The following is a 137,673-nucleotide window of genomic DNA, read 5'->3' as shown; positions in this document are numbered from 1 at the left end:
CAGTTTCAAGCCGACTCCGAACGGCAAATGATTTGTTTATGATTTTGTGTAAATGAAAATAACTCGATCGTCCTTTTTTAATTATGTAAAAAAGCAAAATTTTTGATTTCATGTAAGCGAAACTGTTTAACTACCAATTTTACTTTTCATCAAGTCGAATTTATACCTTACATACGTTGTTCTGGCGAAAATATATTAGATATCAAAGTTTACTCCAATCCTGACAAAGAACGTGGGTATGTACAGTGCTGGACTTAAGTATAGGCACAATCCGCTTTATAAAAAGAACTGCAGTTTTATTTGTATTCAGAAAAACGATATATTTATTTTGTAGGTATATTATAGGTGTAGAGTTTATACATTAAAAGATAGCTATGAAAACTAAATACATTTTCTTTGGAAATAAAGTTCAAAAATAAAAAATTTTAAATTAATTCGATATTTTACTGGACAAAAGTATAGGCACAGCTACTTGCATAATTTTTTGTGCGCGTCTGTTTCAGTATCTGTTTCAATTATCTGGCAACACTTTTATATTCAGCACATTCCTATGTGTACCGTTATTATTTTTTATTGATTCAAACAAGCGAAAAGTTGATAACATTTTTGTGAATAATTATTTTGTTTGTAAACTCTTTATAATGAGCCCAAAAAAAACTGAAACAACAGTATCGGAGCGTAAAATCATTTTACACTTGCATAGCCAAGGAAAATCGTTTGCAGAGATTGGTGAATTAGTGGATCGTAGTCGTTTTACCATACGGACCATTGTAAATCGCTTACCACACCCCCCGCAGTCACCAGACTTAAATCCGATAGAACATTTGTGGGAGGAATTGGAGAGAAGAATTCGAAAACGCACAATTTCAAATAAGGTTGAGCTAAAAGCAGCTTTAATGGAAGAGTGGCTTAATATTGGCGAAAATGTAACAAAAAAATTTGTCCACTCAATGCCAAATAGACTTAAGGCCGTCATAAAACAGAAAGGGTTACCAACAAAATATTAAATTAAAATTTCAACGCATTTTGGTTATCGTTTAAGTAGTTGTGCCTATACTTTTGTCCAGTAAAATATCGAATTAATTTAAAATTTTTTATTTTTGAACTTTATTTCCAAAGAAAATGTATTTAGTTTTCATAGCTATCTTTTAATGTATAAACTCTACACCTATAATATACCTACAAAATAAATATATCGTTTTTCTGAATACAAATAAAACTGCAGTTCTTTTTATAAAGCGGATTGTGCCTATACTTAAGTCCAGCACTGTACATACGTTTTTCTAAAATGCGATCATAGGCCTCAAGAATACTTCTCATACTTTAAAACGGACGTTTTTGATCGGTATAAAAGCTGAAATTCCGACTGAATGACTGAAGAAAATGCAACGGAAATATTTTTACAGATAATTGAATAACTTCAAAACAAAAAAAAATTCTCCTCGAGACAAAAACATCTATATTTCTTAATTTCAGATCCGAGCCAAAAGCAAATATAATGAAACAATTTTAAAAAGGCGAGCTCTACGAATGTTAAAAAAACTTTTACTTTGCAAAAATACTTCCAACTCAGGGGTGTACGGCGAATTTCTTTTGGTTTTTCGTTTGTTATGTTGCTCTAATTTTCATAAATATTGAGACGTATGATGAACATTCGCGAAACATTTGGTAACAATTTTGAGCGAATGTGGAATGAACATGAATGTCAGACGACAAAAGAGAATATATATACGGAAAAGGAATTTATACACAGGCAAGGAAAATACGAGTTACCACATTTAGAAGTTACGAAGGTTGTTAAGCACACGAAAATCACCCTATACTGTGATAAAACACTTACGAACAACTGCTGCTCAACATTGCATAGTCTGAATTATAATTAAAGTATTTTAATATTAGTTGACTTCAATTTGCCAAACGTCAAATGGTATTTTGATGATGACGTCCAGCAATTTTTTGCACTTACGTTAAAAAGACCTTATTCTCGATTTGGAATTTATTAACAACAGGGATCTTAAATCTGATGTCGAATTCTTCTATTCATCCCTATTGCTAACTCTTTGCTTCACAAACCGTTATGTGTTCGCTTAGAACTAATAAGCTATATAAAATCTATAACTGGCAAAAATTGTAACTTCATTGGAGGTAAATTCAATGAGGTACCATATCTCGCTCACTGAGTCCAGCTGGTTGGGAAACTACCTGAAAATCATCCCTATCATGTCAGTTAAAAATCCGGCAAACTGGAGAGTAGTTTGCAACTTCTTGAAATATTCTGTAGTTTGCAAAAAGAATTTGATGCTTTGATTACATTTTTATATCACAACTACATCCTCAAAATTGAGAGCGAAATAATATAAGTAATGCTCAATGGTTAGGATTTGACAGTTCATAAACTGCAAAAAGGAAAATACCGGAGTTCTTAATGACATTATTAGAGGAAATCTTCTACGGACATTGAAAATATTACTAACTTCTTTGTCTGTTTTCTCCTTATGTTCCTTCCTTCGTTTATGTTCGTCAGTCTGAAACGGGAACAGACCCAAATCCTGTAGAAAATGGTTTCCCTTCCACTTTATTAAAGAATTGCGCTGCAAAGCAATTACTTTCAACAAATCACTAATTTTAGGTGAATTTCCTCAGCATTGGAAAAAGTTGTTCATTATACCCATTCATAAGACTTGGAACAAGCCAAACATCCAATATTCAACGATAGTCCAACCTACAATACCTCAAGTATATCTAAACGAAAAACTAGTTCATAATAGGATTCTTTTCTAAATTACGGGATTCTTCTTCTTTCATTAAAGGTAGGCCCACTTTTACAAACTTGGCCTTATTTCCAAATTTTATTTTAAGCCAATGAAATCGGTCAACAATGCGCTGCCAGTTTCCCTGGCTTCTTGATAGGGTTAGTTATAAAATATTTCTTAAAAGTTGGAATCATTTAAATTGTACATATTATTAAGCACGATTAAGTGGCTTGCATCTTATCTTGCTGATAGAACGCAATTTGCCGGTATAAATAATATTAAATCAGATGCGATTAAACCTTTACTTTTCTTGATATAGTAAACGAAATGCCCTATAATTTTCGGAAACTTAAGCAAAAGTTTTTAATTTGAAATAAAATGTTTTGTTTGCCATGAAAATCTCCTCATAAAAAACCAACTGGCTTTCGGAGGCGGCATAAACAGCACTCCTCCATTTTGTGGAAAACTATCAAGACGTATACCAAAAATAGGAGGAGGAGATCGGCCTAAGCCAAAGTAGAAATAAAATAAGATAATAATTATTGCAATGCATGTACATACATATTTACTCAAAAAAATTGCGTATTTGTTAATAAAAGTATAACTGTTTATGGGAAAACACAAAAACTCCATGCAAGTATTAATTTACCATCCACTTTTCACAGCAAAAATACAAAAATTTTGAATATCTTACCGAGAGTACCGTTATTGTTAACCTAACCAACATTTAGGCAAGGGATAATAGGTAAAAAAAATATATTTTCAACATTTTCAAAAAAGTGCAGAATGGCAACTCCGTTTTTCTGAGAAAAGTAAAAAAGTTGGCGTTAGGTGTTATTTCATTGAGTGCTTCTAGAAAAGTACATTTGTTTAAGTAATAACCGCCAAACTCGGACATTTACAGTGAAAGTGCTCAACATTCTCGTTCTCTGAAAGGTCGCGAAAGCTTCTGCAATGAGGGTTAATTGGTAACCCTAGTTTTTCCGTGTGTGTGCCGATTGTCCAGTGACTGGTAAAAACAGCTGAAAGGCGAGGAGTCCAAAGGACTTTCTGAGTCCTCCGTATATTGTACTGGGGCCAAAGGGTTTTCGAAATAGCACATAACGAAATGGAGCTCCATCTTTTCTGCGCTTTCCTAAGAAATAATTTGTGCAGTCCCCTTTAATAACTGTCAGGGGGATACCGATGCCCGGGTAGGAGGTCTCTGAGGCCAATTCAGTCCCCCTGTCCTGGAACTCAGATTAGAGAAATGTTATCTGCACACCTAAGAGATTTGATCTCCTCCTTACAGGAGTTTACTAGTTTCGTTCTGCACCATGGTGTCATCAAAGCATTGAGCGCGGCTTGACTATCGGAGAAAATGTTAATATCTCCCTCGCTCCCGCGTTCCCTAAGCATTTTGTATGCCTGCAGGATCGCAAATACTTCTGCTTGAAAAACACTAGCAGTATTCGGCAGTTTAAAGGTTTCATTTTGCAGTAAAAACAGAGGTGCAGATTTTCCCTCTGCCTATTTGGAAAGATTGCCCTAGCACGATCCTCAAACTCTAGTTTGCGGATAGAGAGATCTGTTCGAAGTTCGGAGAAATACGATGTTAACTGCCCGAAAATGCTACCATGTCCCTTGAGATAACTTTGTTGTAACTTTCGTAAGCGAATTTTTCGTCAAGTTAATCGAGCATAGATATACGTGCGGGGAAATGACGAATAGAAGAGGCCTTTTATATTAAAGAAAAATCCTACAAAAATAAAAAATCGGTAAATCGAACATTTGGAAAGTTTCTAATATCATGAAGAACAAATTTATGTGTAGATATTTACTGCATATATATGTGCGTATATACGAATGTATGCAGGGATATATTACTAAGTAATATGTATGTCAAGGGTTTTCCACTAACATGTGTTATTTTGAAAAGAAAAAGATTATTAACGATTTTTTATGGCCGGAATAGGATGGTATTGATCTAGACAACGTTTATTTTCAACAAGACGGTGCTACGTGCCACACGAGCAACGAAACCATTGATCTTTTACGGGAAAAGTTTCCGGACCGTGTTATCTCTCGAAGAGGTGATCACAATTGGCCACCGAAATCTTGTGACTTAACACCTTGTGACTTTTTTCTTTGGGGCCACGTGAAAGAGAAGGTCTACGCCAGCAGCCCAGGGTCGATTCAAGACCTCAAAGATAGAATTCGTGAGGCTATTGAGGACATGGGGCACTTTGCCAATCGGTTATGGAAAATTTCATGAAAAGGATATTTTCCTGTAAGCGTTGTCTTTGTGGTCATTTGCCTGATGTTATTATCCGCTATTAACGGCATACCTTCCTCTTTATAATGAAATAAACATACGATCATTTATATCATATTGGAAAACACTTTACGTTTACCGTACGCTTGCTCACGGCTTGGGCGAAGACAAATCGACACGGCACTTGCTGCGCTGCGTCACACATCAACACATTTTGAGCTGTCTTTTTCTGCGAATACCATTCTTAAAGGATCGAAGCAAAAATTTGCGTATTTTTATAGACGTACGGTGGTGACCCATCATGATATATTTAAGTTAATATTCCCTTCCCTTCTCTCATAATATTGAAGCCACCTTGAAATGATTTAAATTGGTATTTAAAAAAATGTGCGTAGTTTGCAGAATAAGCGCCAAATAATAAATAAAAGTTCGCACACGAAAAAAGCTGTGAACTCAGTATACGATGCATTTTGTTCTTGTTGTAAATATTCTTCTTTAATTATAGCACTGAATAAGTATAAGATTAACAGTCACTTAATTTTTGGCTAAGGCGTACGTTAATGGGCTCGGTCGGATGGAAACAAGAAGAAGCTGTAGAGGCTAGCAACCATGTCTTTGAGTGGTCTTTGCTCGTATATTCATGCAAGTATTCCTATATATGTATGTACGTACATATGAAAGCAATACATTTCTACGCATACATTTGTTCTTTTTGGCAATATTTTGTTTTACCTATTTTTAATTTTTGTAGAATTTTGTCATAAAATATTTTATAGTGCTAAATAAAGTTAACTTATTTTAATATTTATGTTATTATAAAAGTAGATAATTTTATATTTAATTATATTTAATTTACTAAAACGCACACACCAAAATGTGAGGTCGTTTTATTATGTATTTTGTTTAAATTCTTCTTTTTAAATAAAATCAACAAACATTAATGTTACTTTGATTTTAAATGTTATATAAATTATTTGAAAATATTAATTGAATAAAATTTCATATATCAAGGCAACATAGAAATGCACAAGAAAATTCCTTGCAAAATGCCGTCGGCTATTCCTCAATTTAATTTTCTACAGAAGCCAAAAACTATGCAGAGCCAATATACTAATGAGAGAATTCACTGTAATCAGCTCTGTTAAAAGTTTCACCACATAACAGTTTCGTAGCTCGTGAGACTTCTCTATACATTAACGTTTGTGTGTAAAATATATTAAAATTTCATCTAACTAACGCCCTTCGATTAGAATTTATTAATAATATGTGATTAACTATTTTAACTTATCTAATTGGACACAAATGCGATTGGGTATATTTAAAGTTGCATATAACTTATGGCTATTAGCTTTATATTTGTAAGTACTTGGAGAAATAAGTACATATGTATGTACACTACTGAGCGTATGCGCATTGAGAAATTGAACAAATATTCATTGAAAATAGTGTGAAATAAAAACAAACATATACATACGCAAACTAAAATGAAATATCATTTACATATGTAAATACATATTTCACATCAGTATTTGAAGTTTTCCGCACTAAAAATAGAAGAATTAGATAATAATAACCAGAAATCTAAAGAGATATGATTTATAATCGCATCACGCTATCTCTACTTCCTGCTATTCGTACACCAAAAGTATTTTGGAATAGAATGGTAACTCGTGCTTATCATGCAACTAAATCCGGACCTCCAAAATATCCTCAATCCAACATCGATTTGGCCGTCTTTGGAGGAGGGTTCATTCTTACAATTATCGTTTTGCCCTTGTGGGCCACACGTCAGGTGCCAAAATGGTCGGAGATTCACAACAAAACAGATTAAAATTTATTGACTTCCTGATATAAACTATGTATATGTCTGTAAATAACTTAATTTTTTTATATTAAATTCGATCTTTTTAGTATAAAATATGTGATTTCTCTCTTTATTTTAAGCCGGCAATAGTAATATGTATGCATTTAATAAGTAATGCTTACCAATGTGCATATAGGTACATATGTACTTTCATGTGTACATATATAAAAATATGAGAAAGTAATGATACCAAGTCCGAACTTCTTGGTTGAAAACTAAATTGATTATGCACATTTACTTCTTAGCCCTTTCATGCCCGATGTTGCATATACGCAACATTGTGTTTCCGAACCTCTTACTCCCGCTATTTTCTAGTTATTGTTTTGAATTTTCTTTTAAATTCTAGCTTACTGTGTTGAGAAAGCGAACAGTAAGTTGTTTGGCAGTCAGCTGTACACGCTTTCAGTCCGTAGCTATATTTGTGAGCGAGAAGTTGAAAAATTGATTTTGCGAAAAAACGGTGTTTTAAAAAACTAGAAAAAAATTATTAAAATAATTATTTCATCCTGAAACCAACATTACTACATAAATATAGAAAGGTAAGAGAGTATTTAGAAAAAACCCTACATCAAAATATTATTTAGTTTGTCTGTAATAATTTTGTTATTTTCGTGTTGCGTATATGCAACATTGGTCTATTGTGGTAACTTTCGAAAAATATAATTTATTTCAGTATACACTTTCTAACATGCGCCCAAAAGGTCTGACTCAAGCTGAGGTTGAAAGATTTGCCAACTTTGATTGGGATGATTCGGCTGACGATGAAATTGAAGAAGAAGAAGATCAAAATATGGAGGAAATTATAGAGGAAAGATAACAGAGCTGAAAATGTGGAAGTTGGTTTGATTGACCAAATTATTGGAAGCAAAGGTGTTGAAGATTTGAATGAAAATTAAATCGTTGCACAGGAGGTAATGGAAAAAATGAATTTCAATAGTTTGAAGTAGAGTAGTGCTGAGTTTATGGAATGCGAGACCACCTGGAAAAGTAAATTATGCAGCAATGCGGTGAAAAAACCCATAGAATATTTTAGTACTTTCTTTACGGATGAACTGTGGCTGAAAATATGTGAGGAAACGAATTTATATGCCATGCAATCAAAAGGAATACAATTGAAATGCACTGTGCCGGAAATGAAAAGGTTTATTGGCATACTTCTTTATCTTGCTGTTGTGAAAATACCAACCTATCGAATGGCGTGGGCGTCCAATTTCAAATTAATGGCCATTGGAAATGCATTGGCAAGGAACAGATTTGAGAAAATAAAACAATTTTTCCATTTGAATGGGGTTTCAAAATGTTTACGAGAGCTGGTGTGTCCGGGATTATATATGATTTTAGTCTATACATTGGAGAAGGAATGTGCAAGACTTATGGCCTGGGAATATCATCAGATATTGTCCTTTTTTTATCATCCAATACGCCAGTAAACCAAAATTTCAAACTGTTTTTTGACAATTGGTTTTCTTCAATAAGCTTGATGTGTGCTCTAAAAGAAAAAGGCATACTGGCCGTTGGTCCAATTCAAAGCAATCGATTGAAAAATTGTGATCTAAGCAGTGAGAAAATCCTTCAAAAGCGAGGACGTGGATCAAGCGATTTCAGATATGAAGCAACACACAACTTGATTGTTACCACTGGGTTTCCAAGCTGTAAATGCAGCAAATGTAATGTGCACTTGTGTTCCAATCCCCAAAAAAACTGTTTCGTGTGTTATCATACATAAAATATAAATAAACGGCATTTGTAAAAGAAATAAACTTGTTTTTAAATATATACCACCATTGCCCAATGTTGCATATTCGCAACATCCTGTAGCTCTTGAATCAGGACACCTAGGACCTTGAAATTTTGAACAGTTAATATTGATGTGAACCCTATCTTATATATCTACTCAAAAAAATTTTAGCCCCGCCCATTTTAATTCGGGCATGAGAGGGTTAAATTAGAAGCTTGGAGTTAATCTTAGTTAACTAAGTACGATAAGCTACTCTTGTCTACTAAAATTGCTGTTGCTGTTGCTACTCTTGTTATTGAAGTCGCGGAATATGCAGCCAAAAATGCTTATGTTATTTGTTAGAGGTAAGTATGTCCGTATAGTATGTGTACGTCACAAGCATATAAATGGTGATCGGATTGGAGGCATTTTTTCCAATAGGGTTCTTTTTGACACATCACCCGTGACTACTGTGAATCTAAATACATAATTTCGTTCAGTATTCATTGGCATTTCATTATGGAAAGACTTAATCTCAACAACGTTTACAAATCGTACGATTGTATTACGAATATCGACGCACTGTGAAAAGTATTGGCTAAATGGCTACCTCAATGAGCAAAATTGCCGTATTTGGGCTGAAGAGCAGTCCAAAGCCATTCAAGAACAGCCAATAAATCCATTGAAAATAACTGTTTGGCTGGAGGAATAATCGGCCCATATTTCTTCAAAGACGAGTCTGGCGACAATGTAACCGTGAATGGCGAACGCTATAGCGCCATGATAAACGACTTTTTGAAACCGGAAATTGAAGCACGTGATCTGCAGAACAAGACGGCGCTACTTGCCATATAGCCCGTGAAATAATGGATTTACTGCGCCGTCACTTCGGTGAGCAATTTTTCTCTCGTTTCGGACCAGTGGATTGGCCTTCAAGATCGTGTGATATCACATCTTTGAACTTTTATTTGTGGGGATTTATATGGTTGGAGTTTAAGTGTGCTCTGCTCAACCCATAAAACGGCGGGATTAAAAAAAAAAAATAAATAATTGGCGCGTACACTTCTGTTAGGTGTTTGGCCGAGCTCCTCCTCCTATTTGTGGTGTGCGTCTTGATGTTGTTCCACAAATGGAGGGACCTACAGTTTCAAGCCGACTCCGAACGGCAGATATTTTTATGAGGAGCTTTTTCATGGCAGAAATACACTCGGAGGTTTGCCATTGCCTGCCGAGGGGCGACCGCTATTAGAAAAATGTTTTTATTAATTTTGCCTTCACCGAGATTCGAACTAACGACCTCTCGGTGAATTCCGAATGGTAATCACGCACCAACCCATTCGGCTACGGCGGCCGCCAAAACGGCGGGATTAGTCTTCTAAATATTGCCTATAAGGTTTTAGCGAGCGTGTTGTGTGAAAGGCTGAAACCTACCATCAACCAACTGATTGGACCTTATCAGTATGGTTTTAGAACTGGAGAGTCCACCATCGACCAAATATTCACAATACGCCAAGTCCTGGAAAATACCCATGAAAGGAGAATCGACACACACCATCTTTTTCGTCGACTTCAAAGCTGCTTTCGATGTCTGAATTTGGTATCCCCGCAAAATTAATACGGCTATGTAAGATGACGTTGCTCAATACCGAGCGGTTTGATACCAAACGAGCTTCCAAACAGGTGGACTCGCTGTCGTGTGACTTCTTTAATCTGATGTTGGAAAGGATCGTACGAGACGCATAACTTAATCTCTCAGGCACACTTTTTTATAAGAGCGTACAATTGATATGTTGAACGATGATATTGACATCATCTGCCTTAACAGCCGCGCTGTTAGTTCTGCCTTTTCCAAACTGGATAAAGAGGCAAAGCGAATGGGTCTGGTGGTGCACGAGGACAAAACGAAGTACCTCCTGTCTTCAAACAAACAGTCGGCGCACTCGCATGTCGGCACCCACGTCACTGTTGACAGTTATGATTTCGAGGTCTTACAAGACTTCGTATATTTAGGAACCAGCATTAACACATATAACAATGTCAGCCTGGAAATCTAACATAAAATCTCTTTTGCCAACAAGTGTTACTTTGGACTAAGTAGGCAACTGAGTAATAAAGTCCTCTCTCGACGAACAAAACTAACACTCTATAAGTCATGCGAATGGGCGCGCCACTTAGTTAAACACGATATGCCAACCACATGCCCTAATCTTAGCGAAATTGTAAAAGCTATTAGCGCACTAAAAGCTTAGAAGGACCAGATAATATCAATCCAGAACATCTCAAGGCTAATCCGAAGGAGAGTGCACGATGTCTACTCCCCCGCCAGAGAATGTTGGAACTCAGAAAAGATACCCAATGAATTAAAGGAAGGCACGCTTTCACCGAAAAAAAGACATTTATTTGAGTGCAAAAATTTGCGAGGCGTTGTTAACTATGGTGAATAAAATCATAGCTCATATAATCAACAAAAGACGCCTTGCTGTGTAGCCTAAGGGAAGAACAAACCGAATTTCGACTGCGGCGCTCTTGCGTCGACCATATTAACATCATAGAGCAGTCTGTTGTGCGGCGCACACCACTATACATGTGTTTCGTTGACTTTGAAAAGGCGGTTGACACTTTCAACCATCATGCGATGTGAAGAGCCCTCGTCCGTAAAGGAGTACCTGAAAAATTAATAATCTTCTTAAAAGAACTGTGCACAGATGCCACTTGCAGAGTGAGATTTGAATTCTATTCTTACATGGTCGCGAAATTCTCCGCGGCCACAATCGAGAGCACAATTGATAAGTTTTCGTTTTCTTACAAAAGCTCAAAAGCGAAATCCATCTCGATTGAGAGAAAAACTGTGAACACCATACAGGCAGTTCATAAACAAAATCAGCTCTTAAAAAATAAACGAAAAAGTGATAATGTGAACAAATTTGCTCAAAATTATAAATTATCACAAGAAGAATCTCTGAAATGGCACTCAATTGCAATAGCAGCAAGAAATAGTTTTTCAGTGCTAGTATAACTGTTGTGAAATTTTCAAACTAAGCTTAAGCGGAAATTTCATCGAATGAACGGTTTATAAGTGTCATACATGCATATATATATATACACATATATTTGGTTGTTTGGCTGAGCTCATCCTCCTATTTGTGGCGTGCGTCTTAACTACCTACAATGTCAACCCGACTCCGAGCGGCAGATATTTTTTATTATTTGCCATTGGCTGCCGAGGGGTGACCGCTATTAGAAAAATCTTTTTCTTCATTTTGGTGTTTCACCGAGATTCGAACCTACGTTCTCTCTGAATTCCGAATGGTAGTCACGCACCAACCCATTCGGCTACGGCGGCCGCACATGCATATACCTATGTACTTGTAAATATAATATTAGACATGTGTAAATAGACCAAACATTCAATTTATTTAGTATCGCACTCATTTTACCCAATTTCTTGCTGTGTATATTCTTATTAAACTAATTGAGGTCCTGTTGACCAACAGTTTAAATGAAAGATATTATCGTATATTTTTTAAGTCTGATAGACACATTGTTCGGTAAGTGTATTAATATTTTGTGCTACTACACGTACGGCACAACTGTTGGTAGATTTATCAAGCATATTTCGAAGGGTTAAATTGTCGTAACCGGGGCAATACTTGTGTATTAGAAAAGAAGGGAGTTGGATCACCAGTGTATTACTGAATGTATAATTGAGTGGTCACAAGGCGCCAAAACAAACCAGAAAATGAATTTATTGCTGCAAACATTTTCATTGGTAAATTAAAAATATTCAAGTAATTATTGCAAATTATATGTCTTAGCATTTGTTTGTTATTGTTATGTTGTGATGTTTTGTGACTTTTTTGTCAAAACATGTTTGATAGTCTTAAAAGTGTGGTAATAAATTGTCAAAAGATTATTCTCTGTTCGAATATCCTATGCAATTCATGTTATTTACTTGTATAAATTCGGAACCAGAATATATCGAGACATTGCTAAGTCGAATGATTTTTGTTGATGTATTAAAATACGAAAGAGTCCGGGAAACGAATGATTCTGATACCTACCGTAAACCATTATTAAAATTGAAAGGCAGCGAATATGCCAAAGAGAAAGGAGCCCTCTTCGGTTATGAAAACTGCAAATCACATTTGTATCGGCCGTTATTTAAAAGCTTTAAAATTTAAAATGTTAATACGAAACAGAAATATTATTGGAATGATTTTTTTTACTATCGTCTGGTAGATAATTTCATGGCATTTATATTTGGAATATGATATCTGGCATAAATCTAGATGCATGGTGTTAATGTGGCTTGAATATTGCAATAAATCGAATGTCGAACGCACATTTTATGGGAACAAAAATTCAGCCAGCATTGGCTTTTTTGTTTTTTTTTTTCAAAGTAAATTTCCACAATGTGGAAACGTTGTTCTGGCGTTAACTGATTCATAACGACTTTTCAAGCCTTACTGAACGGAAATGCCAGCACAGTTTTGCATGCGCAGCTGGATATCGACAGTTTTCATGCAGCTAAAAGAACACTCTATACATGCATACTGGAACTGATACGGCTTTACTAGAAGCATTCAATCCAACCTCACAGCGCATAATATCGTTTGTTCCGGTCTCTGTCCTCTTTTCTGTCTCAAGAAGTCTATCTTTGCTCTGATCAAATAATAATTCTATCGGAAATATTAACATCGATCCCAATGAGACGTATTGGTTTATTAAAGTCCATTCAAAAAATAGAAGTGCGTTAATCCTATTTTTCCGAAAACTTTTAAGACAACCCAATATCTTATATGAAAATATCTGTGCATTATTTTTTTACGCTATAATTTTATGGCGGCCGTAGCCGAATGGGTTGGTGCGTGATTACCATTCGGAATTCACCGAGAGAACGTAGGTTCGAATCTCGGTGAAACACCAAAATTAAGAAAAACAATTTTCTAATAGCGGTCGCCCCTCGGCAGGCAATGGCAAACCTCCGAGTGTATTTCTGCCATGAAAAAACTCCTCAAAAAATATTTGCCGTTCGGAGTCGGCTTGAAACTGTAGGTCCCTCCATTTGTGGAACAACATCAAGACGCACACCACAAATAAGAGGAGGAGCTCAGCCAAACACCCAAAACGGGTGTACGCGCCAATTATATATATATATATATATAATTTTAATTTTTTTTTGTGATAAAAAGGAATTGTTTTTGTTTTATAAATACTTATGTAATACGGATTTTATTGTTGCTTCTTTTGCGCGATTTTCGGGAAAATATTTAAAGTTTCTTCATCTTGTTAAAGTGGTGGAACTTATCTCGCATTTATTTTTTTAAACAATTTGTTTTTACGCTTTTCTAAGGAAGGTATCCACCGTGTAAAAAAAGGTGATTTGATATACAGTTACCTCACTGAGTTGTTACACACGCGTTAGCCATCATAAAGCGATCGTAAGAGTGACTTGTTGATTAAAAGCTGTTATCTTTCGCTATAACGTACCAAGCTCAGCCAAAAAGCGAGAGCTCAAAAACATTATTTTCGAGGAATGCCACAAAATACTCCTGGACTATGATGTTCAAAAATTGAGTTATGTTATGAGAAGTAGACTACAAGATGTTATAGATGATCGAGGTAGTCATATTAAAGCTATTAACTGCAAATGTAAAAATACTTTCATGACAGCTGTTTATGAAGTGTATATTGCTTTTGCTTTTTATTTTTGTGTTATTTTTCAACGGAATAACTTTATTTTCTACTATTGGCTTATAAATTATTTATATCAGCCAAATAAAACCAAAGATTCAAAGAAAACTATGCCGAAATACAAATTTTCCTAAGTATTATGTCTGAATTAGATTAGTAGATATCAAAATACTTTCTTGACAAACTGTATTACTTTCTTGGGTAATTCTCAATCATCATTAGTCAAATTAAACTTGAAAACATAAAAGCCTCGTATGCTTACGCTTACTTACAATATATATATTTCCTTTTTACTCCTTTCTGTGATAGATATTCGGATTGGTACCCTTCAACAGCAATGAACTCGATTCAAATGTCGCTGTGGACTATAGCCTCGTAGTCATTATGCCACTATTATATATTTTTTGCTATTACTACGTAAACTTTCGAGGTATCAACGCCTACCAATTGACCGATTGTAACAGTATCTGCCATCTTAGCAGCATACTTTTCATGCATGTCGGATGCTTCCTTTACTTAACCATTTATTTGCTAACGCTACTGCGTCGAAAAGCGTTCTATGTCGAATTTGGAAAAAGGCTACAAGAAATTGATGAGCTAAACGTGGCTTGTATCAAGGTGGCTGATACTAGCAACAAGTTGATTGTACCTCAAAAGAAACGCTTATTCTATATAACATGGATCTTCGTTTTGACAGCATTTGGATTCGCAATATTTTACGATGTAAACAAGGTTTTCAAGTAGGAAATCCAATAAATATTGTTATAGAAGTATCTGTAGTATCTTCAAAATATATCTTCCAATTTAAGGTACTACGGCCCATATTGTTTAATATTAAATATGGTCATAACATTTCCATATGTTGCTGCGAGTACAGTGCAGGGTATTTTCATATCATATGTTTCTGTAATTTCGGAACGTTTTCGTATACTAAATATTCTATTCAATAAAATCAATCAGGAAAGTGATAGAAAGAATTCACCTTTATCAGTTCTGGATATTGAAAATGAGTATCGAAAATATAACCACAGAGGCCCTGCGGTTATAAGTAATCTGGCAAAAAGCAAAACTAAGAAGGAAATACAGACGGGCGAAAAATCAGTCAATTCAAGCAACAATTATGGCAGCGATTCTGCCGAAGAAGACTCTGGCGATGATATGTATAATTCTGGCGCATACGACGAGCCACGGCTAAATGATGGGTAAGCATATATAAGTACATACGAGTATGGAGGTGTGTTTATATCAATTTACTTTCTTGTTGTATTAAATAAACTTGCTAATGTTTCGATTTCTTTAAACCACAGAAAAACATCAGAAACTAATTTGCCTCGCCTTTTTAAATTACATGATAAGATTCTTTCACTAAGTGTTTTAGTGAACTCCGAATTCGGACCACAATGCGTACCATACATGGCCGCTTGTTTTGTTATTACCATATTTGGGATCTTCTTAGAAACTAAAGTCATGTTTATTGTGGGTGGAAAAAACGAACTCATGGATTACGTTATTTATCTTTATGTGATATGGAGTTTCACGACTATGATGGTGGGCTATTTGGTGCTACGTTTATGCTGCCAAACATATGCTCACTCAAAGCAATCGGCTATGATTGTACACGAGATTATGCAGAAGAAGCCAACGTTCATGCTGGGAAATGATATTTATTATAACAAAATGAAGGCATTTACGTTACAGTTTTTGCACTGGGAAGGCTACTTTCAGTTCAACGGCATAGGTCTCTTCGTATTGGATTATACGTTCATTTTTTCCGTGAGCAACTCCTTGAAAATTAAAAAGCCTATTATGCGAGTATTGGTGAATGTAATGGAAAAAATATTTCAGACGGTGAGCGCTGCTACCTCTTACTTGATTGTGTTGCTGCAGTTTGACATGACAGCTATTTTGAAAAGCGAGGGTCTTACGCCCAAGGCATTGGGATCAGGAGCAATATAAGTCACTGAGCATATAAATCTCTATAATATAATATGGTAGGTATTAATAACTTGTCATTAAGGCACTGATTTTACGTTTTTCATAAAGCTGAGCACATTTTACTTTGTCAATTTTTATCTTTTCACGGGAAATATAGACCGGGCTCAATCCTTCAAATAATTATGTTTGAATGTATCCTTCACAACATTTGATGGCGTCATTTAAGATGAAACGTTTCTCAGTTGAAGAACCTGCAAATAATACACATTTTAAATAGAACAATATATCAACTGAAAATCGGAGTAATATAGTTTTTTAAGAAGTAATGAATTCAAATTTTAAAATGTGCCGTAATAGCTAATGCGTAATATCGAAGCATTAAAATTTTCTGCAACTTTATTCAACATAAAGTATATCACTGAAATCAAAGCATTTTCATTTGTCCTTGTCGGGGGCACCAATTACAAAAGGCTATGCTGCCGAACTAATCACTAAAAAGAAAGCAAACAGAACGGATTATAATTGAACCAGATCTCAATCAGGATCACATCGTTGTTATTTCATTTGCGTGCAAAAATTTTATTCGATTCATTGACTATTGGAATACGACTAATGGGAGTGGAAAAAGCTGATTTATTTAAATACGTTAGTTACAGTCTGTCATAAGAAAATAACCGTTTTTTTTTTTTTTTGTAACTTCAAGATATACATATTTCGTTCTGCTTTTTGCTGCGTAATAGTCCCACTCAAGGGCTATGAAGCCAGTGCTAACTCAGGTTACTGGCGGTCGAGACTTTCCCGTAAATGCAACCAAACAAAACTGAGTGAGAAGTAAGAAGCGTTTCGAGGCGGTATTTTTATGCACGCTTTTGAAAGGGCCGAAATTATCTTATGCTGCGGCTGCAAAAGTAATTAAAAAATTAAAAAAGTTTGTTGTTATGTGGAATCAGCAGTATAAAGTGCACAACATTTTTGATAACTTTTCCGAGCGCGGCTTGAAGCGAGTGACGCCAAAAAAGGAGGATAAAGTGATCGTCCAACTTTTTAAGCGGGACCCTTCTTTGCGACTACGCCAAGCACGCACAATTTTTCCTACAAAGGGAATAGATTTGAGTATCAATACTATCGAACGACTACTGAAGGGGGCAAACAAATCCTACTGTCCCACATCATCAAAACCACTGGTCTCAGAAAAACACATTGAGGAACAATAATACTAGAAAATGGCGTCCTAGTAATGGACTGGCCTTTCCAGTCCACAGACGCCAACCCCATTGAAAATGTGTGGGGAATTATGAAAACGCATCTTGCTGGAAAGCCAGTCCACTATTAAAAGTAACTCGTGTGTCAAGTTCGCAAAATTTGGCCCTCTTTGTCCCCGAGCCACGCAAAAGCTGGTTCAAAGCATGCCGTGAAGATGCCAGGCTATACTCGACAACGATGGTGCAATGCAAAGAGAGAGCTGGGCGGATTCTTGCGAAGAAATATGAAAAAATATTAGGGGCCTTCAATTCGCCATGGGTTACCGAGTGGCGGATAGAAGAAGCAACTGGCATGAATGAAAGTATGCTGGTAGCACTAGGAAGCAGCTGCCAAAAATTATATTTGTTTGGATGCAGATGATGTTGGGGCAGACAACATTGATCCACAAATCCCTTCTGTATTTTATTTACTTGTGCGGCACACACTTCTCAGGTAGAAACATAATACTAAAAATAATAATAATTGGCGCTCACACCCTATATTGGGTGTTTGGCCGAGTTTGTGGTGTGTGTCTTGATTTCCACAAATGGATGGACCTACGGTTTTATTCTCCCTCTTAATGGCGGATTGTGCTTTATGAAGAGTGTTTTCATGACAGGCGTACACTCGGAGGTTTTCCATTGCCTGCTGAGAGGTCACAGCTATTAAAAACAACAGCTATTAAAAACAACTTTTCAATGTCTGGGGTCTTGAACCCATGGTAGTCAGGTATCAGCCCATTCAGCTACAGCCGGTGCTTAAGCCAGCTATTAGCAAGCAGCGTGTGATTTGATAGAGATAGACGAAGAAGATTTGGAATAGTGCAGGTCGATTGTAAAAAAAATTTAGAACCTTGAAAAGACTTATGATACAAAGACAACAGAACTAGGTACTAGGAACCTTAAAACTTCAAAACGAGCACTATATTATAGGAGGTTTCTCCAGGGATTGGCTTATTTGCGTATCAGAGTATGTGGCGTTGATCCTGGTCAACATTTATACAGCTGCCCTCTTCAAAAAGAAAAAAACATGCGTTTAGAATATAAGACTTTCGGCGCTGCCTCCTTATTTCGATCCAAGGTCTACTACTTTCGACAAACTTGACGACGAAAAGAAAGAAGTTACCAGAAAATACAAGTTAGTTGTTAAGCACCTGCGTACAAGGGATCCAGTGTTAAGTCGAACATGTGAACATAGAAAGTGGTATGAAGTTATTAAATATTGAAATTAAATAAAGCAATCACGTGGTATTGCCATTAGTGTTTGGGTTTTATTTAACAATCCAGTGATCGAACAGAGAGGAGTTAGTTAGTTGAGAAAAAGGGTTTGTTGAATAAAGTTCCATAAAACTAGATCCCAAAAATACAAATGGCAAAGTTGAGTACGAAATGTCCCAATTGTCAGTGGAATTGTGGTCGTGCCAGTGGTTCTAAAGTAAAAGCTTCATCCTTCGATGGCACTGTACCATTCCAAATTTTTAAGAACCAGTTTGAAACAACCTCAACAACAAATTACTGGGCCTCTGCAGATAAACTTGCTGCATTGCCTGCTTCACTTAAGGGCTCCGCCGCAGGCAGTTCCAGAAGTCGACCTGGTCGGCTATAACACTCTATAGGCAGTAAGAGAGGCGTTACGAGAGTGACCGGAGTCAAAAAATATTTCAGATAGAACTGACGAAACGCTGCCAGTTTCAATTATTGGATAGTTCTTTCTACATAGGAGCTGATTGTGGGGCTATTCGACTTTGAAAGGCGAATATTTATACCTTCTTTCCCATACAATTTTTTAGACAGAATTAATTGCTTATTATGGTTGTTAGAGAACCAGGTCACGTCTAAAACGACAATTCTCCAAACAGTCGGAAATCACTATCTCATACATATAAAGTACGAGGGTACTGACCCAAATGATGGAAACACAGTAAAATAATAATGAAAATAATCCAAAACAAGCTATTTAAAGGTTGAACAGCTTCTTCAAGCGTAGGAAAACATTGGCCTCGTATTTTACTTTGGTTGTTCAGGAACAAAAAGAAATCATTAGATGCTAAAATATTGGATATTTCCTAAATTGTTGCTTATATATACATACATACATATATTATTAGCGCTTTGAAAAGGTGTTTTGTCGATACCTACAATTTTGTGCCGGCTCTAAAATGGAAGATAGCGTTATTTAAAAGATTTTCATGGCAGAAATACAGAGGTTTGCATTGCCTAATGAGCGGCAGTGGCCATTATATAATTAGATGTTTAATGTCCACGGTATTCACGCACAAACCCACTCAACTACTGCTTATAAATGAGTGATTATGCGAACACATCGCTTTACTTGCAAGTCTTTTTTCATTTTGTAACCTTTTTTTTATCCACGCTGCATCAAAAGGAAATTGCTGCTGCAAAGTTCGAGGTGGTTACATCCTAAACTCATAAACTCTGCTTTCCTGTTGCGCTCTACCAAACTCAACCATGGGTATAATTTAGCAAGAGTCACCAAGCATTTACAAGTTTTACTTCTCTTACTGCTGACTTTAATTCAGACCGTTATTATAACCCTGTGAGAAAACAAGAACGAGTGAGACAAGTGTGGCTATAAAGCTACATTAAATTTATAGACACATTAAGGTGGTTCACAAAAAGTCGAAGTATTGAAAGTTTAATACGACGCTTATGGCGAACATTAGCTTGATGTCATCTTCATTTTCATCGCAACTTATAATGTAAATTATTAAAAACGGTCCCTGTTGTGCTAAACCAGTACCTTATTGCGTCGTTCATTGATACATCCAGAGCGAAACTTTGCATTTAAATTTCTAAATGAAAAAAAAAAAACCTTTTTAACCGCTTCTCAGCAAAAAAGCAAAATATAAATGTTTGGAAACACAAGAAAAATTTTGTGATGGTTTTACAATGACTACTTATCATATTAAGAATTTTCAACAAATTTTGTTGCGAAGTCAATTGTTGGGATATGAATTAAAACTGTAGTAGTTGGCGTACTTGTTTTCAGTTAAAAGGAGGTTTGAAGCTCCTAACATGCAATTTTTGCTTATTTTTTCGGTTTTATTGAAAGTTTTGTACTGGACCAAGCATAGGAAAAGATTACATTACATAAGCATTTTCGAAATAAAAAATAAAACGTATGCGCATATATTGACTGATTATTTGCGCGCTTCACTGTAGGCATTCTAAATGGAATAAATCAATTTGAATGAACTATTAAAAAAATAAAAGGTATTTCATAATAAGGTTGAAACATCACACATCTGATAAAACATTTGTTTGCCGGCTTTTTTTCGTTATATGCTTGTTAAAAGTAAAGTATAACCTCTCTTAATTCGTCGGCCATGGGTTTTTTAAGCTAGCCAGCATTAAAAGGTCTTTTAACATAAAGCGTGCAAATTTTATTTAAAAACAAAGTATGTAAATAATAATATAAACAATTAATTTCCAAAATATTAAAAAATAATACTACCTGTAGTTATAAGGGATCCATAAATCCCGAAGGCAATAATAAAAATTAAGGAAAATCAGCACATAAAATATTCACGCCATTTGCTTTATTTCCCAAAAAAATATTTAACAGTCTTTGTGTGCATACATATAATATATACATACATACATAATTGGCGCGTACTGCCTTTCTGGGTGTTTGACCGAGTTCCTACTTTTTTTTGTGGCGTGCGTCTTGATGTTGTTCAATAAATGGAGGGGCCTATAGTTTTAAGCCGCTAAGCCGACTCCGAACGGCAGATATTTTTTATGAGGAGCTTTTTATTAGAAAGGAGCTGAGCTATTAGAAAAAACTTTTCTTCATTTTAGTGTTTTAAGGAGATTCGAACCTACGTTCTCTCTGAATTCCGAATGGTAGTCACGCATCAACCCATTCGGCTACGGCGGCCGCCATACATACATAAATTTTAAAATTATTGCTCATGAGTGAAGGCGTGAACAAAGAATTTGGCGGTACTTGAATATATGCAAAGAAGTGCACATAGACTCTATGGGATTATGTCAATTCATAACTGAATAGGTACCCTGTAGTGGTATGGAATGGAGTATCCATTCTTTAAATGATGATGAAAGATGTGCTCAATTTTCTACTATATTTACTTCAAACATGCATAACATTAAAATTTAAGGACTAAAAATCTGAATATAATCAGTTTTTTCGTAATTTTACAAACTTTTACGGCACAAAAAATTAAATTTTTATAAAAATGTTTTATAATTTTTTGAATGAGAACACAAAATCAAAACAAACAATCAAAAATGCTGAAATTGCCCCTCAGCACTTCTTCCTCATTACATTTTTATCATGCATACATGTATGTATGTTCATATGTACCATATATATAATATTATTTTTATAATGCCAAGGTCGTATGCTCACAAAGTGTTTTTAATCCGAAATCAAATATAGGCAACATGTTACATTTTTGCGTAAACAGGATTTTTTCAGAGGGTGATTTTCTATGACATTCTCTCATAAATATATAAAATAAGTAAATAGCTATAAATGGATTTTCTGAAAATAGATAAACTTAAAATTATTCATAAGTACACGTGCACATAAAGCAAAAACAAATATCTTTTGTTAATGAAAACACATTAAGCCAAATTATAATGGAACAAATTGAGATCTTTAGTCGCATTAAAACAAAACTATAATTTCATTTCGTCTCGTCGATGTTTTCTGCAAATTTTCATGAAATTATTTTCACCGTAGGAGTTAAGTCTCTATAGACGTAATCATTCAACCGTTCTTATGACATCGTACTTCCTTAATAAATATATTTTGAGCCTACGGAGTAATGAAAATTTCCTTTCACCCCCTTAAGTTGTTGTGGGAAGAGTTGTTAGAATAACTCATAAATTATATACATTCGTTTGTGTATCTTTTGCGTATAGTTCAATGACTTTGAAAACTGCTTTTAGCCCTTTCTTTATATTGAGAATTAGTTTGCATCAAAGCTTTTATTCCATCTGAACTTCCTCAAAGTCAACCTATAAGTCATCATATCAGAAAAATATGATATGTGATGATTAATTTAGTACAGCTCATAATATTTTTTAAAGCCAACAAAAATATGTATATGAAATAAAACGTATGCAAATATGTACATATAAAAAACTTTATTAATTTAACTATTAATTAACCGTTATTATAATGGGTTAGAGTAATATTTAATTTTAATGAAGGTTGGCAGACAACTATACTTTCGAAGTTGTGCCAGAATTTATTTATCTTGGCACCGCCGTTAACAGCAACAACGATATCAGCCTGGAGATCAAACGGAGAATCACTCTTGCTAATAGGTGTTTCTATGGGCTAAGTAAGCAATTGAGTAGTCGAGCCCTCTCTCGCATGACCAAACTGACACTTTACAAGACGCTCATCATACCCGTGTTGCTTTATGGCGCAGAGGCATGGGTAGTGTCACAAAGCGATGCAGCCGCTCTTGGGGTGTTCGAGAGAAAAGTTCTTCGTAAGATCTTCGGTCCTGTGCGCGTTGGCGAAGACTACCGTTCAAGAATGAACCACGAGCTGTATGAGCTATACGCCGACATTGACGTAGTTCAACGCATCGCCATCCAACGCCTGCGTTGGCTAGGGCATGGCGTGCGTATGGATGAAGAAGCTCCAGCAAAGAAGGTGTTAGAGGGCGAAGCCCAAGGGAGCCGACGCAGAGGAAGATCATTGCTCCGGTGGAAAGACCAGGTGGAGGAAACCCTATGCTCGCTTGGTGTACAGAATTGGAGAAGGCGCGCGCGGAGCAGAGGCGCCTGGAGAGAGCTAGTGAGGTCGGCCGTAACTCGGTAACGGGTTGTTATGGCCACCTAAGTAAGTAAGTAAGAGTAATATTTAATTTTAATGAAGGTTGGTACATTTTTCTTTTTAGTTTTTATTTGCACAATGAACAGCATAGACCCAACTAATTTGGGAGACGAGAGACGAGAGAGGCTGTATCTTCGCAAATCTCTATCCAAAGGCAGAAACTTCGTAAGTTGATTTAACCATGTCTGTCCGTTTGTGCGCCCTTGGGCGTGAAACTTGGCGAACATATTACTTGTAGTTTTGTATTGAATATGGGCGAGATCAGTCAATAACATTACTCACACTTGATACAAATGATGAGACCAAAAACTGAAATAGCTTGAATGAAACATTTGAAAAATGGGCGGTGCCACACCATTTCTTGGGTAAATACAGGTACCTTGATAAAGACTTACTAAACTCGTCGAAACTTCGTCATAAACATTATTGAGATTGGATAAAAAACATTATTTGTTAAGACTAAATTTTTAAACGTCCGTCTGATGTTACAAACTATTGGCTATGAGTTTGTTTGATTCCAAAAACTGATAAATATATAAAGTCCGATTCGCAATGAACTTAGCAGTGCTGTGGACACAAAAAGACGCCAAAATTTTCTGAGTTCAGACCATTTCAATCAGACGCAAAACTTTCCCGCCAGGTATGTGTTCTTTTTCTTCTTCCTTCTTTCGTTATTTTGCCCAGCTTATACAATTTCCTGTGGAATTGCATTGAGCGTAAATGGCTGGTTATTTAACAACTACTCGCGCAGCTACTTCCGTTTAATGTTTGTAAGGATTGGAATTGACTTTACAGAAATTGGTGATGAGGTGGCTGCTTATAATTTGCATGCCCAACTTCTAACCATCGAGGAATACTACATATATAACATGTATATTAGGGTGCTTCTTACTTAAGACCGTTTGAAAAGTTGCCTCAATTCGCCATTCGCTTCTATCGCCTAAATAATGTATGCCTGATCTTTTCTATTGTTTTATATTGAAGTTTAGCGATCAGTACCAAGAGTCGAAGTTTGTGAAATAATAATATAATTTCCTACAAACTATCGTTTGCGAAATGGTTGAATTCGTTCTATAAACAAAATAAAGAATGTCATTAAACATCTCCTGACGTAGCGTTGAGTTATTACCTTTCTCTCGCAAATACTGGCACGACTCTGTGGGCATTTTTCTGTTGTATGTATATAGGTAGACCGTCGGATATTCAACAGAAGAATTCTGCTCAATTATTCCACATATGCCGACACACTCGTCAAATCAGTCGTTATTATATCCCACCACCAATAATAGACTCCAATCGCACCCAAACCCTTTAATTGCAGAAATGACTCTGAATCCCATTTCCTTTAACAAACTGAAGAGGAAGTCAACAACGGATATATTATGCTAGTAAGCAAAAATCTAGAAATGGTTGCACTGGATGCTTTCCACGCATGTCTATTATAATGTCCAAGTTTTAAGTATAAATATTGCTGAATGTAAAAAACAGATTGCAATAAATAAATAGATTAAAAAAATATATTTTTATTTTTTATATATTTTTTTAATATAGTACCAACACGATCTCAGTTCTTTCAGACCCCTGTTACGCCAGCCAATCAGCTGATTCCTTCAAATTCGTTGAGAGCCAGTGAACGGTCTAATGTCTGTGCATTCCGTACATCGTGCGAAACAACCTATTGTGTGTTTCATTTACAATTTTATGTATTACGTGATTGATTTATGGTAAGAGGACGAAAACGTGCATGATTGTGATGATATCTTAGCCAGGATGACCAGTGCAATTTGCAGCAACTATTTCTTAGAGCTGATAATGCTGTTCTGTTAGTTAGCATATACTTTCGTATCCCACGTTTTGTAAATAGGTTATAGGTCAAACGGATAGACCGAGTTTAATGCAATTTTCAGTATAAATAGCTTTCAACCACCACAGAGCTCGTGCCAAAAATTTAAATGCACTAAAATGCCGGCCGCCCGCCGTAGCCGAATGGGTTGGTGCGTGACTACCATTCGAAATTCACAGAGAGAACGTAGGTTCGAATCTCGATGAAACACCAAAATTAAGAAAAACATTTTTCTAATAGCGGTCGCCCCTCGGCAGGCTTTCAAGTTCAGGAGAAGAGAGACACAGCTGAACAGAATTCATTTCAAAATATCGCCATGTTGTCTTTGCCATATTCAAGTTGGGCGAGTTTTCAGCGTAATAAATACTTTTAAAAGCAAAATTCGTAACCATTTAACCATCTTTGCAGTAAATGCATTGTTTCACATAAAAACGGATTAAAAGGAGAAAAATGTTATCGTGGCAAGTATAATATACCATATAATGTAAATTGTTATATTGATATCGATATTTATTTATTTAGAATATTACTGGAAGTCAATCTTCAAAATAATTTGTGATATAACTTGCACATAACATGTAGATAGACATTTTTTTTAACGAATCGTGACGAATTCTGTATTATTGAATTAAATGCTACACTTATTTTTTAATTATGTTAAAAATTTGGTGCTATTAGTTCGGTGCTTTTTGAAATTCGGAAGTTGCCAAAACTTTATAACACACAAATATATATGAGCACTTTCTTCTAGTTTTTGTTTTTGATTTCTACACATTAGCACACATCATTGCCTAGATACAAACATGCTCATCCGATCGCTTTCCTCTCTTTGCTGTCATGGTATCCTTTTACTTCATATTTTACATTTGTAACTTTTGCTTCGTGCCTATCAAAAATCCCACATAAAAACGCTCAAACCAAACAAGAAATAAAGCTTTAGTGCATCCTCCAGCATGCAAAAAATATTGTTGTACTAAATGCAAGTGATATTCATAATGAAATATAATTCCATTGTAATTTCCATTTGTGATTCGATCTCTACTTATACTCTGCTGCGTTTGCTTCGTTTTTTTCTATGCTTTTAAGATGCATTAATAGTAACAAATAGCATTCAATTTTTATCGTTATCGTTATTTGTAGATATGATGAGGATAAGGCAGGAAAAGGCATGGTCTTGTATTGATGCAGTGGTAAAATGAAAGGATTTTCTGAATTACATTGTGTGTACGATCCTCCTCAGTAGCCTTTATGTTTCCATCAGGAGGTAAAGGATATCACCACAATATTGTGCAACAAAATATTTATGTTTATAATACTATTCCTACTGTTTTGTGGTTAGGGGGACTTCTTTAAAAAATATTTTTTATTCTGTTAAATGATGGCAATGATGGTAGCTGAAAGGTTAAATTACAGCCAGTTTAATCAATTACGCTCGGAGGAGTATGTACAACTAAAGGGCACTTGTTGAAAACCTTGAAAGAAGATAATTATTCCTTTGACAAATGGACGAGAATGATTATCTTAACAACATTACATTACAGAAACGTGGCGTAGAAATTCAGCAATACGCTTCTATCGGGGCAATACTTCACTATGAAGATACTGTACACTTTCCCAACGAATTTATAAATTCACTAAACACCACCTGACAAATTTAAACTTAAAAATGTCATTCCATTATATTGTTGCATAATCTTCGACTATCTGCACTTTGCAATAGCACTAGACTATTATCCTTACAGGTTCAGCATATGGTATGCGAGTATTCCACTTATACCTATTTGGTATAGCAACAAACAAAGCTCAAACCGAATAAACATGTCGGCATAGATTTGCCTTCAAAATGCTTTTCCCATGGACAATTAGACGTTGGTCTGTGAAGAACTGGAAGGGCCGAAGGGTACGAGTATTACTTGTTTTAAATGAAAAAACCAAAAATGTATTGAAGTACTCAGAAATATGTACTAAAAAACTATCTTTTTTTATCAGTACAAATAATAAAAATATGAAGTAAAATAAAAAAGTATGGATTTTAAATTTATTTATTATACAAAAATTTAGTGATACTAAGGAGCAAAAGTAACACAGACCTTCAACTTGCTTGTTTTATAACTCGTAATGGGATGTTGTACACATTTTCGTTTAAAATATGCATTTTTTAATTGTTTTTATAATTTTTAATAACGCATATTTTAAAGGAAAATGCATACAATATCGCATACGAGCATGCTGGTATACTTGGATCTTCAGGTCAATGTACGTACTTTATATGGTGCTGTGTCAGGAATGCACTAAATATTATGGCCTAAGGATGCTCAATACTATAAACCGCGTCGCTGGACCTATTATGCTGCTAACATGGCATCGCATGATGTCTTAAATTGGTATATATTTTTGTTAAAATTTAAAGTAGGGAGTTTAACCAATTTAAACTAGCATTTGCTTACGCACTTTTTTGTGTTCTTCTTGTATTGCTAACAATATAATTTGTATATTCTATTAGGATATCTATATTATAAACAGATTCAATAAAATCACACATCACATCTGTCAATAGTTTTATTCTGAATAGTAGAATTTATAAAATATTCACATATGAGGAGAAAAGGAGTAGTACTAATAGCTCCTTGCATCCATTAACATGTTTTACTTACGTATGAACATACTATGATATATAGGTATGTAATATATGTACACGTGTATGTTTCGTGTTCCGTTTTTAATGGACTGCAATGTACATACTTATTTGAGATGTTGTTAATAATTTCCCTATATACATACTTACATATATCTATGTAGTAGTACTCGTACTCTTTTTACGCTCTCTCAAGCTGACAGTGTGTCGTATACCGGCACGCGCAGATATTCTGGTGCGTGTATTTACTTGTACAATGGCACACGGGACGTATACGTAATAATTTCTCTATGCAAGCTCTAGCTCTGACACTTTATCAAAGGCTCTCTCGTGCTGGAACTTTTAGTCTATTACGGAAATTGAAGTGAGTTTGACGTGCAACGGGAATCGATTTTATTTTTTATGCAACTGTATTATTTTCCAGCATTTGTCAGTGCACAGAGCATTAAATATATAAAATTTATTTATATAAGATTTATATATACACATGTATGATCGTATATAATTTTTTCCAAAAAAGAAAAATTAAATATGTTGGCAAAGTTAAGGTAAAACTAATAAAAGGAATAATACAACATAACTGGTTATATAGTGTGTGATATAAAAAAAGTAAGCCCACGAAATTGCATTGATGGCAAATGTCCACGTATATGTAAATATATACAGTCTTTTTTAAAAACAAAAAATTTACCGAAAAGTGTCAGCGTAATAATCGGGGACATAAACAGCGGCTAACAAACCAAAAGAAAAAAAGTGAAGTGATGGCAGCTGTGATGGCCATGACATCTTCCGTCAGCCGTCCGCCGTTTGTGCCAAAGTCCTTGAAAGAATATGGAAAGCAGTAAAAGGAATGAAGCGCGCGTGTGCGGAATTTCCTATCAATGTATGTATGTTAAAGTATTCGTAAGGCATTATCGATAGACAACTATAAAATTTGCATGCAAACAATTTTTTCAGTTCATGCTTTAATACCTCCCTAATCAACACAAAATAATTAACTACTTTGTACAAAAATTTGGGAATCAGAAAATGTTCAAACTGAAAGCAATTAGACGATGAGTATTTAAAGAATTTGTGTTTTAATTGCAAACGCTAAGGATAAATAAAGGGTCAGTGACGAATGCCAGGTTTTAACTATACCACTTTTTGACGACATAATTTCACCCGAAATGACAATATGTTGTCATTTCAGTATATTGAACAGTGTCTCACTTTAATTAAATCAATTAATATGATATTTAGTTTTGGCCGCGTAATATGCAGCGCTTCGCCGCTAAATGTGTACTCGTACACCATCTCGAGGCGTGGCGTAAGGACAATGCAGCGAAGTGTTGCAGCTGTGCACAAAGGTTTTATAATTAATATTGCCCACATAACGGTTGTATGCAACAGCATAAAAAATTCTCAGAATAGTGAAAAGGGTCGATTTCGCTACGTCTGTCTAATGAAACTTAGAACACATTAATTTGTCTTCGTCCAAGGTAAGTTGGTATTAAGTTTTCATCTGTTATAAATAAATCGGAAGTTCTCAAATTTGGTAAATGTGATAGCCCGAAAACAAAAAAAAAAAAAAACGGAGAAAGACAGATTTCGGAAAACGGAAGGGCCTGCCCTAATTTTTTAATCAATGCGTGTGTCTCGATAACGATTTAATTTAGATCCGACGTAAATATTACTGAGATGTGATAAAACCATGTCCGTTCTATATACATATTTCAAAACTAAATTTTCATTCTGTCCAACTAATGCTAAAAGTTATTACTCTCACTGTCAATGCGTTAGTTTGATTCCAAAAAACAGCTAGCCCAAACTAAATTTTACCGAAATGGGCGAGGGTATATAAAGTGCGATCCGGACCGAACTTAGCACTTCCTTACTTGTAGTTTGTATGCTTGTCTGACTGTCGAGTGCAAACTGTTTTCGTACTGTTGCACTATTACTGCCATCAAACTGAAAGCGTTGAATAGCTTCCAATGCTGCGTGTAACTATTTACGAATTGAGCATGAAAAGGTTTTTTGAGCTTTGAAATGAGAGAGTTTTGGTTGCCCGCAAACGGAAAGATGCAAAATGAGAGAGATTTTAAACTCTTTTATTATTGTTAAAAAAACCCTATAAAAAATGTATAGATGTGATTTCATAGTTTTTCTTAATTCGATTGCTTAGCAAATGCTAATTTCACACAAGGGTTTATTATTCACTACTGGTGTTAGCACATCAACGTGAACCAAGATGAATAAATATAAGGAACTATTTTTGACAATGGACAAAGAGGATTTGAATTTAAAAGTATGCTCTTAGGTAGGTAGGTAATTAGAAGTGGCAGTCGGTCTTTAACCAATATATATATCATACATACACATTATGTCATTAAAAAAATGCATATAATGACGAATCACGCCACACATAATTGGCTGACACTAGATAAAAATTTCACTTTATGATTCCGTTACTGGAGGCTTATGAATTCATTTTGTAAGATTGAATTATATAATTAACTAAAACCAAATGTTCACTCAAATTGTGTTCTTGTTTGTACCGAAAGCAAAATAACTATCATACCGTGCTTAGATAACATGATATTTCAATAAAATAAATGAGTTTTCGAGGTATTTGCAATCAAATTCGTTTTAAATAAGAAACAACAGGAAAACGAGTTTGAAAAATGTTGCTTTCAGTAATTTTTTAAAGTTCACATGTTTGCCGAAGATTTATAACACCCAAAACAAATTTGAAAAAAACGCAAATAAATTTAAAAACCATTTATAAAAATTCTAATTTTTTGACATTTCTGATCTTAACTTCGGAATAGAAAATGAAACAGATACTATTTTAAATTTATTTAAGCATTTTTGAAGCGAAGCAAATCTTTTGAAGTTTACGTAAAAATAAAATAATAAGTAATAATTTGCACCATACATAGAGTAACTGTAGGGCCGATGAACTAGCGAGGCTTCGACCAGGTTGACTGATGAGTACATGGGCATACTCCTACTTGTAAGCTACTTATTTTTGAGAAAATTGTAAGAGAAGTGAATGAAAGATGGCTTAATGAACACATCTGCGAAATCGCCCGACAATTGTAGTGGTAGTGACATGCCTAATAGGTAGACATGCCCAGAGGAAGCGCGTTGAAGCAGACAACTTCTGCAGAAGATGTCTGGGGTAGAGCAAAATACGACTTCGCACCTTCTGTGCCATTCCCCACGCGACATCACAATGAGCTATGAGCCTAAGTGTGTCCTATAGTGGGCAACCACTACAACCTCACCTAACTAATGGTACTTACTTCTCAGATATTATTGATATGCTTGCAAATATGTACATAAATACTTAAAGGCATTTTGAAAAATATTTTTTTCGTGGCTTGTGAACGATTCCCTCTTGTTGCCATTTTATTATTTATAATAAAAATCCAATATACTCGCAAAATAAATCTCTGCTAATACGAACATTAAACTTAATTACAAAACTTATCTTAATAATATAAAAAAAAAACAAAAACCCTGTCCTGAACGGCATTGATTTTTGAACTTTTTGATGGCGAAAATGGAGACGAAATTTTGTTTTTTCCTACATTTTTTTAATTTTGTATGTATATATTGAGTCCACATAAGATTTTACACTTAAGACATATTACAAGTACAAGTTATTGCTAAATACGTTGAAGGTAATTGTTTTTAAATTGACCGTTTTTGCTTTTAATCAAAATATAAGACGAGCAATTTTTGGTAAAGACAAAATTTACAATATTTTATTGATAGTCCTTTGATAGACCCTTGTATTTTTTTTTTTATATAATACAAAAAATCTTACAACTAGGAACTAATAACTAAGCTGTGGTATCCTCTTGCATATTGGTATATTGTTGGTATTTCAAGGGAGGAAAGACTTCCTTAGTCTCCATGAAACCAAAACGTAATTATTTATCCCCTTCCCATTGAAAGAAATTGAAACTAGCATGGAAAAACATATACTTGAATGTATTCGTGATAAGTTGAGGGTTTGTTTGGTTTGTAAGCGCAGTTTGGCATAGTGAGAAAAATGTACACAAAACACTATTTACTCAATTGATGTACTCACATATGTACATACGTGTATGTAGTATCACAATGTGAGAAAAGCACAAGAGATCTTTACAACAGGAGGGTGAAGCTATTATTATACAACCATCAAAGAAGTCGTGGCAAGTCTAATACATATAATACATACGAGTATGCATGCATGGATGCGAACAACAAACTATGCATTTAATTAAGTTACAATATTTTACATGTGCAAACACAGGCAAATAAATCTGTTTGGCTGGCAGGTGGTTGCCGTCTAAAATCTTAAATGAAACTGCAACCCAATTTTGTTTAGCCGTATAAGTTACTATCCGTCACTGGTATTCATTGTACTGCATTAATTTTCTTACTTAAATATGCAATTATTAATGCCTTGTCTTCTCACGTATCCTTTTACACTTTTCACACAAGGGAAATCAACTTATTGCTCGTGTTCGTACTAAAGTTACGGAATGTGACAATTTACGTGAATTTTTTAGCAGGTTTTATTTTTCGTCATTTTGCAAGATATAGACGTTTGATTCCAAAGGTAGAACAAATGAAGAAAAAAAATTATTTCTAGACTAACCAATTCTTTAAAATAATAAGCTTTAAAAACGACTGTATTTTGCTTTTTAACGGCAGGTTTTACCAACACCACCCGTTCTTTCCTTTTTTGGAGTTTTTGAATGTAGAATCTAAGAGAGAGTCAAAATTGCCATCAGAATATGTGTTTTTCATCGCTGTAAATTAGCATACTAGAGAAAAAAAAAAGTTTATTCCAAAAAGTAGCAAAATCCCATGTTATGTAAATGGGAAATATATCGTGTTTGGGGCAAGGTGTATTCTGAATATTAAGAGCTGATTTTGATCTGATAATTTTTCTTAGACGGAAAACTAAAAGTTTAGGGGGCGTCGCAAGAAAAATAATCAAATTGGTAAATAACGGACACCCTACTGTGCAGCACAAAACGTCCATGTAACTAAGCAAAGAATGTTCGACATCGGAAAGCTGGGATCTCAACAAACATCCAGAAGACTCGCCACACGACTTTCACTCCTGCTCTCAGAGAGTACTGCCCAACAATCCGACATGCACGAGCAATGGAGCAACATTTCTCATTCTCTACGTACCGCCGCCGAAGAAGAAATCGGATTTCCGTTGGAAAGACTAGGAATGTCATACTGCCGCAGGAATAAAGGATGCTGCCTATAGAGCCGCGCTGCGATCGCGCGCAACGCGAACCATATGGGATCGCTACCGAGAGCTAAGAAAGAAGGAAGGGACACGTATTATCAGAAAGAAAAAAACGAGAGGCCGAAAAACGTGAGTGCGAGGAGCTTGAGATGCTGGCCAGTGGGAACAACGCCCGAAAATTCTACCAGAAAGTTCAGTGGCTTACAGAAGGTTTTAAGACCGGAGCGTTTTCCTTTAAGAACAAAGTGGGCGATCTGCTGAATGACATCCAGAGCATACTTAAATTATGGAGGGAACACTTCTCGCACCTGTTCAATGGTGACAGCTGGTGTCACAGAGAATGTGAAGATCCCGATACCCCAATCGTTAACGACGGAACTGTCGCTTCGCTACCCAACCATGCGCGGGCGCCAACGGAGCTATTCAAACATGGCGGCGAGAAGCTGGTAAGGTGCATGCATCAGCTTCTATGCAAAATATGGCCTATTGAAAGTATGCTTGCCGATTGGAATTTAGGTCTGCTGTGCCCAATCCAAATATTGCCTATAAGGTTCTAGCAAGCGTATTGTACGAAAGGATGAAGCTACCATCAACCAACTGATTGATCTTATCAGTGTGGGTGACTCGCTGTCGTGTGACTTCTTTAACCATATGCTGGAAAAGATCGTGCGAGCCGCAGAGCTTAATCGCTCAGACACAATTTTTGTTTTTGTTTTTATAAGAGCATACAATTGATATGTTAACCCATGATATTGATTTAATCGGCCTTAACAGCCTCGCTGTTGGTTCTTCCTTTTCCAAACTGAATAAAAAAGCAAAGCGAATGAGTCTTGTGGTGAACGAGGACAAAACGAAGTACCTCCAGTCATCAAACAAACAGTCAGCGCATTCGCGTATTGGCACCCACGTCACTGTTGACAGTTATGATTTCGAGGTTGTAAAAGACTTCGTTTATTTAGGAACCAGCATTAACCTATAACAATGTCAGCCTGGAAATCCAACATAGAATCTCTTTTGCCAACAAATGGTACTTTGGACTAAGTAGGCAATTGAGTAGTAAAGTCCTTTCCCGTCGAACAAAACTAACACTCTACAAGGCTCTCATCAACAAGTGGTATTTTGGACTAAGTAGGCAACTGAGTAGTAAAGTCCTCCCTCGACGAACAAACCTAACACTCTACAAGGCACTCATCATGCCTGTCTTAAGAATGGTGCAGAAGCCTAGACGGTGATAATATCCGATGAAGCGATGCTTGGAGTGTTCGAGAGAAAGTTTCCTCGGAAGATTTTTGGATCTTTGCACTTGCCCAAAATCGCGTAAGCGGTTATCGCGCCAATTAAGAAGAAAATAGTTTAGTATAGATAGTAATTTTTCGTTTGGTTAATTTTTTTTTCTGAGTAATTTCTGTTGACGATGTAATAAAACTTGCGCGAATGGTGCAATCATCAATATTTTCGCACACTCAACCATTGTTCTCAAAAACTAAAGTTCTAGCCCAAGGCTAAAGTTTACTGCTCCTTTTTCTTTGTTTTGCTTTACTTTAAAAGCTTCTATGACCATTTCTGTGAAGCTGTTTTGGCTGGTGTACATAAATTACAGCAAATTCCAATTTACACTCGCTTTACTTCGCAACAAGCTACATAAAATGTTTAACAAAATATTAAATATGGCCAGAGGAAATATGTACTGAATAGCCTGAGAATGAATGAAACTTAAAATTTCCGGGAAGTGAATACGCAAAAATATCTAAAATGTTTGATTTAACAACAAATTTTGAATTTCTAAATAATTATTTTTAAGACTTCCTTTTAAAATTTGTAGAATTTATCGCCTTTTGGAACTTTTTCAACAGGTTGCTTTGATTCATATGGAATGCGGCGCTTAAGATAGAACTTCTTATTAAGCGTTCAAGGTGATCGGAGAAAATGAGTGACCCGTAATCTACAAAAAGTAATCCTGCAAAATGCATAAGATTGTTTCTTTAGACTTGGTAAATTTACCAACAACTAGCTATGCACAATATATCCAAATCCTGAAAAATTTCCAAAAAGGGAGAGTCAACACATAAAACAGCTTTCATCAGCCACCTATTAACACAAAATAAAAAGTTAAAACTTATTCAAAATTTTACTGCACAAAAAGACACCCTGCAGGTTTATCTCTACTAACTTATAGTTCGGTATATACAGGGTTGAGGCTGAATCCGTTCTTCTTGAACCCGGTGTTCACGAGATGGCGGACGTTCTGTGACAATAGCTCCTCAGATTAAGCTATCTCTCTGAAGTTTTTCTGTAAAGGTTAACTTTTACCGCAATTATTACAGTTCGAGTGTACTAACTACATATTTATATATTCGTTGAAACCTTGACAAACGAGAGTGTTTTTGCGAAACTACCATTTGGTTGTATGCATGATTCCTTTCCGTTTTCATTGAACTAAAAGTATGAATCTATTATACTTACATATGAACTAGTATGTTATGTATAAAGCTCGGTTTCACAGAAAATTTAACATCTCTTTCCAAATTGCATGCAACAATCAAGGAAAAATTAAGAAAATGATTCCTATACAATAGGGTTTTATTCGTTTTGTCATAAAATAAGATAATATTTACTTCAAAATGAGCAGAAGGAAAATCAACACTATTAACGAAAAGAACTATGTGATATTTCGCGTATTTTTAAAACACTAATTAATTAATAATCATTTACTCTTTTGTGTACAGAAGTATTATTAGAAAACAATTTTGAAAAAAAAAAAACATAGACTCAGAGAAAAATAAAAAATTATAACTTCAAATAACATTTTACACTCACATTTTCCTTGGAACCAAAAGTAATTTAAACAACATAATATATTTTAATTACACAATCAGCCTCTCTATGAGATCAAAGTATTTATCATCCATGTAATGTTAGTTTTATTTAGTATCAGTATCAAGTCTTTGCCTAGTTAACATTCATTTAGCAGGCACACGGTGTGCATTCGTCGTCTGAGCAGTGACACGGTAAGCGGAGGTAACTTGGTTATTTCATGCACAATGAAACAATGACAGGCTACTAGGAATAGGAAATGTGTGCGGCGAGAAATGTCGATATTGCATCCATGTACAATATCTGTATATAATTGGAGCGTACATCCATTGTTGAGTGCTGGGCCTTGCTCTTCTTCCAATTTATGGTGTGCGTCGTGATGTTGTTACAAATATGCATTTTTCTGTGCGAAATTAATAGCAGCAGTTTTATGTTATCAGTTGAAAGAAATATGTAAATAACTAAAAGAAATGCGCTTTTCAATAATAAATAAAATCAACTCTTTAGACACCATTAACTCTTTCAGTACCAACAACCATAAAAAATATTTTCTATGCCTTCTTAATGTTTTTCAATAATTTTTTCTAAAATATTGGAAATATAATATATATACATATATATAATATATTCGGCATGAGAGTTTCAATCCTTTCTTAGCCAAAGTTACGAATTATTTAAACAATTAACTTATACATGATATTGTGTGAAGTATGTGCCATTGGAAGCTACAACTTTACAATTTACTCCTGTCTTTCAGACAGGCTCATTCCTCTGACGAAAAATTCGAGTTCTTTTGACTTGATCCATTCATTGAGCCAGTTTGAGACGCTCTCGTAGGAAAAGAACCGCTCACCAATAAGGGCTGACTGCATTGATCGGAACAGATGGTAGTCCCAAGGTGCAATGTCAGGGAAACACGACGGGTAGGGCAAGATTTCCCAATTCAGTTCCTCTAAAAATTTCTGGACCGATTTAGCAACGTGTCATGCAGCTTTTCTTTGATAGTTCGGTATACCGCATTAGCTGCAGTCGGTAACGATTACCAGTGAGGGTTTCAGATGGTTTAAAGAGTTCATAATAGATGACACCCTTCTGATCCGACCATATACAAAACATAACATAATGAAAACCTTTTCTCATAATATCCAGACACGAATGTACCTATATTTACATACATGTACTGTATGTATTTCTCTCGATACCTTCATAATAATTTGTATGAGCGTTATCTACTAGTGCACGGGTATAAAAATATGATTTTCCTTAAAATATAAGGCTGGCTAATGTTAATGCTTATGAAATAAAAGTATGAACATACAAACATAATAGGACTATGAATAAGTTCGTTACGGTTTTACAACAGATGGCGTAACTTGATTATTATTCCATCGATCCACATTTCCAAACATTCATTGGAGAGCTACTGTCGTAAGGCACAAACGTCAGTATAAGTTTTTTATTTGAAGCGTAAACAACAATATTTTTACCACACTTGAAAATGTCGAATTTCGTGCCAAATAATGTGTTTTTGCGGGGAATTCTTCTTCATTATTTTAATATGAAGAAAAAAGCAGCCGAAAGTCATCGTATCTTGGTGGAAGTTTATGGTGAGCATGCTCTATCTGAGCGAACGTGCCAGAAGTGGTTTGCACGCTTTAAAAGTGGTGATTTTGGCTTGGAAGACGAAGAACGCGAGGGTGCGCCGCCAAAGTTCATGGATACCGAATTGGAGGAATTGCTCGATCAAGATCCGGCTCAAACGCAAGAAGAGGTTGCAAAAACTTTGGGAGTTGATCAATCAACCATTTCCAAACGTTTAAAAGCCATGGGAATGATCCGAAAGGTAGGCCATTGGGTGCCGTATGAATTGAAGCCAAGAGACGTTGAACGCCGTTTTATGGCATGCGAACAACTGCTTCAACGGCACAAAAGAAAGGGTTTTTTGCATCGAATTGTGACTGGCGATGAAAAGTGGGTCCATTACGACAATCCAAAACGTCGGGCAACGTATGGATACCCTGGCCATGCTTCAACATCGACGTCGGCGCAGAATATTCATGGCCTGAAGGTTATGCTGTGTATCTGGTGGGACCAGCTGGGTGTTGTGTATTATGAGCTACTGAAACCGAATGAAACGATTACGGGGGATGTCTACCGACGACAATTGATGCGTTTGAGCCGAGCACTGCGAGAAAAACGGCCGCAATACGCCGATAGACACGACAAAGTTATTTTGCAACATGACAATGCTCGGCCACATGTTGCACAAGTGGTCAAAACATACTTAGAAACGCTCAAATGGGATGTCCTACCCCACCCGCCGTATAGTCCAGACCTTGCGCCATCCGATTACTATCTCTTCCGATCGATGCAACATGGCCTGGCTGACCAGCACTTCCGTAATTACGATGAAGTCAAAAAATGGATCGATTCGTGGATTGCGGCAAAACCGACCGAATTTTTCACAAAGGGAATCCGTGAATTGCCAGAAAGATGGGAAAAAGTAGTAGTAAGCGATGGGCAATATTTTGAATATTAAATTTGTAACCATTTTACGTCAATAAAGTTTCAAATTTCGAAAAAAAACCGCGCGAACTTATTCATAGTCCTATTACATACGTGCAATATGAAGGAAATAATGTATGTTAAGTAATGATGGGAGGCTTATTAAGTCAACGCAAATTTATCAAAAGCTAGTTTACATTACCACCTATAAATTATCTATATAACAATGAAAATCTGCATAAGCTTTTAAGCCATAATTTTTAATTTTTTTATTTAGTAATATTTTTTCGTATCTGCTGGAATTTTAAATTTAAATTAATTTGATTTCCCTCTTTAAAAGTAGATTTTGCATTTTCGCTAATAATATATATTATTTTAAATTTGAAGGTTGTTTGTAACTTCTTCATTAACTAAAGTACAATTATTTTGAACATAAAATTTTTGATTAAAATAATGATTTCTGTTTTCCAAACCAGTCTCGCGCAATTGATCGAGCCAAGTCCATGTAGCTTCGCTTGTAAATTCGCTTTTAAATATAGTTTTTTTATGCACGTATGTATGTGAGGGTTAACCAATTTGAAAAAAATTACATACGTAACACGTGTGCCGAGTGACAACGCTTCCTGTACCTATTTAACACATTTTTTCATGCAGTTTACACAAAAAGGTTCGCCTAACATTTATGAGTTTCAAAACATTTGACATGTTACTTTCATTTGTATTTAAGTACAAAGCCTAGTTGTTTTGTACTTATACATATGTATTTATATGTACATACATATGCACTATAGGACTTACTTACTTACTTTCTATACACATTTTCAAAAGTACATACTTATAAATATGTACATACAGTTAGTAACAGAAGTAAGTATACACCGGACACGTTTTCAATTTTCCCCCAATCGATTTCTTCAAACAACCTAAGTTATAAAAAAATTGTGTTTTATTTACGTGTATGAAATACAAAAATCATATTTAATCCAAATAATGAAAAAATTTTAAAAAGCAACAAAATTATAGCTTTTTATATTAAACTTTATAAAAATTCATGTCTCAAAAGTATGTATACAGTTCATCATATTATTAATTTGTGAAATCAAAAACATAATTAAATCAAATCCTAGTATTTGGTAGGATAACCATTAGGCTTTACAATCGCTTTAAGTCGTGATGGCATTGATTTCACCAAGTTTTCAGTTACAGCTGGTGGTATTTTATTCCATTCCTCTCGAAGGACGTTTTTCAGTTGTTCCTTATTTCTAATCGGATGTTTACGTATTTGCCGCTTTAAATGCTCCCATAAGTGTTCGATTGGGTTGGTATCCGGGGACTGTGGCGATATTTTCAGCGGTTTTCGCACATTGTATAACAGCCACTCTCGTTCAATGTTGGATGTGTGCTTGGGGTCATTATCCTGCTGGAATATAAACGTTTCTCCAAGGCCCAATTTCGTAGCGCTTTCTTTTAAATTATTTTTCAAAATATTTCAATAACCATATTGGTCCATAATATTTTCGATAAATACCAAGTTTCCAACTCCGTTCGCAACCATACAGCCCCAAACCATCACAGAGCCCTCTCCATGCTTCACTGTGCCGGTCATATTGTTTGGATCCAATTCCACGTTAACTTTTCTCCAAACTTTTTCACGGCCATCACATCCACAGATACTGAACTTACACTCATCAGAAAATATGACTTGGTTCCAAAATGTTTGGTCATATTTTTAATGAGCTTTTGCGAATGAAATCCGTTTACTCCGATTGGCACTACTCACGAAGGGCTTTTTCCTAACATTGCGCCCATGATAACCAGCACTATGCAACACCCGGTGAATAGTTTGGGAGCTAAATTGTTTTCCAGTCTCATTTTCAAATTCAGATTTCAATTTGAGGCACTTATTTTGGGGTTTGTCCTGATTTTCCGCAGGACCGGCATTGGATGTCTGGCTGCATCTACAGCCGTACACAATATTTCATCGATTATTAGAGAGATGAAATGGTTTCAGCTTATTTGGGAGTTAGAGGACGACTTGAACCCTATTGGATAATGACATCCATCGCAACTTAACTTAAGCTAGTATTACGAATATTTCAGACCTGATTGAATTTGGTTAGGTGTTTGTAAAATAGTATTTAAAATTTCATATTTTCTATAAATTTTAACCATTTATATGAACTTTATTTGGAGAAACTAACATTTACGTCCATGTCAATAAATGCATTAAGATGTCATCTATATTTTCAGTGTAGCGAAGTAAAATTGATTCTAGAGCAACACCGCGTAATATTTAGCATTTGTTTATATGAAAGAAATCAGAAAAACGATGTACTTACTTATGGCTTCAAATTCGTTCGAAACTAATGGATTTCTATGCAGGCAAATATAAAAAGGTAGGCAGGGATATGTATGTACATATATGCAATGATTATATACATAAAAAATATAAATATGAACTCATTCTCCACGTCGAAGGCTTAAAAAACACGTACATACACATGCACAAGACAATTTCTTTACAAACTGCATGAGCACACACGGAAGAGCATATTCAAGTAAATATGTGCTAAGTATGTATGTATGTTTTCCCAGTTGACTAAATGATGTACGGGGTGCTTTCCCTCTAAAATAACAGCAACAGTTTCATTAATCTCTCATAAGCGAAATGGTACATTTTCTTTGTAAGTCCATGTACCAAAATATGTACATTCTGCTTCCGCCAAAAAAGGATCAATAATTAGCGTGCGCCGTAGCCGAATGAGTTGGTGAATATTGAGTTGAAAATATTTTTTTCTAATAGCGGCCGTCTCTCGGCAGGCAACGGCAAACCTCCGAGTGTATTTCTGCCATGAGAAAACTTCACACAAAAAATCATTTGCCATTCGGAGTCGGCTGAAACTTTTAGGTCCCTCCATTTGTAGAAAAACATCAGGATGTACACCACAAATAGAAGGAGGAGCTCGGTCAAATACCCAATAAAGGGTGTAAGAGACAATTATATATATATTCAATAAAACACAAAAAAATATTATTAATTCAAATTTATCGCTTCAATGTAAGCCCCTTTTAAAATAATGCATTTATGCCAACGAAAAATCCAATCTTCACAACTTTTTGAACGCACTTTCTGGAATTCAGATCTCGTCGTGAATTCTCTCTCTTTCATGTTTCCATCCAATAAAAACGGGAGCCTTGAAGTCGTATGTTGGGTTTTGGAAAGAGAACAAAATCAGATTGATTGAAGAAAGTTGTGGAATGTTCGACCGAAAATTCATCAAAAATAATAGTTTTAAGAGTTTTTTTCCATTGAAGTGAATAATGTTAGAAGCAATTTTGAAACAAATAGCTCGAATAACTCGAATAGCTTGAGCCTGCCAACATATGCGGTGCGTCTTTTTTTCACTCACTGCAGTTGCTTTTCTACTAGCCTTTAGCCTTTTTATGAAACCGTCCCAATTTTTGCTTTACTTGCGTATAGCGTGTATGGTTAAGTAATTCATTCAGTAGAAACAAACAGAAAAGAAAAATGCAAAAGCAAGAAATAAACAAAGGCTGATGCATGTGAGGAAATGCAAAGCGACAGACATTATAAATAACTGAAAATGGAAAGAAGAAAACGGTTGACCACATTATACACTATATGTATGTAATATAGGTCAACATACTTCCTCGTCGCTTACAGGCAAACAAAATTCTATAAGATTTTAAGTCCTTTATGGGCGAAGTAAATATGTATGTATTATATTATGAATTCTAATCGCGGAATACTACGATTAAGAGCCAAAAGTTTCAGTGTTCACAAATGTTCAACTTGTATTCGGCCATCCTCTCCATCTTCATGCGTTTTGACATAGCGATGAAGCTTCATGTTATCTAGTTTGTAACCGTTACGGTTGGATCCTGGGCTACTTTTCGAGCTGCATAGTGACTGTTTCGCTTGGTCTGTATACCTTCGTAAGGACTCATGAATTGTGTTCGCCTTAGGGTAACCCTTGATGTAGCTTGTTTTGTGGGTTGTCTGAGCCTTCGCTAGATCTGTTCGGACTCAGGTGCACTGACGCTCCTCTTCAAAGTAATACTGCAATTCCTCCTCAGTACCACTTCTAATGAGATAACTTTGTGGAGCTTTCAAAAGAAAAGATAATCACTCTATCCAATTTAGCAACATAAAGGGTGATCAATTTAAAGGTATCGGATTTTAAATTGAAATAAAATAACAAAAATTCAAATTAATTGGGCAATCTTTATTATTTTTGTGCAGAACCATTCATGAAATTTATTGTTTAAAAATAATCCTTTTCAAATGTTGGCCGCAATTGCGCCGTAATTTGACCATCCGTAAACACCAATTTTTAATTACTCGGTGGAGGACTTTGGTCGGTATCTCGTGAATAACTTTAGCAATGTTAGCTTCAAATGCCTCAATCGAAGCTATTTTCTTCACTTTAGCTTTAGACATTACATATCCCACAAATAAAAGTCCAAAGGTGTGATATCAAACGATCTTGGTGGCCAATCTACTGGTCCGAGACGAGAGATAAACTAGGACGCAATAAGTCCATTGTTTCACGTGTGGAGATCACGGACTTCAATTTCCGTTGTCAAAAAGTTATGGCGCGATAATGTTCGCCATTCACGGTTACATTAGCGCCAGCCTCGTCTTTGAAGAACCATATTTCTTGAATGGCTTCGAATTGCTCTTCAGCCTAAATACGGCAATTTCGCTTATTGACGTATCCATTAAGTTAAAAATGGGCCTCCATTAGATGGTCTGAACACTTCTCACAAAGCGTCGATTTTCGTAACACAGTTGTACGATTTGTAAACGTTGTTGAGGCATAAGTCTTTCCATGATGAAATGCCAATGAATACTGAAAAAAATTATGTATTTAGTTTGACAGCAGTCACTCGTGGTCTGTCAAAAAACGCTATAGGAAAAATAACCTTCAATCTGTTCACCTTTTACTTATACCACTTTCGAGGTTCTGAAGCGTTTCTTCATGGCCTGGCCATTGTGTAGAGCATAACCATATGAATTAGCAGTTTGGCAACAGCCATGAATGTAAAATATTTACAGTTTCCATGGGACGTCGATTTAACCAAGATAGGCGATGCTCGGATTGATCCATCACCTTCGTCGATACAATATATTGTAATTAACCATAATTCTTTCCGAATTTTGGTTATTATAATGCACCATACACAGTTTTTAACAAACTATTGCTTAACTTTTGCTTCGGGATGTGATATCCAATATCATTGTGGTACGGAGTATATTTTTCTCCGCACAGAAAGTGTTCAACTTCGTGAGTTCTTTCGTTTTATGTATTGCTCTATAGCTTTGGGTCCTACAAGTAAATCGGAAGCATTCATATTTTTGGAGAGAACATTTTCTTTATGTTTCAAAGTTTTCATATGGATGTGTCTTCAAATTTCGTCCTTAAGCGTTCGTCGAAAAGGCACATGAAAAAGTTTTGAAGAACTACGAAAATAACCAACCTGTCGCAAACTGCTCTCACTTCTGTGTTCCACTTTATGTATAAAGTCGTGGAGATAAGGTAGTATCTGTAGTACTTCTCGTTGAACATCTGTTTTACTTAAAGTACGCTTAAATTCAACTCAACACCAGCTTGAAGTAGATATCCATTGACGAAATTTTTTTTAGGACTGCTTTCATTTTCAACAAATATATAGGTATATATAACAATTGGCCTCGCGCTCCAATACGATAGTGTTCCAATCTTCCCCTCAAATTGCTGCATAAGCGTTTCAGCACAGTTTTAGCATATTTTTTCACGAATTTACGAGTTTCGATAACTTTTAGCTGCGTAAATTTCGTTAAAGCCAGTGTTTTTCTTTGTCTGGCCAAACTTTGCCATTTTTAACGCAGTGATCAAGAAACTAGATCTGTATAGTAAATAAATAGATGCAGGCCAGTTTTAAGGACCCATTCGGCAGCTGTTTTCATTTCATTCCGGCAAATTTCGGTGGCCTCTGCGTATATTACAGTGTCATCACGTTGTGGTTCAGGAGATTTTGAAAATTTAATAGCGAATAAAAGCTGTAAACGAATTACAAACTCCGAATGGCGCGCGGTACGTGGCAAAAACCATTTTCCCAATTCATGAACGTGAAGAGTATTGCATTTTGTAACTTATTGAGAAGTGGATTAGCGAATATGCCTTTAGTCCTCCATCGAATTAAGTTTCTTAAAGTACACTCAACATCGGTATGTGTTGTTCTGCGACGACTCTGCTTGCAAAGTTTGAATTCGACTTGTGGGCTTTGCCTTACCTCAGCCATTCGTCTACTTGTTGCTTAACTACTTCCTGTTCAACTGGTGGAAATCTACTTGGCGAGTGATGAAGGGTTTCATGTTACTGTCCGTCGTAATTGTTAAAATTATCAGGCTTTTGGCATTAATAATAAAATACAAATATATACTAGTTGTTTCACGGTACCGCTGTAATTGTGTGAACAGCACATTCACTTACCGAGTCATTCGACTAAGTCGCTTTTATTCCTGTAAAAGTTTATCCATTTTCGTCCGACGTATAGTAACATTTCCACTCAAATCGTACCCTAGCAGCATCTGATGTTTGGTACTATCGTGAGTAACTACAAAACATTTTGTTTTATATATCGTCTACCTATATCGTGCACATCGCGTTGTTCCAGATTAACACAATTTAACATCTTTCAATTTATCAAAAGAGATTTAGCGAGATTGTTGCATCGATTCCAGTGTCTATCAAAGAATTTAATTTGATATTATTCATGAGAATTCGGTTAATACGACCCTATTGTCTTACGATACTTGTGCTTTGATTTATCAACGGGCAGTTTTTTGAGATATGACCAAATTTGATGCTAGAACATTATGTACCACCTATAAACATTGCTTTGGTCCAAAGTAGGTTCTCCGTATGATACAGTCACACAAAATTTGATACAGGTTCTTTGATCCATCTTTTTGAATATGTAAAAATCGAAGACGAGCCGAAACATGTGCAAGCAAAGCAGCTGTCAACAATTAACTGAACATTCAAAATAGCCGAACTCGTCGGCAGGAGTGAGAGACATGTGTACCAACATATCGCCACAAAAAAATCGAAATTCGAATATACAGTGAGTCACAGTCAAAGTGAGCCACACTTCCTACTCATCAGATTTAGTAGAAATTTGGTTAAAAATTCCACTGATTGGAAAAAAGGTTTATGTGTTTTATTGTTTGAATATTAGCTTCAATAATTCATCGCTTACATGAAGAACTTTCTTTGTTTATTATAAAAAAATGAACAAAAACTAAAATAATTCACAAACCTATCTCACAGTGAAAGTGAGCCACCTTAGCTGAACTGAACTTAAATAACAAATTAATACTTTGTTGGGCCACCTTTGGCGGAAATAACGGTTTTTAGACGTCGGGGCATTGATTCTCATAACTTACAGGTATATGTGGAAGGAATTGCACGCCACTCGTCTTGTAAGGCATCTAAAAGACTTTGTTTTGAAGAAATGCTATGTTTCCGCAGGTTTTGGTCAAGACGGAACCATAAGTTTTCAATTATATTTATATCTGGAGACTGCGGTGGTACTTCCAATACGTGGGGGCAGTTATATAATAGATATTCCCGCGCATCAAACGACTTGTGCTTAGGACCATTGTCCTGGTAAAAATAGAAGTCGCCTTCGCTCCCTAGTTTTTCGACACTTGGCTTAAGATTTTGCTTCAAAACCTCGATATAAACGTATTTATCCATTATGCCTGGAATATGTTGAAGATTTCCAGTTCCACCACCTGCCATGCAGCCCCAAACCATGACGAAGCCACCGCCGTGCCTCATACTGGGAGTTAGGTTTTTCGGCTGAAACTCAGTGTTTTTTGTCGCCATACCATCTTCTTACCGTCAGAGCCAAATAAGTTAAATTTACTTTCGTCTGTAAAGAGCACGTACAAAAATATTATTATAGCCTCTACGTTGCATTATACCGTTATGAACCTTTTGCCAGAAACTCATATCCTTGTAGACATATTTCAGCGCAAACTCCAACCTTTTTTTTCGATTTTTGCTGCTAATAAATGGCTTGTTTCTGGCCGTACGACCATTATAACCATGCATTCTGAGAACTCTTCTTACAGTTTCGGATATTTAGCTGCTCCTCAACCATCTTCGTCAATTTTGGAGCACTAAGATGAGGATTTTTCTTCACTTCCCGCAAAATAAATGCCTCGTCCCTTTATGAAAACGCCTTTTTTTTGCTTTCTTTCTGCTTGTTTCCTACTCTTCCTCCTCTAGTAAAGCGATGTATGATGTGCTGGACAGTTCCTCAGCTTTTATTCACAAATTCCGCAATTTTTCTTTGGGGTTTTCCTTTTTTAAAAAGATCAATTACTAACTGTCTAATTTCAACACTTGTTTGTCGACCCATCTTTATAACCCGCTTGATAATAAACAACTAAAACACTAAGAATAAGATGCAAGCGAAAATTAATATCCAAAAATATATATCCCGTTATTTTAAAAGAAACAATGTTAGGTGGCTCACTTTGAGTGTGACGTTAGTTTGTGCGTTTGTTTTTGTTCTTCATTATTACTCTTACTTCGGCAGCACACAAACAGAAAAAATACAGTTAGATTACACAAGCATGCTCACTTGATAAAGTTGACAAAAAATAATGGGTGTTTGAAAGTATTTACAAAAGTTGTTTAAACAAATATCTTCAAGGAATTGGTGGCTCACTTTGACTGTGACTCATTGTACGTAACCTGCGAAAATTCAAAATTCGCGATACTTTTTGTATATGTAAGTGGCAACTGATGTTGCTTTTCCTGTAACAACATACAAAATTCAGTGACAGTCCTAGGCTGGGTATAAATCCGGGTCATTCCGGTATCGAAGACCCGAAATGTCGTGGGAGCAATCACAGATGTGTCTACCACGACGATACCACTAGAAACAATTATTGAGAACTAGCGTAACGAACCCAATGGAGATGGAGCAAACATCACTATGCAAAATATAGTCAGCACATCTATGAAAGATAGAAATTAATTAACTTTCCTTTCAGCTAAAATTGTATTTAATTTTTTTGTTTCAATACTTACTGATTTTTATGTTTTTCATGTTGATTATTGGTGAGATCCAAGCAGGATTGTATAAGTAAATTGAATAAAATATCCCTAAAGATAATAGTGGTCCGCTGGTGAGTAAGCTCTTCCAAGCCGCTTGCATTGTACCATATTCTGGGCCTAATTTGTGCAAATTAGATGTTATATAAATTTATACTGATATAAATCAGTCAGAAGAAGGTTAATATAATATTTATAAAAAATGTACATACAGTTCAACTTATGGTGTCAATTTTAATATGCTTCGCACATTAACTTCCACTATATAACATTTCACTATAGGTAAGTAATTTAAAGTTTACCAACGGCGTAGGAGTACTCGTGTGATGTTGTGAGCACTCGACAAACTAATTTTATCTATTGGAGATTCCAAGTATTAAAAACAAATGGCTTCCATGACATTCCTATAATTTAAATGTGTTGTTGTTGCTGTAATGCCACCATATATATGTACTCATGTATATACATACATAGTAGATACATATGTGCATATGTAATATACATATAACATTCTCCCATTACATTATTTAAATGTTCGTTCTTTCTATTCGCTCCCGGTCTGAATTGGCTATTAAATAAGAAGCGAAGATAGTTTTGACGGTAGTGATATGATAAAAATTTGTTGGACATGCCTACTTTCGCTTCGCTTTCGGCAATTGCTGCAATGCTTTCATTCTTCAAATAGACAATTTTCAACTCGCCATTGTGGTGGTATGCGCATAAAATTTTCCTCAAAGGCAAGAAACTGTTATATTATGGTTGCAATTATGGCACCATGTTCTTTTATCTTCAATGAGGGGTAGTTAAAGCTTGAGGCTAACTAGGGTTCTTTCATAGCGAAATGTATTGTTCTCCCGCTGGCAAAAACGTGTAAAAGTGCTGACACTGTTATTTTTCTGCTTCATTTATTTTCCACAATATAAGCGCATGCAAAGTACTATTCACGTGAATGTATATGTCTGCGCATATGCAATAATATAATGGAAATTGCTTTATGTTGCAGAAAGATGTCCTGGAAATTTCCTCAGTAGTTTAGTTATAAGTAAATATGTATGTGTGTATGCATACCACGAATTTTATTAGGTGCATAACTTTTTTGTACATTAAACCCAAACAAATCAATGGAGTAGTCCCTATTTTGGCTTTATTATCCTGTATTATTCCTCCGGTATGCAAATCAGTATGTGCGTTAGTGGTAGACTGTTATTCACAAGCACACTGAGCCATGAGTACTGAATAATATCCTAAATCTTTTGTTAATTGAGAAGATATACTTTCATTAAATGTGCCTTATCAAATTTTTCGTTTTCGTATGTACCAAGTAAGTAAATAGTTAATGTATATAAAGTATAAAATAACGCAACTTAAGCACGGTTTTGAATACAAAGGTAACTTTTGAGCCACCCATTAAAAAGCGCGAAATCGCTCAATGTACAAGATGTCAAAGATACGGGCATACCCATATAACGGGTGATTTTTTAGCTATTATCTTTTTAAACAGTTAGTTTAAACAGCTGACGCACGTTTCGTGTTTTGTTTCACTGTCAAACATCTTCAGTTTGATCTATAATTTAACCATCAATCGCCTTACCAACGAACAACGCTTGCAAAACGTTGAAATTTATTATATAAATACGTGTTCTGTTAAGAAAGTATATCGCGCGCGTCTTCCATTTTATGGTCAGTTTAATCGACCCACTGAAGCGGCTATTCGAGCTACTGTGACTAAATTGAGAACCAAATTTACATTATTGGACATCAAACCACCAACACGCTTACGTAGAGTGCGAACTGAAGAAAATGTCGCAGCTGTATCGGCCAGTGTTAATGATGACCAACAATTATCGATTCGTCGCCGTTCGCAGCAATTGGGTCTCTGTTACTCAACAACGGGGACAATTTTGCGAAAGGATTTAGGTGTGAAGTCTTTCAAAATACAGCTGGTGTAAGAATTGAAGCCGAACGACCTACCGCAACGCAGAATTTTTGGTGAAAGGGCTCTTGGAAAGTTGGCCGAAAATCCACTTTTTTATCGAAAAATTGTGTTCAGCGACGAAGCTCATTTTTGGATCAATGGGTACGTAAATAAGCAGAATTGTCGGTTTTGGAGCGAAGATCAACCAGAAGAATTGCAAGAGCTACCAATGTATCCAGAAAAGGTCACAGTTTGATGCGGTTTATGGGCTGGAGGTATCATTGGACCGTACTTCTTCAAAGATGCTGCGAATCGTAACGTAACTGTGAATGATGAGCGCTACCGTGAAATGATATCCAACTTTTTTTGCCCAAAATGCAAGAGCTTGAGTTGCATGACATGTGGTTTCAGCAAGACGGCGCCACATGCCACACAGCACGCGTAACAATGAACTTGTTGAGAGGCGAGTTCGGTGAATATTTTATTTCACGTTCGGGACCTGTCCATTGGCCACCCAGATCGAGCGATATAACGCCTTTAGCTTATTTTTTGTGGAGCTATGTTAAAGCTCATGCCTATTCAGACAAGCCTGCTTCAATTAACGCATTGGAAGACAACACTAAAGCATTTATATGTGAGATACCGGCCGAAACATTGGAAAGAGTATGCCAAAATTGGACTAAGCGGATGGACCATTTGAAGCGCAGTCGCGGTCAACAATTGCATGAAATAATCTTTAAACATTAAATTATATGGCATTTTTCTGAGTTTTACGTGTGTTTTTTTGAAAACCTTTCCTATAGCTCTTAAAAAATCACCCTTTATATCGCAATCACAACCCGTGATGTGTTAAATGTGTAGGTAAACATACAACAAGAGCATGCCCTATAAAAGGCATGTTGAGCGAAGCTAAGTGGTGTTATGTGATGGAAAATATCCAGCTAACTTTAAAAAATGCACTGTATACAAAGAATTGCAGTCTAAAACGTTACCACCTCTAAGAAAAAAAACTATGCCTGAATTTAACACAGTGACAATAGAGCAAGTCAACTTAGATAATAACGTAGGCTCGCTTTCAAAACCAGTTGGGGATCGCTCATCAGTTTGCCATACTCTATCATATGCATAAGCTGTAATTGGCTTGAAACCGACACTAAGAGCTCCTTGCAATAATGCAGAGAATATCTTGCCAACAGCTCAACAAAATGACTCCTGCGAACTAAAATGCATGCTGAAAATGGTTTTGGAATAGATGAGCACTATGATGCCACCCTCATCGCTAAGTTGTCAGTAGGAGTTCGAACCTTAACATAGCTATTTGGAATGCTAACGGGCTTACTAGCCACATTCACGAAATAAAAACTTTTCTAGCAGCGCATGAAATCGAAATAATTTACTTCGACTTTTGACGTTGAAGCACCATACTTAAGAGAACAACTAGAAATACAATGATCTATACCCGACTGGGCGGTTTCATTACTGCTTTTTGAATTTGCAAGAGAAGCATTCTCTTCTTTAAGTTCTTGATTAGCTAAGTTGTTGCTTGTACAAAAAGATGTTTGATCGTAGGAGACTTTTGGATTGGGAGAGTTATTTAATTTAGTGTTCTGTGATTTAATGTAGTTGTTGTCTTGGTTTAGTATTGATTTAGAAGTATAGAGGTACTTTGTGCAAAGTGAGCACCCGAGGTTTCTGCTAATGAAAATGCAGTACTTTGAGAGCTCGTTTGTTTATTATTCGATAATTGTAGGTGGCTGACTTCTTCATTTAATGTTGTTTTTGGAGTAGAGGTATTTTGGGTAGTAGTGGCGTTTGGAGTTTCTGAATTAAGAAGTTGGAGTTTGAAGAATTAAGTGGGGGTAAAGTAATTTGTGTACGATAGATATTTCCTACCTCCATCATGAAGCATTTATTTTTTATTTTTATAGCTAAGATATCGTTAGCTTGTTTAATTCTTTTGCATTCATTGGAGGATGAAGGATGTTCTTCCAAACAGTTTGCACACATAATACGAGTGCAATCGTCTGGTTGATGTGGAGGTAGTGCGCACCCAACACGTATTGGTTGTTTCTTGCACCATTTTGTGGTGTGACCAAGCAGTTGACACAGTTTGCACCGCATGGGATAAGGAATGTACTCCCTAACTTTTACAGAATGTCATGCATCAATTTTGGTACGTAATTTGTAAGAATCAAAATAGTAGGATAACACCACTGAGAGTTAGTTTTCCATTGAACATTTTATTGAATTTATAAATAGAAGTAACACCTTAGCTGCTGAGTTCATTCACAATTTCTTCATCAGACACTTTATTAATATAAGATAAGGGGCATATATTGTCCGCTTGGTGATGTTGACTGAATAATGAAATGAAAATGTGACACGTCACAGTTCTTGTAATTGCGTGGTAAACAAAAGTTTTCCTGTCCTTTACCAGTAGTAGAACGTTACCATCCCTGAGTTCGGAGATCGATATTACCTCTTTACTGATAAGCTGAATTGCCTTAAGGATGGCAAAACATGAATAGTCTGAATTTTTTTTATTTTCATCACTGCAGGATAAGACCAGAAACTTAGCTGACTCTTTCTGTAACAACTTATAACTATTCAAGGGAAATTTCATCATTTCCCATTTGAAAAAGTTGTCCAACATACAGCACTTCTTAATAACATGTAAATTTTTGTATGCTTATTGAAGGTCTCTGCCTATTTGGGCTTTAACTTAGTCGAAAGAATTGTCTATTATATTATACGACGATTCCTGGATATTCGGTAGTTCAATGTTTTCGCTACATAAATTTCTGTATTTATTATCAAATATATGAAAAGTGGATATTATTGCTGTTTAATTTCGTTACTTTTTCAGATCTTTCTTAGATGAGACCAAAAGTGGATATGTGTATGAAACTCGCGTTGTTTTTAATATTTTAAATTACCATCTTTAAGATCATAACTTACTTAAATTTTGATTAAACTTTATTCAACAGTTACAGTAAATTAAATTTCTGTTTAAAGGAACCTGTCCCATTTCAAAAGTATATTATGCCTTCATAGATAGTTAAAATACGAATTTCATTGTGCAACCCCATCGAAGACATAAGGATATCGATTCATTTTGATTATTACACCAAGAATATTGCGTTAAAATGTTGTACACAACCGTTGTGTGAACGGAGCTGTACTCATTGTACCCAATTCATATTACTTTCCCGATTTTTTTAAAAACTAGACTCGTTTCTGAATCTCTTGTATTTAATTGTTTTTTCAGCTCGACTTCAAATGCAACACAACAATGAAATGCTTTTTGACAACATAGTCACGATCGAAGATATCGACAAATATTTGTTGTCTACAGTCATAAAATTGGTCACTAATGCAGCAGAAGCATTGCAAGTGGCAAATGCTTTTAAGCGAAATTGGTTTTTGGCACAGCAAATACGTCACCATAAGGAGAGTAGGCCTTCAAGGGTGTTGCATCTTACGCATGAAGTCGATCCAGCTAAACATTTCGCTTATACTAGCGTTGTTGTTGATGATTCAAGCTGAAGTTGTTGTAGAAGCGGTGACGGTTACAGAAGCAGCGACAATATCCACAGCAACCACATCTGTCAATTTAAAAAGTATCCTCCGCATTGGCGATGGCAATATTGTTACCAAAGTAAGTATTCCATAAAAACTACTAGAACTAAGAAATTGTATCAGCAAATGTTTGTATGTATGCAAGTATATGGATTTTGGTGATAACTTCATCAGGTAATGTTTGCAGTTTTTTTAATCTTTCTAGCCATATACAAAAGCACATTAAGCATATATGTATGTGCACTCATATTGTAGATTAATCAAATTTAAAGATACTATGTAGCGAAGACTAATGAATTTGTGTATCCGAAGAGTAACGTGAATTTATATAATATATTTCCCGAAAATATTTATTTATTCATCAATATCTATTTGGCCTCCCTCAAAGTAATCCCCTTCAAAGTAATACACTTGTACCAACACTTATTTGAGCTCTAACCCTTTGTTTTCCAATTATTGCTGTTAAATTGTATGTAGTAAACAATGTCCGAAGTGTATTTTGTAGATAGGTTCTATTCCTCCCAAAATGCAGAGATTGGCCATTTTTTTAATTTTTTTTTTGGGCAAGGTAAAGTTTTTTTTAATTTTCCACAACGGCATCGCAAAGTACTAGTCTTCAGCTTTAAAATACATTTTTTTTAATATTTTTACGATTAATATAAAAAAAGTTATTCTATTTTGAATTGGAGACTTTTAGATATGCAAATTCAACTTTTCTAACTCTCTAACGCCCCTGTAAAGGGCGAATTCAAAATAGTATAACTTTTTTTATATTAATCACAAAAATATTTTTAAAAATGGATTTTAAAGCTGAAGACTAGTAATTTGCGATACCGTTGAGGAAAATTAAAAAAAAAAAACTTTACCTTGGCCAAAAAAAAATTAAAAAAATGGCCAAAATCTGCATTTTTTGACTTTTTAACCTCAAATTGCCAAAAATCCTGACGTGCTGGAGCATTTTCAAGGTCATATTCATTGCCAGCATAAAAAAACCTTCAAGAAACACCCATAGCCGTTTTAAAAGCTGTAAAAAAGCGAGATTTTGTTGGCCTGTGTTATTTGTGTATGTGAGTTTATCTTTTTGTACGTTTTTATGAATGATTTTTCATATGCAGATATTAATTCGATTTTATGGTAACAAAAGTCTTAACAGTTTATATTTTTGCATGAGTTGCTGTTTGTGATATGATACTAATAGCTACTATTGAATTTAGAATATTTGTTTTTTAACCCTAGAAGGAGATTCATATTTTTAGGACGGTAAAGACATTATTCGTCGAAACGATAGCACCCACTTTTAAAATTACCCCGATCGCACCTAGTCCTAGACTCAAACTCATTTACTTTGCATTGTTGTCTGCATTCACGTCATGCTTATGCACTTTGCATATTTTTTAAAGCCGACGTTTTTAAAGTTACCACATTAAGTATTCTGTTTATGTTCTTTTTAAGGAGAGCAGAGTGTAAAGATTCGTAAGACTCGTTTTCTAAATATGGCTAAGCGTATAACAGTTATTTTATTCCACTGTCACACATCATCACCCCTTTGAGCCCATAGTTTGCTGGCTTTTTGGGCATGTATATTTCAAAACCACATCAGCATCCGAAAGGAAATCAATGGTCATATAGGATACAGGTGTATAATTATCCCGACATTTCTGAATAAACATTTCCCACATCTTTCTTTTTGGAGCAATTTTTTGTGCTGTAAGCTGTATGCTTGCTGCTCTATCATCAAATCGCATGCAGGGCATTGGAAATTTTAATCTGATTTTAGTAATTCTAGAAAGATATTTAGATCCAGAGTAGGACGGATCAAATAACTCTGCACATGTGAGGTGATTATAACAATTTCAATTTCCTTATTGTTTCTTTGTTTTCTTTGAGCTGTGTCAGTGGAATTAATGCGTGAGAATTAGTTGATTCCAACCTTGGTCTACTGTACAATTTCTTCAATTTTATCGTCCATTATAAAAAGTGTGAAAACTTGTAGTGGGTCCACACTATTTTTGGACAAGAGAGTAAGGCCACGCACTTGATGTATAATACTTTGTCCGCATCTATCAATGAAACTTAGCTTTTTACGTCGGCCACTTATGACGATGTTTTTTAAGTAATGTATAGTTTTCGAAAATGTGATTATATTAGACCTTTCACCCAAAATATTTAGCTGAATTTCGTCTTCGTCTGCAGAGGTCTTCAGAAGAATTTTCATCTTCACTTAGCTCTCCCAAGTCAGACTAAAGTTCGTCAATCGCACAACATTTTTAAATTTCCTCGTCATTTAATGAATATTGTTTTGTCATATTAAAAAAAACATCTATAGTATAAGTATAAAACACATAAAAATAAATTCTAAAATAAATATTGCTTTGTAAGCAAAAGTCACACAAAAGACATTATTCGTCGTTTCGAAGACGCAAATTCTTTAAAACGGTACTTACAAGCAACTAGCGAAGCTGAGCGCGCGCACACAACTTAGCTTACCAACGACTAATGTCACAATGGGTCCGCTCCATGCGTTGCAGCAACGTATTTGACTGTCGTGGCGTGTAAAACGTACAGTGGTGCGATATGGAAAGTAATGTCGCATAAAAACAAAAACAAAAAAAAACTGTTCTTGTCGTGAAAGCAAATGTTTTATTTCGTTGTGTATAAAGAGATTTTTGTTGTTTGTGAAATATTTTATAAGATTAATGCTTATTGAAGCGAAAGAGGGTTTTCATAGAATGTGTGGGCATTTATTTATCATGTCCGACCAACTGTCGCAGTTCCTCCTGTCACTAAGCAGAGGGGACTGCAGGCAGCCGGTTGGGCTGATGACGGACCACTTTCTATGGGCAAAGCACAGGGAAAAGGTGGGCATCTCAGACGGTGCAATCTGCCCAGCATGTGCGTCTGCCCGGCCTTCGCTCGAATCAGGCATGAGGTCTGTGACACTGATGTGTTAAGAAGCGACCACCATGGCTTCTTGGCACCACAAGACCTACTCAGATTTCTTCGGAGGTGGAATAGATTTAAAGAAAATTATAAAGGGAACCCGACTGCAGGACAATGGACTTAATTGTGTCTGAGTGCTGTACTTGCCAGTCTGTCTCGACAAAAAAAATTCTCCTTTTGTGTTAGAGCAAATACAAAAACACTATCTCTACAAAGCAAAAGAGGGCAAACAAATCAATTGCTGTTACACTCCTTGACCATCATTGACAGATCGTTTATTTACATACGAAACTTTAGTACGTTCTCTGCGTTATTTATGTTTTTATTAATAATTTTTACAAAAGAATTTAAACGTATTCTTTTCTAACTCTGCCATTAGCAATAGGAGTGTTCTTGTAGGCGATAGCTTGTACCAATTCTTATTAACTATCACATATTGCTGTTTTTGCACCGAAAGAACTTGCAATGAAGAGAAAATTGAGAGCGACAAGCAATATTTCATTTTGAGGGGAAGCTGCAAGTTTTTACTGAATAAATGTCTACAGCCAAGAATTACCCAGTAAGAAAAAAGCTGAATTTTTAAAAATCAGAGATGAAAAATTTTAAATAGAAACAAATTAAAATAAGAAAAGTTTTAAGCTATACCTATGCAGATCTTAGTATAGTTCGTAATTTGCCTTTAAATAGTTGTTACTAATTTTCCGCATGGTGAAAAGCTTTTAGATGCCTGGATAAGATCAGACCATTAACCGGCTCTCAGCGAATTTGAAAGATTCAGCTGATTGGCTGACGTAACCGGGGTCATGACGAATTGCTTACGAAAAAACCAAGATTGTATTGGTGATATACGAAAAAAATCTTCCCAGCCTACACTCATGTTACATCGTTGTCGTCTGAACGACTAATAAGGGGGGTGTGTGAACACGTGTGAAATGAGCCGGCAGAATGCTACTGCCGAGTTGCCGGTGATATGGCAACAGAAGTTAATCGTTCAATTTCGTTTTCATCTTAGCTGAAGCCCAAATCTGGTCATCCTTTAGTGTAAAGTCACACTAGTGCAATTTATTCGTGTGTTCTTTGTGTAATTTCTCCTTCTTCTAGCATTTTTGCTCGCATTTTCACATTTCCTCACGCAATTACACCAGTGTGATGTCACATCTCTCTAATGAACGCAATTTTGTATTCCATCATTCTTGTTCTGCCTGTGCACATACTTTGCTGCTCTCATTGAACAATCTTCACAGGGTTGCATGGTGAATCAATTAAGTATTAACCTACTTACATAAGGTGTTTTCTATTCACCATGCGTTAGCGAGTAGTGAAGATATGACTGGTATAAATAAGCATATGGTATTTTGCTAGCACTGTAAAAGAGCTACCAAAAATTGCATTTATCCGGAAGTACTTAGTGAGTATCAGTAAGATAGCATGAACATAGGGAAACATTTGTTGTTTCAATTCGTTACTTTTGATCCTCGTGCTCTGTCAACACTCTTTATATTCTCGTTCTTCGCAATTTTAATGTTGACTGTAGACCGGAAAAATTGTAAGCAACATAAACGAAAAAATTGTAAGCAACAGAGTTGTCGTGTTTTAAAACACCGGCAACACCAAAATTTAAAATAGTAAGTTAAACCCGTTTTAGGAAGTACAACCATACTCGCTAGCGAATCTTGCTCGATTACTTTGTTGTTACTTTCACATGCCAATTTTTCAGCAAACTAACAAAACCCAAACATGGCGAGCAGAGAAGTGACGAGTGATTGGCCCAGCTCTTTTTTCAATTTGGGGCTTGTGTTTTGAAGTTGTTCCAGGAATTGAGGTGCATACAGTTTTATGCCGCCTCCGAAATATAGGCAAAATCTTCTTCGATCGTTTCATCTCTCATACTCTAGCTTTCGAAGGCAGACCCTGCCAAATGGTAGTCTCGTACCGACCCAATCGGCTACAGCGGTCGCCGAACATAGGTATGTATTATACAGGGTGCGGACAGTATTTGAGGACAACTTGAGAGTGAATTTAATTAGCTTTTATTTTGCACAAAATTTAATGAGACTTCACTTCCAACCTTAACTTATTAATATATATATCTATAAAATCATTCATTAAGATTCCCATTCGCTGCAATAACCTCCTCGAGCCGGGTTCGGAAACGATTGCATTCCCGATCAAATGCTCTTTATTCATATTGACGATAACTTTACTAATTGCAGCCTTCAGAGAAGAAATTTTTAGTTTCATGCGCAACTGTACACCGCACATACTAATCCAAGGGATTAAGGTCAGGAGAATTAGGCGGCCATAAGTTCGGAGTTATGTAGTCATGTAAATTTTCAACCTTCCTTTGTATCGCAATAGCTTTATGTGAAGAAGCAGATCCTTGCTGAAAGATGTATGGGTGTCATCGCGTACACTATCAATCCGGAGTTTCATTAATATCTCTAGAACTTCCAGAATTCACCTGAATTCCTTAATTAAAAAACTGTGGTGGCATGACATGCCCTTTTTGCACAGTGCACACGCTGTATGCACCCTGTATATATGTATAAATACATAGCATATTAGCTTATGATACGAGAAAAGTTCGTTTTGTTGGTGGAAGGAATATTATAGAGTGGTTTTTCACCTGCAGCTTTTATGTGCCTTTTTTGTTTATGACCGTAACACTCATATGTATGTTTGTTTGTGTATCACGTACATTGATGGAAGGAATTCCAATGCTATTTTTACCCAAATCACACGCTTAGGCGAACACCATAAATAAATTGAATACGACTATACTCAAGCAAGTTTGAGCGAGAGATATGCTTTTATCATTTAAGTGGAAAATCGTGAGAGCATTAAAATGTTTTACATGCACATACAAACACATATAAGTACACATATGCATATTATTTCATTTTTTGGGCTTGTTGGAACTTTTCAAGAAACGAGTTCTTTGGTGAACAAACTCTAAACGCTGACATTGTGGCACGATAACATACTTTCTTATCTTACCGACGCGTCCGATGGATTTTTACTAAAAATGCAAGAACTTGCACCATTCGGTTTTTTTTACGTAAAGTTTTTTACATTTTTGTTTTTTCTTCTAAGAAGAGAAAAGTTATAATTCCTATTCAATATTCAAGTGAAGAAGAAAATGATGCAAAATCAGAGGTTAGTAACTCATACGATGTTTGGATTTGAATCGAAAATGATGGTGATGGTGCTCTACCTAACAGGTTTCCTTGGAAATGTTCAGGACCCTATTGACTATTTCAGCAGCTTTTTGTAGTTTTCCATCCAATATTTCCTCATTTTCTCATGATGAGGGGAAATTGGATAGGAAACTAAATATCTTGCAACCTGAAGGTACAGGAAAACACAACGACTGTTTAGTATGTTCTAATCGCAAGCTGCTTTGAGGAAGGAAAACAACAGTACACTTTTGTGAAACATGCAAGAGAAAGCCAATACTTCATGTTGGAGATTACTTCAAACACTACCATACATTACAAATTGGTAAATTCAAAAAATATATATTTTATAACAAAACTGAAATGAATGCAAAGGAACTATAAAAAATTGTCTTTTTTCGTATTTGTTAAAAATAACTACAACCTGGTGAGAATCAAGCATGAGAAAAGTCGGGCCCGATAAGGATTAAAGAAAGTTTTCCCAAGCATTTTTTGGATGCTCAAATCAAAGATGGAGTTATTTTCAAATGGTAATAATTGAAAAAGGGGAAGAAAAATTATAATTTTTTTGATACAAAATCTGTTTTATATATTTATTTCTTTTGCAAGAGTAAATATGTCTTTGAGAATTCACTTTTTGTTTTGCACTTGGTTAGATAACCAGAGAAAACGGAGCTGAAAGTGATGGGCATAGCGAAAGATTCCATCAACAAATGAGGCAGGATGAGATCATGCCTGTTTTCTACATGCATTTTCAACTAAGGAGAAGTTTTAAAATTATACTATTTAATACTTCATTTACATCACTAGCTCCTGTCGAAAGGCTTTTTTCTATTGAGGGAATCATAATGTGATATTTGTATAGTCATTGGGTATAAATTACAGTCAAAAAGGAAATTTGTCCCCCAAATTTGATGCACATATATGTACCTATATTGTATAATTCTTTGCTCACTAAAAGATAATGTTACAATAAAATAAATTATACGTGTGTACAATTTCAGGGAGCAATTGAGCACTCGTTGGTTACGATTCATGACATCGCCACCGAAAACTTGGGCACTTTATGCATATCTACGCTATTCCGCCCTTTACAAATACCCATCAATTCAGAACGTTACGAAAGTTCAAGACAAAAAGCCGATCTCGTTGCATCTATACTGCAGGATGTGGGTATCGTACGGCATGGCGGTGAGTATGAAAAACAAGTATTCGTTAATACCCTAAAGTTATGGAATATATACATATATTGGCTTTATAGATTTTGCTTCTTGATCTTCAGAATATGTATTGCGTATTGCTTTAATGTCTTTTCGACTATAAATTCTACATAATAATTGAATTTTATCAAAAATATATATGTATAGGGGTCTGGTGATACTATTGACGAAGATTTAAATTTTTAAAACTGCTACATCTGAATGGCTCAGTTCGTAAGTTAATATTTTTAAAATATCCCGAAGTTTGGATGGATTTCTGTATTCCCTTCATTGCGTATATATTATTGAAAGCATATTTTGGGTATTTGGCCGAGCGGCGTGCGTCCCTAACTGCTGATCTTATGAGCGGGGAGGAGACCGTTTCGATGTTTGTGCGGATTATTTAGTCAACGTGCATTCGCAATCGAAGCGTATTTCAAGGTCAATGATTCTTGTGCAAGTACTCGTATTAGATTTTGTTCATACTATAATATCCGAGGTTCATGTGATGACACAAGAGAGGACTTTATTCGTTCATAGTGCGAAGCTTCCGGTTAACAAGTTTGGTGACAAACAGCCCACCGGCGGGCCTCAGCCAGACATTGAGAATAAATGAACAAATGAAAATATTGAAATCGTCAGTATAAGTTTGCACACTAATCTGATTCAGTCCGTGGCTTGCGACCTTCCAAAAACTGTGCATGAAATATTGAATACGCATCTTAGACTTTACCCCTTCAAAATTCAAATCGTTCAAGCAATTAAGTCTAACGATTACAATTTGAGTAAAAATTTCTGCGAGACAATATTAGAGCGATTTCGTACTATATTTTCTGATTTCCAATTTTCAATTAAATGGAAGAGTAAATAAGCAAAATAGCTTTTACTGATCACTTAAAGGTACAGAACCCTCTATTAAAACATCAACAGTAACGGTTTGATATGCATTGTCAAGCAATAGAGAATTGGATCATATTTTTTTGAAAACTCTTGTCTCTTGTGTATCTCGGAGCGGGCTGAACGATTTTTTTCTGCCGACGAGAGAACATCCTTCCTTCAGTACATACACATGGTTTCAGCAAGATGGCACTCTAATAAACTAATGAGCCGTTTCGCTAGCATATTCTAGCCACCCAAAATTGCACACCTCAAAAGTAAAGTCTATGAAACAAACCTAGCGACCATCTCAGCTCTAAAGGAAAATGTCGTTTGCAAGGTTAAAGTCATCCCATCATCACTTCTTCGCCCGACCTTTTTCTATTGTTAAATTATGTCATATATAGTGACCAAAATAATAATTTCCTTAGGTATGTAGGATGGCTTTTCCGGTAACCCTGTATACTTAAATTACTTCTAACATAGATCCACTTACTTGTAGGAATATACATAAACCAAGCTACATATGTATGTACTTATATATAGGAATATATATGTACATGTTACCAAATATTGTGAAAAGTGTAATCACAATTAAACCTTTTACAGGCCTAACAGATGCACTTACTAAAGGCTTGCTCAGCGACGAATCTACTACTGGCGCTAGAATTTTAGCACTCAATCTGACCAATGGTGCAGTACAGTCGTATGTTTGGTGGGTAAAAAGTTATCATGAGAAAGCTGGGGAACTACAACGCTACGAGGAAGATGACTTGCAGATAGGGAAAAAACCAACACAGAGCTATCCATGGTAAGTATGTATCAAAATTACATGCACATTTCACAACTTCACGCTTGATCGAAAATCGATTTAAAACTTCGCCGAATTCCTAAGCAATTCTAAGAGAATGAAAGTTTAGATTAAAATTAAACCAGATATATCCATAGCTGCTAAAGTTTGTCTTGTACATACCCTTATCTATCTATTTCATAGGTTGTTTTTAAATTTCCTTAAAACAAATTTAGGTAATTATATTCTTCTATAAATATTAAATCACTAAGAGACTACATTTTATGTGGTAAAGGATCGTGATTGATTCGAAATTTATTTACGAAATTTATTTTTTTTAACCGTCATAACAATACTAGTGTACTCTTACAACCAAAAACCCCAAAGAACCAAACCATCCAATTCATATGTCATATCAATCCTTGAGTCCAAGTTATTCGCATGAGAATAAAAATACTAATTTTAGCATTGATCATAACCACTTCTTCTTATGTGGCGCTACAACCGGGCTTGGCCGAATCCAAAATAGCGCGCCAGCTGTTTCAGTCGCCAGTTAGTAATCTCGAGAGTTGAAAACTCCTGCAGCAATTGGTCCTTCCAGCGGAGATATGGTCTTACTTTTTCTCGTGTTCCTTTTTGGGGTACCGTGTTGTAGATCCGCTAAGCAAGTGTATCCGCTGTATTTTTACTCGCTTAACTATGTTAATATTCCCATAAAGTTCACACAACTCACTGTTCCACCGTACACGATACTCCTCAGCAACGCGGAGGGTACCCAATATCTTCCGTGCCATAAAGCAGCGTGGGAATGATGAGCGGTTTGTATAATGTTATTTTGGTCCTCCGGGAGGGGGGCTCTACTTCCTAATTGCCTACTTAGCCCAAAGTAATACCTGTTGGCAAGAGTTATTCTCCGTTTGATCTCCAGGCTGACGCATTTTTGTTGTTGATGTGGGTCCCAAGATAAACAAACTCCTTCACAATTGTTGGTTGTCAACATTGACATATCGTCCAAGACGCTGTATTGGCAGCATATATGTACTTCGTTTTATGCTTATTCATCGACAGACCCACATTGCCTACCTTTCTGTTTAAACTTGAGTATGCCAAGTATAGCGTTTTTCAATAGGTGCGCTTCAACTTTTTTCCGATAGGGAGGGCGGTTTTCATTTGTAAACTTCATGAGTGTACATTTCATCATGGAACGCTACACACTTGAGCAACGATTGCAAATCGTGCAAATTTTTTATGAAAATATTCGTTCTGTTGCTCGAAAATTATCCAGATTTTTTCCAAAATGGCTTTGTCAACAAGCAAAATATGCGTTACTGGGCAGAACGCAATCCACACGTGATTCATGAGGTACCGTTACATCCCGAAAAAATCACTGTTTGGTGCGGTTTACATACCGGCGGCGTAATTGACCCATATTTTTTCGTTGACGAGAACGATCGCCACGTTACTGTGAATGGATATCGATACCGCGACATGATAAACGATTATTTTTAGCCGCAATTGAATGGTATGGACTTAGACGACATGTGGTTTCAACAGGACGGGGCCACAAGCCACACAGCACACGCTACAATTGATTTGTTGAAGAGTAAGTTCGATAAGCGCATTATTTCCAGAAATGGACCGGTCGAATGGCCGCCGCGCTCGTGTGATTTGACGCCTCTAGACTATTTTCTTTGGGGTTATGTGAAGTCATTGGTCTACAGTAACAAGCCGGCGACGATTTGTGAGCTCAGAGCCAATATTGAACGTGAAATTGCTGGAATTTCGGTCGATTTATGCAAAAGAGTGGTCGAAAATTGGGTTCAACGATTGGACTTCGTAAAACGTTCACGCGGTGGTTATGCAAAAGAAATCGAATTTCATACTTAAATGTATATGTTCAAACTCGATAATAAAAAAAAAAAATTAGTTAAAAAAGTCAAACCGTTTGTGTTTTATTCAAAAAAATAGTTGAAGCGCTCTTACTGAAAAACGCTTTATACGGCGCGATTGGTTTCGCTGATAATGTAGAGTAGAATGGGGTAAGATAGGTCTTTTTTTTTGGAGAGCTCTTGCTACAGTGTTTTTGCATTGATTTTGAAAAATAAGCAAGATTTTGAAAGGTTATTTATCTGCTAACATTTTGGTTATACTGACTTATAAGAACAATGTACATGGCTTGGAAATTAACGTTTTAACTTTTATTTATAGAGTATGAACACTGCACATGTTATAAAAGTTAGGAATTTTCCTTTAATTCATCACGCGAGCACGTAATGTTTCGAACGGAATTTTAAATTGTTTAGAGGCTGATCGAACACTAGCGCCATCTCGGACTGCCGCGATTGCGTTTTTTACGTCCTCTTCACTTCGTTTCGGCGTTTTTCGCACATAATTACGCACCATTTTGCTGCAAAAACAATAAAAATTTATTTTATTCAATTAAAAGTAGTGACCTATAATGCCCCCAGACGGCTGACCTATAGTGCCCCCAAGCACATGTTTTATGTTAGTGTCGATATTTTTTTTAAAAACAAAAATATCAAAAAACTAACACATTATTCGTGTTCAGCATTATTTTCTACGTAAAATAAAACTCACCTGACAAATATTTACATACATTAAATGCACTGCACCGTAGAATAAAAAAAATGCTATGTCGGAGAAAAGCTCACAAAAAACTAAACGACGCCAGAACTAGGATAACTAATCAATGGTGACGGCCGAAATGACAGTCGCGAACGTTGTTCCCCACCACGTATTCAATTCACATAAGACGAGTGACCTCTGCAAAAACAGTGCGACGAAAACCCCACCTACCTATTGTGCCCCCATACCTATCTTACCCCATTCTACTCTAGATGTCATCGGTATGTGCTAATAGCAGGTACTCCTCTGGAAGATAGTACCAGTGCGGTTTAGCTCGACAGCGCAAAAGATTTTTTCCAAAGAGAGGTTGAAAAAGTCAGATAGGGGTGATTTCTGTGTTATCAACGGCGGCTTTATAATCGACGAATAGATGGTGTGTGTAGAGTTGTTTTTCGTGCGTCTCCTCGAGGATTTGGCGTATTGTGACGATATGATTCTTATTGGCAGTGTTAAGCAGCTAAGCACTTAGCATGCTCTCATTCGACGTTAACCACTGCCTTTAAGTAAAGTCTAACAAGTTACCAACACAGTATCGATATCACTGGCTGGTTTTCAAAGTAAAAAATACTTAAGATATAGTAATATTATTATTAATTTATTTATAATTAATAAAAAGGGTAAATTCATATAAGAATGTATAATACTTAAAAAAAATTTACCAAGGATTGTGTTGTAAGATAATTGTTTATTTGTGCGAAGTCTGCACTAGATCTAAAATACTACCTTTTCCTTAAACCAGTCAGTTTCCGCCCCACGTCACTTGCTCTTTTTATAATACTTATTCATTCACTTTTATCTAACACTCGGAAAGCCCGTTTTTACCAAAGTTGAGTAATAATGTAATTAAATTTTGAAATAAATTTAATGAATGAATTAATAAAATAATAAATTTGGATAAAGTCTGTTTTAAAGCGTTAAACAATTTGAATTGTTACATGCATGGTATGATTTAAATTATTTAATAATAATTTAACCGAATATCGCATTAGATGTCCCTTAAATTTTCCTACTATTTGCGACTATTTAAATTTTTAACGACATTTGATATGCCAGTTTATAGGAATTAATATCTCAAGTGTTATTTGTATTTTTCTAGGTTTGAAGATGAAAACACGTCACCAACATTACGATCGCCAAAATTTGCACCAAGCCCTCCGAACATGTACTACAAAGGATGGTGGACATTCCCTTATTTTTCTTGTACGTTAAGTAAATGGATACTATCTTACAGTATCGCTATACCACCAAGTGGCCGGCACGGCTTACGTGGCTTCGTCAGCATTGACATCGATGTAACCAGTTTGAGAGTTAACCAATGCGAAGCCCCTATTTACTTTTTGAATTACCAACAATTACAATCCCGACGCCTGCACCTCACAGACGTACCTGCCACCGATGCAATTGCAGACCTGCAGGCCTTTCATGGTTCACACAAATGCCATCGTGACACCATGAGGGTGAGTACTTAATGGATTTATACAGATATGTAAATGGTGATCAATTTAGAGCTATCGAATTTTAAATTGAAATAAAATAATGAAAATTCAAATTGATTGGGCAATCTTTATTATAGGTATTTGTGTAGAACTATCCATGACATTTATTTTTCAAAGATAATCCTTTTCAACGCTTTGGCCGCAACTGCGCCGTAATTTGGTCAACCGTACAACCAATTTCAATGACTAGCTGGAGGACATCGGTTGGTATCTCGTTAATAGCTTTAGTAATGTTGGCTTCAAATGCCTTAAACACAGCTGGTCACACGATCTTGGTGGCCAATCCACTGGTCCGAGACGAGAGATGAATTGCGTTTGCCATTCACCGTTGCATTGGCGCTAGCCTCGTATTTGAAGAAATATGGACCAATACTCCTCCAGCCCAGAGGCCACACCAAACGATTGTTTTCAATAAATGTAATGGCTCTTCTTTAATGGCGTCGGATTGCCCTTCAGCCCAAATACGGCAATTTTTCTTATTGACGTAGACAAAAATGGGCTTCATCGCTGAATACCATAAGTTGGCCTGAGTGCGCGATGAACACTCTTCACAGAACGTCGATTTTCGTAATACAGTTGTACGATTTGTAAACGTGAATAAGGCTTAAGACTTTCCATGATAAAATATTAATGAATACTAGGCCAGATCGATTTGTGGGGAGGCAAAAAAATCGCCCATTGCTCTGTGAAAATCATATTCTAGGGATCAAAATAAGAAACTTTGCCGAAAGAACCATACCTCTAAAACGAATTCTGATGTCCCTCAATTTGGGTCGAACTTTTAGTGTCTTTTGTGGGGAGGCAAAAAAATCGCCCATTGCTCGGCAAAGTTTCTTATTTTGATCCCTAGAATACGATTTTCACAGAGCAATGAGCGATTTTTAAATCGACCCGCCCTAATGAATACTGAACAAAATTATGTCAATCAATACTAAAAAATTATAAATTTAGTTTGCCAGTAGTCACGCGTGATCTGTCAAAAGAACCCTACCTGCCATCTGATCACCATTTGAATGCTTGCATCGCAATTAGGTAACTACATGCCATATGTATGTATCGGGTGTTTTTAAAAGCTTCAGAATTTAAAATGATAATACAAATTAGAAATATTGTTTGAATGACGGCGGCCGCTATAGCTGAATTGGTTGGTGCGTGACTTCCATTCACAATTCAGAGAGAATGTAGGTTCGAATCTCGGTGAAATATCTAAATGAAGAAACAGTTTTTTCTAATAGCGGTCGTCCCTCGGCAACCAATGGCAAACTTCCGAGTGCATTTCTGCCATGAAAAATCTCAATTTCAAAAACGAGTGTTTTGAAATATTTTTCTGAGTATAAAACAGCAAAAAACGTTTCCAAAGAAAAGAAAGCGTGAAAGACTGCAAGCCACATTGATAAAATGATGGTTAGATTGTCAAAACAGGATCCCAGGAAGAGTGCTGTTGTCATTCACCCTTATATTTTATTCAGCAATGAAACGAAAATTAATAGAGTTGGTCCAGACATGACAATGATTCGAAGCTCTCGTGTGGCAAAGAATTTTAAGAAGAAAATGTAACGTAAAAAATGCACCCCGTACGCTGAATATCACAAATTTGGATCACTTATTTCAAAAGACCTATGCAGCATGGGAATCCATTCCTGCTGAACGTTCTAGGGGTTTAATAATGTCAGTGCAAGCGCGCTATGAAGCAGTAATAAAGCAAAAAGGATTTACAACAAAATATTAATGCATGCTCTTTCCTTTCGACGGCATTTTTTATTATTTTACTATTATTTTTCTCAAAAGAATTTCGAATTGTTTTAACTTTTTTACATGGAGTATTAAATGTATGAGTTTCTTAGATAAAAAGACTGATGCACACTGAAAACATTTTAATTTAATGAAATAAAACCTATTATGCAAAAATGTAAGTGATTTTATTGAAAAAAGTCTCAAATTGAGACAACTGGGTACCGTTCTTAAATATTTTTTAGCCGTTAAATTGAACATACTTACATTTACTGCATTGGATTTGGGGGGTTGTTCGGTGATCACAGTTTGCATACAACCCTCTTACCTTCAATTACCAAATAGTGAATGTTAGTGTTCAATGAGCTTTTTCAGCATTAAAGCTCGTTTTAAGGACTTACGTTGAAATCTCTCCATCCACAATGTAGAAAAATTTTGCCTTTTAAAACTTTATAATATATATTTTCTCAATTAAATAAATTTTTTTTGTTGAATATTCTGAAATACCTTTACGGTTCTTTTTTTGTTTTTGAAAATTACAATTGCCAAAAGTATTAGCATTGAGCAGAAAAGTTTCAATTTCGTTCAGATGAAGTTGCAAATTGCAAAAGTCGAATGCATTGGGTTAACTGAATTTCTGGTAGCACAGAAGGATCTCCGATATCGAGTTTTTCAATACACCCCATATGTTTTAAATGATTTCCAATAGTAAGTCTCGTGTGACATCCTCTAAACAAAAACTTATTAAATCAATGCCGCATTAGCTTTATATTTTTAGCGGCAAAATATGTCTACAACGAAAACTTTTGCTCTCTTAAGTTTGAACAGTTTGAACCTAATAACGCTAAGATTTACAGAATGCATCCAAAGAAAATATTTCATTTATAACCGCCATTTACTTTGTTGGCATTTCGGGAATCAAACAGCTGCTAGTTTGTGTTTCGGCTATATTTTGTCTGAATGACAGAATACCAAAAATATATTTTTGAAATCCACAAGTAATGAGAATCCATCGGTACGAAATTTATTTACACTGAAAGCCTTTTTTTGGTTCTAACCAAGCCCAAAAAATTAAAAGTCACATTTTAATGCTAATTTTTTTCACATAAAATAAAACTAAAAAAATAACTTTTTTCCCGAAACTTTTATTATGAAAGTCATAATCGGTTGTGCCCCTGCTCACACAGCCTCACTTCTCATTTCATGTTGAGGTGACTCCTCAATCTCTATATGTTGAAATAGTTTAAGCCAATCAAGTTGACTAGACTAAAGTGTCCCTGTTTAAGATTCAACCATGCCTGTGATCATATGCCGCTAGAAGAGAGTTGATGCTATATGTTGCGGCAAAAAATATGTAATAATAACCTGCCTCAAAATATTTGTAAAGAAAATTGTTCATTGTTTCAAGAATGTGTATCATATTTGCGCATGTTTATGTTTATTTTCAGAGGCGGTGAAATAAATTTAGGACATCATTATTATTACATGAGTCTCAAAAACCGATATATGATTCACTTTTTAAGTAATGGTTCATCACGTTAGTAGAGTTCATAAATTTTGTAATTTATTTTTTACACCAGGACACTTGTGCCTAAGAGAATTAAAATTCTGTGCACATAACATCACAGAGGAATCGAAATAGATATAGATATAGGTATGTATACCAAAATGCTCAGAATGATGGAGAAGTCTATTAACCTATTTCTTTCCGTTTGTGCTCATGATAGCTAGAGCGAAAAATTAATAGTAATACAATATATGTGTGAATACACATTTTTCTTTTAATTAAAATCTTTTCTCACATTTTTCCCTTCACAATTTATTAAAGTAAATATTGATTTTATATTGGTTGAACAGTTGTGTGAAATGTTTTTAAAGATTATATTGTCGATGTGCGTTTTGTTTTTGCAGACACACATACGAACAAAAAAACAAAAAAACGGTTATTATCCTTTTTAATAAATAAATTAAGTATGTAGAATACATTTGGTGCCAAACTGTTGAAATTTCTGTTCTGAATTAGCTGTTGCCAAAGCGTTTTTGAAAACAAAAACTCTTCTCTCGTCTACTTAATTTTGGAATATACAATAACAAAGCCGTTCACTATTTTACATATTTTTAATAATAATTTTCCGGCCTGCATTTGTAATAATGAATATTGTGACCTTGCAATAATAGTGATGTAACTGTCGTTCTAGTTTTATAAATATCCATTTTTATCCATTATTGTCATAAATTTTATTTCAATTTCATTATAGTGCGACTATCGCCCGCCCAGCACGGAGACGCCGATAATAACCACTAACAAAATTCTATCTACACCAAATAGTTGGTCACGTGGCGCATACCAATGCCTCTGTAGGCGCGGTTTCTACTCTATGCGGCATCCGGATGGCTTTAATGGTACTATCATGGAGATTGCTTGGAAAGAGCACCAAGAAAATGTGAGCAATTACTACATGGACGTTTTTACATGTATCCGATGTGCGTCCGGCTGTGATTTCTGTACAGGCCCGGAACCTTGTTTGGCCAACTATAATTGGCCTTTTAGGTAAGATTGTGGTTGTTCAAACTCTAAGCATTAAACTTAAAAAACATTGGCGTGTGATCATATTTAGTACTAAGTTAGAGTAATGCTAAAAAGTTACAGCTAACTATGTTTTTAGGTGTATCATATTCAATTTAATGCTCTGCTCTCAAGAAACTGCTTTTGAGCAAACTTCTGTCACTTTACTAGAAATCTGTTACCCATTGCGGTCAAATCACATATTTTGGCGTTTACTTAACTCACTGTTTACTTGTTGCTAATACTCGTAGCACTTGAGAACAGTTTTAAACTTTTCTCAATGTCACTCCTAAAAATGATAATTCACAAGCAAATTTCTTGCATACTTGAGTAACGTTTTTTTAATTAAGCTATTTTAAAGTAAGCTTGAAAGACACTAAATTGATAAGTGGTTTTACCTAAGATTGAGAAACACTTATGTATTTTTTGCGCGAGATTTCCGATATATGTTAAGTCAAATAAATGAGAACAATAGTATAACAAGCAAACAAGCTCTATTTTACATTTATGATGCATTGTCTAAGTGTTACAGAATAGTTTTTCTATCGCCAGAATAGAACCGATGAATAAAACAGATTTGGATTAACCACTTCTGTGCTCGCTAGCCGATAAAATTTGATGTGAAAGTAATAACAGACCAGCGATGTTCAGCCTACTATACTTTGTTTTTAGCATCTTAGCTCACAAGCTACATGCTTCCAAGTATAAGAAAGGATACTTTTTCGTTATATTTTGGATACTTTCATGCGGGGAAAACCGGTGCTGCCAAATAATATACAAGGTTGGATTCAACGGAAATATGTATTATATTCCCTACTCGCTAGCTTGTTGGTGAATCGAAAAAACCTATTATCTCGTTTTGCTTATGAATTTTTGTCAACCTTTGCCCAACGTTTTTTATTCAGTAGATGAGTTCCGAAGTGAGTGGTAACTACAAGTAAAATTAATATATTTATTTGTTCAATGGAAATGTCGCAATCGGGAAATAACCACGCCCACGCTTTGAAATTAAAGTGGGTGCCTCGTGTATTGAGTTGAAAACGTGTATTTGACCAAAATTTTGCTTTCTCAAAAAATTGGCTCAAAATCATACTCGATTTTAGGTTTTGTTAGACATAATAGTTTAAACTTCTCAGACCTTTACACAATTAAATTATTGTTCCCCGCGTTTGTTCGATCTAGGTAGGAATAGGTTTTATTTATTTGGTGGCCTTATCACGAATTTTCTAGAATAGAATGGGTACAAAAGATGTTTCTTAAATTTTTTATCGCCTCTTCCGCAACCAGCATCTCTATCTTTAGGATAAATATGAAATAAACTCAAATTGGAAAATTCGGCCCGAACTTTAAATTAATGCTTCACAAAAATTTCGAATAGAGTATCCTTCCTCATTGCCCTTCATGTCCTTATTTGGTACCCAAACCTTGACGATTGCTGGTTGAGCTTGCGTGCATCTATGAAGGTCTGGGCTGTACAATAGGTTTGCTTAGGCAAGCCATCAGCATCCGCGTTGGAGAGGTCAATCGGGAGATGTCAGACTGATATGGGTACATGATTGGGTGGGATGGGCACTAAACATCCCGTCCCCGGAGCGGGGATAGAACATGTTCCTCGGACTTGTTTGCTGTCAGGATGCACTTTACTTATATTTGTCCACCTCAGTGAGTAACTAACTGTGCTATTGGAGGTTATAGCATTGTGGACCTTCTTTCACCCGCACTCGAGGAATTCAATTACGGACCAAACAATTATAGAAAAATGATACTGCGGGCAGATTTGTAAATCGCATATCAACCGCCCGACCTAGTGGATCTCCAGGATCACCAGATACCCCGAAGTGGGTAGCACAAATATCAAAGTACATGATAAATTAAGTGGATCTCCGGGATCACCACATACTCCGAAACGTATAGTACAAATACCAAAGTACCTGATAAATTAAGGTAGACGCCAAAAGGAACTACGACCGTCAAGTGACAGACTCATGGAAGGAAAGTACAAGGCTACTGTGCCAAAAGGATGTTTCATCATCCAAGATGGTTATCCCAAAGCCAAACACGAGTACTGGACAGTCTTTTATGCAATCTCCCAGCTTAGGGCTGGCTATTATCGCCATGGCTGTTCTACCTTTATTTTTCCAACACAAATACTCTTACGTGAGTAACAGGAAAGGATTGAGGAACTCGTCGCAGAGAAATATAAATCGGAACTTAACTTCGATTATATGATTTTTTAGCCATGACAAATACTATTCCATTGTGGGACGCTAGGAAGCCGCCAACAGGTTGCGTGAAATGACGTGAAAACTATCCGGCTGAGAACAGTCGATGGATAGGATAATGAGGAAGATCATAGGATAATAAGGAAGACCTAAAGTAAATCTTTGAAATAAATGTGGTATTTATATATAATAACTTTAACTGGGCAATATTCTTTTACACCTGCTACATTGACTCCAGTGACGCGAAAATCAAATGCACTAATGATTTGTCAGTGAAATGTTTTCATAGTACCGCGGTTGGTGCTAGCGCCAATGTATGTTTGCGTGCTGAGATTGCCTCGTCTGCTTGGATTATGGCATTGTTTTGTTTACAAAAAAAATTAACTCAGCCATGAGATTACATTTATAGTAATTTTTCGAAAGACTTCGATGAAGTCTCACATAAGATGCTGATCGACAAACTGGCTTGCATTGGTTTTCATTCTTCATATGCTCAATGAGAACCTTTTCGCAATTTCTGGCGTACCACAAGGTCGCATTCTGGGTCTATTGATTTATATTCTGTTTATTATTAACTTTGGTAACTTGGAGTATATTTCTTTTTCCAAATCACGCAATTTATTAAAGGGCATCGGTTGAATAAATTGGGAATCTTGGCGTTATATTCGATATTCATTTTTTATTGTGCGGCGAAACAGCACTGAATTTTCTGATCCGTACACTATACACACTTTTGGAAAGATTCTAATATTCTGCTGATAATGTTAGTACGCATTATGCCTGCAATGCTCGTATTGGTAGGGCTATTTGCAACTACATATAACCAAATCTCAGAATCTATCATCCTTGATTTTTCTTTACTTAAAACAACTAATAATAATAGAGTAAACTTCTTTAAGGTTATAATTAATGCTAATATTTCAATTGGGTTGTCCGAAGTCAAACAAATTCGTTGTTTAACAAGGATACGTTTTATTTATTTGTGTCGCAGCTTACAATTTAAATGGAGAAGTGTGCACTTGTAGTACTCGGAATTTGTTCAGATTATCATCTGCTTTCTTAATGTTACTTTATTGCTATCTAGAATACTGTTATTAAGTTAATAATTTGAAATTTTTTATGTTTTAGTGGACCTTTTTGGTTTTGCTTTAATGGAAATTATACAATAATAGCACAGTGACAGTGATTCGTCACTTTTATGGAGATCCAGCACAAGTTGTAGGTTTAGTAAAACAAAGAAAAATGCTGTGGCTGTCGCATGCACACACAAAATCCCTTTAATATTTACACTTCGCACAAAATATCATATTTAATGCTAATAAATAATAAAATACTAATGACAAAAATTTTTTTTATTTTTTACACTTGCAGAATATCGCTTTTAACAATATCAATAGGCTGTGCCTTCGGCACTTTTACGCTGGCAGGCTATCTTTTCCACCACCGCAAAGTGAAAGTTTTCAAGGTGGCCAGTCCAATATTCTTATTAATTACATTGATTGGATGTGCAATAATGTATTTAGAGGTAAGTAATATAGTAATGAAACTGGTAAATACAAGCTGAAATCAAAATTAACAAGACTGAGCTAAACTAGAAACGACAGGAGGTTTGTTCTGATAACTTCGAGTTTATTTATTCAAAATAGTCCCCTCTGGCCTCGATATATTTTTTTACGCGGTTTAAAAGCTTTTCGGAAGCGTGTTTCAGGTCATTGACCGGAATGTTCTTCAGGATGTCGGTACAAGCCTTTTGGATGACCTCTACGGACGCAAAACGTTTTCCTTTCATGACCAAATGCAATTTTCCGAATAGGTAGAATGTTGTAAAGGAAGTTCTCGACTTTTCTTGCCTTTTTAATGAGGTCTTTCGAATGTTCAATTCTGAGCAATTTTTGGTCCTCAGTCAACTTGAGCGGAATGAAACGTGCACAGACCTGTTGTAAGCACAAATGATCAGTTAAAATGCGATAAATCGATATTTTGGAGATATTCAACTCTGATTCAAGGAATTTCAACGATGATTTCGGTTCATTTTTGATAAATTTACGAACAATTTCGATGGAGTTTTCGGTGATTACTGATTTTGGGCGGCCCGTATGTTCATTGTCATTTATGTCCTCACAACCATCTCTGAAACGTGTAAACCCTTTTTCATCAATTCAAATGTTTCGCTAAACGTTGTACCGATTTTAAAACATAATTTGGTATTAGCTCTTTGTTCGAAACTCATTTTTGTACCGATGACATAAACATACTGACACTTTAGACGCAATAACTTCATTTCCACTGAACCGAATGTCACCAAGATTTCACTGGAAGTCATCTAGGGATGTAACTTCCAACGCATTAACTAATTAAAAAAATGGCGGCCACAAAAATATTTTTATGACGTCAGTCTTGATTATTTTGGACTTCACCTTGTATATACAAACAGCAGCAAAAAAAAAAAAATAATAAATGTGGAATAAAAATAATTACTATACATAAATAATTACAAACTGCAGTTTTAAAACCCCTTACTTGTTTTACAAGTTTTATTGTAGTGGGTATAGAGCTCCGTAGTATAATGACACTAACAATAAATAACTGTGTTCGAGTTTTCCTCAGCGAAAAATAAATAGTAGAAGTGAAATTAAAGATAATTTTATAATAGTATTGAAATAAAGACGTGTATAAATATAAACTGAAATAAATAAGAATTCCCAGTTGGTTCCACATTTTTACAAAAATTAAAATAAGAGTATCTAAATTTTAGAAAAAAGTAAGCTTTCAAATAATTCACATTTTTAATGTAGGACTACAAAGTTATACAAGTATTTATTTATTTGTAACCATTTTCGAGATATCTACTTTTAAAGATTACTAAAACAAATATGTTTTTTGCTTGTACCATCAGCGTCTTGGTGTTGTTCCACAAATGGAGGAACCTACAGATTTAAGCCGACTCCGACGGCAGATATTTTTTATGAGGAGCTTTTTCATGGCAGAAATACACTCGGAGGTTTGCCATTGGCAGTTGGGGCCCGACCGCTAGTGCAAACAACATTTTCTACCACTTGGTGTTTCCTCGGTGTTTCGAACCCGTGCACTTCGAAATGGTAGTCACGCACCAACAATCGACTACGACGGCTGCCGTCGATATAATTATATATGTACTTAAGAATATTATTGTAATTTAAAGAAGTACAGATAGTTTGAAAAGTAGTTAGGAATGTAAGAATAATCGTAACTTGGAGATTAAAACTTCAAGCTTAAGTGTATGCTTAAAGTTTGTTTTTAGTCAACTGAATTTACCACGAATCTGCTTCTTCTATGCATGAAAAAATTCATTAGGGTCATAATGTTTAGGTCACATAATAGCGTCATATTAACGAAACTTTGTAACTTCGCGTTTAAGTAAAACAAACACTGTTTTGCTACCATTTTTACCAAAAAGGGATTTAATTTTTCCACTTTCTTCGCCCTTCTTAAATGCGGCTTCTGTAAGGAAGTGCCAGAATTCTATTGTCAAAACTATGCAAACCTTTAATTATAATGTGACCAAATGTCTTTATTTGTTCCATTGACATTTGAATTTAATTTTTTTTTTTCATTGAACAATTTTTTTTTAACATTGAGAAGACTTTAAGCAAAACCACCCCCGAAATAAATTTTAGTCTCACGACTGGCCGAGACTAACTAAAATAGTATAAGGTTAATAAATTAAAGCTAAATTAAAATCAATAACTATTTTTTCCTCATTTATATATATGTACATACAATTTTTCTGAATACTTTTAACGTCTATATTTTCAGATGGTAGCAATTTTCCCGTACCTAGACATGACTTGGTGCATTGTAACAAAGTGGACACGTCATATGGGCTTCTGTATCACATATACATCGCTCTTAATGAAAACCTGGAGGTAATTTCAATAAAATCTACATATGTGCTATAAAATGGTATCTCAAACTAAATTAATAATACTAAAGTGTTTGCTCAGGGTTTATTTAAAATCTTGAATTTTCTCTGAAAAAATTAAACAAAACTAACTAATAATAATAACTTTGCACCTGTGGTGTGCATAATGGCCGATCTTTTGTGGGCATGAATATGAAATTATAGAAAGTTTTTCTAATGGCGGTTACCCATTTTCAGGCGGTTTCAAGCCTCCGACTGTACTTTAGCTATGAAATAGCTTCTCATGAAAACTACCTGCCGCATTAACTTTTACAGCACAAATCCGGAGAGAAGCTCTGCTAAACCCCTAATGAAGACTGTTTGACGCAATTACATTATACTCAGAAAATCTAAAATACAAGTTAATTCCTCAAAAGTGATATTATCGCCTTCAAAGTACTCCCCATTAACTGCAACTCATTTATGCCAGTGTCTCATCCAGCTCTGAAAACATTTTTGAAACTCTATTTTCGGTATAACCATAAGAGCCGTCTTTGATTTTTCCATTACTTCCTTTTAGCTATTAAAAAGCGTTCATCTTAGTGGTTTTTGACTCGATCAAGCTGAAAAAATCACAGGGAGCCATGCAAAATCCAAGAGTTGTTTTTCCACAAATCCTTTTCTTTTTTGTCGAATTGCTTCACGTAAACGTCTCACATCCACAAGGATTCGAAACAAATGCGCAAGGCATTAGAAGAAGAGGCCGGCCGAGAAAACGATGGAGAGATGCCATCCAAGGCGACTTTGGAACTACGGGCATATCTGACATCAAAAAAACACTGATGGCCGGGTGACGTGGAGGCGAATAATAACGGAAGCAATGATTCACCCCGAACTGTGATGCTATGATGATGATGATTATGAAACGTCTCATAACGCCCAAATAATAGTCTAGTCTAAATTTGTAGTGTACCATTATAGACCATAAAAACCATGAGCACCGATTTCTTTTTTGACTGACAACGACGTTTTTTTTATCTTGGTTCACTCGGAGCTCTCCACTCACTCGCCTAATGACTGGATTGCGTTTAATAAATGCTGGCACGGATTCAACCTTGCAAATTATGTCTTTGGCGATATCAACGCGGTCCCTTTTTTGCATAATGTTCGTGTCCTTTTGGACCAACGACTAACTTTGCAGCAACATGGCGCAAACTCAAATCATTAACTACAATGTGCTGAACGGATCCATAAGCAATGTTCAAGTCTTCTACCAGCTTTCTCATGGCTAATTTGCGTTTATTGATCAACTTTCATTTCACTTTATTGATGTTTTTATTTCGATCGTTGTCTACGACCTGCCACTACGTTCATGATCCGCAGTGGACTCACGATCTCTTCTGAAGCGTTCATGCCACTAATAAACGGCTGATTTCTTTAGAGTAAACAGTTTTCCAACATTTCTACTGTTTTCGCACCATTGAATCCATTTTTAACGCAATGCAAATGCATTTTACGCATATGAGCGCAAATTCAAATCTATTATATATTTAAAGCTGTAAAAAATCGAAAAAACGTGCAGATTTACTCAAGACGGCAAAAAATTTACAAATATCAAGCAATGGCGATAAAATTTTGGTCGGAATGTTAATCTCAGATGTGGCAATCTAACAAGAAAGCAGATCTCAATCCAGTGGACTTTGAACATTATTATCGAAAACTACATGGCAAAACAAATTTATATAGGAACTAGATCATCTGGTTCTGGGGGAAAATATCATTAAATACATTGCATTAATTAATTGCTTCATGCTTAAATATATGTACATTGTGAAAAAACTAATTCTATGTGCCTTGAGTATGGGAAATAATTCGAAAAGTAAATATTTTTAAAGCCACCGTTATATATACATATAGTATATTACATATACACCTAGTTCTGTTTTTACACGGTTTTGCTATAACACGGTTTGAAAATAAAATATTTTTAATTTTTTTACACGATTTTATTCCATTTAGCATGATTTAACATTTTTTGTGCTTACATTGTTTTGTCAAATTTAATTTTTGCGAAATATGTTCATATCACAAATTTAGGGGAATCCCCTTTTTGTGCATACAAGCAAATTTACTGGTTAGAGCAATTGAAATGTGTTAATATTTTGTGAATTATCAACGCAATCAGAAATTGTTTATTGGCAAATTTGTTTTTCCCACGTTACATTAAATTTAACGCATTAAGATAAAAGGTAAGCCAAGAAATATTTTATATTTATTCAGTTATTTATATTTTTTAGTTTTGTTAAATATTTTATGTATCCCTAAAAGAAAATGTCAAATACAAAACTAAAACGTAAAGCAATTTCTTTGGAAACCAAAATTGAAATTTTAGATCGCCTTCGAAATGGAGAAGGCTCAACATTTCATGGCAAAATGTTCGGTTTAAATGAAGCCACAATAAGAACTATAAAAAAAATGAAGTTTCAATTAGACAATCGGTGATTTCTGGAACGAAACTATCTGTTAAGTCTTCATCATACACTAGAGATGCTACTAAAGAAAAAATGGAAAAAGCATTCCCGTAGACGGAAACAATATCAAACAGCAAGCATTAAGGTTTTATAAAATGATACAAGACGAACAACCCTCTACATCCATACTATCAACTCATGAGAAAAGCTATTTTCTGCAAGCACAGGATGGTTAACGGGATTTCTCTAAAGGCCTGCGCTTCTTAACATAAAAATCAAGGGCGAGATTGCTTCTGGAGATCAGAAAGCCGCCAAAAAATGTCCACTAAAGCTTAAAAAAATAATAGCCAATGGTGCATATCAGGTTTTTAATGCCGACGAAACTGGTATTTTTTTTAGTTCCTGAACTTGCCATACATTTAATTCATATTATTTTTAAGATTAGAGTGCATATCTTTTTTATCTTTAATAACTATATTTGTAAAAATAAGCATTGATATGTGATTGAATTTAATAAACTTGAATACTTGTTCTTAAAAAATCCTTGTTTTTTACTAATTTTAATAGGTTTCAGAGATTAGGAACCAATCACCTATTTTTGCATACGATCAATGTCTTTTTTACACGGTTTTTTCTGGAATCAATCTACTGTGTAAAAACAGAATTAGGTGTAGATTATACCTTTTTTCGGTATTTAGCCGAGCTCCTTCTCTTATTTGTGTTGTTCGCCTTGATGTTGTCCCACAAATGGGGGACCTACAGTTTTAAGCCGACTCTGAACGGCAGATATTTTTTTATGATGAGCTTTTTCATGGCAAAAATACACTCGGAGGTTTGCCATCGCCAGCCGAAGGGCGACCGCTATTAGAAACATTTTTTTTTATTATTTGATGTTTATGCACTTCCGAATGGTAGTCACGCCCCAACCCATTCGGCTACGGCCGCAAGCATTACATTTATGTATTACAAGAGAAAAATCTGAAAAAAACAGTCTCTGCCGGTTTTTGCAAGTTGCATGGCAAATTTTGCTTTCATTAACTTTTTATGCGTTTCGGAAGAGAATTTTCGCTTACGGTCTTGATTTGGACCGATGGCTGGTGATAGCTAATTTTCTAATATAAAACCAAAGAATGATAAAATAAGAGATGGCGCCTTCCGCATTCGGTGTGCCGTCAGGCCCAGCTTTTCAGTATTAAAAAAGAGCTCATTATAAGACGAAAAGTAATCTGGGCATTATTGGAAAATATCTTAGCTTATCAATGAGATTTGACATGGAGCTGCAATTAAAGTAGATATTTGCAATTTTTAAAACATTCCTATCAATAAACAGAGTTCTGTACGATTGCAATTGCAGACAACGGTTAGATAATGTCATACCATATTTCTATTTATAAGATACTAGCGTACCCTCGCCCGCTTCGCTAGGCGAAAAATTCAATGATTTGCTGAAAGAGAATAAAAAACAAAGCAAATTCTTTGATACAATTTCATCCGAACTTTATTGTAACACTTTTTGGTAGACAACGTTTTTGATTTTTCCATCTTTCGCGTAAATGTATAATGACGATGGTTTACCTACTCGAGAGCAAGCTACATACAATTGTCCATGAGAAAAAATTGGGTATTCTAAATTAATACCGCACATTTATAGAGGCTGTCCTTGAGCCTTATTAATTGTCATAGCGAAGACAAGGCGAATAGGGAACTGCAAACGTTTGAAATCGAATGGTAAATCCGTTGGAATCAGTGGAATTCTAGGTATCTTCTCCTTTGTACTTTCCTTTCAAAATTTGATGCTTCGATAACGTTACCCATTAGCTTCTTCACAGCGAGTCTGGTACCGTTGCAAAGTCGTGGCACATTACTGTTGCGCAGCATAATAATCGGCGCTCCAATTTTTTATCGTAAATTATGAGGTGGTAGGCCTGGCAAATCGAGTGAGTTTAAGAATTCAGTTGGATAATTTACGACATCATCTTGATCAGTAATAGTGTCCATTGACTTATATGCAACTATGTCACCAGGTATTTGATTCAAAATAGCTGCATTTATATCATTGACGTCCTTATTTTTCCCCAGCTAAAATTGCTCTTTCGCTGAGCCAATCATGGTTTTTGTAATGTTGAACTATGTTTGGAAATACACTCTGTATCAATCCCTCTTTAGACTGTGCAAAAGTGCAGAAATTGTTAGGCAATGTAATCATTCCTGTTGGATCGACAGACATTTGGCCATTACCGATTATCAGTAATTGGTGTGAAAATTCAGTTGCTGACGGATCGCTCTGTAGTTGAACACGTTCGTTTGTAGCAAGTGTAAGCCTGTTTACATGTCTCCATAAATACGATGATTTTAAACATGCATTGATTTCATCTGCAGCCGTAGATTTTGGGATCACAGGTAATGTTTGCCTGAAATCTCCAGCCAATAAAATCATGGCACCTCCAAAGACTGTTTGGCTTCCTCGTAGATCTTTCAAAGTTCTATCAAGTGCTTCCAATGATTTCTTGTGTGCCATAGTATATTCGTCCCATACGATGAGCTTACATACTTTAAGAACTTTTGTCATTCCAGATGTTTTCGAAATATTACATGTTGGTCTTTCATTTACCTGCATATTCAAAGACAACTTTAATGCAGAATGTGCTGTGCGACCGCCTTCCAGTAATGTAGCCGCAATTCCGGAAGAAGCGAGTGCCAATGTAACGTTATTATCTGATCGAATTGTTGCTATTATCAATGAAATCAAAAAGGTCTTTCCTGTTCCCCCAGGAGCATCCAAGAAAAACAAAAGTTCCATGGCTAACATTATTCATGATTGTATCATAAACATGTTGCTGTTGGTCATTCAATTTCGTTAAATTTGATGTTACAAATGTGTTTAGTTCATTACAATCATAATGGTATTCACGCTCCAGTTCTCGATTGAGAACTTCGGATTGTGTTTTCGTTTCGTGATCAACAATTTCCGTCTTTGACTCGTTGTTCGTTGAATTTTCGTCTGAAACAACAATCACATTGTCCTCATCGATCTGAGTTCCCATGTCTTCAAACACGCTCATATCGTTGGAGTTATCTGAATTTTGTGTATTCATGTGTTCATCCTCTTCGGTAAATAAATCCACAACTTTATTTAAATCTACCATTCCGAAAATGTAATGTTATTTTTTTCAATACGTATCAATCCGGGAACAATGTATTCTATTGTAATCTTATCGATGTGAATACCCAAAGAAAACTGTCAACACACAAGGCCTATAGATTTACCAGGTCTGCTTGAAACTACAAAAACAAGTTTTTTCTGCCACATCACATGGAGAAATGTATAAAGTGGTATGCGTTGGTGTGCGGTATTCGTAAACAAACCGTTTGAACATTTCCCTTGTTCTTCCAAAATGTATATCTCGTTTGACGTAAACCCAACAACAACTTCTGTCAAATTCTCTGAGAGGCGAATAACTGTTTTCTTGTCTGGCAAACCTTGGTAAATCTATCATCCTTGCCTCGTTTGACGTAAACCCAACAACAACTTCTGTCAAATTCTCTGAGAGCCGAATAACTGTTTCTTGTCTGGCAAACCTTGGCAAATCTATTATCCTTGGTCCACACACTTGTTGCTCTCACAAATGAACTGCACAAAAACTCAAACCAGTAGTTCGGTGTTCGTGTATGTGTACTGAAGGATTTCTCTTCATAAAGAGCGTACAAACCTCTGTGTTTATGTTTACTCTCCGTCGAAAAAAATTGCAACTTAGCAACTCGACACAAATCGTTTCACAATAACGAAAAATTCGTATATTTATTCCAAAAAAGATGTACACATAAAATGAATGTTAATTCGAAACTTAATCTAAGAATCGGGCAAGTTCTGCGGCAATTTTCACTAAAAACACAATTTGTACAATATTTTGATTTTTTCTTTTTTTTATATGAAGAAAATATTAAAAAAAATTTTTTTTTTTGCTAAAAACCTTCTCCTAGTGGATCCCTATAATATGAAAAAAGAACGAATAAAATTGGCCTCGTATTGGCCCAAAAAAAATGCGTACAAACGAACATCATTATATATATACACATGGTAGAAAAAGTCTGCGTTCACCCACTGTTATAAAGTATTAAAATATTTTAACGTGTTTATCTTAAAACTCTCAGTTATTTCTTTTCACTTATTTCAAAGAAAATTATTCGTAGAGGGTATGACCAAATTTTTTTGGAGTTTGAGCTGCGTCGTGTTCAGATAACGGGATTGTAGTACAGTTTCTTAAATAGGCGGAGCAGAAAAAGTGTGCGTTCATTTCGAATAGTGACGATTATTTGCATGGCAATTACGTTAAATTTAATTTTAAATCATTCATGTAGTTGACGCGGTTAAGAACAAATCTAAAGAGGGAAAAATTGATATTAGAAATACATTTTTTGCTACTGTGGACCAAAGGCGAAAAGAAATAGATATTGGTGAAAGGAAAATCATTGTAAGTTTGTGGCAAAATAGTAAGAGCTATCGGGAAATCGCGAAAATTGTTGGGAGGCAATACTCCTCGGTCCAAAGAGTGATAAACAACTTCAAGCAAACGAATTGTTTGGAGTCTAAGCCTCGTTCTGGGCGTCCAAAAAAACTGACGGAAAGAGAAGAACGCAACATAACTATTCTTGTGAAGTCTAATCCACGACTAACAGCAAGCCAAATTTCAAAAGACATAGAAGTAAAATACCAAAAGAAAGTACATCCAGATACAGTAAGAAAAATTCTAAAAAGAATCGGATTTCACGGCAGAGTGGCCCGAAAAAAACCCTTCATATCGCGAGTAAATCGACTTAAGCGGAAGGCTTTCGCCAAGGAATACGTAAACAAGCCACCAGAGTGTTGGAATAGTGTGATTTTTTCAGATGAGAGCAAGTTTTGCATTTTCGGGATAAAAGGTTGTATCTGGTACCTACGGTAAAGCATGGGGGAGGAGGTGCCATGATATGGGGGTGTATGGCTAGTTCGGGCGTTGGAAATATACAGTTTATTGAGTCGATAATGAACACATATGATTATCTCGATATTTTAAAAACGAATTTGAAAGAAAGTGCAATCAAACTGGGACTCGGTGAAAGATTTGTTTTCCAACAGGACAACGACCCGAAACACACAGCAGAGATTGTTAGGTTGTGGTTGTTGTATAATGTTCCAAAACAACTTCGCACACCCCCACAATCACTTGACCTTAACCCCATTGAGCACTTATGGGACGTTCTAGAAAAAAAAAACGAGAGCGTATAATAACTAGCAAGGAAATGCTTAAGAACGCGCTTAAAGAGGAATGGGAAGCCATAAGTCCAGAAATAACAGCCAAACTAGTTGGATCAATGAAAAGACGCCTTCTAGAAGTCATAAAAAGGCGTGGATATCCAACTAGCTATTAATTTTAAAACATTCCTATGATCTTAAGCCTTTTATTTTATTATTATTGAAGTGAACGCAAACTTTTTCCGTTTAGTTTGAATGGCCTTTTTAATTTTATGTGATCTCATTTTAAATTTGATTTTGTTATTGGTAGCGAAATATGTGTGATAGTTACGTTTAAGTGAACTAAATAAAACTCATTAAAAAAAATGTCTGAAATATTTATTGTTTTGAACTTTTTCTAATGCAAAGAATATTTGCATAGGTGAACGCAGACTTTTTCTACTATGTGTAGATACTTTGTTCTACTTTAAACATTAACAAGCTTTATTTGATCTTTCGTAGAGTTTCTCTGACGTATCGTGTAAAGTCGGCACATAAAGTCAAGCTCACCGATCAGCAACTTCTGCAGTGGATGGTGCCCATTTTATTAGTGATGCTGATTTACTTAGGTACATGGACCATTTCAGCGACTCCATATGCCGAAGTGGTAAGTTTTGTTACTTTCAAGCATCAATTGATTTTATTACACGATTATTTTCTATAAATGAAAAATTGTGTGGACATGATAATTCAAAATTTATTTTTCAATAGATACTCGATCAGGCCGGCTTAAAATTCAAACAATGCTCCTATAATTGGTGGGACCATAGTTTGGCCATTGGTGAGGTTCTATTTCTAGCATGGGGTATTCGTGTCTGCTACAACGTTCGCAATGCCGAATCATTATACAATGAAGCCCGTCTTATCTCTTATGCCATCTACAATATAGCCATTGTTAATATTACAATGGTCGCCTTCCAGTGAGTATTGTGAAATAGTTTTGAGCTTTGTAGTGTTATCATGGAATCACCATGATGATGAAAAGTTCAAAAATTACTTGCTTCATAAAATTGATTATATATATTACAAGTACATACAATTCATTTCTCACATCCATGTGTTTGCTTTTCTTTGACATTATTATATTAATCCCTGTTAAGATCACATCGCTCAAGTAATTTGACAATGCTTTCAGTTTTTTCTTTTTTCAATTCCCTTATTTCATAATAGTATTCAATGCATTCGATACAGTAATTTTATTTTATTAATTCAACCAAAACAACTTCTCCTGACTTGTTGAAGAATTATTGCTTCCCACGACTTATTTTGGAAGGTATATATTGCTTCCAAGATCAACGTCCTTTCCATAGTGGTAAGACTTCATCCACGCATATATAAAACCATCAGAACGTCCATTATGTTCAAAATGAATAAATTTACAAGTTATTGTGTATTAAAATAAATACGGTTGCCAGACTAACGAATATTCTAAAGTGTACAATACATTTTTTAAAACATTTTTAGTTGGTCTTTTCAGGGAAAAAAGTTACAGCTGATTTGTTGAATGCGAATGCAACTTTTTTATCTTCACAACGAGTATACTGACATTACACGAAACATTTTCATTTCGCTCTGACGAGTACTCGTATACCCAACATAAATTGTTAAAGAGTTAAAAAAAGAGGTTGTCTGTGAAGTCGGTTTACTGACGATAGTTTAACGTGACAACGTCTCAAGAAAATACTGATGGTTGCATTTCTCAAAAGAAATTTTAATTTTCTTTGTTTGATAGATATTTTGTATGGATATAGAGGAGGAGGTAAATGGAATCGCAATGGAATTGATCAAGTTACATTTACACAAATGTGAAAAATTACGAAACATTTATCAAATTCATGAAAGATATATTCAATTTCGATTGTGCATCAGACGGTAATAAGTCAACAATACTAAGAGGCACCATCATCGATTTGACTTTTTCAAGACACATTACATCGAAAACTTCCTTTCATCTCCTACATTTCCTATCATCGTCCTATTCTCAACAGCGAAATGGTTCATTACCATGCACACAGGAAGAAGGCATATGCAAATACCAATATGTGAATTTATATACATATGCGCATATACATACATATACATACATATATATGCTCACTCAAGTAGGAGAGAGCCAGATGCCGACCGTTGCCGAACGCGGGGGCCGATTGTGCCTCTTTGTCGTTCGTTCCGCGCTCTCGCTTGCAGTTCAAGCAAGATAACGCCGCATTTTTTGATGCGTGCAGCCGGCTACATCGAATTATAAGCCGTTATCACGTCAAAAAAGAAATACGTCTCTTGTAGTCTGAAATTGACGTTTCATTGAAATTTCGTTTTATTTATGCATTTCAAAACATTTATGATGGAATAAAACTTATTTATCGATGTGCATATGTATGTATGAGAGTGAAACTAAAATGGTATGTACGTGTATGTATATTTTGATCTAATCGTCTTTTTTTCTTAAATTTTTTACTTGAACGATAACTGTCGACTCACAACTTGCATGTTCAACGAACTTATCGCTATTGTCATATTCACTTGTGATATTCAGTACATTTTTTACTCAGACCATACCATTTATATACATAGTATACATATGAATTGAGTGAACACATGCTGAAAAGGTTTGAGAGAGATTTATATTAAATTTTCCATGCATTCACGCTATTATTTCTGAAGCCCAACTATAATTACATGTTGAAAATAATTTTCTCAATTGTTTCTTATTAATATATTGCAGTATTTTCATATTTCCAAGAGCTGGGCCGGATATCAAATATCTGCTTGGATTTATTCGTACACAGTTTTCTACAACAACAACAATTGCCCTTGTATTCGGGACAAAAATTTCACGTGTTCTCAAAGGACAAGGTGATAAATGGGATCAGAAGGCCAAAGTACGTAGTATAACCGCATCGTTTTCATTGAATGGAGTAGGCCTCGTGCCTGAAGAGTCTCCCGACTTGTACCAAGAAAATGAGGAATTGAAGGTTTGTTTCCACCAAATATAAAATTCTATAAGTTATAATTGTATGTGCATATATCATAATCAATTTTTGCTTTTTTTGTTAAGGTTTCATGCCTTGTTTTTTTGTACAAAACATTATGATTATATATTTATATTATATTATATATATAGATATATTATATTTCCCACGCCACTCCCTTTGTTCCGCAAGTTCTTCAGTTTTTTTAATATAAAGCTGATATATATACCCTTTTCGAAAAAAGTTGAATATTTTGAAAAGATGCCTCAGTAATTTTTATTATTTTTACTTATTATTCTTGGAAACAGAAACAACAATTGAAGGTGAAGTAGAGTCAATCGCATGGGTAGAATCATCAGTAAAAGTAGGCACAATTAGCAGCTAACTGTTAACACTCCCGAAGAGAGAGATAATGTTCGCGGGTAGCTCATTAGCAGGGGATTCTGCCATTTGCAGCTAATTCCCTTTAGCATAATTTAAGAGAGTATAGAAGTATTTAGGTAGGTATAGAAGACTGCTGTTCCAAACAAGCACCTCAAAACAAATGGTCGCCTGGTAAATCAGGTCATATCGCAACTATACCATTAGAGAAAACATCCTTCACCAAGCCAATGCGAACTCTCACAATCGACTCTCACAAGAGAACCTTGAGATTAAATTAATTAATTAAATCCCTCTTACAGTCCTGATTTAACGCCTAATGATTTCTTTTCGTTTCCGAAAATCATGCGAATGTTTTCATCGCGTGAAGGAGCTGTTAAAGCCCTTAAACAGCTTGTTTGGAGGTACCCACTTCTGATTGGCAAAAGTTCCTTGAAAATTGGTTCAAGCGATTGTAGAAGTGTATCTAATAGTTTGAAAAACAATAACGCATTTTGCATTATTAAATGTACGAGTATTACTGTGTTCTCATTATTGGGCGCAAAATGTTAAAGGCAATCCTTGTTTTTATTATTTTCTTCAAAAATACAGAATATATTTATTTATTCGTATGTGTACATTGAAGCAGATATGTATTTATAATGATTATGTGTAAATATCTGTGTATTTCTATATATCAATTGATAATTTTACAGGAACAAATCCAGAAACTGGCACATCAAATTGAGTTCATGAAAACCGTGCATATGCAAATGAATAATCGGCACTTGAAACCAAAGCCGGGTGGCTATTTCACGATCACATCGACTTCATTGCAGGCACCATTTAGCAAAAATACCATGTCATCCGCCCAAACACAAACCTCCAAAGGCATGAATGAGGACTCACTTAGCGGCACCAAGAGCTTAGGGTGAGATTATAATTGATTGAATTGAAAGAAAATAACATAGTATATCAATACAAAAGCCTAAACCAAAAGTTACGAATGTTTAGATTCAAAATAATTCGCGGAATATAATTGTGAGAAATTTTGCAAACCGTACAGACTGTTTCAATGTTAATTAATTTATTTAAAAATAAATAAATAATTGGCGCATGTACTTCCGTTAAGTGTTTCGCCGAGCTTCTCCTCCTATTTGTGGCGTGCGTGGTTTTTATGAGGAGCTTTTTCATGGCAGAAATACACTCGGAGGTTTGCCATTGTCTGGTACTCACGCACCGACCTATTCGGATATGGAGGCCGAATTAAATTTTACTATTCTTTAATTTCTCTGTTTTACTGTACGAGGTAAACTCGATAACGCTTAGTATAAAAATCTACCAGTACTGCAATCTCTGCAAACTCAAATGATTTTGCGATCGTACGATCGTACCAAATCAAGTATAGTGCTTCGTTCGAGGGTTTTACGAGGTGTGTGCAAAAAGTATCGCAGTATTATTTGAATTTTCGCAGGTTACGTATATTCGAATTTCGATTTTTTTGTGGCGATATCTCTCACTCATGTCGATGAGTTCGGCCATTTTGAATGTTCCGTTAATTGTTGACAGCTGCTTTGCTTCCACGTGTTTTGGCTGTTATTCGATTTTTACCTATTCAAAAAGATGGATCAAAGAACCTGTATCAAATTTTGTGTGAAAAACGAAATTAAATGCGCGGATGCATTCCGAATGTTGGCTATGTCATACGGAGAAGCTACGTTGGACCAAAGCAACGTTTATCGGTGGGACGAAATGTTCTCAGAAGGCCGAGAAGATGTGAACGACGAAAAGCGTGCCGGACGCCCTAGCACTTCAACAACATGCATCATGAGTTCTTGCCACAGGGTAAAACGGTCAATAAGGAATATTATCTGCAAGTTATGCGCAATTTGCGCGAAGCAATCCGCCAGAAACGCCCGGATTTGTGGAAGAACAAAAATTGGCTCTTTCATCACGATAACGCCCCTGCTCACACATCGTTGCTTGTGCAGGAGGAGCTGTTTATTGATTTTGATAAAATAATATAAAAAATTCAATGAGCTAGAAGAAATCTGCTTTGATACACAATATTCTTATTACTATTGTATTATAATTGGACCACAATGCCCTGCAACCTCTTATGTGGTATATTGTGCTTGATCGCAGTCCCGCAATTGGAGATTTCTAATGAATTTGAATACCTCCTCACGCGCTTGGTTCCATGTCACTAACGGATTTGATATCGCTTGCGATCGATGGCTTCTATTAGAATCTTCTCTGGAGTTTCACCATTAAATTCACAAACACGACAGATGCTGTTTGCTACTAGTTTCAGTTTCTTGAACTGATAAAGTCCCATATGGTATCGTAAAGTCCCACATGGTATCGAGTGAGATTTGGTAAGTCGTCTCTATATATGCTTTCCCTTTCAATTCAACCGGGCTATTCGGGTCATGTTCTTCGATTTCGATTTAACTTAAATATAATATGTTGCTCTCTGGTCAAAATAATGAGACACGTATTTTTTTGTTCGCCCGAAAAAAATTTTTTTCAAGAGTTATCGGCAATTTTGTTTTTCGGCTCAAACTCGATTTTTTTAAATTATATAAGAAAAACATTTTTTTAAATGCCCATAACTTAGTCAAAAATGAACCGATTTTAATAATTCTGGGTTCAAAATGATCGTAATTACTTACACGAGCGACTTCATATAGATACAATTGCAAAAAAGTAGTCGACAATTTTTTATTTGTACATACTCGTTCTACCGAACGCAGTATTTGGCAAACTATTCGCAAAATTGACAATAATTTTATATTATTGGATGATACTCGACCGATTAGACTACGTACAGTTCGAAAAGAATAGAATTTTGAGGTTGTAAATGAGAGGATGGTTCCATATGTAGACGTCCACGCAAGTGGGGAAAGTTTCTGATCGCCATTCACTTGGGAGTGGCCAGGACGATTTTTCTGCATATGCTTTAAGCAGCTCACTGCGTCCGGGATTAGCCCACGTATCCTCTGGGGAGCTTCCGAACACCCGTTCGGGAGTGAGCTAACGTGAGAAGGTGAAGCATTCCAGGATAGCTGGTTGTGCGCTGGGTTTGGGACCCGCCTCTTAAAAACTGGCTGGGTCATGTCGTCCGAATGGATACAAACGCTCCGGCTCTGAAAGTATTCGATGCGGTACCAGCTGGTGGTAGCAGACGAAGAGGAAGGCCTCCTCTGCGTGGGAAAGATCAGGTGGAGAAGGACTTGGCTTCACTTGGAGTGTCCAATTGGCGCCGGTTAGCACGAGAAAGAAACGACTGGCGTGCTTTGTTAATCGCGTAAGCGGTTATAGCGCCAATTGAGAAGAAGAAGAAATGAGAGTTTTGCCAAAGACCCGGAAGAATCGATTCGGCGCAGATCTCAACAACTTAGCCTATCTTACGGCACTAATTGGCCGATTTTACGCAAAGATCTTGGTGTGAAAGTGTATAAAATACAGCTAGCTCAGGATTTGAAGCCGGTCGATCTTCCAAAGTGTCATAATTTCAGTAATTGGGTTCTTGAAAAACTCGCCCAAGGTCCGCATTTTGGGACCCGAATTTAGTGAAGCGGTGAGGCCCATTTTTAGCTTAATGCCTACGTCAATAAGCAAAACTGCTGTATTTGGTCCGAAAAGCAACTCGAAGTCATTCAAGAACAGCCATTACGTGCGGACTATGAGTTGGAAGAACCATCAGCCCATATTTCTTTAAAGACGAGCCTGACGCCAATGTAACAGTGAATGGCGAACGCTATAGCGCCATGATAAACGACTTTTTGGTGCCAGAAATTGAAGTCCATGATCTCCACAACATGAACTTTGAACTTTTATTTGTGGGGCTATGTAAAGTCTAAATGCTTTGTGCCAGAATCGATTGAGGCATTGGAAGCAACATTGCTAAAATTATTCATGAGATACCGAAGTTCTCCAGCGAGTCATTCAAAATTGGTGTTTACTGATGATCAAATTACGGCGCAGTTGCGGTAAACATTTTAAAGGGATTATCTTAAAAAATAAATGTCATGAATGGTGTTTCCATAGGAGTTTGATCCGCTTACAAAAAGAATGGCAATTTTGAGTGCATTTGCTATCGGATTTCATTTTCTCTTTACAATATATCGGCACTCTGATGTTGGGAAATGTACTTTGTACAGGCAAAATAGAAATATTAGATACTTGATTTCAGTCGAACAGTCGAAAGTGCCCTGGTGTTTTTAGGTTTTGCACAGAGTCAGCCAATTTTTTCGATTCAGTTTTTCATTCCGGACTCTGTGGAACGATTATAGTGACCGAAAATGTATATAATTTTGTGATACCTTTACAGATCTTCCATTTTCATAGTGGATCTCGAAGTCGAACTCGTCGTAGTATTATAAAGGGTTTTCCAATAAGAGGTGTTATTAACGTAAAAGATCAATGGGTTCGTTGTTTGTATGGCACGTAGCGCCGTCTTGTTGAAAATAATCGTTGTCGAGATTAATACCATCCAATTTCGGCCATAAAAAATTGTTAATTATCTCTGCATAGCGCAATCAATTCACCGTAACTGTTGCTCCAGCTTCATTTTCGAAAAAGTAACGTCCAATGACTCCGCCGGACCATAAACCGCACCAAACAGTCACACGTTGAGGATAGAGGGGCTTTTCAACAATAACTCTCGGATTTTCTGAGCCCCATATCAGATAATTTTGCTTGTTGACGAAGCCACCGAGGTGGAAATGGGCCTCATCACTCAAGATGAATTTATTTTCGATGGAATTCCGGATCATTTTCATGCATTTCAGCGACCCAATCAGCAAAGACACGACGTTGTTGATGATCAGCCGGCTTGAGTTCTTGTGTTAACTGGACTTTATAAGCCTTAAGACCCAAATCTTTATGCAAAATACGGTGTAATGATGTTTGTGGAATGCCTAGTTCCAAAGAACGACGAGGAATAGACAAACTTGGGTTTTCTTCAACACTTTCGGCTACAACAGCAATATCTTCGGCTGTTCTTGAGTGACGTGCACGAGCTTTATTCTTCACATCACTAACTTGTCCCAACATGTCGAATTTTTTCACCAATTTCTGTATTGCGGTCCGACACGGTCCTTCACGATGACCCAAAAATGTTCGAGTTTTATGAACCGTCTCTTCACCATTTTTATAGGGAATTTTAATGATTTCAATGCGTTGTTTAAGCGTGTTTCATTTTTATTAATGGCGTAGTTTCTACTTGTCAAATATCACAAAAGGACAGCTTCAAAAGTCACATCTACCGAAATAGCGGGCTATTCAAAATAACACCTGTTATTGGAAAACCCTTTAGCTTGCAGATTTTTTACTTAGCATCTGTCAAAAGTGATCTCTTCGAACTATGGCAGCTATTAAATGAAAAGACTGCTAAAACGATACTCGAACTTGAAAGACCCTACAGGCATTTTACATACGTAAACAAATTCTTGCAGATATTCTTTTTAATTACTTCCACTTTTGGGAAAATTTAAACTACACTAGCTTAATTGGCATATAATGCGGTGAGAGATTAAACCATCAGCTGCTCGTGCTATACTAAATAAAATGTATATATATGTATATGTATTTGAATAACAGCCATTATACGAGTATAATCGACATACATATAGTTGTAATTATTCGCTATGAGAAAGTATTCAAAAGCTGAATATTTTTATCTGTTACAGATTTCCCACCAATATAACACCATCAAAATCCAGGCCGCATAAAGAAAGAGTTTGACGAGGTCAGCGAAGTGTAAGGGATTGCTCAACCGAGTTTAATTTACAGAATTCGATAAGTTACGAAAGCTGTGAATTCTCGCCACACTCAACACCTTCTACCCCGTACCCACCGCCACTAGACCAAGCTAAGGATGACTTACTTAAGCAGTTTTCATTCCTTTTTTACCCTGAGACAGATGTTAATTTATATTACACATTAAATTCTGATATCGATGGTGATGAGGAAGATAATGGTGACAACAGTTCGATTGTGAGTGTACAGATAGAACAAACAATTGCAGAAATCAATCGGTTGTCAAGGACATCATTGGAGTCATCGGAAACAACGTCAGCAAAAAGTGTAAACAGTACATTTTCTATTCCGGAACTACCGTCTGTTGGAGTAAGCGAGAGGTATCTTCCTCAACCACCATCATCATCCACATCCTCTTCATCTATGTACGCTATACGCACACCGTCTCCAATACGATTTCAACTATTAGACTCACCGTGCTCCGATATAGAGGGAATTATAATTACCGAAATGGTCGAAGTGCACTGTGCGCCGGCAATGCCACTCATCGAGAGGGCAGACATGAAGCGTCTGATATGCGAAGACCAATGTAATGTTGGAGTCAATTCTTCAGAGGATATTCACAGCCAAAATAATAACACATCTTGTTGTATGTCCTCCACTTTAACGGATAGCAAAACTGTTGATTTGCGAACACCGATTGTAGTTTAATCTTGTGTCAATAATAATTACGCATATGTATGTGCATACATATGTATGTATGTATACATATAGTAGGTATAGAATCCAACTGTTTAATTGAAATGAATGCAACTCATTTGCGTTTGAACTCCAAAAAAAAAAAAACTAAAAAAAAATGAATTGAAAATTGATGAAGCACTACGCAGATTTATGCAGTGTGTTAAAAGAAAATATAAAATATGTAAACAGGTAATAATATAGATCTAAAGAAGCATTATTTGGTCCGCAAACGACCGGTTTTGGAGATATAGCGCGTTATTTTTACTGAAATATTTATTTCTAATCACCGGTTTATTTATTAGGTTTTTTTTTTGTCTGTCGGGACAGCGAGCAAGTGCAGCACTCAGAACATGAATTAAGTCCATTGTACTACACTTGGGCTCCCTTTTGATTTTCTTTAAGGGGTTATACGCAGTTATGAAGCAAATAAAAGACGGGTTGTCAAGGATTTATCCTGAAGAAACTTCAGAATATTTTAATTTGAAAATTTTTGGCGGTTATAAAAGCATCCTTCAAGAACGTAACAAAATTTTTTATTTATGAAAATGTTGATTATAGAGCGCGCTGCAGGCGATTTCTGGAACCTCCTTTAAAAAAAGACGATTTACGGTGTACATCGTAACTCAGGATTGGATTATCTGAAATCAAAAAACCAAACAAATTTTGTTAATATATTAGATTATCTAGTAATTAATCGTTCGGCTAATCAAAATAGGGAATTTTCACAAAATGGCAGCTTTTAAAAGAAATGATTTCGATTTTTACTTTAAAATTTGGCCGTAAATTGATTATAAAATGGAAAATAAGTATCAGATTTACAAAAGGAACGATTAATTACTAGAAAATGTATCTTTAAAGATTGAGTTAAAACGGTTGACCGATCAAACAAGCCGTTTTCGAGATATCGTGTACACCGACTTGAAAAATGCCGTTTTGAAAAAAACACGTTTAAAGTTTCACTACCTACCTTAAAACGTGCCGAGGCATCTCTACATATTTAGGTATAACTCCGAAAGTATTGCTTAGATCTACTTCAAATTTCGTGCGTATACTTTTGAATATATGTACATTACAAAAATGCAATAAAAAAATCGATTTTTTTGAAAGTCATAACTGCGTATAACCCCTTAAATCTACCCGATGTCCGAAGGAATTTGAGTAGATCCTGTGGTGCCAAGGAGCCAAGATGGTCGCTTCTTCACATATCAGTGCCAAAGACCTCAAACCTGATTCGAGCGAAGGCGGGGCAGACGCACAGGAAGTGGTCCGCCGTCTCATCCTCCTCTTCACAAGCTGGGCTGAGTACACTGTCTGAGATGCCCACCTTTTCCATGTGCTTTGCCCATAGAAAATGGTCCGTCATCAGTCCAACCAGCCTCCTACAGTCCCCTCTGCTTAGTGACAGGAGGACCTGCGACAGTCGGTCGGAAATGACAGGTAACATCAGTTTAGTCCATCTGCAGCCTCTCTCAGCCTGCCAAGCTCGCTTTTGGGTGGTAGTTACTCATTTGCTAACCGTGGTTGTGATGGTGGCTCCGCTTAAAACACAGATGCATGCATTCCAAGAGCAAAGTGTAGTTTTGTCCAGCTAGATTCCGCATTGACTCCAGAGCCGGAGCCATGCTCGGTCCTGGAGCCATCCGTAAAAATGCGAAAACAGTGTTTGCTCATTTTCTGAGTTTGACCACAACTAAGCTTCTGGCAGCACTACACTATATCTCTTTTCAAGTACGACACTTGATGGCATGAAGTCAAGTGACATGGAGAGAATCGTTGGATCGACGTCCAAGCCTTCTCTGTTTTCCAATGCCGGACAGGGGCCGTCCCAGTTCCCATTGTGTTTCAGCCTGCAAATAGCCTTCAAGGCCTCTCCTTCGCCGAGATTTGAACCTACGTTCTCTCTGTGAATTCCGAATGGTAATCACGCACCAACTTTGTAATCTTCCCTTCAGAAAATATTTGACTGGCGTTGAATTTTGAATTTGAATCTATCCAATTTCACAAGTCGTTTCTTAAGATGGGCTAATTCTTTTTCCAGGTGAAAAACGCAACAAATAAAACTACCCTTTTTAAATAAAAAGAGTTTTACTCTGTATTGCGTAGAAGCGCCAACCCCAAGATGGATCGTTTCGGAATTCCAGAATTGCAAAATTTCGATAGGCATCGGAAGAACATCACTAGACAACTTCGCCCTCTTCCGATCTGGTCCGGCTTGCAAGTAAAAGTTGTTTAAGCTTTGTATATATTCGCAATGGAGCTGTAACTCTTCATGAAAAAATAATTTAGTTCAACTTCTAATGATTTCTTCTTGCTTACCTTTTCCAGGAGGTCGCAGCTTTTACTGAAATTCAAGACTATTAAGTTACACACTAACCTAAAACCCAAAAACTTTGCTCGCTTTCCTCTGTCCTCTTGCGCCTTGTGTTACAACTATCTGACTTTACTATCTACAAGCCTTTAATATGTAAATAGTCGAGACATGTTGCAAAGTAAATAATAATTTTTAGGACAAAATAAAAAATGTGCTTTTATTTTGTTTTCCTCTCGAGAAACCTTCAAATTTATCACGAAAAACTGTCAAAATGGCGTTTCACTCAGAATCAATGATTGAATGGGAGATTGACATTACGAATTTCGAAACTGAGAGAGAATTTCGTTGTCACTTCTGATATGATAATAGCTTCTTCCGGACGATGCCACCTTAGAATCTCCGATGGAATTAGTTCCGTGTGTTGTATGTTGTAACCGAGTTGCATTAAATAACAGTCTTATGTACACACTAAACAGTCATAAAAAGAGATTATTATCATCTCTTGGACTTTGTTAGAATATATTTTTGATTTCAACCGATTATGGCGAATGAATGCAATGATTTGGATATATTGTAGGGGAGGGGGCCCAGTTGTGACGCGGGTTTTGAAAAAAATTAAAATTTTTTCCTCAGTTCCGCAAATTGAAAAATGAAGAAGTTTAACATTTAACTATTAACCAAACGCAACTTTTCTCCAAAGAAAGTATGTTTATTTGAGTTACTCAAAAAATTTTGGAACAAATTTTTTCAGGATAACTTTTTTTAGGACAAAAAAAAAGTGGCCCAGTTGTGACGCACCTCAAGAAATTTACTGGAAATGAGAAAATATGAAAGGAATGTCACACCAATTGTTGTGATTTAATGATTTATTTATTTTGAAGGCTTTCAATGGCAAAAATAATGAAAAATACAAAAGAAAATGTCCTTCAATGGCCATAAATGACAACAATTTTTATTCATCATCGTCATCTAAATATTCCTAGTCGTCGTCCACGTCACTTTCGCAGTGTTTGCAAGTGAAATAACTTGCCTGCATGTTGGCGCACTTCAAATGAACTGGACGCTTGCATACGTTGCAAATGATCGAGTTGGCAGTTGGTTTTTTTTAAACAACAACAAAAATGTAGGAATTCGGCAGTTCTATATGATCGTAGTGCAAAAAAAAGGTGCGTCATAACTGGGCCACCCGCTGAGTCACAACCGGGTCACGATGCTATTTTGTGTATGACAAGCAAGTTTTTTATAGACACCACATAATCACATAAATCCATATAGAATCACAAAATATACGGCAAATACAATATTTTGATGCATTACACTCGCCTTTTCACTGTTAATTTCACAAAATTTTGGTACTTTGAAAAAAATCAAAATAACTTTTTCGCACGATTTTCAACACGATGTTTGGTGCGTGTATACACAATGCGACTACTAACGTTGGTGTCTGCACAAAAACTGCTGAACGTCAAACGAACATGATTGGCAGGGCTCAAACTGTCATTTTCATACCGCATGTCAAAAATATTTAGCTGCGTCACAACTGGGCCTGCGTCACAACTGGGCCCCCTCCCCTATGTATATGCTTATCTTATTTATTCTTACTTTATAAGCGTTCCTGAATGGTTTCCATATTTCTTCAACTCATTTTTTGTTAAAAAAAATAGGCTCTCAAAATGATATACATACATACATATTGTTAGGTTATGTTACGCATCTACATCATACATACATACATACATATGAAAAAGAAAACCGATTGCTTTAAAATCGTATTCAAATCATAGCACTTGCATATACATATACTTATACATGCATACATACCTATATGTTTATATTTAATAAGGTAAATATGGAGAAAAAATATTAAGACGTTGGGCAATTTTTTTCACTTCGTTGGAAAATAATCTTAATATGAGAGTGAAATGGCGAAATACGCCATTTCTTCGGTGGATGATAAAGAGAAATAAGTAGTTTAGTCTACTGTGAAAACTAAATAAGAAAACGAAAATTTTCCATTATTTTATTATATATCATAGAAACATGATTTCTATTTACACATATCAGTCGCTATCAGTGAAAAATAAAACATCTTTGCATCGGACGTGTCCGCAATGATTTGATTTTGATTTGTAAGTAATCGGCATTGATAGTTTTGCCAACGACACTGATGTTTGTAAATAGACCTTGACTATTTCTCATAACAGCACTTTTAAAGTTTGTTCCATTCCTTTAACGAAAGTATTTTGAATCTGAATAAGGAAAAATAAATAAATGAGAGTTATAGCTGGAAAAGTAGGATAAATGTATATTTTTGTGTCTTAAAAACACACAACAAGTTAATGTAAGCATTTGATGTACAATACTCTTTGGTCAATAAATTCGGAAAAAAAATAATAACCAATCGTTAACAGCTTTAGTGAAATGTTGAACTTGATAAATAAAAAAAGTTAAAATTTTCGGCTTACTATTTACAAATTAGCTCATTTTAGGTTGGCTTGAAGTGGGCTTATTATAAACATACGTATGTATTTCTAATTTATTGAAAAATTTAAAGATCCTTACATACATACATACATATGTACATAAGTCTATGCATTTATATATACATACATACTCGTATAAGTGCATATTTTATAAATAAAGCGGCAGTTCAACATATACTACCAATAATTCCACGAAAAGTTGAAGAGCGTCAATAATTCTAACACATGGCCTTGAAGCCCTGCTCATATTCTATTAAGCTTTTCATTTATTATAAGTTTAATAAATAATATTAGTAGTAATCACACGTTTTTCTTAAGTCATACATACATGTATGTTTTCGTTTTGAATATATATGCAAACTTTGTTTTTTTGTTTTTGTAAGAGTAGCATTACTGGAATGCATAAGTGTTTTTTGTATATCCTGAAAAATATACTCATACTTATTGTATTTGATCAAGCCCTACATGACTTTTGCATGTTCTTAAAACCAATTAAAACTTATCTGCAAAATTAGAACAATAAAGATGGAAGAAAAATGGGTGAGTTTACTAATTGCAATGTGCAAGTTCAAAATACGTTAACGTATGTGGTCGCGGGAGAAAAGTTCGTTGTGGATATAGACGTTAGCGCATACGGAATAGGAAGAATACTGTCACATATCATCAACGGGCAAGAAAAAGTGATCGCATACTATAGCAGAATCCTCGGAAAGCAGGAAATGAATTACTGGATGACCAGACGGTTACCTGTGGTTGAGTGCGTAAAACATTTTCAAAAATACCTGTACAGCATTGAGATGGTTACTACAGTTCAAGCATCCGGAAGGACAAATTGCACGGTGGAGCGAAAGGCTGCAAAATTACAACTTCGAGCCCGAGCTTCAAAAAGGGGAACAACATGGGAATGCGAATCACTATCCCGGCGACTTTAAACTATAGAGAGTAAACATTGTTCCAAAGTCGAGAGATCTGAAGAGATAGTTTATATAATATCAGATTAATGCAGTTGCAACCCGATGATGAGTGGGAACCAATTGCGATAAGAAGAAGTCGGTTGAATAATGCTGGAGTGAGACCGTCTAAAAATGAACGGGTGGAAAAAATCTTGTGGCTAAGGCATATTGGGTTCAGCTAATAAATTAAATTTTAAATTATGTATGGACTCTGCACCGCGTATTGGAAAGCGAAGATGCAAATCATTCCCGTATCTGATCATAGTTCCTAAATCCAAAACTAAATCTGTAGTAAAGGAATTCCACTGTGGCCAACTGGGTTGGTGCTCGACTACCATTCAGAATTCAGAGAGAACGTAGGTTCAAATCTCGGCGAAAGAGCAAAACGAAGAAAAAGTGTTTTCTAAAATCGGTCGCCCTTCGGCAGTCATACAATTTATCTGCCGTTCGGAATTGGCTTGAATCTATAGGTCCCTCTGTTTGTGAAACAACAATAAGACGCACGCCACAAATAGGAGGAGGAGTTCGGCCAAACCCCCAAAAAGGGTGTACGCGCCAATTATATATATATACATAAAGGAATTCCACAATGCGCCAAGTGGAGGTCATCTAGGTATCACTAAAATGCTGGAAAAGATCATGGATTTACTAGGTAAATTACAGTGAATAAGATTCAGAATGGATTCGAAATTGCGCGCAGTGTATGGCAGCGGAAAGGTAAAGGAAATAAGTTGTGCAAAATTACAGCAATACAACGCGGGGTCAGACTCAGACATCGCGACAAATACATAGGTATTTTCTTTTCGTACTGTCGAATGCAGCTTTGAAGTCGACGAAAAGATGGTGTGTGTCGATTCTCTTTTCATGGGTCTTTTCCAAGACTTGGCATATTGTGAATATTTGCCCGATGGTGGACTTTCCAGGTCTAAAGCCACACTGATAAGGTCTGGTAGACTTCAGCCTTTCACACAATACGCTCGCTAAAACCTTATAGGCGATATTTACAAGACTAGTCCGGCTATAATTTGCACAGATTGCAGGATCACTTAAATTCCAAACGGCAGGCATGCTTTCAATACACCATATTTTGCATAGAAGCTGATGCATGCACCTTACCAGCTCCTCGTCGCCATGTTTGAATAGCTCAGCCAGCAGTCCGTTGGCTCCGGCTCCGGCTGCTTTGTTGTTCTTAAGCCGAGTTATCGCTATTCTCACTTCGTCATTGTGACATGCACAGCTGTCACTATTTAACAAGTTCGAGAAGTGTTCTCTCCATAATTTAATCATGCTCTGTATGTCACTCACCCGATCGCCGTCTTTGTTCTTACAGGAAAACGCCCCGGTCTTGAAATCTTCTGTAAGCCGCCGAACTTTCTGGTAGAATTTTCGAGCGTTGTTCCTATTGGTCAGCTTCTCTCCTCGCACTCACGTATTTCGGTCTCTCGTTTCTTCTTTCGGATAATACGTCTCTCTTCCGTGATTGCAGCTTTTCGATGCCGAACATTCTTTGCGTAGTTAGATGCACGTTTTTTGCTGCACGGAGGCATGTGCGTAGTTTGGCTGCAACAAGGTAATTATCCGAGTCGATTATTATTTTTACGTGGCGGGTCCCAAATCCAGCTATCCCGGGATGCTTCGCCTTCTCCCGTTGGCTCGCCCCTGAACGGGTGTTCGGAAGCTATTTAGGGGATACTTGGGTTAATCCCGGAAATTGTGAGCTGCTTGACCCATATGTGGTGAATCACCGGCCCAAAATGAGTATCGCTCCAAATCCATTCCTTCCAATGGGGACTTCTCTATAACATTAACGTTCATTGCATAAAAGTAATTCCCCTTTCATTAGTTCTCGGAGCCTGACATCACAGCGAATTCAGACGGCGCAATCTCTTATTCTACCATTCGTGCTTACCCTCTATTGTAATTTCTCATATCTTCTGGCGACTTCTGGCTCATCTTATTTTGTCTTGTGATCTGGTGCCAAGGCGAATTCATCTTTTTGTTTTAGTATCCCATTCGCATGGTTTTTGTTGACTGACCATTCAACCGTCCGTGCACACGATACCTCGAGCAAAAATTTATATATAAGATGTCAAATTTAATCATCCAGTTTGATTTTTTGAATAACTTTTTTATTAAAAACAAAAAAAATATTTTGTGGGATGAAAATCTCTTTTTTGGATTTTACAACTTTTTCGTCAAGTGAAAAAGATTATATCCGTTAAGTAGCTCCCGCCAGTGTCTACGACTTTCCGGAAGATTTCCAATGATAATTGCTCGCGCTTCTGTCGAATATTCTATTTATTTATTTATTTATTTATTGCCTTTGAATGGATACATTCTTACAGACTATATTAAGCTAATGTACAATAGTTTATTAGTTACTAAGAAAAGAACGATTTAAGATGATTGACTAAGATGCCATACGGCCATGTAAAATCAGCACCAGAAGAATTGAAAAACATATTTAAATCTGAACATGCCCTAGGAATCGGAGCATTCATCCCATAGTTGGTTCTCGAGAAGCCAATTTTAAAGGTTTCGTACTGTCGGAGCCTCATATTGGGTATATTAAATTGAATTTTACTTAAGAGGGAAGGACAATCAATAGATCCAGAAATAATACGAATAATAAATGAGCACGATAGAATAGACCGTCTGCTATCAAGTGGTTTTAAGTCAATTAGTAAACATCGAGAGCGGTACGATGGTACAGGTTCAGAAAAGTTTAAAGATCGGAGCGCAAAACGAAGAAAGACTTTCTGCACTCTCTCAATCCGATTAGACAGACCTATTTGGTACGGTCTCCAAATAATAGCGGCATACTCTAATCTTGATCTAACAAAAGCACAATACAATGTTTTGAGAGTGTGTGGGTTGGTAAATGCAGAACAATTTCGGCGAACGAATGCTAGCATCGCTTATGATCGCCTTATGACGTGGTTAACATGGCTGGTGAAATTCAGCTTAGAGTCGAAAATAACGCCTAGGTCTTTAATTTCCTCAACGGATTGCAAGGGTAAGCCAGCAATATTATACGAAGTATGCAAAGTGTTGTTTGATTTAGCATATTTTACGTGAAAGCATTTGCTAATATTTAGTGACAGATGGTTTAAATAGCACCAGTTCCGGACATTGTGCAAGTCGGTTTGCAACTTTTCAGAGTCACCTTAAGGGCTGCGATTGTCTGAGGTTTGTTGGTATAAATTCTCGACGTCAAGTAGCCCCAAATAGAGAAATCTGAGATGATTTAATCGGGCGATTTTACTGGTCATGCCAAACCACCAACCACAAAATGCTTCCATCACAATATTGTGATCCGTACTGTGTGTGCGGTTGTGTCTTGCTGAAACCACATGTTCAACGAGTCCCGCTCATCTAATTCCGGCAGTAAGAAGACGTTTATCATGGCCTTGTAGCGTTCGCCAGTAGTAAAAAAATACGGCCTAATCACTTCTCTCATCACACAATGGCTTTGAGTGGATGAAATGGCTCTTTTTTGACATCTTACTGTGCTCCTTAACCGGAAGCCTTGTTGCGGCAGCTGTTGCAGGCATCCCGCTGCGGTCCTGATTTTGTGGTAGTTCCCAGTCGGTATTGGTTTATCGTCGGCTTTCACCTTTAACTGCAGTTTGGCCTCTTTCGTCCAGCTGGTAAAGAGATCGCCGTGGATTTAGTAGGGGAAAGATGAAGATACCTCACATTGAAAAATGAGAAAGGCCGGCGAAATAATCGTTTACTTTGGAACAAAAACCATCCTTGACATTATCAGGCACCGTTATCGAACAATCGTCAGCATAGGAGACCGATGAAACTCCCTCTGGTGGTTGAAAAGCTTTGAAATATAGTAACGGGTGATCAATCATGAGGTGCTTTTTTCAATAGTTAAAAAAAAACAAAAATGTAAATTATGTTCAAAACCTTTATTTATCATTTGAAAGAACATTCTTTGACATTTACTTTTTGAATATGACTTCATTCAAATGTTGGCCGCAACTACGCTTAAGGTGGTCCGTTCTGAAGGTCCAATTTTCAATCACTCGTTCGAGCATTTCGACTGGTATGTTGTGAATAACACGCGTAATGTTGGCTTCCAGAGCTTCAATCGTAGCTGGTTTATCAGCATAGACCTTGGACTTCACGAATCCCCAAAGAAAAAAGTCCAAAGGTGTGATATCACAAGATCTTGGTGGCCAACTCACAGGTCCTGAACGTGAAATCAGCTGCTCTCCGAAATGACTTCTCAATAAAGTCATTGTTTCACGAGCTGTATGGCAAGTGGCTCCGTCTTGTTGAAACCAAATGTCGTAGAGATCATTAGATTGAATTTCAGGTAGCAAAAAGTCCGATATCATGGTACGGTAGCGAGCACCATTCACAGTTACGTTGCGGCCATCATCATTTTTGAAAAAATATGGACCGATGATTCCACCAGCCCATAAACCACACCAGACCGTTGTTTTCTCTGGGTGTAAAGGTAGCTCTTGAACCTGTTCTGGTTGCTCTTCATCCCAAATACGGCAATTTTGCTTATTGACGTAACCATTGAGCCAGAAATGCGCCTCATCGCTGAACAAAATTTTGCTCGAAAACAGCGGATCTTCTTCAATCTTTTCAAGAGCCCAATCAGCAAAACGGTGACGTGCAGGAAGGTCATTTGGCTTTAGTTCTTGTACGAGCTGTACTTTGTATGCTTTTAAATGAAGATCCTTCCGTAAAATTGACCAAGTTGTTCCATACGACAGTCCAATTTGCTGAGAACGGTGCCGAATCGATTCATCGCGGTTTTCACGTACACTCTCTGCTACTGCCGCTATATTCTCAATGCTTCTTGCTGGACGTGGTCTATTCGGTCGAGAATTATCCACCAATGAATATTCGGATTCAAATTTGTTGATGGTATGTCGAATAGTGTTTAAGGCAGGCCGATTATGTTGACCATAATGCGGTCTAAGCGCACGAAAAACATTTGTCACAGAACGCTGATTTTCATAATACAGTTGAACAATTTGTAGACGTTGTTGCGGTGTGAGTCTTTCCATGATGAAATGCCAAACGCTGTTCAACAAATCCACGATGACAGTTTGCCACAACTCGCGCGCGATCTGTAAAAAAAACGCAAATGAAAAAAACTCCTCTTAATTGATCACCCGTTATTTGAAAAGCAAGGGTGAAAAGATAATACCTTGCGGCACTCGCTTTGGTATCAAAAGATGACAGACGGTTGCCGACAATGCACGCAGCTCGTAGACGACCTCTTCAGTCACGGCGGAAGGGTCGACTGTTGGATATCGTCTGGTAGAGGGGAATGGTTGACTGCATCGAAAGTTTTTGTCAGGTCCAAAGCTACTAGGACGGATAGGAGTCAGTTGTTTCGTAACAAGCAGAAGTACGAGAGCCTCAAGTGTATAAACTTTTGAAAAAGAGAGAGTTATCGGGCGATAAGACTCCCCTTAAGTTGGGGGCTTTCCCAGGCTTCAATAGTGGGACCAATCCCCTTTTTTCCATTTGTCAGGTATTTGAGAGTGGCCAAGGACAAGCTGAAGACCCCTGTGAGATATTCTACTTACGGCGGAGTCAAGGTTTTCAGCATCTCCATGTTAATCCCTTCGGACAAATGGCACTTTTGATGACTACATGCACTTCATCGCTAGAGAATGCACAGTTGTTTGGCTGTTTAAGCAGCCGTGCAGGATGCTTGCAGCTGTCCACCGGAGGATGCAAAATAAATTTCCGGCTATAATGGCTCGTTCATCTCTTCGGGTCCGACGAAGTACACGAGCCTACTCACATCAGAAGTGAAATTGAAGATATTTAAGTGATCAGCCCATTTAGTCCATTTATGTTGAAAAACTGGTTGCCGAATCGCCAAATTAAGATCTCTTATCCACTTCCGAAATCTGCGTTCGCCTACGCTCACATGAGTGGGAATGGGAAGAGCGGCGAAGGTCTCCTCAATGAATATCACGAAGCCGACTCAATCAGCTTTATTAATGCTAATAACAGAGCGGAAATAAAATCGGGGAGTTAATGAGCAAATGGTAGATGCAAGAGATAGCATAGGTTGTCAAGTTATGCTATTAATCCGAAGAGCGCCAGCAATTGTAAGGTCAACCGATCTGCTGCAGTTATCCACGATACGATCATTTGACAGGTTTGAATACCTCTGATAAGCGCACCAGTCTGAGGGCGATATACAGCCGGGCAGCAGGTGACAGGAGTATATACACATACGGACAAAATTTTTCATTCGGAGAGCTGTGTCTTGAGGAAAAATTATTGTTTTTAAAAATGTCATTCTAAGAAAAATACACTTATTTACTATTGATTTAAAACAAAACTTTACAAAATTAACTCAAATCAAAGAATTCTTCATATTTTTAAGGCACAGAATTGTTCACACAACTCAGTTTCACAAATAAAATATTAAGTTCAATGAAATTTTAATATTTATTAGGCATTCCTTTTTCCCGGTTTCCCAGTTTCACAAATAAAATATTAAGTTCAATGAAATTTTAATATTTATTAGGCATTCCTTTTTCCCTGATGACTTCATTAAGTCTACATATTTGGCATAGAGATACTTCATCACTAAAATTAACATCAACCTGTTCTATGTTTTATGTCATATAATTCTTATTTGCATTATCGCTCTTATGTTGTAAAAAGAAATATACTTTAAATAATGATTTAATGTTACGCTTATATTTCCATAATTGTTATAAAAATTACTAAGTGTCAAAAGTTGACAGATGTAATAAATTGGAAACAAAAAAAAAAACAAAAAAAAGTATTTAGATTAAAGTTAAGCAGTGGCTCACCTCTATCGTTTGCTTCGCTGCTGTTCCGTAAGGTACCCCTCGCATTCGCGTCACTCCCGATGAGACAGATATCCTATTGGTACTGCTTGAGAGCCGTAGTCGGTTGCCATTAATTTATAGCTGGTATCTTGCTATTCTGCAGCTTCATACACCGGAACAGTTTCTCGCCTGGTTCGTTTATCGGCGGCAACCAAATGCGAGCTCTGGGTCTGCTCAAGATCTCACCCGCCCGGATCAGCATGAGCTTCAAGCCCGATACCGCGCCACTTAGCTTAGCGACACTGTCGGAGAGGAGTTCCAGAGAGAATTGATCGGCGCATTTGATTACCTTATAACCCTTAAAGGTTTCCGATGAATCAAACTCCGGGTGAGGACCTTCGGGATTGTCAAGTACGAAGTTCATTACGATTCGAGACCTTCTCACATCGATCTCCACAAAATTCTGCTGATGTTTTGTCTGCAGTGTTTTGGTTTTTTAATCAATGATCCCTCCCTGTAGATGGTCTCTTGCGATCTCGCTGAAGTGCCTTGTGTCTACATGACCTTCACCTTGTTGCTCATCCCTCTTTTTGGGCTTCTTGGGACGAGCGTTACCGCTTTCATTATAAGAGCAGCTTTTTTTTTTTGGCTTGACTAATGGTAATGGTAGCAAGCGCGGGTGTACGTTCCTGGAATTTCTTGTACTCCTCTACAGGCACCTCGTACCTTTGTTTGTCGACTTGGTTAAGCATGTACATTGCCTTCTGGTACTACTGCTTCATAATTGTGCCCATCGACTCTTGTTTTTCGACTGGGACCCACTAGGATCGGCTCCCCCAGAGGTCGCCTGCAACGCTGCTTTAGAGGTGGCCCCTACTACTAGAGGTGTACTCTTCTTAGTACTATTTTCCGTGCTTTAGTTCTAGTTTGGTTTTGGGTCTGCTTGCGATTCAGGCGGACAAAGTCTGGCACTATCCTCGCTAATCGAGGTCTCTTGACTGTAGAACAAAAGTATATTTTCGTCCGAATCGATGGAGATCTCTCCCAGAGTCTGACATGTTTATATTCTTGTGTCCGTTTTCGTAGCAATGTCGTCAACTGTTTTGGGCTGGTTTTTCTCCTTCTTTTTAGTCCCACGAAACGCTCGAGAAGGGGTTGGTCACTCGTCCGCAGAGCTGGCATACGGAGAGAAGGCACTTAGTACAGCCGGCCCGGGCATCGGAGGGGTCCGTAAGCGACTGGTTTTTTAAGCACTACCAGCCATACAACTCTCGGCACGGACAACTCAACACATTAGCTTATCTTAGTCTGGCACCTCAGAGATAACCCGTCCGACATGGGTGACCCCTGCCAAAATGAACGCTGTCCATAGCCTAACTCCTCATTGATGCACACAAGCCCTTCTACAGTTTTGGTACACAGGAACGATTACACAATTTTGTGGAATACAAACGTTAGCCCTCTCTGGTAGTCAGGGAGGAAATCCCTGGAGCTTAATTTCTTGGACCGAAGCTATCAAAATTTCGCGTCGGTTCTTAAAATCGGTTATCTCGTCAATCTTGCTCTAGAGTTCGTTGCAGTTTAACTGTAGTAGCTTAAAGTTCCTCGGAATGAGGGACGGGTTTCGGAATGTGGGGTTGTCTACGTTGGTCTTGCTGTACATGGAGCTGTGGTTGTTGTGGCTTAATGGTCGGGGTGGCCGCGCCAAACGTAGCGATAGCAAGTGCAGACGGAAGTTGGAGCGGGAAGGTGGAGGGGGCTGGGGTGCGAAAAGGGTGGAGTCAAGCTCCTCAGGTGAGCTCTAACAAGCCGTGAAGGTTCTGTTTGTGGTACTGGATGGAGGCACCAACACATTACGCGAAGTCGAAACCGTGTAGGCTGAGTGCGGCTGAAGGGGGGACTAACATGTGGCCACAAACCGTTCGGACCACTCACTGTGTGTCTTAAGGCCGGAGCAGGTCTTAAGGTGACACCACCTATTGCACATCTAAGGAATTTCGGGTGAGCCGCCTTTGGCATATGCAACAGAAATAAACTTCGGGTCCAAGGTTATGCTCAAAGCCAGGCCTAAAAAGATGTGGAGCTGTGTGGACCTGTTCCAGTAACGTTAGGGGAGAGGTGTCTGATTCAGTGCACTAGAGGGCTGGTTAACTGGGTGGGGAGTCTTTGGTCGGAAAAAACCCGAGCCATCGCGGTACGTAAAACCAGCTGCCATGGAATGTATAATAGGGACTAAAAGTCTATATTCTAAAAAATGTCTTTCATTTGCTACTGACTTTTTGACACCACTCAATTGCCTAGTTAGCCTTGAACTCCGTGATGCCAATGTGTATTATGAATATTGAATCAAAATTATTGCTTCGTCTATTGTTCAAAAATAATGCTGGTGTCAAGAAACGTAACCTCGGGCAAATGATAAAAAAACATTATTAATTCAAATAATGGTATGTGGCTGAGATATCTAGGAGCTATTTAAAAATTATTTAAAATTCTGTTGCATTATTTATATAGGAACAGGAAATACTCGACGAAGAATTTCAGTGCTACATGCGAGTAGCCCGTTCACTCGAAAATACTCTGAAACGTTCAAAAGGTGCGAAATAAACATACGTTTCTAGGAATCATTTATTTTTGCTTTCAGACCGCGAATGTTGTAAACAGTTGCTAAAGAAATGTGAACGTCTGAATAGTAGTAACAATGCTACGATTAAAAAAAATACCAACGTTTTTATGAAGTACTGTTTAAAAGTTATAAATTGGACAAGTGTTCATCAGCCGCTACAGTTATACGATAAATGGGTAAATATAAACATGAATTTCGATTATGAAAGGATATTTTTAATCTAACAGGAATGGAAATCATTTATACTACATGAACTTTTCGACATGAAAGATTAACGATCTGCTCAGCATAAAGGAAGTAGTTCTACATTCGAAACGTTTCAATTTGATGCATAAAATTTAAAAAATTAAGCCCGCTAAAAATTTCGCATATAAAATATTTGAAGAATAATAATAATATTATTTAAAATAATTTTGGTGCTCAACTATTGAAAAGTTCGATGCAATGGCAGATAGCTTGTTTTATGTGATCTTAATTATCATGATACAATTGTGTGCATTTGAATTCAAAGTTGCATAAGTTTTAAATATTAACATACTCACTTTGTTTTTTCCAACGAACTTTCTACTAACAAGTATCAAGACTCAAAAAATGAAGTTAAATTGTGGCTTCAAGAGAACAAATCATATATGGCCGTTAAGGAAATGCCAAACGGTTCTCTCGCCATATACTGCGCGGTGGCAAATTCCTCAGGTACTGGTTGGCAGGATGGGGCATTGAAAGTTATGAGAGATTCGAAGGATCCCGACGCAGAAGAAATGTGAAGTCTTATTTATACTAGTTGTTGTGTATTTTATTGTGTATAACAATTTGTATGCAGTGAAGTGGTCCAAAAAATTATATGTAGTAAATATATTTTTAAATTGTAAACTTAAAGAAAAAATGCATACTATAAGGCACTTATAATTACAATAGGGTTGCTCCAAAAATGGATTCCCATGTTGGAAATTTACGTTAATGGACGGAATGGTTATAAATATCATTCATTTTTGTTAAATCAAAAGTTTCCAGTTGAAGTTCAGTAAAATTGCAACGATTACAACGCCCAATGTCATTTTTGATAAAATGATACTTTGCGCATCATTGCAACTGTCGTTTGAGCAGTAACATTCTTCCCAATAGACGCCATTTTCATATACGCCCCAGTTACAAACACCAGTCACACCAGTGTCCGATACTGAAGCGCAGCGGCGAATAACTTGTCGCCAACGTCCATCCCCTAAAGATAGTAAATTAAATTATTTTCTAAGAACATATTTATTCATAGTGAACTTACAAATGAAACCTCGTGGCCCTTGTTGAACCACTTTCATGCAGAATGATCCAGGCATATGTGATTCATCAGTATTGCATTCAATAGGAATATGTTCTGTGCGATTGAATGGTTTATAGGCACCACAGCTGTCGAAACCTTTCCGGTCCTGGTCAGATGAACATTGGTAGCAACGAATGGCTAGCAAACCTTCAAAAATATAAGTAGACAGATAGTAGACAAACATTTAACAACAAATAATCTAAGCCACACCCTGGAATTAAAACACTTTCAGCATCTACGCAAAACTTTAATAAAACGTCTTACCAACAGTACAGAGCGACAATACTAACACCACACAAATTACTACTTTACTCATTATAAACGATAATTAAAAAAATATGCGCTAAAATCGTATTCGAACTTTATAATAAATATAAACAAGCAGCCTAAAAAACTAAACTTATTACATTTGACATAAAAAATAATTAGTGTTCTCACTTTAACCAACGCCACAAGAATCGCTACCAAGGCGGATTCATATAAGGTGATGGTAGTAGATAAGCTAATTCTGTACATTTAATGCAATTCGGTGGACTAAATGTTAAAGTGATCTGTTCTATTTTGTGTTTGTTTGTTAAAATTCCGATTTCAATTTAATACATGAAAATTATGTTTTTGTCTACTGCTATGAATTCGCCTTGGTCGCTAATATTATAGGATATCAAGGCGAATTTATTACAGGTGACAGCAAACACATATAAGTAAAACCCTACATGTATTTGTTGTTGCGTTTGGTGCAAGCATCATGTCAAAATCAGGAAGCAAATGTAAACATACGAATGTAAACAATCCAATACATACAAACAAAGCATATCATTTTGACGTAAGCCATTCCTACGGCGAAAAATTCAGCTGGGTGAATACTGTCACCTTATTAAATCCACCTTGTAGGATATAAAATAATAGGTGTGTTCGTTGACTGATTTATTGCCGGTATTCACCTACTTAAAATTCTGTATAGTTTCGCTTTTTTCCTCAAATGTTACTTGTAATGTTGATTACTTTTTTCATTGGAAGTTTAAAATATCAACCAATCACAATGCTTGGACGCAATAGAAAAGAAGGGAGTTGTTTACTTTCGACGGAAAATGCGTTAACGCATTCGAAACGTCATTGCCTGCAACCTTAGGCTTATGCAAGATAATGCTGACGATTGAAAATACTTATTAGCTGTCGAAAACGAGAAAACTTGTTTGCGTAGGCTAATAGGATAGAGACGGTGGCGTTAATCGGGATTAGCGACTTAATTTGGAGCTGTCTCAGGAATTAAGTACACCTAATCCGGATCAACACTGCCGAAAAACGCCAGTTAGTACAGAGAACGTAAATTCTCGTAAGAGTACTGAACACTTTTATAATGATTTTTGTGCAAATATGTACTAGTTTTATTTGTTTATATTTTAGGCTTTTGTTTGTAAATTGGATGTCGTAAACGCAACGTAGCCAGTTCATTTGGCACTTTTTATATTTAGAGTTACTATCTCGTAAATTTATCGAATTTTCGTTGGTTTTGGTAAATATTTCGCAGAGCGATTTATAAACACGTCGGTTCACTTCTACGATACAATCGTAGTGACGGAGACAATGTGAATGTATTGCGGTTGTCTTTTCAAAACTGTCTCGTGTAAACGTCAAATAATAGCTGTCGTCAAAGTACACGTTCACTTTAATTTGTCATTTACGGCGTGACACATTTGCTGGCGAACGGTTGTTATGCATAATGATAGAATATACGATGGCGCTTTTGGAATTCGCAGTGTCGTAAGAGCGGATAAATAAACAAGCAAAAGGATGAGGAATTGCTTGTTTGTGAAGACCTACTCTTCGCGAAAGCAATGGAAACAAACAAACAAAAGAAATTATATACACACACTCATACTTTATTGCCACGGCGTCTTCCGCATAAAAACGCAAACAAACTGAAATTGGAGGCTTTATATTAGCTTATGCTTTCACAACGTAAAATACAGCTGTTCGTTTGCATTAGTTCGATTAGTTTAAATCTTCCAAATCACAATTTTACCCAGCCATTCACTGAATTTTCACAAACATGGAATTTCTCCTACTTCTGTTTTTTTTTTGTTCGTTTGTTTTGTATTGCGAAGGGAGCTGACTTCAGAATTGTCTAAAACCGCGAAAAATAAAGGAACTGTTTTTTGGCGCAACTAAGATACTCAATTCGCCTGGGGTCCTACAACGATATAGAGAATATAAAAGTGGCGCGATCTGGAAACCGATACTTTGTTTTTGGCGAATTTAACATTTGAGAGACGTCACCACAGGAAATAAGCAAACCTTTGCTGCAAAGTCTGTTGTTTGCCAATCAGTCAGTGAATATTTTGCTTTTTAAATTAAGCAAAAAATAAATAATAGATATCGCGTGTTAGCTTGTGAAAGCACCAATGATAACCACCTCCAACTGTTGATTTTACGGGTATTAATTTATCACTTAAACTCCATTGCCAAAAATTTAGAAATGAGTTTTACAGATATTTTCGATTCAACTTCAGGAAAGAAATCTAATCAAAAAAATATTTAACATGATAGATTTATAAATCAATCAACCTATGAGTCAGTTCGTTAATGTTATTAGACCATCAGCTAGCAATAAAAGTCCAGAGCCAGTGTCATAATTGAAAAGTTCCAGTACCCTGTTTATCTCTTTAGTTTATGAAGATTTATGGCCTATATTTATTCCACGGCTTATCATTAAAAAATATTATGCAAAAGAATTTAAAAAAATCTTGTTTTCGTAATAAAATTACCTTTGGCACATTACCACTAATCCTTTCCAACTAATCCTTTCAGTGTGGCTTTATCAACATCAGCTTATCGTGAAATATAATCCCTAATTATTTAATTTCATTAACACTCTCTATGTGGGCACGAAATCTGAAGTTTTCTCGAAGTACGAAAAATTGGCTAAACGCCCAATCTCTGTTGTATTTTCCTGCAAGATGTCATTTGTCCTCTGGCAGCGATTCGTTAGTTCTATCAGGGATATTTGCTGCTTGTGTTCACTCACGTAACGTTTATCTAATTCTGCCATCCAACTCTCATAGCTACACCTATTGGCTTCTGAAACTGCCTGTTGTACTTCGGCGGCAGAACCTTTAAGAAAACCAAGTACTTCAGTGATTTGTTGTTGCTCCTGTTTCCTTTGATTGATATTGATATTCGCACGATTGAATTGCAATTCACTGATGCGAGTCTTCACTGCATCAACCTCAGCCTCAAATGTTTCCAGTTGAGACGTGAGATTTGTTTTTCTTTACTTCTAACTTTGATGTACGCGCATCCACGGTGGTCCTGGATTCTCTGCCTCCTCGTTACTTTGGTCGATAATTCCTCATCTTCCAGCTGGAACACATATTCATCTCCATCGACACCCTCTGCCTTCATATCCGTATCCATCGCGTAGCTGTGCTTTCAAAACAGCTTTGTTTGCAGAAGGCAACAAGTCACGCTGTTCCAATTCCTTCTTAAGTTGCTAAATCTTAAGCTCACTCAACTTTGCCATTTTTATAATCTATGGAATTTTATTCAACAATCGCACTTTTGACGCCAATAAGTAGCTGAACATTTATCCATATAAAATATCTCAAAATAAATCCTCTGAGTTCGATCACTGGATTGCTAAATAAAAGCCACAAATTAATGGCAGCACAACTTACTTGCTCTATTGAATCACGTTATTGTTTTACTTTTACTTACACGCTCGCACGCACAACTTAAGACTGTATTATACCCGCGTATAGGCGTTAAGTCACTTTATATTTCATATCATCAAACGGCTTGTGAAACACGAATACACCCTCATACACTACTCAAATAGTTTGATCAAACAGGAGTTTTTGGCAGATACGACAAGTCGCTTGCGTAGTGTAATTCGCTCTTAACCAATAAATATTCGATTGCAGACTATATTTGTCTGGCAGCACCACTTATCAGTGTCAAGTGTTAATCAACAAAGCCACCGCGTATTTTGGGTGGGGACGCTAACCTTAGGCTTTTGTTTATTTTCATCAAAGTAATTTTTATAACTTGTAATATCACTTAAATTAAAAAATTCTTGATATATAAAATGATTTATTTTAAATCTTTAATATTTGTTATTATACTGCTGATGTGCTTATTGCATATGGGTGAGAGTTATGGAAATAAAAGAATGAATCAAAGGTGACACACCTATTTGTCCACATCATTTCAGGTTGCGCTATTAAATGCTGGGACTGCCGTTCTGATAATGACCCGAAATGCGGTAATCCGTTTGATAATAGTTCGCTAGTTATTACAGATTGCGCACAGGAGCCTGAGTTATCACATTTGCCTGGAGTGCGACCGACAATGTGTCGAAAAATTCGGCAAAAGATGCATGGCGAGTGGCGTTATTTTCGTAGTTGCGCCTACATGGGTGAACCGGGAATAGAAGGTGACGAACGTTATTGTCTCATGCGGACCGGAAGTTACAATATTTTTATGGAATATTGTACTTGTAATAGCAAGGATGGATGTAATGGTGGAAATCTTCTGAGCAGGAACAAATTTGCAATATTTCTTAGCACAATATTAGTAGGAGTAGTAGCTTGGACACTCCGTCTCTGAAAATAATTGTATCAATATAACTTCTCAGTAAAATGTGCCTTTTATAAGTGATTTATTAATCGAATGGAAATTAGTACAATTACGAACTGTTATTCAAACTTAATACTTATCACTTTAACATATCCGTCCAAACTACGCATTCGATATTTAGATTAAGTTTTTGCAAAATTAATTTCAATTTTTTAGAGATGTCTTAAGATGCTATATATTTGCATTATATTTAATAAAGCCAAATGAAAACTCGTATTAATTTTGTAATGTTTTAACTAAATTATCAATTTGTGTTCCACTACATTACATACTAAATATTTGTAATTCCACTTATAATTTATAAAAAAAATTGTATAGCAATGTATGTGGAGGCCGGGATAAAAATGTTTCATAATACCAAGAAAATAGCGTAAATTTGACGTGAAAGTATTTCTCCGAGCTTATGAAGCCACCTGCACCTTACGAAAACTGAAAAGAGCTATAATAAACGCACACGCATATTTAAATTTAATTCATATTTAGGAACAAAAGACCAAAAAGACAGAGTTAGGCCTACAAAAAAAAAAAAAAAAAAAAAAAAAAAATAAAGAAATATTGGAACCAAATTGCTTTAAAAAGAATTATTCCAAATCGATTTTAGAGAAAGCTTAATTGTACATCTAATAAATAATATAAAAGTTTCTATATTAGGCAAATCTGTGGAGCTAAATACAAAAAAAGGTTTTTAGAAAAAGAAAAGTAAACACAGTCGCTGTTTTATTATTTTAAATAAAATTATCATAATTTAATGTGCTCAAATACATATACTTTTGCAAGGTGGAATCAATTTGTCTTATTGGAATTTTATGGAAATTTCTGTAATATTAGATCCTCAGACATTGAAATCGCTATATATTGCCTTATTGAGAAGTCACCTCTAATATTGCTCGTTAATATGGAGTCCTTCCATGACTTAGTATATTCTAAAAAAATCAAAAAAGCACAAATTTTTTTACCAAATTCGCTTTGAATAATATTGATTGGCTAAATGGTCATCCTCATTATATCCTGCAGTCATTGTCTGATAGAAACATTTACTTCTTGTTTATAATGTTATTAATGGAAACATTAACTGCAAAGAGTTGACCAATCTCTTCCAAGCTCACGTCTCATAGTCTTAGAAATAATCGCCTGTTTTTCATTCAACTCAAAAATTTTTCAATTAATGAACTTATTATGCGATGTTACCCATTGTGTAATAATTACAACAATATTGTAGATTTTAATGCTTAACCTTTTTGCAAGGCTTAACTAATTTTATTAGTTTGCAAGACATCTCCCTGTAGGCTGAAATAAATAAATGTATAAAATTGCTACCCTTTTTGTCTCTTCAGTGGCAATTACTTGAATTTTTTTGTAATACATACACTATTGAAAATTGCTTTTGGGGATATTCCGCACTATGAAATATAATTAAGCCGTGTATATATATATAAGTGGCGCGTATACCCTTTTTGGGTGTTTGGCCGAGCTCCTCCTCCTATTTGTGGTTATTGGTTGTTCCACAAATGGAGGGACCTGCAGTTTCAAGCTGACTCCGAACGGCAGATATTTTTATGAGGAGCCTTTTCAGGGTAGAAATACACTCGGAGGCTTGCCTTTGCCTGCCGAGGGGCGACCGCTATTAGAAAAATGTTTTTCCTAATTTTGGTGTTTCACCGAGATTCGAACCTACGTTCTCTCTGTGAATTCCGAATGGTAGTCATGCACCAATCCATTCGGCTACGCCGGCCGCCATGTATAATTAACTATTTTTAAAGCTATTATTTTGTTGTTCCCCACACATATACGGGGAATGCTGCTGAAGTGACAGTCCTTGGCTGGATATAAATCCGGGTCGTTCCAGTTATGTAGAACCAACTGTCGTGGGAACTATTTTCCTATTTTTATTGGAGGGATTAGAGTAGTTGGTTTTCTCTTCTTCCACTCGCCTTTAATTTAGAAATGACTTTAAAACGGAACGCACGGAAAGTTGTTCCTGTGTTGCGAATGAGCGACCCATTGATTTTATCTATTTGTATTCATTACATTCTTCTATTCTCTTTCCAGAGAACGTTAATGTATAGAGAAGTCTCACAGGCTACCTATAGTGTGAATTGTCAAAAATGAAATGAAACCGCGAAGACTTTTTTACCTCGCTCAACTCGACAGCGGGGAACTTCTTAACAGAGATGATTATAATGAATTATGTACAAGTATATTGGCTCTGCTCAGTTTTGGGCTTCTGTATGAAATCAAATTGACGAATGCCGACGGCATTTTACAAGGGATTTGCTTGTGCATTTTTATGTTCCCTTGATAATCGTATAATTTAAACCAATTTATATTTTCAAAGATCGGATATTTCATCGGATCCGAAGAGATACGCGAGCTACTTTAGCCGGCAATATATTCTGCATCCTCCGGCTGACAGATCCAAACGTAGTGCCACCAGACGGCTGCACAAACTGACATACAACATTGGGCCTCTTGCTTTCTCCAGCGACGAAGTTCAGGGGGCCATCAACCACATGAAACCATCAAAAGCCATTGGCCCTGACGGACTAAACATTCTGATGCTGAAAAAGCTGGGTCCATCGGGAGTGGAATACCTCACTATGGCCACTCTCATGATTCCTGATAAGTGGGAATTAGGGAGAGTGGTCCCACTACTGAAGCCTGGGAAACCCGTCAACCAAGGGGAGTCTTATCGATAACTCTCCTTTCCCCCATAGTGAAGTTTCTTGAAGCCCTTCTACTCCCATAGCACCACCACGGCACTCACCGTCCTTAACACCCAGATAAACTGCAGACTTAACCAAAACCGCCCCTACGAGAGGACTGCGTGGTCGTCATTCGGCGGTGTTATTTCGAGACCAAATATCCAAATAGAGGAAAATAAAGCAAGGAGTTCGGCAGGGTGGTGTCCTTTCCCCCTTGCTTTTCAATTTCTATATCTCGAAACTCCCCCAGCCACCAGAGGGAGTTTTCCTGGTCTCCTACGCCGACGACTGCACGATAATGGCGTCGGGCAATGACATTGATGGCCTATGCTCCAAGGTAAACGACTACCTCGCCTGCCTTTCTCGCTTCCTCACTGCGAGGAACTGTTAACTTTCCCCCACTAAATTCACGACGACCCTCTTCACCACCTGGACAAAGGAGGTAAAGCTGCAACTTAAGGTAAAAGTCAGCGACACACCAATTCCGACGGTTAACAACCCCTAAATATTGGGAGCTACCTTCGACAGCTTGCTCTCCTTCTCAGCGCATACAACCGCTATTGCAACTAAAGTACAGAATCGCCACAAGGTCCTCAAGTCGCTTGCCAGCAGCACTTGGGGCAAAGATAAGGAAATGTTGCTGTCGACTTTCAAAGCAATAGGCTGACCGGTTCTAAACTATACTGCGCCTGTCTTGTCGCCTGGAACCAGTGATTCGCAGTGGACGAAGCTTCAGATCTGCTAAAACACTGCAATAGGACAAGCACAGGATGTCTCTTAATGTCCTCGATACAACACCTACACGACGAGGCCCACATGCTGCCTGTGAAGGAGCATAACAAACTGCTCAGCAAGCAGTTTCTGCTAGGGTGTTACCGCAAGCGTCACCCATGCAGACATATGCTTGAGCCTGAGCGACCTCCGAGGCACGTCAGGAGGCATTTCCTCAATTACGTGGACGAGATCCAAGACAAAACAGACAGACAGCTACTGGATCGGACAGTGTACAGACAGACCATAAACGACATTCATCCGGAGACATTTGCCAACTTTCCACAGCTCCCGACCGCCGAATGCCGTTATCGGAGTCCAACCACCACCAATCGCAGACGAAGAACTCCAACTTCCCCGAGAGTCCCGCGTAACCTTGGCGCAACTACGTTCTGGATACTGTAGCAGGTTAAACTCCTACTTATCTTGAATCGACCCCGACATAATAAACATATGTCCGGCATGTGAAAGCACCCCGCACGACACTAACCAAACACTACACTACACTACACTGACAGGGCAAAGTTATTGCTACAACAACAACAACATGCTGTTCTTCAAAGGTCCAACTTATTTGGTCCGTTATTGAGGATCTCCGGAATTAGCGTTGCTTCTGCTTGAATGTTTTGGGGATTTCCGTTAAGCGGCCAGCAGATATGAAGCGAACTAAAGCAGTAGTGATACTTTTGCTGAATGTAAGCTCGTCACCACGTGTGTCGGCGAAAGTCGTAAATTTGGCGAAGCCGGACCAATCGAGTTTTTTGAAGTTAATGTAGGTACAGTGATTCAGGGTAATAACTTCGACAGGTTTATCGATCGAGATGATAATCGGTAGGCGTTAGGCCTACCTAGGGATAGCAAAGGTCTATATATTTTGTTAATAATTCACCCAGTACAACAATTGATTACCCTGCTGTATGTCGAATTGTCTATCGGCTCAACTAAGAGTTGTATTCTGTGGTCGCTTGTACTGAGAAGAGGAGTTATGCTATTCTGGTGAGTTCCCGGGAACCCCGAGGGTTCAATTTTGGGTACTTTAGGACACCCGCGCTTAGTACCTTTCATTGCACATACGGGGGAAGAGTATTCTCTTGACTCTTGTGTCACAAAAGCCTTCTGTTTGTAAGCAGCCTTCTGTTGTAAGTTAATCCCTGAATACCTGGAGGTAAGTTCAGAAGTTGTTGAGTTATGAAAAATGCTTAAGCTGATGGATGCATTGATTGCACATACATTTACCTACAAGAACCAATGAAAAATAAACGCATTAGTTCAACTCCAAGGGTTTTCACAGCCTGCACCGAAAGAGACATAGCTCACAGATTCCGTAGGGCGGCGAAAATCAAAGAGGGCGTTTTCGTAGGTCTTAAAAGGCTAATTGAAGATTCATATTTTCCATCTTTTCTTTTAGCGATGTAGAAAAACAGGTAGGAACTGATTTTATTGAGAAAAATTATAATTTTAAGCTCTCAAGCTCTTAAAAGGCCACCTGATAGTAAAAAGTGAAAAAATTGAGATTGCCGGAAAAATACATATGTACATATTTTTAAAGTGTTCTTAATAAACGTGCACATTATTCGAAATATCCAAATTTCTTTTTTCTAAGACCGGTTTTAGCGTTTGATAATCAAGTAAGCAATAGGCTTTTAAGTACACAAAGGTGCGAAACACTGATTTTTTAATCGAAAGTCAATATTTAATTTTCGTTATACGCGACAAGATCTACATGAAAAATAAAATCACTTCTGAGATATTTCTGCTTCATTCGGTTTTGTAGCACTGCGCAATCGATAAAAATTGCTATATGTTATGTGGTAAGATTAAAAATTTGCTAAAACACCTTTAAAAAAGCCACTGTTTCGGTAGTCGTATTTTTGTATTTCCGCTCAAACGGCTAACTAAACCACTTTTCAAAGAGTCTGCATGCGAAAATTATTTATTTGGTTCGTTTTCGACCTTTTGAATTGCGCTTACCAGAGCCTATAAAATTACTAATGAACTGTTCTCATTTACTTTACAATCTGGATCACATTTTTTGTTACATACATATATTTGAAAGCGACAACCTTTTATATTATATTGTATCAGGTAATTTAACATGTTGCTTACTTTTACTAATTTGATACTTGCAATAAGAGTATGTATTCTTCAATTTTGATATGAATTTTGAAACTGAAACTATTTTTGAAATTAAATTGTTGCTCTTTAAATATTACATAATTATGTATATATACATATATTTATATACATATATTATGTTTACGAATAAGTGTAAGAAACAAACAATATTTATAACACAAACTGCATTACGACCATTCCAAAAAGCGCCGCCAAGCCGGTATACATTAAACGTCCAGCAGAGGAAGCATTACACAAATCACCTTTGCAGATGTGGCAGTTTTGAACTTCACGGCTGTGGGATACGGTGCAAACATCGGGCTTCTGTCCCACTACTTCGAAATGACAGTCACGGGAAACTATAATACCGGCCTTGTCTGCAAAAAAAAACATAAATATTACTTATATACATATGTATGCATTTGATTAAATATGATTCACAATGTCTATCAGAAGATTAATCATATTTTGTTAAACAAATGTTTCTTATTTATTTAAAATAGTCTTCTTCCGAATCAAATTAGAGATTTGCACGATGTAAAAGCATACTTATCTCAATTTACATAGTTAAAAAACTGGATTTAGGGTATGAAATTAGATGTCAGGCCTACTGTAACTAAATTGTGTCATAGAATATACAAACAAAAGGAAGGGAAATTAATTTTTTGTGAAGAGAAAGAGTAAACGAAAGCAATAGAAACTGCCACGAGAAATTATACCCACACATACACTTTCTTGCCACGGCGTCATCTACATACAAATAATCATCAGACATCATGTAGGATGTCAACGCTTTGCAAAGCTGGGAGATCCGCGTTTGAGACGTCCTCCAGACCCTCCCAGTCATTTATACGCGTTTTTGATAATGCCGGACAAATGCATAGAAGGTGTTATACATTTTCCCCAACATCCTCTCTGCATTTCCTGCATTTGTCCGTGCTAGCAATCCCTATTTCTGTGAGCAAGTGCGTCCAGCATATTATGACCTATCGCATTTCTGTAATAGCTCTGCAGTCCTCTCGTGACAGCTTAATCACGTATTGAGCCAGTTTTTTGCACTTTGATCTACACATGACTTTTGCTGTTTTGCCTGTGGTCAGATTGGTCCACCTAGCTTCCACTCGCTTCTTCATGTAGTCGACCATTTCGTTGTATATTGTATTTTGCGGTTTTTGCATGTCGTTCTCTTGTTCAAATGGTCATCTAACAGCACTTTTTGCTATCTCATCTATTATTTTATTTCCCATAATGCCTTTGTGACCAGATATCCAGCCTTCTGTTTGCGGCCTTCTGCTCTGTTGACCTTTTTTGGTCTTGATACGATATGAGCTTATTGCTTTGATTGCTGCTTGACTGTCCACGTATATATTAATTATTGAGCTATTTCTTGTTTTCCTGGCCTACACGACTTTCCCCAAATCAAAAATTTTCGCTTAGAAATACTGTTTTGGTCTGGTAGCTTGATAGGATGCCTAATCCCTAGTTTTGAGCAGTAAATACCCGCTCCCACTCCACTAAGAAAATAATATAAGTAATATTATTTATAATATTTATTTAATACTAGTACTTGTAAAAAAAAAAAATTGTAACAATTGTCGAGTGTTTTTACTTTATGAAAATAAAAGTAGTCTATGTGAAACACAGTGCGCTTATGTTGCTTAATAATAAATTTATAGCATTATAGCAGTCTTTTTTTTTAATTAATGCATTCAAATTTTATTGAGCATTCGGTTTTCAAATTCTAATATATAATAAGTAGTGACATTTTTATTTGGTGGCCGTCGTAGTTGATTTGGCTTGTGCCCGACTGAGAAGTAAACAAACAAACAAAGCAACAACAAAGAAGCAGGCGCAGACCACTTTGATATTCAAAACACCTAATCGCAACTGTTACCACTTTGAATGAATTCGCTTTGGTATGATACATCAAATGCATTTTTTTTTCTAACATCGGAAGCTCTCAAGGCGAATCTACTAAAGATGGTGCTGGTAAATCAACTGAGTTATTTTTTCTTGCGCCGTGCCCATGTGGCTGTCAGCTCAGAATGAAAGAAGGCGAATTCATTATTTGATTCTAGATATCTAGTTTTTCAATACTTTGCTTTGACAATCAAACGTACAGAACAGTGTTAATGGTCTAGTGCCACCGCTTTTAATGAATGCGCCTTGGTCGCCCTGCAGTAGGCAAAGGCAAACCTCTGAGTATATTTTTGCCATGAAAAAATAGCTCCTAAAAAACCATATACCATTAGCAGGACAATATCAAGACTCACTCTACAAATTTGGAGAAGGAACTCGGCCAAACATCCAAAAAAGGGTGTACATGATTTTTTTTACATTAACGTTAAAATGCTAATGAGATAACTAGTTAAAAATCAACCCCACTAGTTAGAAATCAGGGCTACAAATTGTGATTTGTAAAATATTTCATAAATGTAGTGTAGGTGTCAAGACAACGAATAATTGAAAAATGAGTGCTACTAAACATGCTTACAGTAATCGTTTTTTATTTGCGCACAAGAAAGGCCACTGGCGGTCATAAAAATGTGCATACGTCATATACCATATTCGGGAGCTTGTACATACCCTTCAGGAAAATTTAAAAAATTAGTAAAAGCTCAAGTAGCTCATAATTCCTATGCTATAAAACGGTATTAAATTCCTTGCGGGTCTGCCTACAAATGCGCCAGTATAAACACATGTGTATGTACATATGCACATATTTCGACATACATATGTGGGCGAATATGTAAATTTGAAAGAAAACAAATAAGTTCATGATTACATCATCTGCTTGGCGAGAGTACAAATTCGAGATCAAATACGTCACAATAATAAGTGTGGAATATTGTGTGTGTTGAGTAGAAAATTTAATGAGTGAGAAAATTTACTTCTCAATATTGGACTCCAAACATCTAATAAAAATGAAATAATACGATAACTAAATCACCGTCCGATAAAGCTCAACTTTTGCTCGCATACATGAACAAGGCCTATATATTCGGAAAACAGAAAAACAAGATACCCATATCTAGCCGATTCGATAGATCACTACGTTTACGTTTTTTAGATGTTCTTAACGACTTTTTTGAATTAAAAAATTCTTCCGAGTCAATAATGTAAATGCTACCCTGTTGTTGTTATTGGTGTATCAGTTCATCAAGTCCTGCCAATACGGTTTAGTCTCCGGCCGTCATCATCTATCGTATCTAACTGCAGGTCCAGGAAACATGCTGTTTCGACGGGTTGGGTCCGGAGGAAGAGGGAGGCAAGAAGGTGATAAGATGTGAATGTCGTTCACTGTTTATATTTCAGGAAGCAATTTTACAATGGAAAATTTACATTTTTGACCTAGAAGAATTTTTTTTATTAAAACACAAAATTAGTAAGAGTGCAATTAATTAAGAACAATTTTGCGTCAAAAAAGTGTAAATGAACTGCTCTAGAAAAACTACTAGACTAGAGTATTTTTGTAATCCTGCTTTCTTAAGATACAAATGTAGATCCTGCTGATATGTGCAACCATGGATCGCACGGTGGAACAACTGAAGAGAAGTATGGTAAAACATGTACAACCGAATTTGATACTGAATAAATTAAATTTATTTGAGTTGTTGAGTGGTCTGAAATGGTCGAAACTTACGAAGAAAGTCAGCATGTCACAAAAGGGATAGCGTGCGAAAAAATAAATTTTTTAACCCAGTTTATGTTCCTTTCTTTGTAGGTACTCATCTTATGCGCAGTACCATAAAGAACGTATAAATACAATAACCTTCAAGCTTCTGGCAGGTCCGATACCTAAACATATATAGCTTTATCAAAAATTTATTTGCTCCACTGTGATTTGGATTTAATTTGTTTTCATTTAAAAAGCGGTCTTTTCTCTTATTATTAATTTATTTGTATAGTCGTATAAAGCCCTTGTGAAGAAATCATGGTTGCGTGCCCGTTCTACGGAATATATTTACCAAGAAGAGGCCTACAACGAGTTCGAAATACGAATATTGAAAGAAATTTTAGGGGTACAAATAATAGTTTGCTGTTGTTGTAGTAGCAGCATAAACATTCCCCGGGCATATATGGGGAATGCTGCCTTGGCCGGATATAAATCCGGGTCGTTTCGGTTACGTAGAACCGACTGTCGTGGGAACGACAAATAATAGTTTCTTCTTTACTAGTTCATTCTTAGTATTTATTTTGAATGCAATAATTTCCATAGCATGCCATCCTGGCATTTGATCCGGAATTACATTTTTCTCAACTTTGATGTGTTAAAAAAAAATAAACATACGTATGGATAGGCAAACAAACTGGTGAACTTACCGCTTGTTATTACTTTGTTACACTTGGTTACAGGAATTACTTGGTCCATTGTATTTGGTTTTGATACCATATCGCAATCCACTATGTGTATATTCGAAGTAGCATCAATGACGTCCTTTGCACAATTCGCATCTGTTAGTGATTTGCATTGATAGCATTTGATAGCATGTCCTAGCAATAATAAATAAAATCAGTTTATTAAAAAGTAATTGTTTTTTAACCTACTTAATACTATCTGAATAATAATAAACCAAACCATTCCCCTCCAAGAAGAGTCCGCCCGATTAATCGACATCGGCATCGACCTATTCTTTGTATTTTTCCGCACATTATTCTTCGAATATTAAACCTTTTTCGATAGTCAGAAGTTTAGGTCATTTGCCCTTTAGTATCTAAGATGACTTCCCCGGTAACTCTGAATAATGGCTCATATCTTCGTGTCTGCTTAATAACTGAATTTTTTGTTTATATTACAGTAATACTTAACATCATTATTTTGAAGTTTTTGGTTACTGTTTATTAAATTATTGTATTATACTTAAAAACATATAAATTCTCGCACAGTCAGCAGAAGCTGCATATTTTAATTATTTCGAATAAACTATACATATCTTATAACTCATATCGTTTCTTTAAAGGTTACGCGGATCTCACGGGGTAGCTGGAGCTCTTCGTCTGCTATGGGTGGTGGTTGGATTCCGATAACGGCATTTGAGATTTGGGAGTTTAAGATGGTGGTAAGTGTCTCCCAATGAATGTCGTTTATAGTCTGTTTAATCACTGTCCGGTCCACTAATTGTCAATTTGTTTTGTCCTTGATCTCGTCGGCGAAATTGAGAAGGTGTTTCCTGACGTGCCTGGGAGGCGGCTCAGGTTCAGGTAGGTGTCTGCATGTGCTACCCATGCTTCCTATCAGAAATTGCTTGCTGAGCAGTTTGTTGTGCTCCTTCACAGGGAGCACCTGTGCCTCGTTGTGTAGGTGTTGTAGTGGGCACGTCAAGATGCATCCAGTAGCTGTCGGTATGACAGTGTTTTGGAAAGTCTGAAGCTGAAGTCCAAGCGACCAAACATGCGCAGTGTAATTTTTAACCGCCCGGCCAACTGCTTTAAATGCCGCCAACAACATTTCGTTTAGCGATTTGAGGACCTTGTTGCGGTTTTGGGCTTTAGTAGCAACGCGGTCTATACTCTCGCTTCTGACTGATGTCTGTAAAACATGTAAGATCTTAAAGCTCACTAAGCCTTAGAAAATGATAGACGTACAGCGGGGCATGGGGATGCTTCATTTATTTCCTTTCTTCAGGACAAAATATTGTCACATGCAAATTTCTATTACATATATTTTTTCTGCGAAATCCGATCCTATAACTGAGGTTCAAGTACTCGATGCCTCAAAACGTCGTATTAAAAGCCGAAGTATATAAGTAGGTATCGAAAGCGAAAATAGATTCAAATTCTTTCGAAGTTAGAAGATATACATACATACGCACATAAGATATACGCCCTATCATGTTGGCTTATGACTTGATCATGGCTTCATTGTTTGAACGAGAATTACTTGAGCAGATTAATGTTCCTAACAGATTCTTGACTTTTTTTCTCTCTTCTTCTGTTGTTTTACATTATTTTTGCTAAAGCCAAATACATTACCTATATTAAGGTCCGATACACTGAACTCTTAATGCATTTAATAAAATCTCAAAAAGGTTAAATACTGAATTTTCTACCACTACTTATAGGGGTAATCAGAAGTTTAATTGCATCTGTGTATTCTTGGTGGCCTATGTTTCATCTAGGAACTATGGCAATATATATATAAACATATATTCTTACTGTTGTCTTTCTTTTTCCCCCTATTAACTTTAAATTGGTCCGTATGATTTGCTAATAACAATAAACTCCATGAAAATTTAATTGAATTGAATTTATTGAGTATAGTCAACGAATTTCGTGTCCCTAGGCCTGCTTTTTTTCTGTAAATGCTGTAGAAGCTACGTCTTCCATCTTTAGCCTAGTTGTGCCGCTGGATCCGGTAGCTACTACACCAACCAAACATTAGGTTTATTCAATAAAACTATATACATATATATTTGGGTATACATTGGTAATACATACATATGTATTTTATTACTATATAGGTGTTAGAAGCCAGGTGTTTTTTACAAATGTACATACACACAGGAATAGTAAATTGAAAACTTAAGCTATTTTTCTCGAGATTTTTGTTTTGTTTTGTTAATTACGCCACCCTACAAACCCGATGTAATGAAATAGAAATTTCTTAAGTAAAACTTAGCTATCATAGGAATGTGTGTATTTTGTAAATAACAACGTCAAACGAAGCCGTATTGCGGTATGAATGTGTTGTATTGATATTATAGTCTACTAAAACCAGTTTTTGTAATTAGAGGGGACAGAGTGGAAAAGGCATACAGTTCGGAACTTAAGTCTTCGTACACTCCCAAAGTAACAAGAAACTACTGAAATAGAATTATTATAAAATGTTACTATATAGGAACGATTTAATTACATTTTTGTTGATATACAAAAACAAAGATTTCTATTTCTCTTAAAAAATAACATAATAAATATAAAAAACATTTTTCCCTTTTAACAATATCCCGAACGTGCTAAGGGCTTAAGTCTGATGATTGCAGAGGGGAACTCAAATGCTTGGGTGCAGAATAAAACACCAAATTTCTGACAATCTGCGCTGAGTGTTTGGGACCGTTGCTCTGCCGGGAACTGAAATGCTGCCTAAGACTCAATATGCTAACCGACGGAGGGAACTTACGTTTTAAAATCCAGTCTTTTTATTTTTATTTTTACATTTTTATTGTGAAACACGCGCAATGCAAAAGCTCACGGTTGTTTATGAGTAAATTAAGAAATTGCATTAACATTTTTGCTTCTCTTAATTGTAATATCTTTTGCTTATTACTTTATATTTGTAGGAATAAAAACGGATTCGAAACTAAGGGCAACACCAAATGACAATCGTTTTTTTTAATAGCAATGGTAAGCCCTCAAGTGTATTTCTGCCATAAAAACCCCAAAAAAATTTGAAAATTGTATAGTATCTAGAACGCTATTAAGAAAACAATTCAATTCTTATCTTAAGTCGACTTAAGACGGCAACAAATAGAGGCAGCAAGCAACACAGTTTTTCTTATTCCTCTCGATCAGCAGTTTCTTGACACTTTGGATATGTAGGTACGAATACTTTAGTCTCTGCCTGTAATTCAATGATAATTTACGAATGCATACAGCTAATGTATATATATATACCTATTTGCATATTTGTAAAATTGTTTTCTGAACGTGGTATCACGAGGCGTTTCTTTTGACTTAAAGTATTAAACCAATACGAGTGTAAACTCGTTTATTGCAGAAATCACAACAATTTTGATAAAAAAAAAGTTATATTTATACATTTATATTAAGTTTAGAAGTGTTGTCATTGCCATGTTTATTTATGCGAAATTGTCAGTCCAAAAATATGTTTTAAAACGGTCGCGTTCCAAGCTTATGATGATAAAATGTCTGGAGAAAGTTAGGGTGTATAGTAGACACAAACTGGAAAACAAAATCAGCCTAATATTATGTTCACATGGAATCATAAGCTCCTGTTATGGATGAGTTTACCATACAAACAGTTTTCGTTGTACTGTTGAATGATTGGGACAATTCAATTTATAAGTTTTGGAATTCTGGAAAGGGAGCCGATTAAGTTTAAATTCTCAGTATAAATTTATATCCAAGGCAATTAGAAGCAAATCACACGATTTTCCAATAGACGTCACCGGGTCGAAATATCTCAAAAATATATTATCCGATTTAGCTAAAATTTCTAAAAAGCCTAAAACTCTAGGGTTACAAAATCGGCCTTTCACAATAGATCAGCTCTGGTCGCAGTGCGTAATGGCCTTCTAATAATAATAATAATAGCTTAAATTAGAAAAAAAATTAGCGGATATAATTTCTTCCAAATTTACTCGGTGATGGGTTCGAGATATCTCTATATCTCTAATTCGAAACATATTGTATATTAGAGAAATATTTCATCCCAAAATTGCTTGAGCCGCAATAAAGCGTGGCTGGGTTTACTAGTACGGTAAAAAAAAATTCAAGGGTTGGAGATACGCAAGACCACATCCTCTTCATTAAAAGCCTACTTGCGCGATGAACTTGCGTAATTATTATTCAATTCCATATACAAGGTGGCGCAAAATTAATCTTTCTAATGACGTCGTACGTCAATCATATTTGACACTTGTAAATTAGAAATACATATTGACAAGCAATGGAGCGCGTAAAGGCCAAAATAAAGATTTGCATTACTCAAAATCTTTTTTTATTTAGTACAAAAAAGTTACACATAAACAAATTGATGATTAAATTTGCGCCACCTTGCACATACATCTGTTTGCATGTATGTATTTCTGAATTGCAGTACATACATACATTTTCACAATTAACAAACCAACCTTTGTATTGGAAGACATTTTGGTAAATAGTAAGAAGTGTAAGTCAAATAAACTCTGAGTGTCTTAAGCACTCCAATGAGAACGCTTGAGAGTTGTTCATAAACACAAAACTTCAAACTCTAGTTTATGGCGCAATTTGAACGCAATATAAGCCCCTGTAGGTGAATCATATGACTATTACTAGCTACGCCATACATCTGTATGTTTGTAAGTCGAATTACTGCAAATAAGCAACGAGATGAGCGAGCCAAGTTAGTGATCTGTATTTCGTTTTTAAAGTAATGAAATAAAAACATTTAATAAAATCACTGTTAATCGCAGCCTAAAAATTTCTCCATTTTGTCGCAAAACTTTACTTTTTTTATGTTTTATTTCTTTCTGTTTATTTATTCGTGTTTTCAAATCCCATAGAAAAAACGTCAAGGTCGTTTGGTTTTTATACCAATGGGATTTGCAGCGAGATTCTCGATATTACTACTCTATTTGAATTTATACATACATACATATGTATGTTTTGCTCACCACTGCGTAATAGACAAGCAGCAAATACAATTAGTGCAATGATTAGTTTCATTTCAAAAACAATTAATCTTTCGTTCACAGATGCTTTTTTTTAATAAACAAATATATGTATTTAGTTTTTAAAATGCAAAATTTAAATTTTCAATGGTGTACACTCCAAGCGAGTTCGTTTTATACTGAATGATATTTTGTTATACCTTGTGAAGCGAGAGACAGTTTGACGTTACATACCAACATATATATGTATATATATTTGGATATGCATACACTTGCACATACATACGTATACACATATACATGCCCATGTGTATCATTTATATTTTTTCTTTCGTTGAATGAATATTAATATTTTTTAGCTATTGAACACATGCTGGATCTATTTTTTGGCAACTCTCGACATCAGTAAGCACATTCAGTTTGTGGTATCTACATATGCACTTTAGGGTGTTCCATTTTATAAGGCAGAAAGTAAAGCATACAGTTTTTGCAGACTTAGCTTACGCCCCAAGTTTCAGTGATGTAAAACATATTTATGCCAAATTTCAAAAATATTGGATATTGTTTAGATGCTGAACACTTAAATTCGTTTTGAGAAAGAAGGCAAAACATACAATTTTTTAGCCTTAATTATCTTAATTGGCAAAACTAAAAATTACAAACTTATTACAATAATAAACACGCTGGTTATAAATGCAGTAACGGAACGGACTGAACGTCATTTAATTATTTATTGCATGCAAAATGCTTCCGAAAATCCGACATTTTGTGGGCAATCATGATCGAAACCGAAACTCGGCCGTTCACTAGTTTTAACGAACGGCGCAAGTCGGGGCGAAACGGTTGTAAACGGAAAGATTTGTTGATTTTAGATTAATTAAACTTCGACGAGAAATTAATTGATTATAAGACAAAACCAAGAGAGGGTTCAAGATTCCAGAAGTGAAGGCGACTGCTTGGGGTAAAATCGAAACCCCATACTACTTTAGAAAAATAATGTCCGAGATGCTGGGTTCCGATGTAAACGGAAGAATGGTCTCTAATAGATGCAATGAACAAAAAAAGTTTGATATTGGCGCATAGTGTTAGCAGGTATATATTATATTTTTAGTTATGGTTTGTTAATAGTATTAATTTGATGAACATTAAAGTATTTACAATTATTCTAGTACACTTTGTTGGAGATCTGCACCAGTTTTTATTAACAAATTACCACTAATGTAGTTTCTGAAGTAACTGCGCCTGACATAACTTTTTCTTTTAATTACTTGAAGGGCTGGGTTTTTAATATCAACGTTTGTGGCGTTTTGTACCACACAAATTCTACAGCAAATAGTTTCTGCTTGGGTGCTACCACAGGTTTCCCCCTTGCAGACACCTGCCTGAATCTGAGCCGCCTTCCAGGCACGTCAGGAGACACCTTCTCAATTACGCCGACGAGATCAAAGACAAAACAAATCGACAATTACTGGACCGGACAGTGATTAAACAGACTATAAACGACGTTTATTGGGAGACACTTACCACCATCTTAAGCTCCCAACTCTCAAATGCCGTTATCGGAATCTAACCACCACCTACCCCGTGAGATCCGCGTAACCTAGGACAATTAGTTCTGGATACTGTAGTAGGTTAAACTCCTACTTATCCAGAATTGACCCCGATATACCAAATATATGTCCACTAACCACCTTTTCACATGCCCCTCAAACCCACTCATCTAACACCCCTCTCGCTTTGGAGCCACCCTATCGAAACAGCATCTTTTCTTGGCCTTTTTTAGATGAGTTAGACGAAGATGACCGATGACATACACTACACTGACAGGGCTTGTATTACTGCTACAACAAGAACAACATTATGTAGTGCTATATCTCTCTTGGCAAGAATTACAGAGTCTGACACGGCTAGAATACAACTTAAATAAACCTAGAGTAGAATAACTGTCTAATTTAGAAGATGTAGAAATTGATTTCCTCAGGAAAAATGCCTATATGTACGTAATTGTGTGGCTATTTTTATTTGAAAATATTTAAGGCGCACGCTTGTATCGAATCCCTATCATTATTTTTGAAAGATGAAAACACATTACATCTGAATTTTATTTCACTAAACCGAGGCAGGTGCAATTTTAATTAAGTTAACCCAGAGATTACGCAGAGGAGTTAGAGATAATTTTTAAAGCAGAGTTTTATTCAACCCGCCGTAAGATAGGCGTAGGTCAGGTTTTATGCGATAAAATGGAAAATGATAGGTCCTTTTTATTCTGTAATAACTGAGGCAAAGATTTTGTTTTAGCTTTAAAAGGATACAAATTGTTATATCTTTTGAAAATTTTATTATTTAAAGCTTGATTTAAAGCCGAGATTGTGTGACATTCGCATACAAAATAAACTTTTTAAATGGTGGCAAAATAGTATAAATCGTTGTCATAACTAAAAAATATCATTTTCCGATTTTAAATTTATAATTACATATTTTATGAATAAAAATCATTTGGTTCACCTTAGACCAGCTTAAGCGCTAGGTGGTGCCAGAGTTGAGTTATTGCTAAAAACCGTTTTTATGCTCTGATTTGGTTCATATTCGAAATATGTATTGATAACAAAAAGATAAATACTTTTGCAATATATCATACCAACTTAGCCAATGCGTGACATCAGAGTCAAGTTATTATTGTACTAAAAATCGTATTTATGGTTAAATTTTACTGATATCCAAAACTTAAACTTTTCTAAAATATTTACCCATCAGAAGGTTCTGTAGTCAAGTTATTACTTAAAGTCTTATTTATAGTCCAATAATTTTTACATTCGAAGTGTGTATTTCTAACTTACGTAACGTGTCTTTACAAAAATTTCATAGAGAAATTCTTAACTTTTTCTAAGCATAGTATTTTACCCATAATGCCAAGGTGTAACCAAAATTTATTATATTTAGTTACGCTTCTTTTTATGTGCTTTTTCTTCAAAAATAAAGGGTGGTTACATTTCAAGGGCCGATGTTGAATGTAAACCACACCTTAACGTCAAGTTTTTTTCTGCATTTCATTTAACATTTAAGACTAACTCAATTTGAACAATGGAAAGATACACAATCGAGCAACGCGTTAAAGTTATTCAGGCTTATTATGAAAACGGGCGTTCAAATCAAAATGCATATCGCGCACTTCGTGATTTTTTCGGTCAATTTAATCGTCCAAATGTGCGTACAATCGGAAAAATTGTGCAAAAGTTTGAGCAAACCGGATCTGTAGGAGATGTGAAAACACCAGTGCATGCTCGTACAGCTCGTACTGCAGAAAATATTGCTGCTGTTCGCGATAGTGTGGTTGAAGAGCCGTCCACCTCAACTCGTCGTCGTGCCCAACAATTGCACCTCTAACGCTCGTCGTTGATGAACATTATGCATAAATACTTGCATTTACACGCTTACAAGGTGCAATTGACTCAAGAACTAAAGCCTATTGACCATTTCAAGCGTCGTCAATGGTCAGAATAGTGGCAGGAAATGGCAACAGTGAATGACCAATTTTCGAAGAAAATCATCTTCAGTGATGAGGCACATTTTCATCTCAGTGGATTCGTGAATGAGCAGAATTGTCACATTTGGGCGGATGATAATACAGTCCTGCGAGGGTGAGTTTCTAGAATGGCTGTACTTGTTTCTTGTAGTTTTTTATGCGCTGAAAATGAATCTGACCTTCAAAATGCTCCATCACGTCAGGATTTTTGGTAAATGAAGCCTAAAAGGTCAAAAAATGGCCATTTTAGCCATTTTTGATAATTTTGTTTGGGATAGAAAATTTTTTTTTTAAATTTTCGACGAAAAGGTTGCATAGTACAACTCTTTAGCTTTAAAACCCATTTTTTTAAATTATTGTACGATTTTTTAAAAAAAAGTTATGACATTTTGAAATTAACAGTTTCAGTTACGTATACGTTGGGTATAACGTCTATTGGCGTGCATTTGAATTGATTACATTAATTTAAATTCCATTCATTTTTTGCATTTTGTGCATTCTGGTAAGGCGTACGGCAGGTATGTGGTGGCTTCGACTCAAATACACTTAATCTGTTTTGCTGTCAGTCAAATTCGTGGCCGCAATGGATAAATTGTGACGGGCCTATAAGTCTATGTCATCGTAAAGCTCATACAGGCCATTGTTCTATCACCTACGATACTCACCGTCACGTGCAAGGGTCCAAAAATCTGCCGCAGAATCTTTTTCTCAAACACTTCACGAGACGCCTCATGGCATGTTGTCATCGGTGAAATCTTTATATTTGGGTAAACTTCGTCCACATATTTTTATTTAGTTTCAAAATGAATATTATTGAGATCGCATTAGTTTGATTATTTATTACTTTTAAGTAGAGATGTATGCATGCTTGTGTTATACGTATTTTAAGTAATAGGAGGGATTTATTAGCACTTTGCCAAATTGACTTCCAATGTAATCTCTACTCCAATTTAATATAAGTAAAAAGAGCTAAAGAGCTAAGTAAGAAGAGCTAAAGACACACAATCCCATACCGTTCATAATGTAGTTCTAAAAGTCTGCATTTCATTTCTTGTAATTTTTAACTTATTCTGAATCGCACACTTTAATAATTTGTCTTTGTACACACAATTTTAAATTTTTCCAAACCTTCCTTCTATCTATTCACACAGATTTTGCATTGTCACTATTTATGTAGATTCATTTAGGAAAGGGTCACTTAGGAGCAAGATTTTCTTCATATGAAATTATTAGCAAACCCGAAGTTTGTTCAAATATAAAACTGAGCAAAAACTTTAATTGAGTGAAATGGCAAAGGTGGAATTAACTCAAGGCTTTGACTTGAAGTCGATTTCCGTTCAATGCAAAAGTTTAACCTCTGCCACGTCAACAAAAATTACGAGCAAATACACAGGAATTTATGCACTCGTATGCATATATAAATACTATTTTTATTTGTGTCAGGGTGTACTAAGTAAATATGGAGTTCAAATTGAAAACATCAATCACGCTAAAAAGTGTTGAAATGAAACACTAATGAAAATCAAACACAATACCCGACCATCAATACTGACTGGATGAACATTAAATGGTTGTAGCTACATCCCATCGTAGCTGTACAAGAGAACTCTGCATCATCTTTAGATACGTTTCTGTCTATGTCCATTTTTGTATATGCATAAGAATGTATGCAAGAATGAATTTGGAGGCATGGATGCCTGCCATTGACGTAAGCGGGGAACTACATCGTTACAGCCCTTTTGATCAGTTCCTTGGTAATCAGAAATTTTAATCAAGGTACGCTCTTATGTGATTTTTTCCTCTTATCCCTTGTTCATTCAAGGTTTTTTTTCTACTTGTTCCTGCTTCAGTATTACATATTTTCTATCTCCTGGCTTTGCAATCGTAATAATGGCGCTAACAACAGGCAGGGAAAATGCTGGCGGAAAAAAGTAATGATAAAACGATAGGTAAAGTCAGAACAAATGAACAGTTTTTGCAAATCAAATGCTGCTTTTATTTCTGCGTCACTATTACCATTCTCTCAGTAGTTATGCCTGTATAGTGGGTGATTATTTTATGTAGCTTAAGGATGTCCTTCTTTACGAGTACATGTATTGAATTTGTTACTATTTTGAATAATCCGAATAATCTTTGAATTACTACAAACATTTCTATTGAACTGGTTATTCATGTAATATATCTAGGTTTTATATGTCGAATTCCTGTCAATATGTGCATGTCTCTCCCTCCGCATCAGTGTTTAGCATGACAAAGTCTTTCTCAATCAAACTTTGTGTCTGTCGATTCTTGTTAGGCGACACTTCACTGGCCTGGAAGGTTGCTTGCGGATTAGGTCTTTGAAATGTTTAAACATTTGCGATCCACATTGCGATCCTGACATTAAGCATCAAAATATGAGCCAAAGCATCACATATCAACAAAGTCTATGATGCAAATAAGTGACATTTAAAGAGTGAAATGAGTTAGTTGAATGAGTTGACTTGTTAAAGTGAGTTAGAATCAGTATTGCGTTTACCGCATTTTGGGTCATTATTTTCTTCTACCACTTCTACCACATATTTTAAAACACTACTGTAATTTTACTGATATAAAATTACTAACTTAATTTTGCGCCAGGTGTCAAACTATTTTTACACATGTTCTTATGTAGATAATTATTTTGGCGACTACAGGGCGGCGAATAGATAAAAGTTTAGCCTGATTATAGCATTGACAGACGGCTGCGTTAATCCAGGTTACTGGGGCAGTTAATTTGATTAAAATTGTAGTTTGACTGACGGTTGTTATGCTGGTTAGTGAACTGCTGATTTGTTTATTGGATAGTTTTGTCAGGTATTAGCTGCCCTGATACTAAAAAATAATGCAATTTCGAACTAGCATTGCATCCAGTCTTTCTTGTTCTTCTCTTCCAAGTTTTTATTATTTTTCATTCACAATAGAAATTAACTGTCGTTTTTCGGCAATGTGGCTATCGAAAATTTCTCTAATCTGCTTAAATTATGGGAATTAAGTCTATTAGTTGATCCGAATTAGTTGCACTTAATTCTTGATGTAATTCCAAATTAAGTCGTTAATCCCGATTAACGCTTCCGTCTGTCATGGCTATGAGATCTATTGCTGTTTTGGCAATCAAAAATGGATATCTTTTTCTTCTTCTGTTAAATAATTGTCATTGCTCTTTTTCTATACGTATAACTACGCTGACGTGATTAACTTTTAATTATTCATATCTCTGAAACTGTTTTTCATCGTGCGCCTTCACGTAGATGCTCATGTATAGACATCCGAGAAAAGATTCGTTCAAACGATTTCCTTTTTAAATTTGATAGAATTCATATATATGATTGAATTGAAATTTAATTGGTTTAAACGCATTAAAGCTTTCATGGTAGGGCTACACTCACATCTCAAAAAATATATATATGTACATATAACCGGGCAAAACGGGACATTTGTAGGATTACTCTATACTTTCATATCATTAACTACTTCTATTGCACAGCTTTTAAACGGATGCCTTCGGACGTATTTGCACAGTCCTCCCGAGCAATGACGATTGTTTTTCCCTGCTTTTGATATTACTCATTTGAATTTTGGCGAACTGTGAATGATGAATTGTACACAACATATCGAGAAGTCTATCAGCGTTTATCTTTACTGTATCCCAGCCAACGTGGCAGTGACAGTAGATATTTTAATACTTTTACCATTAAAACTATTTCATTGTGTTTAAAGACAGCTGTACTTTTGTGTAATTAAAATATTATATTACAACAACTTTTATTTTTATTTGTAAAAAAATATAGTAGTATATAATTATGAATGTACATATAAGTATGTATATACAAAGTTTTTGCTGAAATAATCTGACATTTATTTTTTTTTTTGCGTAGCAGGAAATAATTTATTGCATATGTATGTAACATATGTATGTGAGTATAAAACTGTTAAACAAATATTTGGTGTGTTTTTATGTTAAAAAAATATTAGTAAACTTTGGTAGCTAGAGGTAGTGGCGGTATTTTTGTACAAGTTGAGAATTTTG

The 137,673-nt window shown here is 36.1% G+C and overlaps 6 protein-coding genes across 7 annotated transcripts; 4 read left to right on the top strand and 2 right to left on the bottom strand.

Annotated features, from left to right (window-relative positions):
* The first annotated feature begins 12,187 nt into the window (after positions 1 to 12,187).
* LOC128865448 (gustatory and pheromone receptor 33a) lies at positions 12,188 to 16,579 on the top strand. The gene is made up of 4 exons (XM_054105842.1): positions 12,188 to 12,357; positions 14,592 to 15,022; positions 15,092 to 15,484; positions 15,590 to 16,579. Exons 1-4 carry the CDS (start codon positions 12,328 to 12,330, stop codon positions 16,236 to 16,238), a joined length of 1,503 nt encoding a protein of 500 aa, XP_053961817.1. The 5' UTR covers positions 12,188 to 12,327; the 3' UTR covers positions 16,239 to 16,579.
* An 11,655-nt stretch (positions 16,580 to 28,234) lies between these two features.
* LOC128863722 (probable G-protein coupled receptor CG31760) lies at positions 28,235 to 93,417 on the top strand. Its single transcript, XM_054103029.1, has 13 exons — positions 28,235 to 28,658; positions 52,657 to 53,046; positions 60,088 to 60,274; positions 61,768 to 61,969; positions 65,691 to 66,051; positions 70,080 to 70,372; positions 73,981 to 74,134; positions 76,405 to 76,514; positions 84,695 to 84,839; positions 84,944 to 85,152; positions 86,955 to 87,204; positions 88,278 to 88,492; positions 93,258 to 93,417. Exons 2-13 carry the CDS (start codon positions 52,762 to 52,764, stop codon positions 93,310 to 93,312), a joined length of 2,466 nt encoding a protein of 821 aa, XP_053959004.1. The 5' UTR covers positions 28,235 to 28,658; positions 52,657 to 52,761; the 3' UTR covers positions 93,313 to 93,417.
* A 15,492-nt stretch (positions 93,418 to 108,909) lies between these two features.
* LOC128863264 (uncharacterized) lies at positions 108,910 to 110,057 on the top strand. The gene is made up of 4 exons (XM_054102356.1): positions 108,910 to 109,056; positions 109,124 to 109,205; positions 109,254 to 109,411; positions 109,811 to 110,057. Exons 1-4 carry the CDS (start codon positions 109,054 to 109,056, stop codon positions 109,997 to 109,999), a joined length of 432 nt encoding a protein of 143 aa, XP_053958331.1. The 5' UTR covers positions 108,910 to 109,053; the 3' UTR covers positions 110,000 to 110,057.
* On the bottom strand, positions 109,953 to 120,435 carry LOC128863262 (uncharacterized). Of its 2 annotated transcripts, none has more exons than XM_054102353.1 (3): positions 120,399 to 120,435; positions 110,512 to 110,697; positions 109,953 to 110,454 (listed from the first exon to the last, which is right to left on the bottom strand). In XM_054102353.1, the coding sequence occupies exons 1-3, from the start codon at positions 120,418 to 120,420 to the stop codon at positions 110,228 to 110,230; spliced, it is 435 nt and encodes a 144-aa protein (XP_053958328.1). In that variant the 5' UTR covers positions 120,421 to 120,435; the 3' UTR covers positions 109,953 to 110,227. The 2 variants fall into 2 exon arrangements, with proteins under 2 accessions (XP_053958328.1, XP_053958327.1); XM_054102352.1 differs by lacking the exon at positions 120,399 to 120,435 and adding an exon at positions 110,815 to 110,968 and having other exon boundaries at positions 109,955 to 110,454.
* LOC128863263 (uncharacterized) lies at positions 114,493 to 115,401 on the top strand. The gene is made up of 2 exons (XM_054102355.1): positions 114,493 to 114,695; positions 114,761 to 115,401. The coding sequence occupies exons 1-2, from the start codon at positions 114,635 to 114,637 to the stop codon at positions 115,153 to 115,155; spliced, it is 456 nt and encodes a 151-aa protein (XP_053958330.1). The 5' UTR covers positions 114,493 to 114,634; the 3' UTR covers positions 115,156 to 115,401.
* Positions 120,436 to 120,681: 246 nt separating the features above from the next.
* Positions 120,682 to 130,283, bottom strand: LOC128863265 (uncharacterized). The gene is made up of 3 exons (XM_054102357.1): positions 130,106 to 130,283; positions 125,097 to 125,267; positions 120,682 to 121,150 (listed from the first exon to the last, which is right to left on the bottom strand). The coding sequence occupies exons 1-3, from the start codon at positions 130,155 to 130,157 to the stop codon at positions 120,945 to 120,947; spliced, it is 429 nt and encodes a 142-aa protein (XP_053958332.1). The 5' UTR covers positions 130,158 to 130,283; the 3' UTR covers positions 120,682 to 120,944.
* Positions 130,284 to 137,673: the final 7,390 nt, after the last annotated feature.

This window comes from Anastrepha ludens, chromosome 5 (assembly GCF_028408465.1).
Source record: "Anastrepha ludens isolate Willacy chromosome 5, idAnaLude1.1, whole genome shotgun sequence".
NCBI lineage: Eukaryota > Metazoa > Arthropoda > Insecta > Diptera > Tephritidae > Anastrepha > Anastrepha ludens.
This window is presented reverse-complemented; position numbering and strand designations above follow the sequence as displayed.

Bases quoted from the DNA above. Each gene is read 5' to 3' on its own strand.
- LOC128863265 (XM_054102357.1), bottom strand. From the start codon at position 130,157: ATGAAACTAATCATTGCACTAATTGTATTTGCTGCTTGTCTATTACGC. The intron at 125,268-130,105 runs GTGAGCAAAACA...TATTATTGCTAG, and splicing joins TGCTTGTCTATTACGCAGTG to GACATGCTATCAAATGCTAT. The intron at 121,151-125,096 runs GTAAGTTCACCA...TTTTTTTTGCAG, and splicing joins TAACAAAGTAATAACAAGCG to ACAAGGCCGGTATTATAGTT.
- LOC128863262 (XM_054102352.1), bottom strand. From the start codon at position 110,866: ATGAGTAAAGTAGTAATTTGTGTGGTGTTAGTATTGTCGCTCTGTACT. The intron at 110,698-110,814 runs GTAAGACGTTTT...ATATTTTTGAAG, and splicing joins ATTGTCGCTCTGTACTGTTG to GTTTGCTAGCCATTCGTTGC. The intron at 110,455-110,511 runs GTAAGTTCACTA...TACTATCTTTAG, and splicing joins AGGGCCACGAGGTTTCATTT to GGGATGGACGTTGGCGACAA.
- LOC128865448 (XM_054105842.1), top strand. From the start codon at position 12,328: ATGAATTTATTGCTGCAAACATTTTCATTG. The intron at 12,358-14,591 runs GTAAATTAAAAA...TTTCTGTGATAG, and splicing joins TGCTGCAAACATTTTCATTG to ATATTCGGATTGGTACCCTT. The intron at 15,485-15,589 runs GTAAGCATATAT...TTTAAACCACAG, and splicing joins GAGCCACGGCTAAATGATGG to AAAAACATCAGAAACTAATT.
- LOC128863722 (XM_054103029.1), top strand. From the start codon at position 52,762: ATGCAGCAGAAGCATTGCAAGTGGCAAATGCTTTTAAGCGAAATTGGT. The intron at 66,052-70,079 runs GTGAGTACTTAA...ATTTCATTATAG, and splicing joins GCCATCGTGACACCATGAGG to TGCGACTATCGCCCGCCCAG. The intron at 85,153-86,954 runs GTGAGTATTGTG...AATATATTGCAG, and splicing joins ATTACAATGGTCGCCTTCCA to TATTTTCATATTTCCAAGAG.
- LOC128863263 (XM_054102355.1), top strand. From the start codon at position 114,635: ATGATTTATTTTAAATCTTTAATATTTGTTATTATACTGCTGATGTGC. The intron at 114,696-114,760 runs GTGAGAGTTATG...ACATCATTTCAG, and splicing joins GATGTGCTTATTGCATATGG to GTTGCGCTATTAAATGCTGG.
- LOC128863264 (XM_054102356.1), top strand. The intron at 109,206-109,253 runs GTGCGAAATAAA...TTTTGCTTTCAG, and splicing joins TACTCTGAAACGTTCAAAAG to ACCGCGAATGTTGTAAACAG. The intron at 109,412-109,810 runs GTAAATATAAAC...TCTACTAACAAG, and splicing joins TACAGTTATACGATAAATGG to TATCAAGACTCAAAAAATGA.